Source organism: Lissotriton helveticus, chromosome 2_1 (assembly GCF_964261635.1).
Source record: "Lissotriton helveticus chromosome 2_1, aLisHel1.1, whole genome shotgun sequence".
Classification (NCBI taxonomy): Eukaryota; Metazoa; Chordata; class Amphibia; order Caudata; family Salamandridae; genus Lissotriton; species Lissotriton helveticus.
The window spans coordinates 1,015,247,182-1,015,391,360 of NC_136059.1; positions in this window are offsets into that span (position 1 = coordinate 1,015,247,182).

Consider the following 144,179-nt stretch of genomic DNA (forward strand, 5'->3'; position numbering starts at 1 on the left):
CGCCGCGGTCGCAAGGCGACCGGGCGGAAAAGCAGCGGACGGTCTTTCCGTCCGCCCTTGCCCCCCCCGCCATTCTAATATGGCACGGGGAATCCGGGTCACGATGTCGGGCGGATTGCCTCCGCCAGGCCGGCGGTGGCCACCGCCAGCCTGGCGGAGGCAATCCGCCCGACACCCTAATGGGCCCCTAGGTTTTGGTTTAGTTTCAGTAACTGGGATCAGAAGGGTCATCTGTCCTTTCCCAGAAAATATTGCGGTCAGGTAGAGCGTGATTAGAAAGAACGTCCAAAGTAATCAGTTGGCATTTGGGCCATCTATGCAATCCTCTCTCGCTCAAATTCAAGTAAAAAAACAAGAAATAGCAAAAATGTTTAAAAAAAATCACAACCAAAAAATCCTCTCCAAACAAAATCCAGGATAACTCCCAAAAACCATATAGCAATGGTTTAAAAAGTCCAAAAAAGTATTTTTCCAACCCACAATGTCTTTGTCCATGTTCCTTTGTCCTATCCGGAATACCACGTTGATGCAATAACAACATTTCTAAAAACCTGTCGCATCAAAAAAATTACCGAAAAGATTACTTTCATGACACTATTGTTTAATAGAAAAAATTATTAATCTTTTAAATTAGTCCTATTAAATAAAAAGTGTTACGAAAGCAATCAGCCAGACACGGGCCTACAACTGCTACCTGTTTTGGAAAACAGTTTTAAGTTAAAGCATACAATAATATCAAAATACAACTTCCCTAGTTCTTACTACCTCACTCCTCTCTCCTTACCATAAACTATACCACACTTAAACTATTTTTAATAATTTAAATTTGCTTACCGAGACGCAGCTCTCCCTTGCTTGTGATCCGGACTGCGACAAACCTCGCAATGACAAAACTTACGTACAAGCAGCAATGTTATCTCTTTCCGTAAAAAGGCAAAAAGGAAAATAGTTACCATTGACTTCAATGGAAAATCAAGGGAAAACCTACAATGAAAATACAAAATTTATGTTACAATACATACAAAAATATATGTTTATTTTTAAAAAATAACACCACTAATAAAATATATTTACCTCATTTTTCGATTATTTTTGTATTCTGTTTCATATTTTTAATAAATATAATAAAAATATCTACAATACTATTAATGTGTCTACTGATTTTTTTGTTAACTATAAAAATAAATGTTATTACATTTTTGCTTTTATACATTTTATATGTCTATTTATGCATACTCATGTTGTACATTTATGCTCTCTTAAATTTTTTATATATACTATTTCACTTTTAAAAGATTATTAATTTTATAATTAATATACATTTTTAAATGATATGTTATATTTATTCTTTTAAATCAAATCACCCCTTCTCAAAAACACCCTGAATTTATCTGCACATTACGTTTATAAATTTTATTATTTAAAATTAATTTAAAAGTTTTACAATTAAAAAATGTATAAATGAAGTAATAAATAATATTCGGGTATTCAAATTAATACCTAGATATTAATACACTCCCCCACCGAAACCCCCATGCATTCCGTCCCAGAGGATAGGTGCATAAGCCTTTTTAGGATTTGTCTAGCAATGCGTACGAAGTACGCATGCGCTAGCAAAACCTCTTGAGTTCTATGTCGGGTGATGACCCGCCTCTGTCTATCATTGGCTAGCTCCATAAATGGAGGCTAGCCATTGGAAGAGAGTGGCTGTCAATCATTCTTTCCCCGTCCGAACGCGATTCGGGGGCGTTTCTCAGTCTTTTTTTAACTCCTGCCCTCTCCTCTTCCCATTGGCTGGAATTTTACCTTCCAGCCAATGGGAAGGGGAGAGCGCGAAAAACACGCCCCCGATTCTGCCGGCCGGGACACCCCTTTGACGTCATTCCCGGGCCGCGCTGTGATTGGCTGCCAGTCCGGGACCTGACTTGTTATATCAGTGCTGCTACTGACTCGCTGCTCCGCCTCCTTGGTCACTGTGCAGAGCACTCAAGTTTCCCAGGGGCATGCGTGAGTAGCTCTTTCAGCTCAAATTTTGCTCTACATTCTAGGATTTGCAGTCGTTTGCCATTAGCAAACCTGGACCATATTTTTTCCAGTATATAAAGAAATTAAAAACAAAACTTGATCTACTCACAGACGGACCAATGCCACTTTAGGGCTCTGTAGCATAGTATTTGTAAGCAAGGTTTTCTACAGAAACATGGAAATGTAAGGCGCACTTGTAGGCGATAATCTTTTTAATTAACCGCATCTTGTTTCTACATTCATTAAAGCCAAACTAGGAATTGTAGCAGCAAGAGACTGCAGCGGAAACCAGTCCTTATGAAACTTGACAGCACACACCATTTATGAGAAATACGTAACGTTAACAAAACACCCAAAACATGGCGAAAATCAAGAGACCGGAAGCAAAGTGTTCTGGAGCCAATCAGAAGAGCCAATGTCACGTGGTAATAATAGCGATTGCTGATTGGTCAAATCGTTTCTTCAACAAATGTGATTAACTCCAAATTCTCTCATGTTGTCCGGAAGAGTCCATGACAGCTATTAGGGGAGGAGCAGTGGTGCTCCGATTGGGAAAGCAGCGAGAAGCATGGAGTCGGGGCAGAACCTCGGGGAACCTAGAGGAAGAGACCACAAGACCCCGAGACCTGAGGTGAGACCTGTGCGTTTAGCCACAGTAAGGTAATGCCCTCCTTTGATGGGAGGAGAGCAAAGGCAAGAGAGTAGAACAACAGGTGTAACTGAGGAGGAGAGTGAGGTGAGGGGGTAAACGAGACCGCAGAGAGGCCGTGAGCAACAGGAGTAGGAGAGTGTCAACGTGGGCTCTTCAGAGCGGCAGGACGGATAGGAGTAAGGTAGTATCCTTACGCGGCCACTATTACCGCGTTGACACACCTATCGACTGTCAGCTCATGGGGCACACCAAAACGGCCTCAGCAAGACCTATTTAGGTCATCAATTTTGAGTTTTTACGCTTCCCCTGGGCCAGCTCATGCCCTGAAGCATAAAACTAACAGTTTATTTTTACTGCTAGTTTTTAGGACGACAGGCTTACCATACTTAGCAACTGAGCTAATTTTTTGTAGGGGCCACTAGAAGGTCCTGATGAGTAAGCAGTAGGGGACTGCTTACGAAACATGTTGACCAGGTAGTAGCTATTCGCTCTACCCCAAAACCCCCTTCTTAACGTCCCCAGCTAGGGAAGTGAATACATTGTTTTTTTCCACTAGCCAGAGGATTTTTAGCTTTTATTTTTATCCCACACATTATTAGGTCCCTACACTTCACTGACACTTACCACTCTGCACCATCACATAGCCTTGTCACATCACTAGTGCTCCCGCGTAGTTCGTTAGGTTGTAGCACGCCCCGCCCCGTAGAGGGACGGGAAGACCCCAATGATGAAGCATGACACTATTGGATTTTTTTAGTGTGTGAGGGGTATTTTAACAAGCACATTGTGCTCTCATCTTTACCACCCTAAGAGAGAGTCAATCATCCTACTATTCACAGAACCACAATATAAAAATAAATCTCTAGCGAATACACATTGATAGAATCCATTTGTTTGTGCACGGTTGGTAGTAGCCAGATTGAAGGAAACTGGGTAAGCCGAGTAGAAGCAACACGTAGCAGAGGAGGGCGAGGAAGCACAGTACTTGTTAACCTTGCGGGCATGCCGCCTTGTTCCCTTCCCTAACATTTACCACTTTCCCCCTTCAGAGTTAATGTGGGAACTCGCATAATTGACACGAGTCGCAGCCACTGACGGAAATAACGGCTGTGCATTCCTAACCCAGTGTCGGTAATCGGCACGCCGCTCTCTGCCCGGATGAGCCCCATCATTATGACCAATTTAGTCTGATCAATTCAGCCTCCGTTGTGCATACTCAGTAAGTCTTCCACTGTTTTTATACTACCTTTAGTGCTCCCATTAGTCGGGCTTCAATGTACTTAATTTTGCTGGTTATATTACTGCAGTATAGTTGTGTGCAGCTGAGCCAAGTGCGACATCAGCAGAGGGCTGAGCGCAGTGATTAGCGTAGGTTTTCTTTGATGTTTTGCCATTTTTGTATCAATTCGTGTACATATTCTCCTGTTTTCAAAACTATTGAAATCACCTCTATTGGCCGGGGTGGAAGCTTTCGCATTCTGCTCTGCTTCCCTATCACCTCTTTCTGCATGTTGAAATAGCAGCCGCTTTACCGCTTGCAGCATGGGGGTGATGATTATGATGGGTCTGAGCTAGGTGTTACTGGTGAAGAGGAAGGGCGGGGCGAGGGCTAGAGTGACCTTCCAGCACCCTCACACGTAAAGGAATGCGTTACCCTTTAGTTTCCTTCCCAGTAGGACAGTGTGTTTGCTCGGCGGCTTGTCACTATCGTGTTTGGCAACAAAAGCACTGCGCATCTCGGGCAGCTGTGTGTGTGGAGGGCTTGTGATGCACGGATGTGAACATGAAGAGGGTGTGTGTGAAACACACTGCGTGTGCGGTGCTTCCCACTGTACGGTCTGTGTCAAACACAATGTAGGAACTTGGGGCAGTCTTGCTTCTAAACATGGACAGAGTGCCAAGGCATGTCAGAGAAACCGTGCCAGCCCCCTGCCCTCTGTCCCGCCCCGCCTCTCTATGCATCTCTACAGCGTCCCCGTGAGGGCTGCAGGGACACCGGCCATGGTGTCAGCCCCCTTGCCCGAGAGAGGGCTTGCAGACCGAAAATGGACCCAAAACGTGGAAACGGAGCAAAAGGCATCATGTGGCCGTGTTTGCCGTCTTTTTTTCTGGATTTCTTCCTATTTTTGAGTAGCTTCATGTAAAATGGTGCGATTTTTTTAAATCCTGCCCCCAAATAAATAATTTCAGTCGCAAATTAAGTTTACTTTTCCCTATTGGAGCTCGCAGATGTTAAACATATCTGGGAGGGGGGCAGACAGTCCTGTGCAAGAAACTGAACGGCGGTGTTTGGCGCATGGGACAGCCACAACCTTGTAGTGCAGCAGAGGAGACACATTTTTGGATGCAGAGGGAAAGAACATTACCCACTACTGGCAATCAGTCAAGCCGGTATCCTGAACCATTTTTCTTTTCACCCACCATGCCTCACAAAATAGAGGGCCTGATTTAGAGGTTGACAGACGGAGTAAAGGCAGACAGAGTGGCAAAGGACTTCACGTCTCGTTTCCTATCGTTACTCCACCTGCCAAATTTAGAAATGTTCACTTGCTCGGTCGACATCTCTATATATTGACAGGAGCCGCCATCATGTCAGTTACTGACGATGTAGCTAAAGTTTGACGACAGCTCTATCAAACATGCCATCCAACCGTCAAACTTTTCCACAGTCTAAAAGTTTCAAAAACAAACTCTCATTGCAAGGTTTTATTTTTTAGAGGAAACGACCTAATAACCTCCCCCACACCTTGGGTGTTCTCTCACAGTGTGTGGGGGGTCTTTTTTAATTTTTTTTACTGTCCCTCACATCTAGTTTGGCGGTGACAAGACGGTGGGGGGGGGAAGTAATCCGACTGCCCATTCTGAATAGGGCAGACGGTCGGTTGGCTTACCTCCAACAGCCCCTACTCTGTTGGGTCATTGGAGGAAGTTTTACAACATCTGAATACATTTTAATCTTGTCAGCGAAAGCTTGCAGTCCACCAACTCAAAATTGGGTTGGCAGACATTGGGTTTTGTGGACAGGGTATTGGGTCGCCGTTGCAATGGAGTACTTGTCAGCCACAGAGGTCCTTCTAATGCAACCCAGTGCTGACCCTTCTACTTATGGCAACAGTCCATCCTGAACCTTTCGTCTCGTCCTTTCACCCTATAGCCCATTTTTTTTTCTCCAAGTTGGGAATTTGAGCTCAGCAAACTCCCTGATTAAGCTACGTCCCTGAGTGTAAATCTGAACTATATATTTGTAATGAGCTGGCTTATATGATGTCTTCAGTAAAACAAGACAAATATTCAGAATACATTAAGCTATCGCACAAAAGGTCACCTGTAAAACAGATCTTCTTATATATGTGGGTATACAGTGTGAGATTAACTAGCATACTGCATATTCTGCTGTGACAGGAGCTAGCGTACACTAAGCACATCTACGTATGGGTTATTTATTGTAACATATATCCATGTAGTTGAGATACTTGATGAGTTGGTATTTAGGGTGTCCTAGCATATCAGGTTAGTTGGTGTGTAGATTATATCCATGTTGGTAGCCTATGTATGTGCAGTGTGTGGGGGGCTCTGTGTGGGGGGGGCTCTGTGTGGGTGGGTGTGTGGGGGGGCTCTGTGTGGGTGTGTGTGGGGGGGCTCTGTGTGGGTGTGTGTGGGGGGCCCGGTGTGGGGGGGCTCTGTGTGGGTGTGAGTGTGGGGGGCTCTGTGTGTGTGTGTGTGTGTGTGTGTGGCATTTGCGAGAGATTAAGCTATTGGCATTGTAAATGACAATGCCATTTATTTATCTGTTTTCAAAACCAACACATAAATAAAAATTTTGTCATTTACAATGCCAAAAGCTCTAACTTTTGCAAAGGCGAAACCGTTGCATTGTAAATGCTTGTTTAATATTATTATTAAAAAAGATTAATAATCATCTATCAGGTAAATCTAAATATCAATTAATTCTGTAGAATTTAAAAAAATTACTGAATATTAATACAACTCCCCTCCCAAAACACCCATTTCCCAGATGATAGAGGCAAAAGCCTTTTTTATTACTTTAAATATAAAATATTTTTTTAATTATTTAACAGTAAAACAACATTTCTATTAATTCTCAAGTATTACAATTAATACCTGAGTATTAATACAACCCCCACCCAAAACCCATGTTTCACATGCACCCATACACAAATTATAGATACATACCAATTTTGCAAATATTTTAAATACATTAATATAAAATATTTCTATCACTATAAATATAGATTAATTAATAATTCAGTTTTAAAACTATTAGCTGACTACTAATACACTCCCCCACCCCAAACCCCTATTTCCCAAGCATCCCATCCCAGAGGATATGTGCCTAACCCTTTTAAATAATTAAAGCAAAACGTTTTTTTTTTAAATGAACTATTACTAAAATTAAATACCATCTAATTATCAAGTATTCACATTAATACCTGAGTATTATTACACTCCCACACCTAAAACCCCTATTTCCATACATCCCATCCCAGGGGAAAAGTGCAAAGCACATTTAATATTTTTTTAATTAATATATTACATTATAGATAAATATTTTTTTTAATAAATTAACAACTAATCTAATTTTTTTTACTCAAATATTTTTAAAGAACACCTGAGCATTAATACAATACCCAAACAAAACATATCCATTTTAAATAAATGTTTTGATACATATTTTTTAAGCAAATAACTTTTTTTTAAATCATACTATTACTATTAACTATTACGTTCCTAAAAAAACAAAATATCAAAAACAATCAAAAATAAGAACTTACATCCATTACTTACCTTACCATGCGTTGTAATGGCATGCGTTGTAATGACATGCATTGAAATGGCACATGCATTGTAATGCATGTGATGTAATGTCACCTGCATTGTAAAAGTTGTGCTTTAAAGGTATTATGATGAATGCCTGAGTTCTATTGGCGGTTTCCTCAACTCTGAAGGCGGCCCACCACTCTCCTTTCTCTATTAATGGCAATTATGCCAAAGTCAACTCACTATCTTCTGTCAGATCGATGTTCCAGTAGAGAATTCTTCCGAACAGAATAGCATTGATACCTGATTAATAAATTCCTTCCCTTTTCACAATCTACAACAGCACCATCCACCCTGGTAAGAATAACAATTAACTGGGCTTGCTCACAGTCTGCTGTATTCCAGAGCTTAACACCAGTTTGCAGTGACCACACAATTTTGAGAAAATTGTTGTTTTCTTTTTCTGTTGCTTAAAATAATTATAATAACAACTTATTTATTTTCATTTTTATTTGTGTCTGTCACTTTCTGTTATGTTTCTAACTCCATTGGGTCTCTTACTAAACTGATAGTTTGGTTTTAATGTTTGATTTTATTCAATGCATACAGCCTTGAAGAAGCCACAGGCCTTTTTGCCATTAGGCAAGAAACACATTTTGGCTGCCCTTGCTCTTCTGTATGCCACTGTTAATGAACTCACTAAGGTGTCGATTAGGATGGCGGACGGATCTGCATCCGTCCGCCACCCCCGAGGTGGAGGGAGCGACCGCAGGGGCAGCAGCGGTCCCTCCGTTGCAATTAGGATGTGACCGCCACCCTGGCGGTCACATCCCGTATATATTACATTGCGGCGGGTGCTGCTTTAAGCAGCACCCGTCGCAATATAAAATATGCATGTTTACCTTTGGCATGCACAGCTTGGCAGGCACCGCATGGTGCCTGCCACCTTGTGCTTGCCAAAGCGTGCACCCCCCACCCCCCAACATCCTGGGGGCTCGCAACGGGCCCCCAAAAAAGACCACATGCTTTTCCACGGCGGAAAAGTCGCTGTGGAAAAGCATGTTTCCACCTGCATCGTGATATGGCTGGCGTTGTCTTGCAGACACCGCCACCATATTTGCGTACACCCACCGCGGATCAGCGGCGGACGGATTTGCCGTCCGCCGCTGATCCCAACGCCATCATAATCTGGCGGTGGGTGTTTGCTATGACCGCAGCGGTGAATCCGCATCCTCCGGGCCGGCGGTGGCTTCCGCTGGCCCGTAGGATGCGGATTCACTTCCATCGTAATTGACCCCTAAATTAGGTATAACAATGATAATATAAACACTGAACATTTAAATAAAAAAAGAAAGAACCTTTCTTTTCACTTGCTCTAATGAAGCAGACTGATTAGTATCTTAAGAGATCATAGTCATTTTATCTGTCTAACCTATACTTCAAAACACTGTTCAGTTGCTTCTTTAGGCTTCTAGGGGTGTTGACCACCTATAGGTTTAGTCTTTAGTTCACAAAAGTATAGCCTGGTCCAAGAGGTGCAGACCCCGGGGGTTGTCACCCAAATCTTGTTATATGAGTCATGTAAAAAATATACTTTGAATCTCAGATTGAAGGTAAACATTGACCAAACATCCCCTGGCATCAGGAAATGTGAAAAGTGCAGGGCATAATTCCTGAAGTAGAATCCAGTTGAAGTTTCCACTGCTAGAAGCCACAAATCGTGGACAACAATAGTAACTAAGAAGTAAACAATGCAATGGAAAATCAGGGAAGAAATGAGTTGCAACTCGTATTTCTGTTTTGATCACCTCCTATACACATGCTTCAAACTAGAACAGACATCACAGAAAACGAATCTGTTAAATCTTGGATTGGGAACCGAAGATAAGATCCCCTTTTAACAGACTATAATTTTGGAAAGGGCTGCTTATAAGGTTTGTCTACAACCTTCCTACATGATGTTACTGACGCAAGTAAAAAAGAAGCCCTAGTTTGACATCCTCTGTGCCACAATGAGTTCTGCAGTACAGACACTGTATTTTATATTCTGTACTTCGAGGAACTCACAGAACAAGCCTTTTGGAGACGACAAGCATGATGATACTGTAACAATCCAGGCAGCGAGGAGGAACAGGCATGAGCTTTGTGCTGCATCCAACAAAATGCTGTCAGTCAAGACTTGGAGTGCTCCTTGCTGCTCTGAACACATGAGATGTTGGTACTACTTTCAACATTGTTCTCAGCATAGCTGTAATAATCTTTGGTAGGACATTACCTTGAAACCATATTCTCCAACAAAGATCTTATCTAAAAAATTAAGCAAACCCATCAACTGGAGTGATCACCATATCATTTGCTTAAAGTAAACTTCTCATCAGTGGCACCACTACTGAAAATACCTAACAACATCTGCCTTAAGTGTCCATGGAAACATTTTAATATCAAAATATTCAAAACAAAATTCTCACTTGCCAAGGCACTGAATCCATTGACTTCCTCAACCAATTTCACCACTGACCAACTGAGAGTTTTGACAAAGTTGCTACCCTGAAAGCTTCAAGACAAATGTAGCACACTCTTTGTCAGTTTGGTATACTAATTAAATGTAGTACACTCTTTGGTCATTTAGGGCCCGATTCACAGAACTAACTTAAGACTTAATCCTAAACTTACTACCATTTTGGTATTCACAGAAAGCACTTACTCATTTCAGTATTCACAGAAGTTAGGACTCCTAACTGCCTTCTGGGAATACCGAAAGTCTTAAAATTAGGATTTTTCTCAATTTAGTAGTAGTAAAGTTAGGACACCTAACTTTAGGACTCCTAAATGCCTTCTGTGAATACCGAAAGTCTTAAACTTTGGATTTTTCTCAATTTAGTAGTAGTAAAGTTAGGACTCCTAACTTTAGGACTCCTAAATGCCTTCTGTGAATACCGAGAAGTCTTAAAGTTAGGATTTTTCTCAGTTTAGGAGTAGTAAAGTTAGGAGTCCTAACTTTACTACCAATAAATTGAGAAAAATCCAAATTGTATCCTACTGCTGACAAACCCCAGTGACATTATCCGAGAAATCCATGACTTTTACAAATGACTCTATAGCTTAGCGGCTCCCAAATCTCAGGTAGAGCAAGACCCATTCATGAATATGTTAGATATCGTGAAACTCTCTGCAGTACAGAAGAAGAAGTGGCAAAAGTGATTGATAACATGAAAGCAGGGAAGACTACAAAGCTATATAAACAAATTAGCATATCCATCAATATAAATAACTTACTACTTAAGATATTCAAAGATATTTCATAGATCTTTTAAGTGCTTAATAATATTCATGCGTTTCAATTAAATGTATTTATCATAAATAAGGAGCCTTCATGTGGTCAATGTTTTCTATCCTTAAGACTGAGGGGCATATTCACAAGGAGCTATCGCCAAATTAACCCCACCTCATCGCAGCCAAAGTTGTGATAAATGTACCCCACCATTCACAAGCTGGTGCTAACAGACCATAGCACCAGTTTTCCCACGATAGCAGACTCAAAAAAGATCGCCCCAGAGGACGCCCAAAACTATCGCTAATGAGATGCAGAGTAGGCGTTCCCGTGCAAAAAGCTGCGACAACACCACACCTCAACATTCATAACGACCAGCCAGATCGGCAATAAGAGCACAAAACACGCAATAAGGCACATTAGCAGCAGTAAATGAACATCTGCTCTGACCTGGTGTAAAGTCGGACCACAGCCTGCACCACAAAAGGGCGCACAGCCCACAGTCACACCTGAAGACAAACAGATGCCATGGAGCAACTGAACATGCAGCACGGACACCCAAGAGGGCCATAACAACCACCGAAACCACACCCAGGGCCGCATCATCCCCCCCCGGCCCAACCCCTAACCCCGGACCAAGAAACTGCACACCAACACCACGAATCCCAACACAAATATTCTGCCTGATGTCGCACAAGCAGGAAAATCAACATATATGCCTTGCCAGAAATTAGAAAATGGAGATTCAGTCAAAAAGCAATGCAATCACCAACACAAAACACCATACAAACAAATGCCAGAACAACCATTCAGATGGGTCCTAGCGGGTCCTCACTGGACAATCTGTAGGACACAGCCTGGATCACTAAATCCAAGCGAAGAAGGTGTGCCATGCGCCCAACAAAGGAAAGAGAGGGAGAGAGACAGAGTGAAATTGCACAAGCAGTACAAGGCCTTGCAGGGCACCTGGCTCCACATGCCAACATGTGTGTGTGCATCGCCATCCGTACACCATGAGTCCAAGGCCGTGTCCCAATCTCAGCGCCAAAGCCACATCACATTCCAAAAATGCAAGTAGAAGTGTCATCAGGGATGAAATCTCCATTCTACCAATGTAGAAGGCGGGAAGACACCTGCACCTCTGACCTTGGTCCAGAACGTGCCTGGAACACCCTGAGAGAGATTGTAACTAGAAATAACCTCTTGGCAAACCCAATAGATTTAAATCAGGCAATTGCTTTGTTATAATCCATTATGTGTACAACGCAAATACAATAGCGCCATTAGTTATAATTTTCAAGTAATTTTGATTTATTTTGTACAAAAATATTTTTTCATCTTTATAGTATAAAAAACACTTTTTGTCTCTTTTTTTGGTTCATAAAAAAGAACAGTTCATTTTTCATTTTTCAGTATACATGATTATTTTTTGTAAAATTCAAGTATCACAATATTTTTCTATAAATGACAAAAGTTAAAGATCCCCACAAACACAAAAGAACATAGTAAAGCTATAATCACAAATCATACTCTCATGCACACTACCTTATCAGTCAGACTATACACACACACTGACTCACACCTAACAATTTTGCAAAGGAAAAAGAAGGAAACAGAAGAAAGGCACATCTGATCTGATCTGGGCTAAATAACCATATTCATATGAGGGACATTAGTTCATTCTCTTAGTTGTCAGAGACTTTCTTTTAGCTGTTTTTCTTATTATGTATCTCTCAGATGTGCAGAGGTGGCCTACGTACGTTTCGGTGACACGATATTTATATCACCTTCATCAGGGCCGAAGAAAAATGACAACTCCACAAAGAAAAGTGGGGAGTCTAAATATATTGTAAGTACATGGTAGAGAAATCAAGAAGTAAGTCTTAGTGCGAGATCATGAGGTGTCCTGTTGCAACAGATGGCTGGGACGTCCTTATAGGTACATATAATAGAGGGCTGAAGGCAGTGTCTATAAGATCTGGTTAGGATAAATCAGGCATCTAAGTTTCGCATAACTTCTCAGCGAGAAGGTAGAACATATTATCATGTGTCCATTATTATATGTGTTAGGGGCTTGAGTAGGTCAGTTTCTCTATTATTTTCCTCCAAACGTGTGTCAGACAGTTTTTCTAGGTCGTAGTTTGCCAATTATCGTGTCTCGAAGTAAGGAAATGCCGTAGTTTGCAGCCGTCTGTTTCCGAAATCTCGCAAGAGAGATGACATGGCAGATGTGGATGACTCCCACACCACGCATAGCACAAATAAACTACCCGACTCATCCACACCCCACACACAGAAGACCCTGCCGGAGGTACCCCCGCAAGGGATGCCCTTGACACTCACGGAAACAGCAACCCATTCAGCCCAACAATGCACACACATTCGAATCATTGCTCAGAGCTGTGGCATATCCTCCAGAGAACTGCTGTAGTTCAGAAGAGTGCCAGTTCCACGAGGCACACCAAGGAAATGGCAGGCCATACCGGGCACATGCACAACCCCCGTCACGTGGAACACTACCGTGCACGTATGCTGCATTTACGGGGCACAGTGCCACTGGCAGTGCTGTGGATCAGTTATCCGCTCAGCTTCCGCATTGCCTATGTTACCTGTGTCCAGCCCTGGTTCCACTGCCGAACATGCACATTCGAGTGTCCCATGGAAGTCTGCCTATCCAACACAACCGTAGATGAATTGGACTATGACTTGAGTGTGCGCCCCCTGTTGGAACACAAACATCAGTGTAACCGAGACAGCTGTGCATGGGATGCCTTGACATACTGTGTTTGTATTGGCAGTTGTGCATGGGAGATTGCACAATTCCTTTTGTGCAGTGACCACATAGAGGCACTCACCAATTGGGCTGTATTGCGGATTGCTGAGCACACCTGCCCGGACCCGTTAATGGATTGGCTCACCCTGGTGTTCCTTGAACACGTCAATGACATACTATTGGAACACATTGCACATGAAGCAGCACGGGCATTCATGGACAAGTAACTACGTCCCTGCAGCCACATCCGATTGTTACCCACAGCACATGTCCCAACAACTTGTTGCATCGTGGGAATTGCTTACCTATCCCACCACAACAGAGGACACATCTGCCATCGTCGGACTCTGGATGCATGTGCATGGCACAACGCATGTGTACTCACATCTGTGCAAGGTGATGCGGGTCCATGGTCGGAGCAACACACCGTAGTTTGGCAACGTTGCCAATTCAAACACACTGCTGGGGGAGAGCACACACATGTAGCACGGCATGTAAACCAGTCGGACCCTTTCACCTGAACACTGTCAGCAGAGCAGACAATCGGAGCACTCCGGTGGCAGATCACTATGCAGATCCCATGGGCAGTGAGTCGTGCCCCCTCAAACAGGGCAATGGGCAGACGCCAAACAACACATGACTCATCCAGCAAGGCAAGGTAGGCTGGGAGCATTGCCATCTGTGATGATTGTCATACATTTTTGCACCACCATTTCCTGAACCTCGACATATACCCATGCTGCATGCAAGTGTCTTAAGGATGTCCCTGACTGTTGTGGCCGTTGCCTCGTCTACACTGACACGCACATACCAATAAAGTCTATGCTACCCCACTGGTGTCTAAGTGTGAGGTGTTATAGTCCACTCGTGTGTCACAATAAGCATCGTCCCTACACAGGGAGGAACCGACTGACCCATGTGCAAAGGGGGTGGGTTCCTTTTGCAATCTCAACCTCTGTGAGCCAGACATTGTTTTGGGATAGGTGCTGGCCGACATGTGCACGCACGTCACTTCAGCGATGTGAGTATGGTGTCCAACCTCTGACCATGTGAAGCAGATAGGCAGACAAAATATTTATTTTTAAATATCAACATACAATAATGTTGATGTTTAAATATAGAAGGGACATAATATAGAAGGTAAGTTATATTGATATTTTTATTATTGATGGAACAGAATTTCGAAGATAAGTAATATCGATTTTGTTAATATCGATGTTAGTAATATCGATGTTACTAATATCGATGTTAGTAATATCAATGTTACTAATATCGATTTTTATATGATTTTTATGTATATTATTATGTATTTAATATGTATTTTATTTTTATTTATGTAATTTAAGTACATTTTGTATTTAAGTACCGTGGCGGGTTGTGGGTTTATAGGGGAATAGTGTGGGAAGTAATTTAATTATACTAAATTAATTAATAATTTTTAGGATTTATAAATTAATTTTAATAAATTGGTAATTACATTTTATTAATTGGTAATTGATTTTAATTAATTGATTTAATTGATAATTATGTTCTGTAGCGGGATATGGGTTTATAGAGGAATAGGGTGGGAAGTAATTTATTATACTAAATTAATTATTAATTTGTAGGAATTATAAATACATTTTAATTAATTGGTCATTACATTTTATTATTTGGTAATTAATTTTAATTAATTGATTAATTGATAATTATGTTCTGTAGCGGGTTATGGGTTTATGGGGAATAGGGTGGGAAGTAATTTAATTATACTAAATTATGTATTCTTTTTTAGGAATTATAAATTAATTTTAATTAATAGGTAATTAATTTTATTAATTGTTAATTAATGTTATTATTGGTAATTAATTTTAATGAATTGATTAATTGATAATTATGTTCTGTAGCGGGTTATGGGTTTATATGGGGAATAGGGTGGGAAGGAATTTAAATGTAATTAAGTAATAATTTATTTTAATTAATTGTTTTGTTAATTATATTATTGTTCATGAATTATTAATTGGTAATTAATTATTATAAATTGGTATTTATTAATAATTTATTTTTACTTAATTATTTATTGCTAATCATGTTTTTAATAATTATGTATTAGTATTTGTAAATTGTTTATATGTATTTAACAATTAATATTTTTAATATTTTAAAATATTAATTTATTTATAAGTATGTTATTTTTAACGTCTACGCTATCCAACACGTTCTCTACTGTTGCACTCTCTGGAGTTGGAATAGTAATTTTTACCCCTACACTATCCAACACTTTCCCCACTGCTGCACTCTCTGGAGTGGGAATAGTAATTGTTACCCCTACGCTATCGAACACTTTCCCTACTGTTGCACTCTCTGGAGTTGGAATAGTAGTTTTTACCCTTACGCTATCCAACACTTTCCCTACTGTTGAACTCTCTGGAGTGGGAATAGTCATTTTTACCCCTACGCTATCCAACACTTTCCCTAATGTTGCACTCTCTGGAGTGGGAATTGTAATTTTTACCCCTGCACTATCCAACACTTTCCCTACTGTTGCACTCTCTGGAGTGGGAATAGTAATTTTTTCAACTACGCTATCCAACACTTTCCCTACTGTTGCGCTCTCTGGAGTGGGAATAGTAATTTTTACCCCTACGCTATCCAACACTTTCCCTACAGTTGCACTCTCTGGAGTGGGAATAGTAATTTTTACCCCTGCGCTATCCAACACTTTCCCTACTGCTGCACTCTCTGGAGTCGGAATAGTAATTTTTACCCCTACGCTATCCAACACTTTCCCTACTGTTGCACTCTCTGGAGTTGGAATAGTCATTTTTGCCCCTACGCTATCCAACACTTTCCCTACTGTTGCACTCTCTGGAGTTGGAATAGTAATTTTTACCCCTACACTATCCAACACTTTCCCTACTGTTGCACTCTCTGGAGTGGGAATAGTAATTTTTACCCTTACGTTATCCAACACTTTTCCTACTGTTGCACTCCCTGGAGTGGGAATAGTAATTTTTACCCCTACCCTATGCAACACTTTCCCTACTGTTGCACTCTCTGGAGTTGGAATAGTAATTTTTACCCCTATGCTATCGAACACTTTCCCTACTGTTGCACTCTCTGGATTTGGAATAGTGATTTTTACCCCTACGCTATCCAACATTTACTTATTTTTTTAATTTGTTTTACATTTTTATTAATTTTTATTTATATTATTATTTTATGTGTCTAAATTTATTCGTAATTTATAATATTTTTATTTATTGATAAGTTATTAAAATTATGTTTTTTAATTATTATTAAGGAAGTATATATTATGTATTATATGTATATTATTAATTAATTTTTGTATTAAATTATGTATATTATGTATTAATGTTAAATATTATAACATATTTTAACTATGTTTATTACATTTATATGTATTATTTTATTTATATTACATATTTTTCTTAATTTTATAAAAACGAAAAATTTTCATTACGATATTTTTGACAATTGATATATTTTTTCGATATTTTTGTACTTACCTTGTTAGAGATAGCATGTCGATATTTTTGTAATCGACATTTTTGTTGCGATATTTTTGTAGGTAGATATTTTTGTAATCGATATTTTGTCAGACATTCTGTGAAGCAATGTCATATATCATAACATAACATGTCCACAGAGATGCGTGTAAATAGGTATGCGTTGTGAAGTTCTGTTGTCACATGTGATGTAGGACACCACTCCTTGCCTGCTACCGATTTGGTCACTCCTACACACAGCCCTATTCAACACATGGACGTGTGCCTATGTTGGGGGTTCATGAGATTGTTGTGGATGTGCAATAGGGCCACAGCTGGTGCTCACCTTCACAGTCATCCAATTTGCCATGTGTCTCAGGGATACACATGCGCATAGATGTCAGTTACCATGGTGTACCTTCATGTGCAATCATTGTCCCTACATCCAGCCATACTTCCAAATGTAAGTAAACATAGTAATGACGGATCTGTGTGATTCAGAATGTTTTATTCGCATTCGGGTGATTGACAGAGCTGGATCCGGACATGGCCATCCAAGCCCACATCCCATGAAAACCCAGTTGTGGGCAAACCACAGTCCTTGATGATTGGGAAGTGATTAGGAAGTGGGAGGGTGCAGTCTGCAGCAGGATTGCTGTGTAATTGGCCAGCAGTGATGAAATGTGAGTCAGTGTCGGGGTCCGGGTGAATGTCGCTGAGTGTTCCGTTAGGTGGTGTTTCCCAGGGCATGATGCATAGGTCATCACCAGGCAGGGACAGGGCATATGGCGGTGATGGATGCTACTGCCTCCTTCCTCACACAGTAATTCTCATCCCCTTCTTACTCCCCTGATACAGATTCTGTGTCCGGTGTGTCTGGTGTGTCTGGTGTGTGTGGCGGGGTGATGGCGGTATCACTGTATGCCACTTACACAACAGACTGTGAGGGTGATGGGGCAGCATCACTGTGTGCCACAGACACATCAGGGGTCAGAGCTGTGTGTGTCGCTATTCCCGCTGCAGTCATCTGGGAGCGGCTCAGTGGCAGCAATGGAAAGATGAGGTACTGCAGGGCATTGAAGTTCCCAGATACTACTCGCTGGTGTCCAGTCATGGGAGACATACTTCCAGCCTGCATCTGCTCCGTGGTCTCCATTGGCCTCCACATCTGTGCCAACTCTGTGCTGTAATCGCTGGTGCCTGTCTGACCAGACAGTTCTTGTAGAAGATTCATGGCCCCAGCAAGGTCACCCAAGGTCTGTGGCGGAGCAGGTGCGTTCATGGGGCGTCTGATAGGGACTGTAAGTGGTCCCTGATGGGACTCAGACACCCACGTATGGCATCGAGTTTCGCTGCCACAAGTTCAAAACCCATCCGCAGCTGTTCAGCCAACTCCACCTGGTGACTCCACACATGTTGTTGGTACTCCATGTATTGGTCAGGGGTGCTGGGAGACAGCCGTGGTGGTGTGTGATTCCTGCTGTGTGGTCTGTGCAGGTGGTGGGCTCACCTCGGAGCAGCTGGCCTGCCCTGCTCCTCGGGATGGGGTGCGGAGGCTGTCCATTATTCTTTGGAGGGTGTCTTGATCTTGACATATGTGCAGGTTGTCCTCTTCGTCATCAATGATGTGAGGTGTGGTGTGTCCTGCAGGAGGTGTTGTTTGTCCCTCTGCAATGTGAAAGGTGAGATGCAGGTTAACGGAGTAACACATGTATGTTGGAGTTTTGCAGATGTTTACATTCAGACTGCATGCCAATGTACATCATCACATTGTTGGTGGAGCTGGCTATTTGATGGCAGTCAGTGTGTTTTTCCACTACATGATGGATGTGTAGTAGTACCCGTGCATTATCATCACACAGTGTCAGGCAATGCCAGATGTGAGTGGACGGTTACTACACGCGTGTAGGACCTGTTGTGAGCCGTGGCCTATGCTGTTGGTGTTGCACTTTGTACCACATTGCAGTCATTGCTGATGTTCTGTGATTGCTATGTGTGTGTGCTGCATTATGGGGGAGTTGCCCCTGCAGCTGTGATTTCATGTAGCCTCTCCCTTTGAGGCGGAGTGCCTTTGAATTGTGTGCTTTTTGGGGCCTGATTTGTTTTTGACTTGGGTTATATGTGCTCTTGGACAGATTTTTTGGCCTGGTGCATTGTTTGTCTGCTGGGTGTATTGTACAGCATGGGTTGTGTGTGCACATGGAGATGTCAGAGTGTGACGTGCTCCTTTACAGATGTGATCCACACTGGGCTACCTCCATGTCGATTTGTGGGCCATCTCATGTATTTGGGCTGCTGTCATGCTGTTGGGCATGCAATGTTACTTGCATAATCAGTGTGGGTCACAGAGACACTGCTTTGCTGGATTTAGCACATGTGCATGGGTCGGTTGTGATATTGATGATCTGGAGGGGGCCCCTTTATGCACATTGTGGACGGGGGGCCTACTAAGCGTTTCCATATGTGCTGCAGTGTGCCAAGGCTATCAGTGACATGTTCCACAATCATTTTGGGTGTGCAGTGTGCTGCACATAATTGTGCATGGGTGCCATTGTGCCCATCTCCACCCGTCCCCCAGTCCCTGGTCATTACTCACCCTGTTGCTGTTGGGTCCTGTCGTATCATGCTGTGTCCAGGCCCCCAATTCCTGCCACCGTCTCCACACTGATGACTGTGGCCACCATTTTCTCCATCTCATCCATCTCCTCCTGTGTTGCAGGACTCCCACCTCCTGTCGCCCTTGCAGCCTTCCTGTTGGTGGAGAGCTTCTCCTTGGTTTGGCTGTGCGCTTCATGCCAGCGCCTCTTGACCTCCTCCAGTAATCTCCTTGACACTCCAACTGCATTGACGTTGGTGATGATGGACTGCCATATTTCCGTTTGGGTTGCCAGTGCCGCAGTGCAGGTGCCGAACAGTTGTTGATTGTGTCCTATGACCTCTGTGACGATGATCCGGTCTTCCTGTGGACTGAACCCCATCTTTCTCTTCCTCTTCTCCTTGCCCTTCTCCGAACACGGGGTTCCATGCCGGTCCTCTGTGGGGCTTGCGCGGTTCGGCTTGTCCTCTGCACTCGGTCCGGGTGCATTCATGGTCCTACGCAGTTAGAATGGGTTATTTTTTTCTTTCTTGCATAATGCATTTCCCCGCAAGACGCGTATGAATTGCAGGCCTGTGGCTGTTTTTCTCTGATTTTTGTACCACGATTTGCTTAATCGCATTTTTTTTTGCATTCCAGTATCGCATTTTTGCGGCGTGGACATTTGACAAGTTATCTGGTGTCTATTGCATGCTACCACCTTGTTGTGAATTCCACGTTGACACAGGGTTATTTTCCCATGATAGGATGCGATGTTGAAAGTTGCGTTACGCTACTCTTACTGTAGCTATCACACGTTCTTGTGAATATACCCCTTAGTGTAATGGAAGGTATGTGTAGTTGGTGGTTCATTGAAATGTACGTTTTTCCTATTGACGAACTTTGAAAGTCATGAGTTGTGAAGAGCTGCCCCTAACTGTGCTGAGCAAGCATGTGAAAGAAGCAGCTCCTGCAACCGATGTTCTCATTGGGGTTTGAAGGTGTTCTCCCAAGGGAATGTTTTTAAAAATGTGGCCAAACATGCACGTTACTGCACAATTTGCAGATACATCTTTTAAAAGGCCACATGGTTTTGCAGGAAATTCAGAATAAACACTTATTCATTAATCCAATATAGTATGGTGTGCTAAGCAAGCCAGGACCTCCACTGGACAATTGCTGCATCACACTAGAAAAGGTGTCTGAAATCATTTTTATGTTATGTTAAGTTAATTATATTTCTAAAGCGCTCCATTTCCATACAGGTGTCTTGGCGCTGGTGAGGTCAACACAGAAGAGAAACAAAAAAAAACATTGTGAAAAACCAGGGTATTGTCTGTTCAATGTCGATAAAATGTGGGACAAATTATGTATGAAGATTTTAAAGAGTGTTAATACTCAGTCTATAGAATTTGACATGGCTTTTTGATCAGGGTGAAACAATCTTATTTTTTCACTTCCGCATGCTGCTTTAATTCATTTGTCCATACTGCTTTTTTTATGGAGATCCTCATTTATATTATTTTTAAGTTCAATAAAAGTTTATTAAGCAAAATACAAAAGGTATCATTACATGCTACAGCAAAAGAATTATGGGATGGGTGGGGAAAAGGGGGAAAGGAGAGAAAGGATCATCTGAAGACATAATATACTTGAGGAAAATACAACAAACTTATCATGGGCAATAATAAGCAAAAGGTATGAACATAGTAATTATACATGAAAACAAATGCAAAGATGGGTATGCAAGTAGCAGTGTTAAACAAAGGAAAAGGAATGACAAGGGCATCAAGGAGGTTTAGAAACCTCCTGCTGAGCAGGCTGTGGAGAAAATGAACGAGATGCACATGTATCCAAAAACACTATAACAGGAAGCCATAAGTCTGCACGTTTAGCTGCCATCTGAGCAGGAAAAACAAAAGCAGTGTCCAGCCTGTGATTATGACACACATTATTTCACCATGCTTTGAAAGAAATAGTAGAGGCAGACTTCCAGTTGATAGTAATCTGTTGGAAAGCAACAGCTAATAACAAATCAACAATACGGACATTAAGAGCAGTGCCGTCCCAGCAAGGGGAAAGGCTGCCCAAAAAGAGATGAGTGGAAGAAAAGGGAATAGAGGTGTGAAAGATAACATTAATTTGAGCCCATACCTGCAACCAAAAGGCATGAACATCCTTGCAGAGAAATAACATATGGAACAGGGTGGCTTTGGGCAGAGAACAAGACCAGCAGACATCTGGAGTAGAGGAGAAGCGTTTGTTGAGGGTAGAAGGTGTATGAAGCAATCGATTGTAAATAAAAAACATGGATTGCGTTAAAGACGCTGCCCTAGAGGTTTTACGAACCTTAGTCCAGATCTTGTCCCATAAAGAAACCGGCCAAGAAATGGAAAAATCCTGTTCCCATTGCTCCTCCACTTTAGACTTGGACCTGGGGATGGTATGTGCATGAAGATGCTTGTATAAAGCAGAGGCTGTAGGAGAAGCTCGCAGAGCAGAGTGAAGTTGAAGTGAGGGATCAGGAGGAGTAGGGGAAAATGTAGGTGGCGCCTGGGAAAGTGTGGTGTAGACCTTCATGACTGCCGCTTTAAGTAAAAGATATTTAGGAGCAAAAGATAAGGGTAAAGCAAAGGTAGAGCGTAAGGTATGAAAAGGTAGAAAGGTAGAATGAGAAAAAAGTTGTGAAATCCAAATCAAACCTTTGGACCTACAAGATTTCCAATAAAAGGGTTTACCGTGAATCAGAAGAAATGTATTATGCCAGACAGTAGTCGAGAGAAAGGCAGCAACAGTCGTAGGAGGTGTAGGACAAGAAGATAGGAGGAGTTTGACAGTGAATTTATGAATGGGGGTAGGAATCGAGGAGGGTTTACGGGAAAAAGAAATGTACTCAGCAAAGGAGAAGGGAGAGAGGAAGAGGCGTTCAACCTTAGTCCATAAGGGGCAGGATGAAGTAGGGTCCTGCAGCCAAAGGGAGGCTTGACGTAACAAAAATGCCTTCTGATAAGCTGGGAAATCAGGAAAATTAACCCCACCTTCTGAAGCAGGGCGAATAAGTCTAGCAAGAGACATTCTAGATCTTTTGTTTTGCCATAGAAAGGAGGAAAGGATAGAATTAATCTTCTTAAAAAATTTGTCTGGGATAGGGACAGGGATATTGGAAATTGTATAAAGAATAATGGGGGACAACATCATCTTAATAGTGTCTAAACGGCCCCACCAGGACATATAGAGGGGATGCCACCTGGATGTGAGATCAGAGATCTTCTGAATGCATTTAGTCAAACATAAAGAGACATTTTCAGGGATGGAAGGGGTAATGTGCAAACCTAAATACTTAATGTGAGAGGGACTCCAAGTAAAATTAGATGCAGTAAAGTCAGGTTTAAAAGTAAACTTCGTCAAGGGCAGAATCTCGCATTTATCATTATTAAGCTTAGCCAGAGTAAAATCGTACTTCCTCTAGAAAGGCAGGAATGGAAACAACGGGATTGGAAATAACGAGCAAGATATCGTCTGCATAAGCCGCAAGTTTAATAGAAGACTCCGCAATCTGATAGCCGTGAATATTGGGGTTTTGGCGAAGTTTGGATAAGAAAGGTTCTAGGGCAAGGTTGAAAAGAAATGGGGAGAGGGGACAACCTTGACGAACTCCTCTACCTAGGTCAAAGTAGGGAGAAATTTGGCCATTCGCATAAACAGCGGCTCGAGGGTGAGAATATAACAAGGAGACTAAAGAAACAAATTTAGGGCCAAAACCAAACCAATCGAGAGTGTAGAAGAGATAAGGCCATTCGACCCTATCAAATGCCTTCTCTGCATCCAAGGCTATCGCTGCAAGGGAGTGTTGGAAATGGGAAGATTTCGATAAAATGTTAAATAAAAGTCTGGTACTATCCGTGATATATCGGCCCTTAACAAAATCAGATTGTTCTTCGCCTAAAAGATCAGGAAGTAAATGATCTAGTCTGATCGCCAATGACTTAGCAAAAAGTTTGTAAGCAATATTTACAAGGGAAATGGGCCGATAGTTTTTGCAGTGTTGCACATCTTTTCCGGGTTTAGGTATTAAACAAATATGTGCATCGGAAAAGGTCCCTGACGAGGCACCAAGTGCAGTGAAAGTGTTAAGAAGGGAATGTAATTTGGGAATTAATATCTTAGAGAAATGAAGGTAGAACTAAACGGTAAAGCCGTCAGGGCCAGGGGCTTTGTTAAGTTTGAGACGCTGGAGTGCAGTAAACAATTCTTTCTGTGAAAGGTCAGCTTCCAAAGAGGAAAGGTCAAGAGGAAAGTGTGCAGGCTTTTGGATATTCGAGAAAAAATGTGTAAGAGATTGGAGGGAAGGTTGGGTGTCAGAAGTGTATAAAGTTTCATAAAAGCTGGAAAATGTATCAAGGATATCAGCATCCTTGTGTTGCAAATGAGCGTTAGTGTCAAAACAGAGTCGATATTTACTTTATTATGCTTTACCTTTAGATAGTTAGCAAGGATTTTCCCAGCTCTATTCCTGCCCCCATAGAACTTGGCACTTGATTTAAGCAAATAAAGGAAAGCATCTTCCGTGGACTTGGTATTGTATTTCATTTTAGCAGAAACTAAAGCTGTCAGACTATCTTGGGAATGAGAAGTGAAATAGGCGTGTTCCAATCGTTTAATGTCATCAAGGAGGCTTTTAGTGAATTGGCGAGCAGCTCTGCGTTTTTTTGCGACAAAGCCAATAATAAAATCACGCGCAGCTGCTTTAAAAGCGTCCCAGACTATTTGTTTGGATATGGGTGGAACTTCATTTAAAAGAAAAAATTCATCAAAGAAGGCAATGAAGGAAGTGGAAAATTTGGGATCTAAAAGAAGAGCATTATTAAAACGCCATCTCCTAGGTCCATCAATCTTGGGAAGTACATCCAAGCTGACTACAACAGGGGCATGATCCGAAAGTAAAATGGGACCAATTTCAGCTGCAGTAAGCGTTTGGGCAGGATTATGAGAAACAAATATGTAGTCCAATCGTGATTGGGATCGATGTAGTGGAGAGTAGAAGGTAAACTCCTTTAGGGTCGGGTTACAAATTCTCCAGGAGTCAACAAGTTTATGTTGAGATATAGCTTGGGCGAAAAGCTTATGTGATTTAGTAGGAATGTAGGTGGTGGTAGAGTTCCTATCTATAAACGGGTCTAGGGGTTGATTGCAATCTCCAGCGAGAATAAAATTATCATCCATAAATTGGGTGATACGTGGAGAAAAATCAGCCCAAAAAAGGGGTTCGCCCGTGGTGGGTCCATAGACATTAAGAAGCGAGATTGGAACACCTCTAAGAGATAGTCTGACATGGGTCCATCTGCCATTAGTATCAGATTCTTGGGAAAGGACTGTAAAAGGAAGAGATCTGCGGCACAGAATTGCAACACCATTTCGTCTGCCATCACCTTGCGAATAAAAGGCTTCACCCACCCATCCCCTCCTAAGCTTAGCTGATTCCACATCAGAAAGATGAGTCTCTTGAAGAAAAGCAATATCGACATTCAATTTGGCAAGGTGTGATAAAATACGTTGACGCTTGATTGGGGAATTTATACCCTTAACATTCCATGAAATTATATTTAAGGACATAACATAAACATTAAATCAATAAATAAAGAGTAAATGGAGCAAGAGTAACAACCCATGAATAAGAAGAAGAGAGATGAGAAATATTGAATGACAAGTAGGAAAAAATAATGGAGGAAGAGGTACGCGAGAATGAAAGAAGATGCAGAGGAAAAAAGTAACTTATAAAATTGAGAAAGATTCTGAAAAAACAGAATAAGAGGGTAAAGAGGAATCGGATATACATAATCTGAAGAAAACAAATAAGAAAGAAAGAGAAGAAAGAAACAAAGGAGAAAGCAAGGGAGAAAAGGGACAAAAACCGTGCAACGAGAAATAATAGTCATGAACACATAGAGGAAAAAAGATACAGGGTAAAAAAGACAAATCAGAACAAAAAACAGAGGGAGGAAGCATGCAAGTAACATACCTACAAAAAGAGAAAACGAGAAGGAATCGGGGAGGGTCAGGGCCACACGGATGAGGCGACACATCCAGGGTTAGCTCAGCGGGAAGGCAGGGAAACATCATGAAATAGGGCAAAGAACATCCTGCATGGTAAAAAAAAAGGAGAGAGTAAAAGGCAGAACCATAAACGAAGATAAGAACTTTAAAGAAAAACAGTAATAACAACAGTGCAATTTGGAACAGAAACAGAACGAGAACAAAAACTAATCAAGGTGAAGATTAAACATCATGCAACCATATGACAAAAGAAGAAAACATGTGAGAGGTAAAGCAATGAGAAAACAATCAATGAGAAAACAATTCAACCAGGAGCAGAGGAAGAGGACCCAGAAGCATCCATGGCAAATGACTTGTGGGCATTAATAAAGCTTTGTAGGCGAACTGGATCCTCATAAGTAGTGGTCTTGTTATTATAGGTGACTTTAAACAAACAAGGGTGATAAAGGTCATATCTTGCTCCCATTGAGCGCAGGTCATCTCTCAAGTTCAAGAATGCTTTTCGGCGATTTGCGGTAGCCTTTGCGTAATCCTGGGCAAAAAATAAGGTGGAGCCGGACCATGACAACTTGGGAGCCGCTTTGGCAGCCGCCAAAACCTTCAAAAGATCTGTATATTCCAGGAAGTAAAGAATGACTCCTCTCGGTCTTTGTGAAGGGGAAGCCGCCGAGGGCAAACGCCCTAGCCGATGAGCACGTTGTATATTGAGGGTTGTTCCTTCTGGAAGACGAAGCACTTTAGGAAGAAAGGAAGTAAAGAAGGAGAGTGGATCAGAACCTTCAAGTCCCTCTGCCAGGCCGTAAATGCGAAGGTTATTGCGCCGATTTCTGTTTTCCAACTCCTCCACCTGTCTCTGAAGGTTGGATACTTGAGAGTTCAGATTCGATACTGTGGAGCAAGTTTCCTGGAGAGATGTAACAGAACGCTCAACAGAAGAGACCCTTGTGTCAATCTGTGACCAATTATCAGTAAGCGTCTGAAGTTTGACATTGGTTTCTTCCATAAAGGGGTGCAGAGATCTAATTTCTTCCAAGAAAGGCCGGAAAGATCGTATCTCATCCAATAAAAGTTCCATGGAAACACCAGAGGGTCGTTTAGGTGGTGAAGGGGGATCCTTTTTTAGCCTTTTAGCATTGGTCTTCGCCGAAGCTGGCAGTGAAGACTGCGAAGACTCCATTGCTGTGTCAGACCCAGAGGATGCAAGAGAATCCTCTAATTTGGAGAAGGCTGAAAAAACCTTAGAGTTTTTCACAAAAGCAACCTTATATGTGGAGGGCATGCGTAATGAGGATTTAAGCCTGCCCATAAAGGGGACAGCGTTACAGTCACTAAGGAAAAATAGGTACCAAAGAGACAACAAAAAAGTGTCATGAAGAGTAATGTCCACGCATTGTGAAGAGCTGCACGCTAGAAAAAGTGATTGGCATATGCATACGCTTATCCACTGAGGGTGAGAAGACTAGAGCTGCCAAAAGACTTCACAATAAGGGGACGTCGCAATCCCATGCCCAGCAAAGGCGAACGCCAAAGCTTGATCGTAGTTGCAGGGTAGACAAGCGCAAAAGACAATTGCAGCACGGCGGGAAACAGAAGAGGTCCTGGACAAGGAACATCAACCAGCTCGAATGAGGAGAATGACCAGATGAGCCCTCTGCTTCAAATTAAATAAAATGCAGCACTGTTTAATGGTGATAGGAGCATAGACTGTGCCAGTTGTGACAGAATGAATAATGATGAGGAGGCCCACATATCAATATCCATGAAATTTCGCCCACAGAGCTAAAGGAAAGGCGAGCAGCTTCCCAAAATGGCGGCAAACAATAGAGATGAGGTGGCAAAAAGTGGACAACTTGAAGCAGGCATCAGTAAAGCTCCTATTAATCAGAAAAACAGTCATGAGAAAAAGCGGGCCAATGTGACATGTAAATGAGGCATATTACCGGCAAGGCTTCCAAATACCGGCAGTAGGTAGAAGCGCTAACAGCATCGGCAGGCAGACAAAATTGCGGCCGCGACATCGGCCGGGATCCTGAGGCGCGCGTCTGAAGAGGTTTCCGTCGTGAAACTCATGAAAAGAGCTTCGGAGCAGCGCCGCGGTATCCAGAGGTGGTCCGGTGCTGAATCATGCCGCTGAAGCAGGAGAAGGTAGGCATAAAGTGGGATATTTCCCAACGCCGCCGCGGAGCTTCACCTCAGCGCCGCCATCTCCGATGAGCGCTAAGCCACGCCCCCCCCTCATCTATATTATGATGGAAAATTTTCTCAAAAGGGTCAAAATTGGGAAGAGAATTCAGCGAATACCTCGGTCCACTGAGCCATCATACTGTTGGAGAAGTGTCAGTAAATTGACATTGTGTAATAAAACAGTGGCTCACAAAATTCTATGGATTATATTGCTAAAATAATCCTGACCTTTCATACAGCACATGTGGCTTGATGTTGGGTTTAAAGGGATGTGAGCACAGTCTGTCTCTGCCAAGCTGCTTTCACATACTCCCTAGTCCTCCATCTACAGGTGGGGCTGGCGGAACGGTTACTGTAAAATCTATGGTGGATTAACTCTGCTTTCAAACCCTCCCATTCTAAAATGAGACCAGAAAAGGGAGAGATGGTGATAGCCCTAAGAGCTCACTGATAAATAATGACCCCTGTTTCCCTTCCATGAATTCAACAAATGCTACAGGCTTCTCCTGATGTTCAGCAGGGCATGACGTCGCCTCTGGACCTTCTATGACTATCAATCAATCAATCAATCATTTGTAAAGCGCACTACATACCCGCAAGGGTCTCAAGGCGCGGGGGGGGGCTACTGATCGAACAGCCAGGTCTTGAGTATCCTCCAGAAGGTCTTGGGTCTGTCATAGGCTCAGTGGGAGGGTGTTCCATGTCTTGGCGGCGAGGTGGGAGAAGGATCTCCCACTGGTGGTTTTTCTTAAGGATGCGCGGGACGGTGGCGAGGAATGAAGATAACTCTCACTAGCATCCGTGCACCCTGGTGACACAGGTAATACATTGGGAGAGCTTCCTCCGGTGATGTGCCCAAAATAACCCATTTGATTAACTCATTACCGCTTAGGTCCTCCCCCCCCTCCTCCGCAGGAGGGTTATTTGAGGGATTTCCTAAATCTTTTGGGCCCGAGTAATCCCAAACATTATAGCACTGCACATACCTAGCTAAATAGCGGATAATCCCAGGGGTTCCGCAGAATTTTCAGTGTACATGGTTCATTAATGGTGTTCTGCCAGCACCAGCTACCGCCAGGTAGTTCTGCAGGGCTCCTAAGACATCAACATGGCATTACTCTGACCACCACTGCCATGCCACAGCCTGGCAATGTGTAAAAATTGGAGTTAGCAGATTCGTGGCAATGGATGGGCAGAAGCAGGACAGATATCTGGGAGCATGCAATGACTTTGCTCATGTTTAAATAAGGCTCCAAGAGACTACCATTATTTTAAAATGAGATTTATCCTGCAAATCATACAGCTACCTAAAATCATGTTACGGCAAAATGTTTGGGAACTGTAAAGGCTTCCCACGACGCAACATTGTATTTTATAAAAAATGTGAGCTTCGTACGTTCCATAGTTTATAAACAGGTACGGTATTTCTTTTCAACATGCCATTTGTATGCGCCCCCACAAGAGATGACATACTGTAGGCAGCTGCTGATGTTAACAAGCTTTTTGGTGATGAAAAAAGCAAGGCCGAAATTATATTATGATAGAGCTGTTTCAGTCGTCCAATCGCGTTACTGCCAAAAAGACAGAACATACTAGAGCATCTAGATTAATGTATCATGCATTTTCCAAGTTACTTAAACAAATTGTGTGGCACATTGCAGTACCAGGTGCAGGGAAACTGTGCTACCTTATGGGAACCATTAGGAAAGAGATGTCCACTTTGAAAGCTACTGCTGAACCGAAAGGGAATGGAGACATTCATGAACAGTTGAGAATATACACACAGGTGTAACATAAGAAACATTTTCGAGCAGAGAGAGGGCTGTATGCACACAAAAAAAAGAAAAAATGGTACAGTGGAAGATTTACATCTCCGCCTAATCATATTTTTACGTTTTTTGTTTCTATTCACAAGAATTCCCATAACTATGCATTTGCCAGGTGCACTCTCGATGCATACTTCTTGGAATGGCATGTGACGTCTTCTATGTGGTCTCAGTACCCACGGAAGATATCACATATCTTCATAGCGTAGAACTCCACACAGAGGAATGAAGCTCACTAGGTAAATGCAAAGTTGTTTCTATTTTTTCATGTACAAAACATTTTTTGCTCAAGCCACTCCCCTACACCCCTTCCAAATATCGGGCTGATTTGTTCTACTTCTCATCTTGGGAGGGGTGTTCCAATCCCTGGCAGGACTCATTTTATGATAAATTTCAGAATGGCAAACGGTTGAATTGGAGTTTGAGTTTCCAATCTAGTAAACCCAAATACGTCTTGGAACACCACTTCCTTTCCTTGAAGTGAGGTTTATTTCCGTGAATATCTTTGCACTTGTCCCAGAGAATCTATAGTAGTGAATCCATTTAAGCCTCCCAATAATCCTTTTGTGAACTTCAGGCAGATATAAATGGAGGTCATTTGGTCTATAAACAAGCGGTTATTGCCATTAACACCTATGTGAATAGGACAGTGAAATGCTGGAGACTGCTTTTTTTTCCGCTGAAAAATAATAGGTACTCTAGCTATTTGTTCAGCTGCTAACAAAACAAGCATTGGCATAACCAATAGGTCTCGCTTTTGGGACCTTATAAGTATTTAGTTATGCAGCACAATATCCTTGGTGCAACAACAACCGTTGCATGGCTAAACACTAATAAGGTCCCCAAGGCGAGAACTATTGGCTATGCCAATGCTTGTTGTTCTCATGGGGAAATCCCATCTACTTTCCTAGCAGATGGGCCTTCCCTTCTCATTCCCACCTTTGTAATTGATTTGCCCCTGCCTTTGCCAGGATTACATCTCTACCAGTTTGCAGGTGGGCAGAGTGGTGAGAAAAAGTTAGTGAATACATGACCTATAGGTATGTTTCTATTCACATCCATTCAGGGCATTTCCCCCCCACGGGGAGCTCCCACCCATCAATCTGTGTATGAATAATTTTTTTATGAGTGTCGAAGCGTGCTTTGTGAATAGCAAAAGTGGGGGTTATATTTGTAGGAAAATAGCTATTTAGTTGTGTATGTAAACTGAATTTACACACGGTAATAGCTTGAGCATGCTTCGTCATTTATGAATAGCACACACAGTGCAATCACAGCATCATGAATGCCACACATATCGGGGACACTAAAAGGACACTGATGCTATTTCTATCATTTATCCAAGCGGCGTAATTCATATACGATCTATATCTTTGCACGAGGTGACCCAGCACTTCCCCTCGCTTGGCCTCAAGGAGACAACATTAAAGAATTGTACTCGGGCACCTCCAACAAGTCCCACGTTGGGAACAAAGCATCAAACAGGATCCATGTTCCCTTCTCGTCCACACTTGGCCTTCCACCGCTATAGATTTTGCATGCGTTCTCCACAGCAACTAAGTGAATGTGCAGTCTGAACGGGTTCTTACTTTGTCACGCACCAGCTCTCGAGACGCTATGAATGATTGGAGGCTTCCTTTAAACCTAAGAAGAGTGGTCCCTTGCTCACATGCGTGACCAGCGAGGCATCGAGTCCCATTGCTGCTATGATACAAGTCCACAGGGGTGTTATCCCCCCATGCATTACGGTCGGTGCCATTGCAGCGCCTCGTCTGATTGGACGAGGAGAAACCCCGTACAGATGGATTGGTATTGGCTCTTCGGCTGGCCTGTCAGTTGTCCCACCAACTGCACAATCGCTGTAAACGGATGAATGTTTGAGTGTGATGTTGCTGTATCTTATTCTTACAAGCTGCCTTTTTCTGTAGCTAAAAAATATTATTTGGCCTGAACTGATGCCAATGTCTGAAGCACAGAGACTTATAAAAACAAGCGTGCGTGCCTCATGCTAAAAGTAAAAAAAAAGATGAAGCGGAGGCAACAGGGGGAGGGGAGAGAGGAGGGGGCCTGCACCTGTTTCCCTTGCGGGAGCGAACAGGAACCATCTGTTAATTACAAATAGATGGTATTGAAAGCTCGCTCCCGTAAGGGAATCGCCAAACGTGCACGCGTTGCCATTCGAAGCAATGCAACACGTGCACGTTTTGGGGCAAAAAAGCGAACCAATTACTAAAGGTCTCTCCTATGCAGCACATACGCGTTGCGTAGGTGAGAGCTACAAAAGAAAATGCCAACTGGACCAACCTGTCCCATTAATACATAATTTGTCCTCTTTAAGTGATCTTTTATTTTTGCCCAGTTACTCCTTGTTGATGTTTGTACATTCATAATAATGTCTAAAAATGTTCTGGATCCTATTTTACAAAGTTTTCCTAAATCTCGTCACATGTGAATCTAAACCTACACCTAGGTCTAAATCTCCTCATAGATTGAATTCTCCATCTCCATATGTAGATTTCCACATCGATTTTGACTTTCTTGTCTCCACCCTATCTGAAATGCCTATTTCAAAGCTGGTTCCTTTTTCTTCATTAGCAAAGCCTTGATCACAGTGTCAGTTTGGCAGTACAATACCATCGTAATGGAAATTAGTAATATATTGAGAGAAGACTTTTTTGGCTCCGTCAAAAGAGTTGGAGTTACTAGATTTCAGTGTAAACACTATGCATCACATGGTGAGACTGCCATGCAGGAAGGTTAGCATAATAAAGTCAGAAATTAAACTTGAGCAATTTTGATGAAGGGGGAGCTGGGTTTGGGACTTTGGCAAATACTTTGGTCCAGATGTAGGTAGCCTAATACCGGTCGGTAACGGCCGAAATTACCGAATTTCGGCATTAACAACCGGTATTAGGTTTTTGAGATGTAGGTGGCCAATTTACAGATTCGGTAATTTACCGAATCGGTATTTTAAGGAATCTGTAAATTATTGATTCCTTAAAATACTGACTCGGTAAATTACCGAATCTGTAATGTAAGGAGCACTCAAATGAGTGCATTGCATAGTTAAGGATTCGGTATTTACCACCAACTAAAAGTTGGTGGTAAATATTGAAAACCTTTTCCAAAAGTACCATGTGGCAGACATACATGCCCTTAGGGCATGTATGTGTGCCACATGTGCACACATTCACGATTCAGGGGTGCAACAGGGTGTCAATGTGACACCCTGCCACCCTTGAATGTGTTCCCTCTATTACCGAATCGGTATTTACCGATTCGGTAATACCCATTCATTCCTATGGGCCTCCAGGCCCATAGGATTGAATGGGAATTACCGAATCGGTTAATACCGATTCGGTAAATACCGAATCGTACTGATTCGGTAATACTTACCGAATTTTTTCCTACATAGCATTTGTCGATTCTAAAATACCAAATCGGTAAAATTCTGTATTTTAGAATCAGCAAATTTGGATTACCTACATCTGGCCCTTTATGTCTTCTTTCTTCCTCAATTCTACCTGTGTTCCCAGGGTTTTGACATTATAGAGCATTGCACTGTATAAAAGCGAGGGCTTTGGCAGAATGTTTTTGGTATAGAGACAAAGTAATTTTGACGGAGGTGTGAGATGAATTAGTTTGTCAGTGGGAAATTTTAGAAGTGTGGTATGGTTGGGCAATACCACGGCTAAGTAGATCAGCTGGGGTGCCTGTTGGCAGCAGGTGGAGACTAGAGGAAGATGGTCATTAGAGAAGAAAAGTTAGCACATACCTTGAAAAGAGTTGAAGCCTAGCCTTTTGACAGACTACAAACTGAACTCCATATTATATATATTATAAAACCATGCACGCCATATTTCATAAGATGGTGCTTCGGACTGTAGCCATAAAGACGCCAAACATAACTGTGCTACAGCTGTAGCAATAAAAGGCAAAAACCTAAATTTATACTTCGGCCTTCCTTGCTCTAGATTTTCACCAGTCCCCAGTAGCATCATGGTTGCCGAAATGTTACTGACGACACCAGTGACCTCCGTCAAAAACTGCTCAATGTGATCTATAAATGGTGCCAGTTTAGCACATTTGTAGAAAATGTGTAGACTATGAGCATTATCTATACCACACCGAAAGCATTTACCATCATTCCCACCCCCCATATCATTATTTTAAATTGGGTATGGTAGAGATTAAATATTGTTTTATACATCTGGGCTTTAAGGTTCGCTGATAAAAAGATTTCCTCAGCAATAGCAATCGTCTTCTCTAACGACACAGTTGGTTCTCCCCGTTTAAGTGCCCATTTAAGATTGTGCTTATCCAAATCATCCATATTAGAGGCTAAAAGAATTATATATAAAACGCCTATCTTTTCCTGGCGCCTAATATCTTCTACAACTTTATGAGGTTTCATGGTAATACATTGTTTACCTAAATAATTGCGTATCTGTAAAAATGTAAAGAACTGATTCCTAAGTAAAAGAAATTTGCCCCCTAAATCTGTGAAAGACAAATAAAGCCCCCCTGTATCGTAGAAATCCCCAGTTTGTGTAATACCCCAACATCTCCAACAAGCAACCACGTAGTCCTGAAAAACCAATGGCAAAATACCCGCAGCATTGGTAGGTGTATAATAGGTTAATCCCTGAATCTATAAGTTTTTTCAAACTGTGCTCCAGGCCTTAAAAACTGCCCCCATGATTTTAAAACACATTTTTTTTATAATAGCTCCCATCCAATTTCTTAAACAGACAATTCTTAGCCTCAGTTCCTAAGACCATCTGATAAATTGAGGGAGCCTCAGCAGCATTACTCACATCTTCTCCTGTCAATAATATCCAAATATTAGATAGAAGGCACGCATATTAATAGAGTGTGAAGTCAGGGACCGACCACCCACCTCTCTCTCTTGGAAGAGTCATAAATTGCGAAGCCCTCCGAGGTTTCCCCGGAGCCCACAGAAATCTAGCACAAATTACTTGTAGATGGTGAAGTTGACAATCAGATACTTCCAGAGGTACCGATCTGGAAGACGGCTGCCTTGCTGTGTTGCCTAGCTCCATGTTATTCTCTCTGACTGGGTAGAGACTAGGCCTGCATCACTTGAACCCGGAGTGACTCCATGGGCTAGCTGACTAGTCTCTAGATTTGAAGTCTCAAAGATTTAATAGTCTTCAGCCCTGGTCCTGTGCCTGGCCCATTGGAAGTGGATCCAGGTGCTTGCTACAGTGGAGCCCACGCATCCTCTCCTGCAAGAGTAGAATTGATGGATCGCCGCTGTTGCGCAAGCAGAACCGGCACATCCCGCTCAGAACCAGTGCATTGGCATAGGAACTTCCGCATCAGAACCACAGCATTGCTGGTACTGCACAGAGATGATCAACACATCCTCGCAACTACTTGGAGAAACCTAGCATATCGGCTTTATAACTGGTGCATCTTTGAACCAGTGTATCATCTTTGGAGCCAGCGCATCATCATCGTTGCATGGAGAAAATTGCTGCATCACCCCAACTGTGGGATCGACACCGATGCATCACCCAGCAGCACCCCACATCTTTGCTGTTGCAACAAGGATCAAGGTACTTTTGTTCAGCAGGTCTGGGGGTCCCTGTATCTGGCCCGCTCTCCATTGCAGTCAGCCTGAACTTTTGAATTTGTTCCAGTCCAATGCTACCAGATATCCCAAATAGGAGTTTATTGGTTCTAAGGGCTATTTTCACATTTAATCTTCAAAAATTCATATCTTGACTTCTATTTTGGTGTTCTGTTGTTTTGGTCATGTTTTATTTATTTATATTTTTCTAACCTTGTATGGATTCTTTTTGTGGTGTTTTCACTTTGTTACTGTTTACATTGTTGCACAAATACTTTACACATTGCCTCTTAAATTAAGCCTGACTGCTTTGTGCCAAGCGATCAGAGGTTGAGCAAAGGATAATTTAGGGTGTGTCATGACTTCCCCTGACTGGGATTATGGCTCCTGCTTGGATAGGGTGCATACCTTTGCCAACTAGAAACAACATTTCTGACAGATACTGTTTTCAAAGTCATATGCTGATGATGTGCCAAGGATCCTGCTACAATGTTACCTATTATACTATATGTTCTCAATCAATATGCTACTATTTCTGGTTATTCCCTTAATGTTACCAAAACAGATTTATTCCATTAAATATAATATGTACTCCCAATATGATAGCTGGTACACATATTCTATGGAACTCTACTTCTCTAAAATACCTATGTATCACGTTTTCTCATACTATTAAAGCTATTATAGATCTCATTTGTTCTAAGACGCTTACCAATATAAAAGAAATCTTGATAAATGGCCATATCTTCACTTGAATTGGTGGGGATGTATTGAAGCGCTATTAACACCTTTGCTGCTAGGCCTTTTCCCCTCCTGTGCTAAGGCCTTTTTTGGCGTTTTGGAGTAGTGCGCGCTTAGGCCCTTGTAACTTTTTGACCACATAAGGTATCTACGCCAAATTTGCGTCCTTTTCTTCCAACATCATGTGGATTCTAAAGGCACCCAGGGTTTGTGGATTCCCTTGGAGGGGTCCCAGAAATTAACCAAAATATAGTGATTTTTTGTTTTTTTCAGAAAAATTGAAAAAACGGGCTGCAAATGAAAGCCTCTGGGTCTTTCCCTCAAAATGTTATCAAAAAAGGGTTTGTGGGGCTGAAATCTCCATTTTCTCAGCTTTTAGGAAATGACAGAGAACCGAAATTTTTCACTCAGTTTTGGCATTTTTCTTGGACATAGCCTATTTTTGCTATTTTTAGAGCTTTCCACCTCCTTCCAGTTAATGGTAGAAATGAGTTTGAAATCAATAATGGATCCTGGAAAGCTTTACATTTTCGAAACGTAGACAGAATTCTGAATTCAGAAAGGGGTCATTTGTCTAAATCCATGAAGGTTTCGTTATAGAAACTAACAGTTAGATATTGGAATAATTGAAAGTTTATTGAAAAAAACAGCCTTTTGTCTCAACGTTTTCACATATAACTTTTTCTAATTTTGACAGCTCTTGGAAAGCAATATACCGTTACATCTGTTAGACCTTTCTGGTTGTGGGGATATAAAGGACTTGTAGTTTCACCAAGAACCCGACGAACCCAGATCCAAAAACTGAGCAGCAACTTGCAATGGTATTTTTTCATTTACTGGGTATAGAGCACTTTGTCTTGGAAAATGTATACATGGAATAATCTGTATGAAAGACACCTATGTATTTCTGAATTGGGTATAAATTATAGAGTTCAGAAACAGTATATAATTGCACATTTTAAAAATTGGGAATACTCATACTAGCATGAGAATTATTGGTCATTTTTCAAAAAGATTTTTTTTTTACACAATGTCTTTCATTGAAAGGGAGAAATGCATGAAAGCTCAATTGGTAATAACAGTTGATTTACAAATCTGAATTACCCCAAGTGTCCCGATAAAAACGGTACCTCACTTGTGTGGGTCGGCCTTGTGCCTGCGACAGGAAACAGCGCAAAATGCAACGTGGTCACACCTAAATTTTGCAGTTACAAATTGGCCCTTTTTTGGCAAAGTGCCTACCTGTAGTTTTTGCACCCTAGCTCTGCCGGCACCTAGGGAAACCTAGCAAACCTATACAGTTTTTGAAAAGTAGACACCCAGGGGAATTCAGGATGGGGTGACTCGACTGCCTACCACCAGGTTTTGTTACCCAGAATCCCTTGCAAAGCTAGGATTTTGACAAAAAAACACATTTTCCTCACATTTCTGTGGTGGAAAGTTCTAGATTCTGCGTGGATCAACAAATTTCCACCCACCCAGCGTTCCCCCAGGTCTCCCGATAAAAACGGTACCTCACTTGTGTGGGTTGGCCTTGTGCCTACGACAGGAAACGGCACAAAATGCAACGTGGTCGCACCTCGATTTCCCAGTGAAATCTTGCGCTCTTTGGACAAAGAGACTACCTTTTGTTTTTGAGCCCTAGCTCTGCCGGCACCTAGGGAAACCTAGCAAACCTATATATTTTTGAAAAGTAGACACCCAGGAAAATTCAGGATGGGGTGACTCGACTGCCTATCACCAGGTTTTGTTACCCAGAATCCCTTGCAAAGCTAAGTATTTGACAAAAAAACACACATTTTCCTCACATTTCTGTGGTGGAAAGTTCTGGAATCTGCGTGGATCAACAAATTTCCACCCACCCATCGTTCCCCCAGGTCTCCCGATAAAAACGGTACCTCACTTCCGTGGGTAGGCATAGTGGCTGCGACACGAAACAGCGCAAAACGCAACATGGTCGCACCTCAATTTCCCAGTGAAATGTAGCACGTTTTGGACAAAAAGACTACCTTTTGTTTTTGCGCCGTAGCTCTGCCAGCACCTAGGGAAACCTAGCACACCTATAAATTTTTAAAAACTAGACACCCAGGGGAATTCTGGATGGGGTGACTCGTCTGCCTACCCCCAGGTTTAGTTACCCAGAATCCCTTGCAAACCTAAAAATTTGACAAAAAAAACACATTTTCCTCACATTTCTGTGGTTGAAAGTTCTGGAATCTGTGTGGATCAACAAATTTCCACCCACCCAGCGTGCCCCCAGGTCTCCCGAAAAAAATGGTACCTCACTTGCGTGGGTAGGCATAGTGGCTGCGACATGAAACAGCGCAAAACGCAACATGGTCGCACCTCAATTTCCCAGTGAAATCTAGCACGTTTTGGACAAAAAGACTACCTTTTGTTTTTGCACCGTAGCTCTGCCAGCACCTAGGGAAACCTAGAAACCTATACATTTTTGAAAACTAGACACCCAGAGGAATTCAGGATGGGGTGACTCGTCTGCCTACCCCCAGGTTTTGTTACCCAGAATCCCTTGCAAACCTAAAAATTTGACAAAAAAAACACATTTTCTTCACATTTCTGTGGTGGAAAGTTCTGGAATCTGCTTGGATCAACAAATTTCCACCCACCCAGCGTTCCCCCAGGTCTCCCAAAAAAAATGGTACCTCACTTGCGTGGGTAGGCATAGTGGCTGCGACATGAAACAGCACACTACGCAACATGGTCGCACCTCAATTTCCCAGTGAAATCTAGCACGATTTGGACAAAAAGACTACCTTTTGATTTTGCGCCATAGCTCTGCCAGCACCTAGGGAAACCTAGCAAACCTATAAATTTCTGAAAACTAGACACCCAGGGGAATTCAGGATGGGGTGACTCGTCTGCCTACCCCCAGGTTTTGTTACCCAGAGTCCCTTGCAAACCGAAAAATTTGACAAAAAAAACACATTTTCCTCACATTTCTGTGGTGGAAAGTTCTGGAATCTGCGTGAATCAACAAATTTCCACCCACCCAGCGTTCCCCTAGGTCTCCTGAAAAAAATGGTACCTCACTTGCGTGGGTAGGCATAGTGGCTGCGACATGAAACAGCGCAAAACGCAGCATGGTCGTACCTCAATTTCCCAGTGAAATCTAGCACGTTTTGGACAAAAAAACTACCTTTTGTTTTTGCGCCATAGCTCTGCCAGCACCTAGGGAAACCCAGCAAACCTATAAATTTTTGAAAACTAGACACCCAGGGGAATTCTGGATGGGGTGACTCGTCTGCCTACCCCCAGGTTTTGTTACCCAGAATCCCTTGCAAACCTAAAAATTTGACAAAACAAACACATTTTCTTCGCATTTCTGTGGTGGAAAGTTCTGGAATCTGTGTGGATCACACATTTTCACGCACCCAGCGTTCCCCCAGGTCTCCCCAAAAAAATGGTACCTCACTTGCGTGGGCAGGCATAGTGGCTGCGACATGAAACAGCGGAATATGCAACATGGCTGCACCTCAATTTCCCAGTGAAATCTAGCACGTTTTGGACAAAAAGACCACCTTTTGTTTTTGCGCCGTAGCTCTGCCAGCACCTAGGGAAAACTAGCAAACCTTTACATTTTGGAAAACTAGACACCCAGGGGAAATCAGGATGGGGTGACTCGTCTGCCTACCCCCAGGTTTTGTTTCCCAGAATCCCTTGCAAACCTAAAAATTTGACCAAAAAAAACACATTTTCCTCACATTTCTGTGGTGGAAAGTTCTGGAATCTGCGTGGATCAACAAATTTCCACCCACCCAGCTTTCCCCCAGTTCTCCCAAAAAAAATGGTACCTCACTTGCGTGGGTAGACATAGTGGCTGCGACATGAAACAGCGCAAAACGCAACATGGTCGCACCTCAATTTCCCAGTGAAATCTAGCACGTTTTGGACAAAAAGACTAACTTTTTGTATTTGCGCCGTAGCTATGCCAGCACCTAGGGAAACCTAGCAAACCTATACATTTTTGAAAACTAGACACCCAGGGGAATTCAGGATGGGGTGACTCGTCTGCCTACCCCCAGGTTTTGTTACCCAGAATCCCTTGCAAACCTAAAAATTTGACAAAAAAAACACATTTTCGTCACATTTCTGTGGTGGAAAGTTCTGGAATCTGTGTGGATCAACAAATTTCCACCCACCCAGCGTGCCCCCAGGTCTCCAGAAAAAAATGGTACCTCACTTGCGTGGGTAGGCATAGTGGCTGCGACATGAAACAGCGCAAAACGCAGCATGGTCGCACCTTAATTTCCCAGTGAAATCTAGCACGTTTTGGACAAAAAAACTACCTTTAGTTTTTGCGCCGTAGCTCTGCCAGCACCTAGGGAAACCTAGCAAACCTATACATTTTTGAAAACTAGACACCCAGGGGAATTCAGGATGGGGTGACTCGTCTGCCTACCCCCAGGTTTTGTTACCCAGAATTCCTTGCAAACCTAAAAATTTGACCAAAAAAAACACATTTTCCTCACATTTCTGTGGTGGAAAGTTCTGGAATCTGCGTGGTTCAACAAATTTCCATGCACCCAGCATTCCCCCAGGTCTCCCGAAAAAAATGGTACCTCACTTGCGTGGGTAGGCATAGTGGCTGCGACATGAAACAGCGCAAAACGCAACATGGTCGCACCTCAATTTCCCAGTGAAATCTAGCACGTTTTGGACAAAAAGACTACCTTTTGTTTTTGCGCCGTAGCTCTGCCAGCACCTAGGGAAACCTAGCAAACCTATACATTTTTGAAAACTAGACACCCAGGGAAATTCAGGATGGGGTGACTCGTCTGCCTACCCCCAGGTTTTGTTACCCAGAATCCCTTGCAAACCTAACAATTTGACAAAACAAACACATTTTCTTCACATTTCTGTAGTGGAAAGTTCTGGAATCTGCATGGATCAACACATTTTCACCCACCCAGCGTTCCCCCAGGTCTCCCAAAAAAAATGGTACCTCACTTGCGTGGGCAGGCATAGTGGCTGCGACATGAAACAGCGCAATATGCAACATGGCTGCACCTCAATTTCCCAGTGAAATCTAGCACGTTTTGGACAAAAAGGCTACCTTTTGTTTTTGCGCCGTAGCTCTGCCAGCACCTAGGGAAACCTAGCAAACCTATACAATTTTGAAAACTAGACACGCAGGGGAATTCAGGATGGGGTGACTCGTCTGCCTACCCCCAGGTTTTGTTTCCCAGAATCCCTTGCAAACCTAAAAATTTGACAAAAAAACACATTTTCCTCACATTTCTGTGGTGGAAAGTTCTGGAATCTGCGTGGATCAACAAATTTCCACCCACCCAGCGTTCCCCCAGTTCTCCCGAACAAAATGGTACCTCACTTGCATGGGTAGGCATAGTGGCTGCGACATGAAACAGCGCAAAACGCAACATGGTCGCACCTCAATTTCCCAGTGAAATCTAGCACATTTTGGACAAAAAGACTACCTTTTGTTTTTGCGCCGTAGCTATGCCAGCACCTAGGGAAACCTAGCAAACCTATACATTTTTGAAAACTAGACACCCAGGGGAATTTAGGATGGGGTGACTCGTCTGCCTACCCCCAGGTTTTGTTACCCAGAATCCCTTGCAAACCTAAAAATTTGACAAAAAAAACACATTTTCCTCACATTTCTGTGGTGGAAAGTTCTGGAATCTGCGTGGTTCAACAAATTTCCACTCACCCAGCTTTCCCCCAGGTCTCTCGAAAAAAATGGTACCTCACTTGCGTGGGTAGGCATAGTGGCTGCGACATGAAACAGCGCAAAACGCAACATGGTCGCACCTCAATTTCCCAGTGAAATCTAGCACGTTTTGGACAAAAAGACTACCTTTTGTTTTTGCACCGTAGCTCTGCCAGCACCTAGGGAAACCTAGAAACCTATACATTTTTGAAAACTAGACACCCAGGGAAATTCAGGATGGGGTGACTCGTCTGCCTACCCCCAGGTTTTGTTACCCAGAATCCCTTGCAAACCTAAAAATTTGACAAAAAAAACACATTTTCTTCACATTTCTGTGGTGGAAAGTTCTGGAATCTGCGTGGATCAACAAATTTTCACCCACCCAGCGTTCCCCCAGGTCTCCAGAAAAAAATGGTACCTCACTTGCGTGGGTAGGCATAGTGGCTGCGACATGAAACAGCGCAATACGCAACATGGCTGCACCTCAATTTCCCAGTGAAATCTAGCACGTTTTGGCCAAAAAGACTACCTTTTGTTTTTGCGCCGTAGCTCTGCCAGCACCTAGGGAAACCTAGCAAACCTATACATTTTTGAAAACTAGACACCCAGGGGAATTCAGGATGGGGTGACTCGTCTGCCTACCCCAGGTTTTGTTTCCCAGAATCCCTTGCAAACCTAAAAATTTGACAAAAAAACCACATTTTCATCACATTTCTGTGGTGGAAAGTTCTGGAATCTGCTTGGATCAACAAATTTCCACCCACCCAGCGTTCCCCCAGGTCTCCCAAAAAAAATGGTACCTCACTTGCGTGGGTAGGCATAGTGGCTGCGACATGAAACAGCACAATACGCAACATGGTCGCACCTCAATTTCCCAGTGAAATCTAGCACGATTTGGACAAAAAGACTACCTTTTGATTTTGCGCCATAGCTCTGCCAGCACCTAGGGAAACCTAGCAAACCTATAAATTTTTGAAAACTAGACACCCAGGGGAATTCAGGATGGGGTGACTCGTCTGCCTACCCCCAGGTTTTGTTACCCAGAGTCCCTTGCAAACCGAAAAATTTGACAAAAAAAACACATTTTCCTCACATTTCTGTGGTGGTAAGTTCTGGAATCTGCGTGAATCAACAAATTTCCACCCACCCAGCGTTCCCCTAGGTCTCCTGAAAAAAAATGGTATCTCACTTGCGTGGATAGACATAGTGGCTGCAACAGGAAACGGTTCAAATCGTACGGTGGTGAATTTACAATACCCTGAAGCAATATAACTTTGATTTTTGGGGGGGGCACCTGAGTTTTAGGCCCGGGGCTGGGTGGTATTCTTTGGAAAGTAGCAAACCCAAACAGTTCTGAAATCTAGACACCCGGGAGAGTCCAGGGAGGTATGGCATGCGTGGGTCCCCCAATGTTTTCCTACCCAGAACTCCCTGCAAACCTTAAAATTAGGTCAAAATAGCACTTTTCCAAACTTTTTGGCGTGGGATCGCCGTGCCGGTAAAAATGTCCTACCACCCAGCGTTCCCCTTGTTCTCCCGAGTAAAAGGATACCTCACTTGTGTGGGTGCCCCAAAGCAGAACACGCCAAAAATGAATTTTGGAAAAAGTAGTATTTAGTAGTATTTAAGTTTTACAAATTAAGCCCCCCAGCCTGAGTCACATGCCTTGGGCCCACCCACACAAGTGAGGTATCATTTTACTCGGGAGAACAAGGGAAACGCTGGGTGGTAGGACATTTGTGCCGGCAGCTAGATTCCACCCAAAAAAGTACGGAAAAGTGGGTTTTTTGAAAAAAATTTAAGGTTTGCAGGGGTTTCTGGGTAGGAAAACATTGGGGGACCCACGCATTCTATACCTCCCTGGACTCCCCCGGGTGTCTAGTTCTCAGAACTGTTTGGGTTTGGCAGTTTCCAAAGATGCCCGCCAAGCCCCGGGCCAAAAGCTCAGGTGACCCCCTCAAAAATTAAGATTGTTTGGCTAAAGGTAATTTTTAGGTCTCCACAGTAAGAATTGGGCCTATTCCTAAAGCAGCCACTATGCCTACCCACGCAAGTGAGGTACCATTTTTATCGGGAGACCTTGGGGAACGCTGGGTGGGAGGTAATTTGCGTGAGCCCAGTGATGTCACACTTTCCCACACTAAAACGTGTAAAAAACTGATTTTTTCCAGCTAAAAATGAGGTTTGCAAGGGATTCTGGGTAAAGGAACGTTGGAGGATCCACGCAAGCCATACCTCCTTGGAAGCCCCCGGGTGTCTACTTTTCAGAAATGTGTGGGTTTGGTAGGTTTCCCTAGATGGCTGTCTCGCACGGGGCCAAAAACCCAGGTAACCCCTCTTGCAAAAGCTAGTGGACTTGACATTGTCACCATTGTCAAATTCACCAGCTTTTGCAAGAGGGGTTACCTGGGTTTCTGGCCCCGTGCGAGACAGCCATCTATGGAAACCTACCAAACCCACACATTTCTGAAAAGTAGACACCCGGGGGCTTCCAAGGAGGTATGGCTTGCGTGCATCCTCCAACGTTCCTTTACCCAGAATCCCTTGCAAACCTAATTTTTAGCTGGAAAAAATAAATTTTTTCACACGTTTTATTGTGGGAAAGCGTGGCATCACTGGGCTCACACAAATTACCTCCCACCCAGCGTGCCCCCAGGTCTCCCGATAAAAACGGTACCTCACTTGCGTGGGTAGCCATAGTGGCTGCAACAGGAAAAGGTCCAAATCGTACAATGGTGAATTCAAAATACCCTGAAGCAATATAACTTTGATTTTTTTTGGGGGGGGCACCTGAGTTTTTGGCCCGGGGCTGGGTGGTATTCTTTGGAAAGTAGCAAACCCAAACAGTTCTGAAAACTAGACACCCGGGAGAGTCCAGGGAGGTATGGCATGCGTGGGTCCCCCAATGTTTTCCTACCCAGAACTCCTTGCAAATCTTAAAATTAGGTAAAAATAGCACTTTTCCAAACTTTTTGGCGTGAGATCGCCGTGCCGTCAAAAATGTCCTACCACCCAGCGTTCCCCTTGTTCTCCCGAGTAAAAGGAAACCACACCTTAACAGAGTTACTCAAAAGTAAAACATTCAAGCACGGCTATCTATTCCTCAAAGACACACACATACAGGTTGGATTTGGCACGAGGGCGAGTGATGGTTCAGTACATAAAATTTTATTAACAAGATATTTCAAAAAAATGAAATGCTCTGTCAATAAATAAATGCATAAAAACCGAACCAGTGACTCGCAACTCGTGAGCTGTAAAGCCACGACAAGGCACCAACCGTTTTACAGGCCATTCACGCACCTTTCATACCTCATACAAACCAGACCATTGACACCATCCGAATGGAAAAGCAACACATAACAACAATCACAATAAGGGACAAGGTACACCCTACTGCAGAAAGAGAAAAAAAAATTATTACTGCACACCCATCTAATCCGCAAGCACACACACATACTGGTTGGATTTGGCACGAGGGTGAGTGATGATTCAGTACATACAATTGTATACGCAAGTAATTTCACAAAAATGAAATACACTGCGTATAATTGAAAGTATGATAAACTGAACCACTGACTCACAGCTCGTGAGCTGTAAAGCCACGTCAAGGCACCAACGTCTTTACAGGCCATTCATACACCTTTCGTACGCGTGACACATACAAAACATTCACACCGCCAGCCGCGGACCCATCACATTTCAACACTCACACCAGCAAACAGCGCCATTCAAGGGCCCATCACTTTCACACGCCCACATTTCTGACACTGCAACTACACAAAATGATGGACTGTGTGGAGTGTCACTCAACTAGCAGTGTGTTTAGTGACCGACAGAAAGTAACTACTCACACACCGCCTGCCGAGCGCCAGTCCACCCACACCACCATCCAAGCACCAGACCATGCACACCGCCAGCCAAACACCACTCAGCGCACACCGACAGCCAAGTACCACTCCACACACACCACCAGCCAAGCATCACTCCACGCACACCACCAGCCAAGCGCCACTCCACAAACACAACACCAGCCAAGCACCACTCCGTGCACAGACAGCCAAGTACGACTCCATGCACACCATCCAGCCAAGCGCCACTCCACACACACCGCCAGCCAAGCGCCACTCCACGCACACCACCATCCAAGCACCAGACCATGCACACCACCAGCCAAACACCACTCAGCGCACACCGACAGCCAAGTACTACTCCACACACACCTCCAGCCAAGCATCACTCCACGCACATCGCAAGCCAAGCGCCACTCCACACACACCGCAAGCCAAACACCACTCCGTGCACAGACAGCCAAGTACCACTCCACGCACACCACCAGCCAAGCGCCCCTCCACACACACCACCAGCCAAGCGCCACTCCACAAACACAACACCAGCCAAGCACCACTCCACAAACACAACACCAGCCAAGCACCACTCCGTGCACAGACAGCCAAGTACCACTCCACGCACACCACCAGCCAAGCGCCACTCCACACACACCACCAGCCAAGCGCAACTCCACACACACCGTCAGCCAAGCACCACTCCACGAACACCAGCAGCCAAAGACAAATCCAAACACAACACCAGGCAAGCGCAAGAGCACGCACACCGCCAACCAAACACCAGACCACGCACACCGCCAGTCAAGCACCAGTCCGCAGACACCGCCAGACAAGCACCAGTCCACAGACACCGGCAGCCAAGCGCCAAACCATGCACACAGTCAGACAATGGACACTACACGCAAACCAACATCATACTTTATTTTTTTTTTTAAATAAAAGAGAAACAAAAACAAATTGCAAATTGATACAAATCTACTAACTCGACAACCAAATCTAAAAAGACTACACAAATACAAACTTTGAAACTGAACAATAATTTTTACAGAATAAAGACCAACCAGTTCACTTTACCACTCATTGATACTCCCAAAAATTATTTTGCGCGTGGTACTATCTAAAACAAGCAGGTACACACAGCCCGGGGTTTGAAGGGCAGTCGGGGCAGTACATGCGAACCTCCTTCCGCAAACCTCTTCGCCAACAGACTCTACATCTCCGACTGGGAAAGTCTTTTGAGGTTGTAGGAGGAATTGTATCAGGAAAGTGGCGATCTTTCAATCTGGCAACATCCTCCACCACTCCAACTCTAGGAACACTTGCCTGTTCCACTAAAACAAGGCTGCCTATTACAGACTCCTGAAACTTTACAAAAGTCATCTTTGACTGGGGACAAGATTTCTGGAACACAACAAAAGCATTAAAGCATGCCAAATGGAAAAGATGGATAGCCAACTTCTTGTACCAAATGTAAGCCTTACGAAGAGCAGCATACGGTTCCAACCTCTGATCTACTCTGTCAACACCACCCATGTACTTATTGTAGTGCAGTATGCACACAGGTTTGCGCACTTCTGCAACCTGACCCCAAACAGTCACCGGTTCAGTGCTTTCATCATGTATTGTAGTCAACATGTAGACATCTCTCCTGTCTGAAAACTTCACAGCTAGAAGCTCCTCACAACGCAATGCACTGCACTGTCCCCGAGCAAGCTTTCGACAAACAAGTTCTTTTGGGAAACCTTTACGGTTTGAGCGGATTGTGCCACAAGCAACAGTGTCCACTTTGGCCAATTCCCTGAACAACCGCACACCAGTGTAGAAGTTATCGACATACAAATGATGGCCTTTGTTAAACAATCCACGACCAAGTTCCCACACAATTTTCTCAGTCACTCCAAAAGTCGACGGACAACCAGGGGGGTTAATCCTGGATTGCTTACCAGTGTACACCCTGAAATTAGAGACATATCCAGTCTCACTGTCACACAGCATATACAGTTTGATTCCATATCGTGCCCTCTTACTAGGAATGTATTGCCGAAAAACCAAGCGGCCCTTGAACAACAGCAAAGACTCATCCACTGCAATTTCTTTCTCAGGATAAAAGATCTCAGAAAATCGATCAACCAAATGATCAATGACAGGCCGAATCTTGAAAAGACGGTCACAATCAGGGTGATCTCGTGGCAAAGCAAGACTATTGTCAACAAAATGCATCATCCGCAGCAGAAGCAAATACCTATCACGACTCATGACTGCCGGAAATATAGCTGTTGCCATCAAGGGACTAGTAGACCAATATGAAGCCATTGATGGTTTCCTAAGCAAGCCCATCAAAAAAGTTAAACCCAAAAACTTTTTCATCTCCTCCAAATTTGTGGGAGTCCACCGGGTAGCTCTAGCGAGGGGCTTAAGGCTGGCACTGTTCACCCTCAAAAAATTTCCAGCATACAAATATACAAATTAGTCTGCTCTACAATCTCTGCCAAAAACACATCATCCATAAACAACTTGAAAAAATCAATAGGCAAAAAGTTTTCAGTGTTCACCCTACACCCTGGAACACCAGTAAATTCAGGCAATGCCAGCTGCACCATGCCTGGTGCAACCCAGAGGTCAGAACTTTCAACGTCAAGTCTTGCAGCCGCAGGCTGCCGCCCAGCTGCCTCTTGTCTCACTACACCAACTGGAAGTCTAGCAGCCCCAGGCTGCAGCCCAGATGTCTCTTGCCGCACTATTGGCACAGCAATGTCCTCCGCAACCACAGGCACAGCAATGTCCTCCCCAACCACAAGCACAGCAATGTCCTCCTCAACCACAGGCACATCATCCACACCAAAAGTAGCTTCATCAGCACTCAAAGTGTCTTCATCATCAGATGAAGCCATGTGTAGAGAAAACTCACTACCTGAATCTTCACCTCCCACCTCTGGCTCAGAATCAGAGTCAGACTCTGGACCATGGTCAGAGGAAGAATCAAAAAGCATTCCAACAACTTGCTGAGCAGTAATCCGGCAGCTAGCCATTATCCTTACAAATAAAGGAGTCTGCACAAACAACTCAAAAACCCCAACACTGCGCAAAGTAAGTAAGATAAAAAATGTAAGACTTTTTCACAAAAAACTATATTTAGAAAAAATATACAATTCACTTACAAGACACAACTACACTCACCAGCACCTACTATGCAAAGACACAGCAAATAGGCAACGATATCCCACTAGAAAGAAGAAAAAAAACTTACATCTACAGAAGGACACATCAAAAACAAATGCAAAACATGTTTTACAATCACAACAAACAGAAACCAAACATACTCGTATTACTACACACTTTGCAAAATAAACAATTACATTACAATTGAACAAAGAAAAGGTCTCTTACCAAACACATGCAACTACAGAAACAGCAGAACAACAGAACCACCGGTAACAGAACCGCACACTGCAACAATCTAAAGAGAAAAAAAACAATACACATTAGAAGAAACAAAAACAACACACATTACAACAGGCTATGTCACAAATGGGGTGTTTGTCCCCAAGGGGGGAAGATTGTGAATCATTATAAACGTGGGCCCCCTGGAAGCAACCCTACAGAGGGCAGAGAGGCCAAATAAAGACACGGCAGAACATACTGAAAACAAATGGGCCCAAGGAAGCAACCCTTGGCCAAGGGGTCGCTCCCTATAAAAAACAAAAACCTGGAGTATAGTGGGCTTTTCTATCCCCCCCCCCCCCCCCCCGGGACCAGAAACTGTAAAAAAAAAAAAAAACAGCCACTCCGCCCCCAGGGGGGGGGGGCAGAATAGTCTACAATATTTATAATGCCCCCTGGAAGCGACCCTTGCCCAAGGGGTCGCTTCCTTTATAAATATACTAAAATCCCTGGTGTCTAGTGGGCTTTTCTACCCCCCCTGGGTCCAGATGTGGCCCAAAATCAGCTGATCAGCCCCAGGGGGGGCAGACAAGTCTTTAAAAAATTTTGGGCCACTAGGAAGCGACCCTTCCCCAAGGGGTCGCTTCCTTTACAATTATAAATAAATCCCTGGTGTCTAGTGGGCTTTTCTGCCCCCCCCTGGGTCCAGATCACGCGCTAACATAGGCAATCTGCCCCCAGGGGGGGGCAGAAAAGTCTACACTACATTTTGATGGCCCTGAAAGTGACCCTTGCCCAAGGGGTCGCTTCCTTTACGAATAAAAACACAATCCCTGGTGTCTAGTGGGCTTTCCTGCCCCCCCTGGGTCCAGATTCCCGAATAAAACAGTTGATCTGCCCCCAGGGGGGGGCAGAAAAGTCTAAACAAATAAAAAATGCCCCAGGAAGCGACCCTTTCCCAAGGGGTCGCTTCCTTTTATCAAAAAAAATAATCCCTGGTGTCTAGTGGGCTTTTCTGCCCCCACTGGGTCGTGATCGCTCGCTAAAACAAGCGATCTCGACCCAGGGGGGGGGGGGGGCAGAAAAGTCTGAACAACAAAATTATGGCCCTAGGAAGCGACCCTTGCCCAAGGGGTCGCTTCCTTTTCTGAAAAAAAACATCCCTGCTGTCTAGTGGGGCATAACTGGTGCAGGATCGCGACGCTGTGCGCGATCCTGAACCAGGAATGCCCTGCATTGGGACATCAGGGGAGAGGAAACAGTGTTTCCTCCCCCCTGATGCCTCAAGGCACCAAGAAATGGCCCCCCAGCCAACCGGAGACAAAAACACTCACCTTCTTGCTCGACGCGCTGGAAGCAAATGGCTTCCAGCGCGTCTGGCACTTCCTGATGACGTCGGCGTGCGCGACAGCGCGCTGACGTCACCAGGAAGTGTGGGGGAGCAGCGCGAAGTCTTCCGCTGCCAACCCCCCAAAAACAAACACGATCGGAGCCCCAGGGGGGGAGCGACAGCGCTCCCCCCGACGCCTGTACTGATGACGGAGCGGTTCCGTCATCAGCACAGCCCAACCGATGCTGATGACGGAACCGCTCCATCATCAGCATCGAAGGGGTTAAATGGTTATCAATCCCCAAATTCTATACACACTATCTATGCTGCTAATTTGTTTCCCCTCCACTTTCCTTACCAAAATATACAAATTGTTTAATACATACAACTGGAATATTAAACCTGCACGTATTGATTTCAAAAACTTACAAATTCATGAGAATACTGGGAAAGACAAAAGGATGAAGCAAATACATTAGCAGTTATGGTGGCTATGCTAATGAAATATGAATCAAGCCACAGTTCCATAACAAGTACAGACACAATAACTGTCCCTGAATGGAATCGAACAAACCTACACCCCAAATATTTCTTAAGAGAGAGCCATCACACAACTATAAACCACGTCGATCACTCAACATATAGCTGTTGAGCAACCCCTGGTGTAGGAATTCAAGTTAAGAACAAGCACACACAGAAATCTGTTCGCACTACAATGAAACCATGTCTTCATATAACGCCCTAGGATGAGAGCACTGTAATTGGGTCATGAGTCAACCACTTACGGATTTTTTCAAGCAGAATATTGCATTCTGTGACTTGTAGTTTCACTTTTAATTTGTAAGCACTGGTTCTGAAATACAAGGTTGCAAAGGGTTCTTGCATAAAAAACAGGATTTGGTGAATATTTGACATATACCCTGTGACCACATGAGATAGTCATAAGTGAACAGTCGTCACACAGGTAAAATATTGAGTTATGTTGGCATTTTATTGTGAAACAAAGCATTTTCATTGAATAAAAAACTTGGCTGCACCGCCTTTCTCACAAGAAATAAAGTTAACATGAAAATATAAAATTAAACCTTTTACCTCCATTGTTTAAAAAGAGCAGAAGTAACCAGCACCATATGGCTCATCTTCCCAAAGCTTCCAAGATAGAACAGCTAAAATACAACGAAAGCATTCAGTGCTTACAAATGTGCAAAACCGATTCAGAAGATATGCATACTAGGGCACTAAGGGGGTGATTATGGGTTTGGCAGTCCATAGGACTGCTAAACCTGTGCTGGCACAGCGGCTACCGCCGCACCAGCAGTCCAACCCCCTTATTTTGAGTTTGGCGGTCTGACCGCTGCAGGCCCGCTGCAACCACTATTCCCTGGAGGTGTTGCAGTGTGTGAGGCAGTATGGCACCTCCAAGCATATTACGAGTTTTCTCACTTCCATCCTTTTCATGGTAGTGAGCCTGCCACGAAAAGGCTGGCGGTAAGGGAACTAAAGGGACCCTTTAGGGTGCCTCAGGCCATGAGGATGCATGCAGGGGGACAATTTCTGTGCCCACCGGTGTCCATGCACACCCTGCAGAGTCCATGCAGGAAAAGGTTTTGGCATTCCCATTACATTGCCTTTTTCTAAGGCACAGCCTTGGGACCGCCAAAGGACTGCCTGACAGGCAACGAGAAAACTCGTAATTGGAAACAGCCCGTGGACTTTGGCGGTGTGGGAGTTGGGCAGCGGTGTGGTGGACTCGCTCCCACACCGCCAAACTCATATTCAGGCCTTGTGACTGTTCAAGCATAAATCAATGCTACACATGTAAGTACCTTACTCGTTGATAAAACTGCAGAATTTGCAGAACGCTGTTTGATCGCATGAAAGCACAAATACATTACTGTTTGAATCCTTCCATCTATCCATCCATCTGTTTGTCTGTCTACCTATCTACCTAGTAACCCTAGGTCAGTGGGTAGAATTTTTCATTTTGTGGCGACCCATAATATGTGACTGACAAGCACTACCAAAGTATTATCACAAAAGTATCCGTTCTTAAAGTGCCAGAAGTAGTGGTGCACTTATGTAGAAGGTTGGAGTTGGCCACTGAAAGGCAAATTTTAATGTTGTATATTTATTGCATGTATTTACTTTGTCAATAGCCTGTGACCCATCATGCCCGTGATGTATGACTCAAAATCAAATTCAATTTTAGAAACATCTTCATTGGCATGACAAGTTTTACGAGCCTTGACAAACTGAAAACATAAAGTATCCAGAGGGCCACCCAGCAGTATCGATAAATTATCACCTTTCACTTATGACACCATTTAAAACACTTTGATGTACTCAGGGAGGCATGCTGGAGGTTGGTGTCCAGCCTTGTGGCAGTGTGTCACAAACCGGGCTGCTATTTCTGTCCTTTGTGTGTTCTACTAGGAAGCTACATACTTTCTTTTTTTCGCTTTTTCTTATGAAGTGTTTTTTCTTCAAAAGTAGCTTCAGAACATGTGTACCTTTGATATCTCTGTTCCTTAGAAAGTGCTGAAATGCCTACCTGTTCCTATTTATCCACTCGCATACAGCTGCTCTGCTATGCCTGCTGCTGTTTCGATTTCATCTTTTTTCAAGCAATGCCTATTTATGACTTTGCCCTGTCACCTTCGCTGTGTGTGAATAAGCCAGGGTGGTCCGTTGTCCCTGAGCCGTACTCTGTTTGCGACTACCAGCAAGAATGAACGAATAATTGCGAAAAGACAGTAGTAATTCCTTATCTTTGTGCTGCGAATGTTTGTGATTGTCTACAGCCTTTTAGCTTTCTATTGGCAAATACAAATTTGCATTTCAATATTAGGGAGTTTCAAATATTCACACAGCTTGCATTGCCCACATAGGGCCTCATATACAATTGCAGGGTTTGTAACAACTAAAGTGCTTTTGAATATGTACAAAAGCCTTTCTACGAGCTGGAAAAATCTTTATAATTTAGTAACAGGGATTTTGGGACCCTGTCCAAATCGCAGGTAGATAGAGTCCCTCCTATTTATTGTAGAGATATGTGTCAATGATTTGTAATCAGAATTGCGATCACCAACCATTGATCAGATACCCACTCCTCAAAGGAGATGGTATCAGTCAAATCAAATTAAATACAATTTATTTGGTTATTCCTAACCATAAAGAGTATTTCATGAATGTTAAAATGTAAATTTGTTCACTTTATGAAATTTTCACTTTAAAAAAAATTACAAAAAATATTTGGTTTGTCCTTATCCTAAAATATTATATATATATATATATATATATATATATATATATATATATATATATATATATATATATATATATATATATATATATATATATATATATATATATATATATATATATATATATATATATAATATTTTAATAATATATTATATTTACATTTGCATTCTTGCCTTATATAAAATCACTGATCCCCAATGTACTAAGTAATTCACTACATTTCATTAGAATTCATAAAAAAACTATCCAATCCAAAAATTCTTTATTTCGGTCATTAAGACCATAAAAGATACAAATAAAACACACACAATTTACTTTAAGATACAATTCATACAGTTCCTTCTTTTTCCAATTAATACAATAAATAGATAAAATGAAACACCACTGTTTTCTCATCTCACTGAATTAGTACAAAAGGGAAACCAGATCATAGCAATGTTCGCACATTTAGAGGATTTTCTTCTTCCTTCTACTATCCATTTGCCAGGTTCCTCAGTTCCTCAGTTCCTCAGTTCCTCAGTTATTTAGCCAGTACTTAAAAAGGGTTACTGTTGTAGGTCCGCTTTTCAGAAGAGGTCGCTTATCTGTGAGTAGAATTTTACCCCTCAGCATACCAATTTGATGGATGAACCTCCCATCCAGCTGATATCGGCTTGCCTCCAGGTACGGATGTTTAGTTTCTGGAAGACTGGTTTAAGAAGTATCTTCCTTATGTCCATGACTGTTGGGCATGTACACATCAGGTGACTCAGAGATTCTGTTCTGTAGCCGCATAAACGGTATTTTGTGTTGTGCTTCCTGACCTTCAAGGAGGTGGTAACAGATATGTAAAGGGATTCCCTTTCCCTTTGCGAATCTTGAAAAAAGTTTCAGAGATAGCTGGCAGTGGTCCCTGGGATCACTTGCAACTCTCAGCGATCCTATTTTTACAGAGTAAACTTTTTTTTTTTAAAACAGTCCTCTTCCCTCTAAGGAAAATAGGCTGCATTTAAAAAAAAAGTTTCAGACATGGTGGTCAGACATGATCCATGTGATTTTTTGGGCCAATAGAAAGGGATAACAAACCTACTTAATTAATAATAATTAGGAATATTAATTAGGAAAGTCATTCTATAGGATTAGCGGGATCCCAGTAATCCTAGTCCTCCTCGACTTGTCAGCAGCGTTTGACACCACCTCACACAAGACGCTGCTAGCAGACTGAGGGGGTTGGGGTGCAGGGAAGGGCCCTTAAGTGGATTCAAAGTTTCCTCTCAGGGCGTACCCAGAGTATCCAGCTAGATACGTTCGTATCACAAACCGTCAAGGTAGATAAGGGCGTACCACAGGGATCTGTGCTTAGTCCGACCCTGTTTAATGTGTACGTAACCCCATTGGCCAATATCATCAGGGGCCATGGCTTTCAAACTATCTCAGATGCGGACGACAAGCAGCTAATCGTCCCTATTGGGGAGGATATTATATCCACCCAATCAAGGTTCAGAAGCTGCATGGCTAGCATCGCTACCTGGATGTGGAGGATTTTTTTACAGCTTAACTCCTCAAAAACTGAAATCTTGCTGTTTGGGAAGGGAGAGACCATCTGGTCCCCAGAGTGGTGGCCCACTGAGCTGGGCGATGCCCCCGCACCCAGGAGTTGTGCGAAGAACTTGGGCAATAAGATAGACAATAAGCTATCCATGGAGGAACAGGTCAACACAGTCTCAGGTGCCTGTTTTGGCACCATGAGAATGCTTAGGAAGGTCTTTCCGTGGATCCCTTTGTCAGCGAGGAAGACCCTTATCCAGTCACTCCTGTTGAGTCGGCCGGATTATGGAAACTTGTTGCTGGTGGGAGCAAGGGAAGATCTTTTATCTCGACTCCAGGTAGTGCAGAATACGGCGGCCCGCCTTGCCCTCAACAAACCGGCAAGGACTCCAGCAGCCCCACTGCTGCATCAGCTACATTGGCTCCCGGTGAGGAAGAGAGCTATCTTTACGATGCTCTGTGTAGTCTTTAGATCACTACAGAGAAAGGGTCCGGCCTACCTTAGGAATAAACTCAGGTGGTATCAGCCAGCCCGACAACTGAGATCCAGCAACTCTAATTTTCTGTGTACCCAGAAAATACGGAAGGCACGCATTGGAGGTAGAGCCTTTTCCTACCTGGCAGCCAGCCATTGGAATACGCTTCCACAAAATCTCAGGTCCTGCAGGGAACTAACCAATTAAAAAAAACTGTTGAAGACATGGCTCTTTTAAATACATATCCTTACGATCTTTCTCCTTGTACAGCGCCGAGAGATCCTTTTGGGGATCATTCGTATGCGCTCAATAAATCCACAAATAAAATAAAATAAAAATTCTGTGACCTCTGCAGTTCAGTATTTTTTTGAACAGAGCTATTTGTGCATGGGTCGGTCTGCAAAATACTATTCCAATTTGTGACCACTTTTTGCAAATGGAATATAGTACATGAGGCCTTTGTTCATTCATATAATTCTGCTACAAAGATTTGCAGAATGAAAAATTCACACAGGACCAGAGCTCAGGAGTCATGGCTCAAGATCCATGGCAGATTTGCAATAAGTTAACATGCTAAAATATAATAGCATACATGTATTCTCATCTAGAGAAGAACCATTTTTGGAAAGCAAAGAGATGCCATTACATTCATAAGAGGTTCTCTAGGCAGCTCTTAGTGCTAGAAAAATAACGTTTGCTGACAGAAAATGTAGGAGAGTCTACAACTGAAAGAGGAGCCACAAGGGTTTTCCAGTGGGTATACAGAGGACTATATTACTAAGATTTGTACCTGCTTTTCAGGTTAACCATTCGCCATATAAATGATTTTCATTTAGATCTCTTGTATGTAGATTTATGTTATTTAGGAATATGGAGTATGTGGTGTTGATCCAGCCCTCCTGGACCCCTGTTGGACGAATCTAGAGGAACTGAAAGCCTACTTCTGGAATATGCCGTTGAGGTGCGGTATACGAATTATATATACCATGAGTGCACTGCTTTAGCTGTGGGTTGGTGACATAATGCCTTTTGTTTGCGGCCACAGCATATATATATCTCCACCACTCCAGAGATTGTGTTTTAAAGGCTATTCCTGTCTATTGCATGACACCTGGCTCACTTTTAGCTTACCTGCTTTTAGGTTGGTCTGTTTATTATCTCCCTCCTTTCCCAGCCAGTAGCTTTATCTTTGCTCGGATCGTGCTGCTCTTATTGTTAGAATGTTCTTGCTTTGAGTTACATTATACATCATTTCCTGGTAACTGTGATCGCATGCAACCTTTTACGCTTGATTTAGTTTATTATTTTAGCTTGTATTTCTATTGGCAGGTAGATTTAACTCATGCCCGGAGCGCGAAGGAGTTCCAACATAAACCCCTGGCCTGGCGCTCGTCCATCACTGGACCGTTTATAGGCTGAGGCAGCCATCAATGCCTTGCAAGACACAGCAGTCCGGCCTAGAGAAATGGCGTGATTGCCCCCATGCGAACAAAGCAAACTCGCCCGGAGCATTGTTAGTTTGTTTTCTGAAAACAATCTCCCACTTCGGAAGTTTGTTTTCAGAAAACAAAAAAATGTTGCTGAGTGGCCACAACAAACATGACGCCTGCTCTCTGCCTGGGAGGACCTGTGTATTTGGCAGGTGGCCCTCTGCCTGTTGAATGAGTGACAGGGCCTAAATGAGGACTTCACTCAATTTGAGTCATCCCAAGTTACCTTCAAGCTGCAGCATGTTCACAATTATGCTACCAGGACCCTTTTGTGACTGAAAGCCACATATTAAATGCTTTGCGCTAATTGTACTGGCTCCTCGTAAATTAAAGGTTTTCTTTTAAAATTCCTTCATGGTACAGGACAACTTTTACAACAAATGCACAGACTTTCTTTGAAGGAAATTTGCAAAATATTCACTTTTGAAAAACCCTCAGCTCTGCCACTAGCCTGCTGCTTGTGATCGCAGACAATGTTTTACATTTTGGAATAGCACAGCAATAAGGGTGCCAGGAGCTCAATCGTGGAATTCCACCCCCTCTGTCAATATAACAGGACAATCTGAAATGTATCAAGATTTTTTTCAAGATGTTCAAGTTATTTTTGTCCGATTAGGCTTGCCTCTGTTGACATAGGCTTGAGGACGTTAGATCTGCTCATGAGCCCTCCTAGAGGGCCAAGAGTAGTCTACAGGGTGTGTGATGCACCTATGAATATCCATAAGAACATTAATGAATAAACCTTTTTGTCCATTGTAGGAGAGTAGGGTCTGCTTCCTATGGTCACCCCCACTTTTTGCTGTGATTCTCTGGTTTTTCAACCTTAGTGTGGCTGTGGGCCTGCTAATCAGACCCACAGCCCAGCTGTTCTCTCTCTAAATTGATACCATGTACTTTAGGTACATACCAGATTGGGAATTGGGTCACCTTTGTGAGCCCCTGTACAGTTTACCATAGGTACCCAGGGCATAGGTGTATCCATGGCCTACCAGATGCTGCAGCATGCATTTTGCCACCCCTGGCGGGTCATCTAAACTGACACCACAGGCTGATCACTCAGCTTGGGTAAGGTGGTGCAATCACCCCTTACTTAGATATAGTAAATCTATATCTACCTTATATATGGACACATAGTAACCTATAAGTCACTCAATGGCAGGCCTTATCGATCCTGGAGGCAGAGTGCTTCGTTTTATGTGAGAGGGTGCCCTAGCATGACCTGAGCCCCTTTGCAGCTTTCGGAACCATCTCCGTATAGCTGTTCTATGATATAGCCATACCATATACTCTTAAGAGCATTATAATCCTCGCGGTTAATGTTAACTTTGGTTTGGCTTTATCAAAACATGTCGTGTAAGGTGTCAAACACTTTGGAATACTCCCCCCCCCCACCAGTCATGGTGGCGGGGGTAGCATTCCACCCTTCTAGAGGGAGAAGACATGTAGTTACTGCTTTACCAGGTTAAAGTTAAACAGAGCCTCAGCATCACAAAATGGATGCTGCTTCCACAGACACGAGTCTGACCTCCTGCAGCTGGACGAAACTCCAACAAGGGAGGCCTGGACAATAGGTTTCCTGTCGCGGGAGGTGCTAGCACCTCCCCAGACTGCCAGTAGTGTATTGGGGCGGGGTGGGTTGAATGGAAAGATGCTTTTCCAGACACTGCCTGGGGCACACAAGGTGCTCCATGCATAGCCCAGTTCAAACCAGTTGCTGGGGCACTCCAGCCCCGCTCTGGCGTGAAACTGGACAAAGGGAAAGGGGTGTAACCACCCCTTCCCAGGTCCACCCATAGGAGGGACCTAGCAGGTAATCCAGCCCCTAAAATCAGTATAAAGATGGGAGCTGTGTCCCCAGGACTTTAGAATATCCTGGAACGAAACTCTGATATGAAACTCTTGGACCTTCGATGTTCTATTTCGACTAGAAGACTGAAGACATCTCCCTTGTGGTCCAGGAGTGACCAACCTTGGCAGTTCGGGCTGGACTGTTCCCATGAGGCACAGGGTCAGACTGATTTGCATATGGCCATGTCTGAACTGGGGTGGCAGAATGTCTAAAGAACGGTGATGAATTAAACCCAGATCTGTTGACTGGGTGTGAGTGTTTGATTGGTTCAGATGCTCCGTCTATCACCACCCCCTTTTGTACTGCTTTGCTCACCATAAGTTGGCAGGGTATGCTCAGACATGAGTCCCTTGCTCACTTTGCCACTGGATTCAAGCAAGCCTGGCTGAAGACGGCTGAAATTCCAGAAACCGGTCCTAGGAAGCTTGTTTCCAGTCCAGGGAAGGCATGGCTTGGCAGTTCGGGCTGGACTGTTCCCATGAGGCACATGGTCAGACTGATTTGCATATGGCCATGTCTGAACTGGGGTGGCAGAGTGGGCTAAAGAACGGTGATGGATTAAACCCAGATCTGTTGACTGGGTGTGAGTGTTTGATTGGTTCAGAAGCTCCGTCCATCACCACCCCCTTTTGTACCGCTTTGCTCGCCATAAGTTGGCAGGGTATGCTCAAACGTGAGTCGCTTGCTCACTTTGCCACTGGATTCAAGCAAGCCTGGCTGAAATGCCAGAAACCGGTCCTTGGAAGCTTGTTTCCAGTCCAGGGAAGGCATGGCTTGGCAGTTCGGGCTGGACTGTTCCCATGAGGCACAAGGTCAGACTGATTTGCATATGGCCATGTCTGAACTGGGGTGGCAGAGTGGGCTAAAGAACGGTGATGGATTAAACCCAGATCTGTTGACTGGGTGTGAGTGTTTGATTGCTTCAGATGCTCCGTCCATCACCACCCCCTTTTGTACCGCTATGCTCACCATAAGTTGGCAGGGTATGCTCAGACGTGAGTCCCTTGCTCACTTTGCCACTGGATTAAAGCAAGCCTGGCTGAAGACGGCTGAAATGCCAGAAACCGGTCCTAGGAAGCTGGTTTCCAGTCCAGGGAAGGCACGGCTTGGCAGTTCGGGCTGGACTGTTCCCATGAGGCACAGGGTCAGACTGTTTTGCATATGGACATGTCTGAACTGGGGTGGCCGAGTGGGCTAAAGAACTGTGATGGATTAAACCCAGATCTGTTGATTGGGTGTGAGTGTTTGATTGGTTCAGATGCTCCATCCATCACCACCCCCTTTTGTACCACCCTGTGAAAACAGGCACCACCAGTAACTTGCCTGTTTGCTTTGTTGATGCTCCTGTCAAAACCCGAAGACTCAGCGACACAGGAACTGGACTTCCAGACTTCTATGACTCCAATCCACCTCAACAGCAAAGCTGAGACCCATGGTGGACACGAGAGACGTGGGACCGGACACCCTGGACTTCCTGAATTTTGCTAACTGCATCGTCTCCTGAGGTAACTCGCAGTTGTGCATTGGGGTACTAGAAGCCCCAGACCCGAGCACTATTTGCACCAAAGCTCAGCCTCCCACACTCCACGAGTGCCCCGTGGGGCCTTCTCCTGCATTTCAGCTTGACGCGTCTTCCCGGTTGCTAGCCCGCTGGCTAGTTAGCCCTCTGAAGACTTCCTTTTGAATTTACACCACTGGCCTGGTTGCTCCAGGCTTGCTCCAGCTTCCCTCCACAGGAGAAGCTCCCCAGACCTTGCGGGTCTGACTTGAAGCCAATCTTCACTTTCTGCATGGGTTGCGTTTGCCAAGGCTTGTTGGGTCTAATCCGGAGACCGACGCCGCAGTCAACTAGATCCTTTGTAGGACAGCTCGAATCGAGCTCCTGGTTGTCACGGCTGCAGAGACAAGCTTCACCTCTTCACCTGAAATCAACTAGACATCGCCTGGTTCCTTCCTGGTCACTGGCTAGTGACCCAGACTCTGTCCCCTCTGCTTTCAGGTTCTTCAGTTCCTCAATCCACCCTTGGATCCACCCAGACACTTTTCATCTGGTCGCCTGCAGCACTTCTTTGCAGATCTCCATTGACACGATCGACGAAACCCGACATCAAAAGGCACCTATGCACCTGGCTTCCCTGGGTGAGGTAACATGAGTACTCCGGTGCTCCCGTGGGTCTTGACTCTCGAAGTGTCCTACTTTAAAGTGGTTTTGTTGTAGTCCATCCGGAAGTGCCCTAAATCTTTAACTTTGTGACTGTTATGTTCCCATTATAAGTCAATGGTAACTCGCGACTGTTTAATTTTAAGTTTATTAGCATAGTTAATTAAAACCATTGCAAAAATAGCACTACATAATTCATATAACATGGTTAAAATAGTTTAAAAGCTAAAGTAGAAAATACATTGTAATAAAACACAATTGGATTATGGTATTTGGACCAGTCAATGGGTCACAAGATGCTGTAGATTTTGTTTGATTCGGAAATCTGGGCTGCGGCCATGCATGCTCGGTTATCCCAGCGAGATTGTCTCTCATTGTAATAAAACACGATTGAATTATGCTGATTGGAACAGTCAATGGATCACAAGATACTGTAAATTTTGTTTGATTTGGAAATCTGGGCTGCGACCATGCATGCTCGGTTATCCAAGCGAGATAGTCTCTGCTTGTTACAATTAAGTTCCCGCCGCTGCTCCTAATCCATGTCCAATAGCTGTTTCACAATGTTGGGCTTTGAGAGCAATCTTTAGCAGCATTTTTAAGTTCAGCCGTCCTCAGAAATTTTACCAGTCTGCAGTTTAATTGAGTGTTTGCCGGGTTTAAGCAGGCCAGCACTGCTTGCCTTCTGGTGCGGATACCTTTCTGTTTAAATGAATCTTTTAGAAATTGTGTCCGTGCTTGGTGCAGTTCTTCAAATAGGCAAGTTAAGTGCAGAATATCACCATTCTTGTTGTTACACAGCCTGCAAGTATCTTGGCCTTTAGTCCTCAACCATGGTGGTAGATGTTGGGTACAAGGAAGGATCCCCAGTCTATACCTTAGGAAATTCATTTTTATCACCGTAGGGTAGGCCTGATTGAAATATGGTTGTGGGGTGAGTGATTTATAGGAGCTGAGGGTCATCCAGGCATGTGATCTTTTCGAGAAGGCTGCCTTGTCCTCCAATAAGGAGGATAGTTTTATGTTTTTCCAAACCAGTTTTTTTAAATTAAGTTGGCCGAGTTGTGCCTCCCATAGTGCAGACAATTTGGTGGAATCTAAGGCTAGTTTGAGATAGTTTCTTGCTTGGGAAAACTCCATGTGTTGTATGTCATGCCACAACAGATAGTTACGTGTGTTTGAATTGGCCTTACTTATCTTATGCCAACATATGATATATGCACCATATCTAGCGAAGTCTTGTTGTTGAAGGCCAAACTCCAGCCTTATTTGTGCTGCTGACGTGTAAGACGGTAAGACAAAACATAGTTCTGTAAGCTTTGACCAACGTCCTATCCAGCTCTTTAGCATCTTTTTCCTGCATTGCCTCGCTGCCAGAAGTTATCGAGGGGAGAAGTTTAGCCTGAACTACCTTCAATAGGGGAATCAATGTCGGTCCCATCAATTTGTTTGCAAGATTTTTCATTGTTAAGGAAGTTAACAGACCTTTCCTTTTTATTTCCTCTTTTTGGCGCCAAAAGGATCTTTCCTTGTCAAATACAACCCCTAAATTCTTATACTCCCTGGCATGGTCGATTTTAGTGCCGCCAAGGAACCAATGTTTCTGTATGCTCTTTTTGCTGTTGATTGACATTGTCTTTGTTTTGGACAAGTTTATTTTTAAGTTATTTTCTATTGCGTAGTTCTGCATTTCAGTTAGTAGATGTTGAAGGCCAACATAGGTATGACTTAGCAGAACTACATCATCTGCATACATGAGATTGGTTAGAGTTTTCCCTCCCAACCTGGGAGCATGGGAGTTGCAGGCATCCAGCCGATTAGGAAGGTCAGCCATAAATAAATTAAACAGGGTTGGGGCAAGCACACAGCCTTGCTTCAGTCCTTTTGTAGTTGGTACTTTCGAGGAAAGATGAGTACCTCCACCTAGTTTCACCTGTACCCAGGTGTCCGTATGTAGGAGCATCAGCATGTTTAAAATAGGCTGGGGAATACCCCATCGTGCAAATTCTCCCATAGTCTACCTCTCTCGAAGTTGTCAAAAGCAGCACTAAAATCAATATAACATAGGTATAATGGTAAGTTGGAAGTTTTTGCTGCATCAATTATTAGAGAAATTGCAAGGATATTTGTAGCTGTGCTGGTCGCTTTACGGAAACCGGTCTGATTCAGTGGTATCAACTGATTCGTCTCTGCCCAGAGTATGAGCTCCTCTAGAATAATCCGTGCAAAATACTTCGCTGCGTTGTCAATTAGCGCAACTAGGCGATAGTTGTTGGGCTCAGCTTTGTCGCCTTTTTTGTGAATTGGGACTATTGTTGAGCCCTTCCAGGCTTCTGGTATTCTATTTTGCAGCCTAATTTCCAAAAACAGAGGTTGTAGAATATCTGTCCATTCTTTGCACTTCGCTTTGAACAAGGCTGGTGGTATGCCATTTGGTCCCGGGGCACCTTCTTTCCTCCCTTTAGCAATCTGTTTTTGTATTTGGAGTGACTGAGGATGGTTTGTTATGCCCAGTGGTTTGCTTCCTATGGCTGGACATTGCTGCACCCTTAACTCAGGTATACTAGCTACAGCTGTTCCCTTTGAGAGCTATCTATTGTCCGTTCGTTCTCCTGCGTTTTCCCTACGGTTGTTAAAGTGGCTAGTAAGATATTTTATCCAGGCTCCTTCTGAGATATGAGACCCGATTTCCTCAAATTTTGGACGCAATATCCCATTCGCAGTTTTCCAAAAACGGGCACTATCATTGCTGTTTATATCATATAAGAGTTTTGCCCAGATTTCGTTCTCACAGTCTCCCTTGATATTCCATTTTAATCTTTTTAGGGCTGCCCTCTGTTGATACAGGGAAGCTCGTGCATTGACATTTCCTGGCGAACTTCTCAGCCTACGCAGGTTTGAATTTATTGATCTTTTTAATGTCTTGAGCTGTACTCTCTGCTTTTTCTGTATTTTGTTTTTCCCCCTTTTCCCTGAAAGTTAACTTTAGTGGGGGGAGTACCTGCAAGCTTTTGTGGCAGTATGGCGGTGAAGTGCTCCCAGTGAGCTATTGAATCAGCTGTGCTCAGAGTTTGCAAGTTGAAGAGGTTTATTGAGGCTTCCGACAGCAAATTAGAGTTGTACATTGTGCATTTAATCCTTTTTTGATCTTGGGTGTGAATGGGCCCCAGGGATATATCTGGCCTGATTGCTGTTAACTGAATTTCCTGGGGGCGTTGGTCACTATCACCCTTATACCCCATTCTGAACCCAATGATGTAAGGGAACAGCTCGAGACTAGCAGAAGTATAATCCAGGATAGAGCTTGCAGACATGGAATAGAAGGATTCGACTGGGGGACAGTCTTCCGGAAAGCTTCCTTTCAATGCTCGGAGATTATGATGTTCTAGATCGTCAAGGAGGCGGGTACGGTGGTCTTTCTTCTTTACGTGCAATGAATCTGATTGTTTAGGAATATTAAAAATTCTGGTTAGAGCTGCTACCTCCTCCCCTTTTGCCGAGCCAAGGAGATGTTGGTTTAGGTACCCTGACAGAATGAATATTGGGTTTTCCATTTCTGCCGCATACTCAGACAAAAGATTGATGATTTTAGTAGAGTCCTTTGCTTTTCGTTTGGGATGGACATATGAATTAATTATACAGACCTCCTTTTCCTCTTTGTCCAGCTTGATCCTAATTCTGATTGCTAATGTCGCGCTTGGCATCGAGTCCATGAGGGTTGCTGAGGGTATGCTTGTTGCGGAGATGTAGGTAATCAGCCCTCCCGAGCAGTGGCCATATCTACCGACCTTTACTGCTGGTACAGCGAAACATGTATAGCCCTTAATGTGCTGTTGCTCTACGAGCCAGGTTTCTTGCAGCAGAATTATGTCAAAGGTGGTAACGTAATTCAAAAAGTCAGGTTCCTCTTTTTTTGTTGCTAATCCATTGATGTTCCATGAGCATAAGCTATGGGGAAATTCCATTGGCCTACTATAAGCTCTATCTCGTATGTTGCGTCAATCGTCCTGTAGATGCATGGTTTTTGTGCGGGATATTGTTTCCCTGCTTGGACCTTGATTTGGATAGGAAGCTACTTCCAGCCGTGCATCTGATAGATCCCTCTGGCTGCTTGTATTCACTTCACCCGTTCTTCCCTGTGCTCCTCTAATCACACTCTTTGCATATACTTTATGTTTTGTTGATGCCGGGCTTGTAGTACTCAGTAATGGGAATGGATAGGGTGGTTTTTGTAGGGGGGTAATGTCAATACCCCAGTTTTGGGATGCCCCTAGTCCAGCTAGAATTATATCTGCAGTTTTAGTTGTGGACCATGTTGTCTTTGTAGCCTCTCGATTAGTAGAATTGGTAGTGGATATAAATTCTACGGACAGCAGATCCTTTGAAGTCAAATTTGGAATGGACTTCATTAGTCTTAGAGTATTTCCTTGATTTAATGAGTCCTGGTGTCCCTTTGAGGTAAATAGCGGATGAATGACCAAGGCCTCTATTTCTTGTTGTCTGATTCCTGATACTTGTATTTAAGGGTGGGCGTAAAATCCGTTTTGCGGGCGAATTTGTGGATTTTCCGCGATTCCGCAATCCGCGAATCTCGCGAAAGCGCGGTAAAATCCGCAAATCAGCGGGGACGAATTTTCAGCCCAGCAAGGGTTACAGCAGCAGGTGCAAAAGTTGAACCTAATTTCTTTGTAACCTTTTACAAAAGGGTTACAAAGAAATTAACTTCAACTTGGGCACCTGCTGCTAAGTGCTTCCTGGCGCCTCGTTGCCTACTTGCAACTATTCTCCCTTGAAGCAGGGTCAGAGAATAGTTACAAGTAGGCAACAAGGCACCTGTCCCAGGAATTAAACCTCATCAGGAAGCACTTACAGATATAAAAAAAACAGGAAGAAGGGAGAGGATGGCAAATACACCCATTTTGAGTTGTCAGGAGGGGTTAAACTAAAAGAGACCTTTACAGCACAATTTTCATATGCATTTTGCTAAAAATAAAAAGCTGTATGTTCTGTAGGGGCAACTCAGGAATCTGGCCCTTCAGAGATCCGGCCTCTCTTTCTTTCTCTCGTTCTCTCTCTCCCTCTCTTTCTCTCTCTTTCTTTCTATCTATCTCTCTCTTCCTCTCCTCTTGCTCTATTTATCTCTTTCTCTCTCTCTTTCAAGTTCTTCCTCTTTCTCTGCTTATCTCTTTCTTTCTCAGTTATTCTCTCTCTCTTTCTCTCTATCTCCCTCTCTTTCTTTCTCTCTCTCACATCCTCTCTTTCTCGCTCTCTCTTTCTCTCTTTCTTTCTCTCTCACTCTCCCTCTTTCTCTCTCTCTTTCTCTCTCTCATCCTCTCTCTATCTCCCTCTCTGTGTGTCTTTCTCTCCTTCTCTCTCTCTTTCCATGTCTCTCTCTCTCTTTCTCTCTCTCTTTTACTTTCTTGCTCTTTCTCTGTCTCTTTCTTTCTTTCTCTCTCGTTCTCTCTTTCTCTCTCCCTCTCTTTCTCTCTCTCGATCCCTCTCTCCTCTTCTCTCTCCCTCTCTTTCTCTCCCTTTCTCTCTCTCAGAACCTCCCTTTCTCGCTCTCTCTTTCTCTCTCTTTCTTTCTCTCTCACTCTCCCTCTTTCTCTCTCTCTTTCTCTTTTTCTCTCTCATCCTCTCTCTCTCTCTCCCTCTCTGTGTGTCTTTCTCTCTTTCTCTCTCCCTTTCCATGTCTCTCTCTCTCTTTCTCTTTCTCTCTCTCTTTCACTTTCTTGCTCTTTCGCTGTCTCTCTCTTTCTTTCTCTCTCATTCTCTCTCTCCCTGTTTCTTTCTTTCTTTCTTTCTTTCTTTCTTTCTTTCTTTCTTTCTTTCTTTCTTTCTTTCTTTCTTTCTTTCTTTCTTTCTTTCTTTCTTTCTCTCCCCTCTCTCTCTTACTCTCACTTTCTCTTTCTCTCCCTCTCTTTCCCTCTCTCCCTTTCATTTTCACTTTCTTGCTCTTTCTCTGTCTGTCTCTCTCTTTATTTCCTTCTCTCTCACTCTTTTCTTTCTTTTTTCTTTCTTTCTTTCTTTCTTTCGTTCTTTCTTTCTTTCTTTCACTCTCTCTCTCCCTCCCTCTCTCTCTCTCTATCTCTCTCTCTTTCTGTTTTTTGAAACATTGCAAAGATCTCGTAGATGACAAAGTACAAACAAGCATTTGCAATGCAATAGGTCTCGCATGTTTTGTATGTACGTGACTTAGCTGTATTGATATTACAAATTACAATGGCTTTCAATTTTTAAATAATTAATACTTAAATAAAAGTGATTTTAATTGATAATGGTAATAGCTTAAACGTTTGTAAATACATTTTGTGAAGATTATGTTCAATGTTTTTTATTGTGACGAAAATCCAAGAACAGAAGTGAAATATTAACATCTTTTTGTGATATTTGTAATAAAGTTTGAAACATTGAGAGAACATATTTGAACCAGTTTTTGTTGAATGGTTGCGCAGATTGATGCTGGGGTGATGCTGAGTGGTGCTGTTGTGGTGCTGAGTGGTGCTGTGGTGATGCTGAGTGGTGCTGTGGTGGTGCTGAGTGATACTGGGATGGTGCTGACTGATGCTGGGGTGGTGCTGAGTGGTGCTGTGGTGGTGTTGAGTGATGCTGTGGTGGTGCTGAGTGATGCTGTGGTGGTGCTGAGCGGTGCTGTGGTGGTGCTCAGTGATGCTGTGGTGGTGCTGAGTGATGCTGTGGTGACACTGAGTGGTGCTATGGTGGTGCTGTGGTGGTGCTGAGTGATGCTGTGGTAGTGCTGAGTGATGCTGTGGTGGTGCTGAGTGGTGCTGTGGTAGTGCTGAGTGATAATGTGGTGGCGCTGAGTGATGCTGTGGTGGCGCTGAGTGATGCTGTGGTGGCGCTGAGTAGTGCTGTGGTGGTGCTGAGTGGTGCTGTGGTGGTGCTGAGTGATGCTGTGGTGGTGCTGAGTGGTGCTGTGGTGGTGCTGAGTGATGCTGTGGTGGTGCTGAGTGATGATGTGGTGGTGCTGAGTGATGCTGTGGTGGTGCTGAGTGGTGCTGTGGTGGTGCTAAGTGATGCTGTGGTGGTGCTGAGTGATGCTGTGGTGGTGCTGAGTGGTGCTGTGGTGGTGCTGAGTGTTAATATGGTGGTGCTGAGTGATAATGTGGTGGAGCTGAGTGATGCTGGGGAGCACTGAGTGATGATGTGGTGATGCAGAGGGCAGAAAGGCACAAGAAGCAGTCTAACAAATGGCAGAAGGGCAGAAAAACAAGGGAAAAACGAGTCTAACAAGGGGCAGAAGGGCACAAAAAAACAGTCTAAAAGAGGACAGAAGGGCAGAAAAACAAGGGAAAAACGAGTCTAACAGAGGGCAGAAGGGCACAAAAAAACGAGTCTAACGGGGCAGAAAGGCACAAAAACGAGTCTAACAGAGGGCAGAAGGGCACAAAAAACGAGTCTAACAGAGGGCAGAAGGGTACAAAAACAAGCGAATAACAGAGGGCAGAAGGGCACAAAAAAACGAGTCTAACAGGGGGCAGAATGAATCCCGCCCTGCATGTTTGTCCACGAAGATGCCACCTTTTTGTGCAATACCTCTACTTAACTGGAGTACTTTCTACTGTCTAATCAGTAAGTGCTCCCTCGTTGGCTAAATGTATAGGGGCAGATTTACAATAACTGGCGCATCCCCAGTGATGCGCCAGTTATTGTGCGCCGCAGCTCCGCCACCCATGGTGCGCCGCATTTACAATGCGGCGCACAATGTGGCAAAAACGGCACAGATGCGTCACGCATCTGTGCCATAAAAGCAGCGCATTGCTGGAGCTGCGTCGCGCTTGCGACGCATCTCCAGCAATGCTCTGGGGGGGCCCTATCTCCCCAATGCTGCATCAAGCCTTGCGCCTGCTTCAAGCAGGCGCAGGGTTTTGACGCAGCATTGGCCTAAAAGTGACTGAGTGAAATCTTGTAGGTTTCACTCAGCCACTTTTAGGAGGCTGAGTCGGAACGCCTCCGGATGGCGCAGGGCTTTACAACGTGACGCATCTCACAGAGAGATGCGTCACGTTGTTAATACCCAGCACCATGGCGCATCTTTTGTGCTGCCGCTGCGTCACAAAAGGTCTCGGTAGAGGGTGGCAGTGGTGAACCAGAGGGTGGCAGTGATGAACCAGAGGGTGACAGTGATGAACCAGAGGTTGGCAGGGGTAAACCAGAGGATGACAGTGCTGAACCAGAGGGTGGCAGTGCTGAACCAGAGGGTGGCAGGGGTGAACCAGAGGGTGGCAGGGGTGAATCAGAGGGCGACAGTGGTTAACCAGAGGTGCTGTGATGAACCAGAGGGTGGCAGTCGTGAACCAGAGGGTGGCAGTGGTGAACCAGAGGGTGACAGTGCTGAACCAGAGGGTGCTGTGATGAACCAGAGGGTGACAGTGGTGAACCAGAGGGTGGCAGGGGTGAACCAGAGGGTGGCAGTGGTGAACCAGAGGGTGACAGTGCTGAACCAGAGGGTGCTGTGATGAACCAAAGGGTGACAGTGGTTAACCAGAGGGTGGTAGTGGTGAACCAGAGGTGCTGTGATGAACCAGAGGGTGGCAGTCGTGAACCAGAGGGTGGCAGTGGTGAACCAGAGGGTGACAGTGCTGAACCAGAGGGTGGCAGGGGTGAACCAGAGAGTGGCAGTGCTGAATCAGAGGGTGGCAGTGGTGAACCAGAGGGTGGCAGGGGTGAACCAGAGGGTGGCAGGGGTGAACCAGAGGGTGGCAGTGGTGAACCAGAGGGTGGCAGTGATGAACCAGAGGGTGGCAGTGGTGAACCAGAGGGTGCTGTGCCCATACACGACTGCATGGGTAACTTCGCCATGCAAGCGGCCTGCGAACACGCAAAAAGCTCCGCTACACGCAAAAACCCCGCGAACACGCAAAAAACCCCGCGAACACGCAAAAAACCAAAAATCCGCAAATTCGCACGAATTCGCGGATTTTGCGCATTCCGAAATCGTTTTCGTGCGAATTTGCGGAACGCGAATTCGCAAATTTCGCCCATACGTGTTGACAGTACATTTGCAGTATCAGATAATTCTGGTGAGGATGTAAAGCTATTTGCCTTTGCTTATTGGATCTCCAGCTGGTTTCTTGATCCTTCTGCCACGTGGTTCATTTTAGTCGGTTTTGATGTTGTGAGTGTATTGATTATTTGTTTTAATTCTTGGCCACCAGTCTGGGACCTTTTATCCAATGGTTTGTATCTGGGGCTCAGCTTAGTTGGTGTGCAAAGCTTTTTGGTCTCCCTGGCCGATGAGGCCTTGTCTGGCAAATCTGTCATTCCGCAATCTTTTCTCCTGGGCTCGATAATAGGGCTCTTGTTGATAGATATTTGTTTCCTTGCTATCAAACTTGAGGCCCTTGAGTCACACCCTGCTCCGCAAACCTTTTTGTAGTGTTACAGGTTCACACCTCAGATCTGATCTGCTTATTGGCTGACCGTTAGCACCTCTAGATGGCACAGTGATGGTAGCCTCTTGTTTTTTTATTTCTATTTGGTCTGTGTTATCCCATTGTAGAGTTGTTTGACTGGATCCTACTCCTGTGTCGGGATGTGCCTTAATTCCATATAACTGTTTTGTAACTATTACCTGTGCCATAATCTGGTTGGGATTGGCTGGTGGCGGTTGAGCCTAATTTGTAAAGTTTAAGTTTACATCTTTGAAGTTGTTATCATGTCTGTTCTGCAGACCGTTAAAAATAGAGAAGTATTTCATTGCGTTTGGGGCTTTTGGTTACGGCCTTTCCTTATCTGTTGGCGGAGTTGTTTAGCATTGAGTTTTTGGAGCATTCCATCCTCGTGTCCACTTGTCTTCTCGGTGTCTGCCTCTGACTTGCGTATATGTCTGTTGGCAGATGTTTTGCTTTTAGTTGTTCCCTCCGGGCTGTTTGAGATGCCCTGGTCTTTAGGTAAATTACCTGTTGTTGCACTTTTAATATCCGTTATCAAACCACTTAGCATTATGGGCAAGGTAGATAGTTTATCAACAACCTGCTCGCATTTACAACTGAGGTATGTATTTGCTTGCGCTCTTGTTATCAGGCCGTTTAAATTGCCCAACTTTTCACCAATGCCTGCAGTAAAAACTGCCAGTGTGCTCAATAAAGACAATTGGATCTCCATTTTTTCAGACTGATATTGCAGTGCTTCAACTGCTAGCTGTATTGTATTTAAAAGTGAGATCCAAGTACCAGTGTTTTGTTCCTTTCTTTGCTCAATCTCTTTTACACTTTTGTTATTTTGTCCTACCGAGGAAGAATCTCTTGACACTCTTGCTCTCGCGACTGTGTTTAGACACTGCACGCATCTCCCGTGGGTCTCCTACTTCCTAACCTTTGGTCGTCTAGTGTAGCCCCAGCGATTCTCTAGGCCCTAGGCCTATTCACTATTTCTGAAGTGGTCCTTATACCACTTACTTAGTATATGGTTTGTGAGGCCCCTAGAGCATAACTGTATGTGTGCAACTTATAGTATGCTAATTGAGTAACTTGTGATGTACTTCGATCTCTGAACTCATAAAGAGTGCAGAGGGGTTGTGTTAGACATAAATAGATATATATTTGATATATACCTTGTGTGGTGTCCTTTCATTTGGTATTCAAGGGATTATATTGGTAAAACAAACAGCTACACATGCTCTTTGGAGTTTAGCCTAAGACTGCTGGTCCATGCTACCACTAAGATAGCTTGTCTATAAGGTTGACTTTACAGCCACCATCAATAAGGGTCGATTAGACTGGTGCAAGGTGCCCACTAGAATAGTGGACATCATATGCCGGGTTAACTTCTCACATCCATTACATTTGAATGGCACTGTGTACCTATTTTTGTGCATGTGCAGTCAGTTTTTAGTTTATTTTATTGTTTGATCTTAGGCCAATTTGGCAAAACAAACATTAATTACTTTAGTATCCATTAACAGTACATCAAGCTTTTTAAACAAAATAATAGTTTAATTTCCTATGAAGCACTAAAACAAGTCTCACGAAAATCAATAATTCTTCCTCACCTTAAATAGGTATATGCAGTATGGTGTCCAGTACAGTTTATTGATAACAACATCAAACCAACTATACCTCCATCCACATCTTAAAATTCATGAGCAAAATACAATTAAGTATAATAATATAATAGCAGCGACATTTCAATGGGACTGTCCTTAACCTAAAAACCTCAATTTCTCATTTTTCTATAGAATATTTAAAGTTCATAAATTGGAGGTATGATGCTGTTTCCCCATTGCATATTTTTATTTACAATATTTAAACAATGCCTCAATTTATAACATATTCCCACATTTACACATTTCATAACAAATGAGAGCACAGTTCATCTACCTTCTGGATCTGCAGTTGTTTAAAAGCTGAGCGCAGTAGTTCCCTGCTTGCCTTTATAAAATAAATGCAAAATACATTCAAGTAGAAAACTGTAATTTATGTATCTTATTTATTTATTTATTTGTTTGTAAAGCACCTGAATCAACCCCCGAAGGGGTATCTCTGCGCTTTGGATGGACGGCAGAACAGGAGGCTGAATTGCAACATCACAGATGAAAAAGAGCGGTTTTAAGCTGCTTTCTGAATTGTAGGTGGCGGGAACATTGTCCTAGATGCAGAGGAAGTGTGTTCTAGTATAGGGGACCGAGATGGGAAAGAACCTTCCCACCCAATCTGGCTTTCTTGACTCGAGGGACCACAAGAAGAGATTTGGATCCGAGTGGAGGGACCTAGAAGGCAGATAAGGTGTGAATTTCTCTGAGAGATAGGCGGGGCCAAGGTTAAATAAAGACTTGTGAATGGTACAACAGACTTTGAACTTGACGCGCTCGTGTATAGGAAGCCATTGCAGCTGGCAAAGAAAGGGGGGGGGCAGTCCTAGGAGGGGCATTGAGGACCAAACGTGCTGCAGTCTGCTAAGTGAGACCTCATTAGAAGAAATTCTCAAGCCATTGCAGTAGTCCAGACAACTTAATATAAATGCCTGCGTCAAGGTCTTTCGCGTTGAGTCAGGAAGCAGAGGAAAGACTCGGCGTAGTAGGCCCATTGTATGAAAACAGGAACTGGCTGTCTGAGCGGCATGCTCCTTTAAGGTAAGCGCCTGATCAAGATAAATGCCTAGGTCTTTGGCCAGGGATTTAGGATCAGGGGGAACCCCAAGGTCAGCCAGCCACCAATCCAGAGTCTATAGTAAAAAGCAGAATTTCCATCTTCCCAACATTACATTGGAGGAAGTTACTCTTCATCCCGTTAGAGATAGCTCTCATACCAGAGGAGAAGGTCGCCTGTACTTTTGGAGTGAATTTTTCAAATGGGAAAAGCAGTTGTGTTTCATCGGCATAAGAGATGGAAATGAACCCGCATACCCTAAGGAGGTCGGCCAAGGGAGCAACATAGATATTAAACAAGGTAGGGCTCAAGCAGGAGGCCCTTGGTGAATTCCATAGGCGCCGAGCGATACGGGCCAAGGATGTCGGTCTGAGAACGAGAAGATAGAAAACTCCTCATCCACTGTCGAGCCGAATCTCTAAGTTCAGCCACCTTCAGTCTCCTGAGCAATATCTGGTGTGAAACCGTGTCGAACGCGGCTGATAGGTCCAACAGCACCAGAATCATAGATTGGCCCCTATCTAGGGCCATCCTGATGTTATCTGTGACTGCAAGCAGAGCTGATTCTGTGCTGTATTTGGGCTTGAAGCCTGACTGAGAGGAGTCTAGGCAACTAGCCTGTTCGACATGGTTGGAGAGGTGTTTATTTATGTGCTTCTCCAAAAGCTTGCTCAGGAAGTGAAGAAGCAAAATGGGGCGGAGATTAGAGAGGCCCGTTAGTGCAGCCTTGTTGTTCTTGCGTGTAGGCATGACCTGTGCTGCTTTCCATTCCGTCGGAACATGACCCTCTCTCATAGGAGCAATATTACACAAAGGGCAGGTATGAGAAAATCCAGCCATGTCCATGATATTAGTTGTATTCATCTTCCGATTTAATGTTTATAGGGACGTGCCCTAAATTTACTTTCATCATCCACCGTCTAATGCTCCTGTCTTCTATATGTTTTAGACCTGGTTATATTTCTCCATCATGTTTTATTTCAAATAATTCAGCATATCTTATTCTATTTGTACATCCCTTGCGATTTTTTCCAGAGCACCCACGTTTCCCAAGTTTTAACCATTTACTTCAATTTTAGGGTTGAGCCTGCAAGTGCAAGGGCTAGCGCATACGTATCACGTGCAAGACATTGTTGCACACGAAAAAAAGGCTTGGACCCCACCCACTGCTTTCCATTTGTTGGCTTTCCGTTAGTCATCTTTGCAGCCTCCTTAATTGGCAAGAAAAGAAGTAATGTAATTTCTGGCCACGTCTTTAGAGCAGGGATCAAGCACAGAATCATTAAAGTTAATTCTGTGCATGTGTGCTGCTCTTGACATGATTAAGGTACTACTTCTTGCCTACTCACACTGCCTGCTGGTTGTTTTTTTCTTGTATTATATAGCCATGACCATGATTATTCCAGAGGCATTGAACTGCTTTACATAAGCACCAATTGTATTACCAAGTTTACATTAATGTAATAATTTCTACTTTAAGTGATTTTCCCAGGATCACAGGACATTGAGCCAGCGCTGAGACTCTAACCTGGTTTTCCAGTTCTGCAGCTATGGTCATTGCACCGCATCCTCCCCCACCCCCATTCACCCTGTCCTTCTCCATTTGGCTTCTTTGCCGCTTCCTGACACTCTAGTGCCCGCATAGATGATATGCAGAAGGCAGGGTGGGCTCTGCAGTTCACTCGCTTACCTTCTTGCTCCCAGTAAGTGACAGTTACCAAAAACAAGTCCACATTAATTGCCTTCATTTTACATGATTTGCCAAGGAGCACCAGTTACATTACAGAAATTAACATTTGATGAGCCGACACAGAGACTCTTCCCCCTCCAACCAACTCATGGTTGGAGGGGGCAAAGTGGACCCCGGCCTAGGGCCCAACCTATCCTGATAGAACCAGCTCTGTATTGCAGAGACCTTGAATTATTCTGAAACATAGGTGCGTATTTACAAGCCCCTTGCGTCGGCTTGTGCCACGATTGCATCACTTCTTTTGACGCAACGGCGGTATTGTTTCTGCTCCCCTTTTACATGGATGCAGATGTGTCACTTTTTTACAGGCTGCGTCGGATTTCACCTTTCATGAAAATCACCTGCGCCACCTAGGATTTTAATTAATGCTATGTAGACGGTCTGTCAGAAACAGAACACAACACATTGAGGAGGGTCTCAGGGTAAATTTAAAGACCAACAAGGTGTACTACCCCTAAACATCAACCATTATACCACATAGCACCTTGGGTCTAGAAAGCTGATAAAAAGAGAGCGAAGAAAACCAGCAAGCAGAATGTATGTCAACGGGTTCGGGTATCAACCACCTCAGAATAAGAGGAGAAAGCTGTGTTGCCCAGTACCCATCATTCACAATATGTGAGTTGTCATCATCTGGGTCTGGCCTCCTCTTGATATGGGTCTACAGTCTAGAACTATGACTGAAAGAACCCTCAGCTCTTTGTGAATCAGAGGATGGCTGGCCCAACCGGGCATACCATAAAACCCATAGGCATAACTCTAGCCACGTGAAGAGGGTTCAACAATCAAAAAATAACAAGTGCAGTGCTAAACTATACGAAAAAGGTGTGCTAAAAATAACTAAGGGAACTCCATAACAACTTTATTCTTAGAGTACCTCTTGTTATGATTAAAAAGCAGACTGCTAACTATTGCATTCAAGAGTTAGACGATGGAAAAGGTCAACATGTTTCTGAACTCACTCACATCTACAAGTATCGGGGCATTCTTCAGGACCAATAAGCTAGAAAAAAGAAATAGCTGCTGCTGAAAGTGAGAAAAATGTGCTAAGCATAAAATATACAACCAAGAATCCACGTTGCTGAATTCGTAGACCTAGCTCAATTCGTGGCAACTGGCCTGTGTGGTCAGTGGTGCCTACCAAGAAAGAAAAATTTCTTTCTAGTGTCCCCTCACTCACCGGAGTTTCCTCACGGTGACATGCTTCATCATTGGGGCCCTCCCAATTCTCTACGAAAAGGGGCGTGCTACGACTCACGGACTACGCAGGAGCACTTTTACGTGAAAAGACTATGGGGTCGATCAGGATGGCGGACGGAAGAGCCACCGCGGCCCTGGAGTAGGCGGAAAAAGCCTTTTCCGTGTCCGCCTGCCGCGGATACTCCGTCCGCCATATCAGGATAGGAAAACGTGTCAAATTTCCGTCCGCGACGGAAAAACACGCTCCGCCGGCCAACTACACACGACCACGCGGCGGACGGAACACATCCAAACGCTCCGCCGTACGCACTGACGTCGAAGACCGTCCCCCAAATCAAGATGGCGGAAAACACACATAAAACCGCTGCGGAAAAACAACCTGTCTTAACACGGCGGAATCCCCACAGCGAACATAGGTGACACAGCCGAGATACCCACCGCAAGCTGACCACCACCATGGACCCGGCGCTACACGCTTTCCCGATGCTCTTCGCGATCCACCACGTCCTAGTCATGGCCTACTATGGACGACGACGCAGGTAAGGTACAAACCATTGGCTGTCTGGAGGGGAATACCAGCAAGGGACGTGACGTAGGGAGGGGGAGTGTCATGTTACCGAAACCACTGATGAGAAGCATATACGAATACACATTAGCAGGACGCAAGCAGGAATGACAACGACAGACCACGAGACTTGATAGACTACCTTTATTGTCAAATAATAGGGGTCAAATCACAGTGTATGCGTGAACATGGGCAAAGTGGGCACCAGAGCAGGTACAACATAGCAGGTAACGAGAGGGCAGCATGCAGTATCAGAGCATCAACAGGGCATTGTGCATTACAGAGCAGGTACATCAGAGGCAGCACGTGAGAGGGGCTAAGTGCATCAACAGTCCATTGCACAGAACAGCTCCATCAGAGGCAGCACGTGAGAGGGGCCAAGTGCATCAACAGTCCATTGCACAGAACAGCTCCATCAGAGGCAGCACGTGAGAGGGGCCAAGTGCATCAACAGTCCATTGCACAGAACAGCTCCATCAGAGGCAGCACGTGAGAGGGGCCAAGTGCATCAACAGTCCATTGCACAGAACAGTCACATCACTGGCAGCACATGAGAGGGCAGAATGCAGTATCAGAACAGCAACAGGGCAGTGTGGCCAACAGAGCAGGTACATCAGAGGCAGGTAACGAGAGGGCAGCATGCAGTATCAGAGCATCAACAGGGCATTGTGCATTACAGAGCAGGTACATCAGAGGCAGGTAACGAGAGGCCAGTATGCAGTATCAGAGCATCAACAGGGCATTGTGCATTACAGAGCAGGTACATCAGAGGCAGGTAACGAGAGGCCAGTATCAGAGCATCAACAGGGCATTGTGCATTACAGAGCAGGTACATCAGAGGCAGGTAACGAGAGGCCAGTATGCAGTATCAGAGCATCAACAGGGCATTGTGCATTACAGAGCAGGTACATCAGAGGCAGCACAACTACGTGTCCCTACCAACCCGTCACAGGGACCACAAGAGTGCCACGCAGTTCTCAATGGACACACCATGTGAATTAACATTTGAGTGAAGTGTACAGCACGTCACATCACAGAATCAGGGGGGACTGCGTGAACTACCTGCCTCGGACACACTGGCAGCACCAGCAACAGGAGTGTGAGACACAGCCACAGCCCGAGTGACACACACATGGGCCACGGACCCAGACACACTGGCAGCACCAGCAACAGGAGTGTGAGACACAGCCACAGCCCGAGTGACACACACATGGGCCACGGACCCAGACACACTGGCAGCACCAGCAACAGGAGTGTGAGACACAGCCACAGCCCGAGTGACACACACATGGGCCACGGACCCAGACACACTGGCAGCACCAGCAACAGGAGTGTGAGACACAGCCACAGCCCGAGTGACACACACATGGGCCACGGACCCAGACACACTGGCAGCACCAGCAACAGGAGTGTGAGACACAGCCACAGATGTAGTCACTGACACGTGAGCCACTGACCCAGACAGACTGCCAGCACCAGAAACAGGAGTGTGCAACACAGCCACAGATCTTCTAACTGACACGTGAGCCATAGACCCAGATACACTGCCAGGACCTGCAACAGGAGAGGGCACAACTGACACTGTGCCACCATCTGATACATGAGAGTCAACTGCACCGGCGCCACTGGGACAACTGAAATGATGAGCCACAGGGCTGTATGGGCCAGGAGGCAGGGTGGGCCTGGGAGCTGGGGATAGCTCACCTAGAGCCAAATCGGGGTTTGCAGGTGTCAATGGTGTGTGTCTGCGTTTCTTAGGGAGGTGTGAGTGCACCCTGGACAGGACAGGACTGCCAAGTGGTGGGGACTCCAAAGAATCACCACCCAGTATAGGTGGAGCAACTGCTGCCGGGGATCTGGTTTCGGGGGACGTGCTGGAGCCTGCTTGTCGTTTGCTCTGTGCCTGCCGCCTGGACTCGGAATGATGTGTAATGGGGGATGCAACAACAGGGGACACCCTCCTCTGCTTCTGACTGGCCTGGATGGGAGTGGAGGTATGGGGGGACTCCGCCGCGGAGACATCAGTTTGGCGTTTAGTAGAAAACATCAGCCTCAGTGCAGCCAGGGGTGAAGTATGCCTGTCCTTGATTGCGCCATTGTCCATGCTAGATGCCTTGTCCGTAGGATGTGCCTTATCCTTAGGTGGAGTGTTGTCTCTGGATGTAGCCTGTGCCCTGCTCGCCGCCCTGTTCCTGCCAGCAGACTTGTCGTCTGTGGTGCACCTGCCTCCAGCAGACACCTGCTCCCTGTGTGTGTCGCTGCCCTTGGGAGTGTTCCTATCCACTGCTGTGGGCCTGCTCTTGGGAGTCTCCCTGCTCTTAGTAGGTGCCTTAGTCTTCTCACTGTCCTTGGGAGTGTTCCTATCCACTGCTGTGGGCCTGCTCTTGGGGGTCTCCCTGCTCTCAGTAGGTGCCTTAGTCTTCTCACTGTCCTTGGGAGTGTTCCTATCCACTGCTGTGGGCCTGCTCTTGGGGGTCTCCCTGCTCTCAGTAGGTGCCTTAGTCTTCTCACTGTCCTTGGGAGTGTTCCTATCCACTGATGTGGGCCTGCTCTTGGGAGTCTCCCTGCTCTTAGTAGGTGCCTTAGTCTTCTCACTGTCCTTGGGAGTGTCCCTTACCTCTGCTGTGGGCCTGCTCTTGGGAGTCTCCCTGCTCTTAGTAGGTGCCTTAGTCTTCTCACTGTCCTTGGGAGTGTCCCTTACCTCTGCTGTGGGCCTGCTCTTGGGAGTCTCCCTGCTCTTAGTAGGTGCCTTAGTCTTCTGACTGGCCTTGTCCAAGGAACAGTCCATGGACATGTGAGTATCCCTTGCCTTCGGAGTACCTTTCGTGTTGAATGCCTGTGTAGCTCCGGAAGGCATGTCCCCCAACAACACTTGTGGATCCTGTGTGTGTACTCCAGTGCATCTGACGTCGTCTACGTGAACAGATTTAGCTGATCTAGGGGATGGGGTCTGTGCCCTGCGTGCCCTGACGTGCTGTCTGACGCTGCTTCTAGTGCAATAACCTGTATTTGAGTCCTGCTCTGAATAATCACTACCCCCTGAGACATCCAGCGGTGTAGATGGGGAAACAGAAGTAGCACCCTGTTCATTCGACTGTACTATTGCAGACGACACACTGCTTGCCAATGACTGCACTGTCCTGTGTAGACCTGCAAGATCGCCATGCATCCCTTCCATGAATGCCACCACCTGCCCCAACTTCCTATCATGATCCTGGAAAGCATTTGTCATATTGGTCTGACCCACACACAGCTGTCGCAGCAGATCAACGGCCTCAGCACACAGTGCATTTTGGCTCACCGTGGCAGGGGCAGCGGTGCCTGCACCGAACGCCACTCTGCTCCCCCTACTCCTTCGGCCACGAACAATACATGGTGCAGTTGGCGGAAGTGTGGGCCCTGTGTGCTGTCTTCCGACAGAAGGTGATGAGTGCCCACTCCCAGTCTGTGACAACAGTGCAGGCTCACCAAGAGTGTCCGACGAGGAGGACGATGGTGTCTCCACATGCGAGTCCTCAGGGACGGTCCTGTCCCCCTCTCCGGCGCTGGCCTCCTCCGTGTCAGTCTGCGTGTGTGCGAAGTCTGAGCCGGACTCATTTCCTCGGCTACTCTCCACCGTCTGTGGCTGAGTGTCCTCTGTCAAAGCTGAAATGCACAGAAAAGATGTGTGAGTCATGGGCACACTCACGTACAGAAGGAACAGGATAGCCAAATCACATAGCAGACAAAGGTTCATGAGCCCTCAGCCTGCACATGGCCCACCCCTACCAGTCATCCTCACATTTTCTGCCATGGGGACATGGACCACTAGGGGATGTGCTTTAACACTCAACTACTAAGCAAGTGGCGTGTCAACATGGCGGACCTGGATGTCAAATGAGTACCACCCAATGGGACCAAAATGCCATCACAGGCATACATACGCAACACGGAACTCAATGGTGTGTCTGTGCACCAATACATGCATAGCACTCACAAGTTTCCTACACAGACAGTATGCTCACCGCTAGTTTGCTGTTGATCGGCACTCAGACGTTCGGCCAGTTCAGGATGCGTCACTGCAATGATACGGTGCATGAGAGGGGTCATGGAGCGTCGGGCCAGACGGGGCGTCCTTGGAATCAGGCCCAGTGTTGCTTCCGCTACATTCTTGCTCAGCCTGGAAATGTCGTCCCAGCGTTTGTGGCAGTGTGTATGTCGTCTGTTGCACACCCCCAATGCCCGTACTTCCCGTGCTATGGTCCTCCACAGGTCCTTGCGAAGGTGCAGCTTGACCTACCATGATGGGAGACAAAAGGGTTTAAGTCAGTGGACAGGTGGCCTGTCACACACATAGGGGCAAGACGTTACTGTCAGCAGCCATGCACAATCAGGAACATATGTCTAGCCCACACTACACAGCTAAGATATAAATAGGCCTGATCATTTGGCCCCCTCATGCACACCAACATGTCCCACACTGCACTTACCACCCGTCCCGGTGCGCCGTAGAGGCGTCCATAGTTGCGGAGTACACCGTCCACGAGGACATCAAGCTCCGCGGCGGTGAAGGGTCGAGACCGGATCTCTTTGCCTCTCGACATGGCAAGATCACGGAGTATGGCACTAGAGCAGCAGTCGGTGGTCAGCTCAGCAGCAGCAGCAGGTCGAGGTGATGGTCACAGGCAGCAGTCGGTGGTCAGCTCAGCAGCAGCAGCAGGTCGAGGTGATGGTCACAGGCAGCAGTCGGTGGTCAGCTCAGCAGCAGCAGCAGGTCGAGGTGATGGTCACAGGCAGCACTGGTCCCCAGGGTAGGAAGTTTCATGTTGGCCAAGACACATATATAGGGCCCTCAGCACGTGTCAGTGGCATACGTCGCCAGCAATTGGTCAGCCCTGGGAGCGTGATCGTGAAATGGGCCAATGACTGGCCCTGTTGTTGCGGTGCACAGCTTCCGCTACTTGCGATTGGCCGTATGCGGCCAGCGTCCCTCTTCCCATTGGCTGCATGTGCAGGGACCGTGACGGGCACACATCGGCAACCGCACGTGCAAGCTTCAGGCACGGATGCTTCAGTTGCAACAATGTACTATCACTGGCGCCTCCATGGCGGGGCACGTACACAGCGGGGGAGGTGCAGGCCTATACACCCTGCAGATGTACTCAATGGACATGCCAGTTCATGACCCCCCTTACAGTCACCTTGCATCATCCACCGTACACCGGCCGGAGCGGCCGGCCCATGAACATCCGCCGTGCCCGGCCATGAACACAACCGCCATGGCCGGGACCGGCGGTTGTTCATGGCCGGGCACGGCCATGGCGGTTGTGTTCATGGCCGTGCACGGCGGTTGTTCATGGGCCGGCCGCTCCGGCCGGTGTACGGTGGATGATGCAAGGTGACTGTAAGGGGGGTCATGAACTGGCATGTCCATTGAGTACATCTGCAGGGTGTATAGGCCTGCACCTCCCCCGCTGTGTACGTGCCCCGCCATGGAGGCGCCAGTGATAGTACATTGTTGCAACTGAAGCATCCGTGCCTGAAGCTTGCACGTGCGGTTGCCGATGTGTGCCCGTCACGGTCCCTGCACATGCAGCCAATGGGAAGAGGGACGCAGGCCGCATTCTGCCTTTGGGAAGTAGCGGAAGTTGAGCACCGCCATGGCGGCGCCAAATATGTGATCTTGTCAGACGCTGCACCGTGATGTGTTGTGTGCAGTTGCGTCATGAGGGATGTGAGCGTGATTGTGAAAGGTCATATGTCATACAATATAGCATGTGTGTCCATACAATGGACATCGGTCGGCACACAATGGCCAACAGATGTGCATTCGTACGTGTTGACGTCGGGTTTGACCCTACAGACGTTGTTACATCTTCACAACTACACAGTACATCACGGCTGTGTGGCCAATTCATGCATCTGTTGTCGGTTTATTGTTGTGTCGAGGTGACTACAGTGGTGGTGGTACACATGCATTCCGTGTATGTGATTTATACGTTCTGTCACCATGCATGTCATTACCGTATGCACATCATCATTGGTGGTGGCATTTGTGCTTGATGACATGGCGTGTGTAAACTTATCGTTTGTGTGCATGCAGTTGCATGAGTGTCTGTGATGTGTCTACGATACATTAGGGTGACGACTGGAGTTATGTCAGTAAGGTACACATGTGATGGAGTTGTACACGTATGCGTCGTTTGTACGTTGACCTAAGTTACATCTCTCTCCCACACAGGAGGGCTCCAAATGTGCATCGCCCATACACTCAGCTGGAGGATATGGTAGACGAGGAGGTGATTCGGAAATTCAGGCTGGATCGACGTCGGTTGCTGGAGCTTGTGGCTCAATTGGCTCCTCATCTGCAGCCACGTAGAACGTATCCTGGCTCGTTTACACCCACTGCAAAGGTCATGGCGGTACTACATTTCTTCGCTACTGGCACATTTCAGTATACAGTTGGAGGTGCCGGGGGTATGTCACAGGCAATGTTCAGCACGGTTCTTCGGGATGTGTTAACAGCTATGATGCTGTACAAGGATGAGTACATACATTTCCCACGTCCGGAAGAGTTGCCAGCTGTCAAAGCTGGTTTCTATGCACTGGGCCACATACCTCACGTTGTGGGCTCAATTGATGGCACGCACATCGTGCTCATTCCACCACGGGCACGCGAACAAGTGTTCAGGAATCGGAAACACTTTCATTCGCTGAACGTGCAGGTGGTGTGCCTGGCGAGCAACATCATCTCCCATGTGTGTGCAAGATTTCCTGGATCCGCACATGACGCCCACATCATGCGAACCAGCAATGTCCCACGACTCATGGCAAATCTGCCACCCGGTCAAGCGTGGCTTGTTGGTGAGTGTGCAGTGGGGACTCTTGTGATCTCTGTGTTGCATGGGGTACCCACCATATCTTGTTCTGATGTTTGTCTCTGTCATCCCCCTACATAGGCGACTCGGCTTACCCAAACCGGCCCTGGCTCCTCAGTCCCCTACGTAATCCGAGGACGGCGGGTGAAATGCGGTACAATGAGGCACATGGAAGGACACGGAGAGTCATCGAACGTACCTTTGGACTGCTGAAGTCTAGGTTTCGGTGCCTCGATAAGACCGGAGGGGCACTGCCTTACTCACCAGGAAAAGTATGCAAGATCGTGATTGCCTGCTGCATGCTCCACAACCTGGCAGTACGCAATGACATTGAACTGCTGTTGGACCCTGAAGACGAAGGAGTTCCTCGGCCTCCCATCCCACCCATGTCGACTGATGAGGATAGTGGTGAGGAGGAAGGTGTGGACCAGAGGCGCCAGCTCATTGATCGCTACTTCCCTTGAATGTGAGTATCTACCTCTAGTGGCGGTTGACAATGCCTCATGTATGTTTTCTGGTGTTGTGTGGATATGGGGTTATTCAGCTGGGTGTGGTTTGTGATGGTTGCACATGTGTGTCTTCATGTCTTTGGACATAGGAGTGTCCATGATGTGTGTGCTCCCATCCCATGCTTGTGTGATGGTTGTCGTTTGTGTAATGTTGCTGTGCATTGTGTTGTGATGTGTGTGAATCTCTTTACTGACGTGTGTTTGCTGTCTCTGGTTTTCTCTAGGTCACTCCCGCAGCGCCATGATCATGTGCGACTATGATCCCTGTACCTGTTTACGTCTGTATCTGATGGCAATCATGTGAATAAACATGGAGGCAAAACATCATTGTGTGAGTAAATGCAATTTATTGACAGGTTGTGCTTTTGTGCTGGTGAATATATACAAGTAAGTGGGAGGGAGGGAGTTGGAGTTGTAGGTAATGGCAGATGAAATGTCCGTGCTGACACCACATTGGGGGGTGTCAGGCTAGTCCAGCAGACCAGTGGCAATGATTGTCTATGTGGGACAGGATGGTTTGCAGGGTGAATGTCTGGCACAGGCAGTGGCATTGTCAAGGTCGTCCCCTCTTGGAGCGTGTGCCTGGCGCTCCAACACTGCTCTCAGCAACTTCCTGCCTCGGCCGCCCCCTCCGTCTCGGAGGTGGTACAGAGGCAGCTGGGAGGGCAGGTTGGTGATGGGCCACATCCGTCGCCAGGGGCTCAGGTGGTGGTGGCGGCGGTGGAGGCGGAGGCGGAGGCGACGGGGGAGGCGGAGGTGACGGTGGCGGTGGCGCTGACACACATGGTGGAGGAGGGGGGGGGTTGTTCCGGGCAACCCATTCCCTCCACATCGTTGCCTGCTGGCCCATGATCACCAACATCTGGCCAAGGATGCCAGAGATCTCGCGCAGGCTGTTGGTGTTGTCCACTGAGTCCTCGTGAACACGATCAGCGTTTGCCTGGGACCGGTCGTATGAGGCCTGGCACCTGGCAAGAGCTTGTAGGGACTGTGCCACTGGCTCGGGTAGCTGTCCCTCCTCTGACCGGCGGTGTGTGGGTCGCCTGATTGGCAGTTGTCCCGTTGCCTGTGTTTGTGGCCCACTCACCCTGCTTGTGTGTGGGGCCGTTGGACCAGCGTTGCGCGCTGGGTCATGCTGGGTGGCACCGGCAGGAGTCGTGGTGCTCGTGGTAGTGGTGGTAGTGGTGGTACTGGTGGTACTGGTGGTACTGGTGGTGGTGGGGACTGTGCAGATCACAGAGACGGGTGCCGCGGGAGTCACACATGCGACGTTGGTCGGTCCCGGGAGTCCCTGTGAGCCAGATGGCCCTGGCTGCGTGCTTGGTCCCGCTCCATCCTCCGCCCCGGAGCTGCCTGTGTCGTCGTCGGCAGAGAGTCCTGTAGGTGTGGGAGGCGAGGCTGGCGGCCGGGTACTGCTTTCCCCAGTCAGTTGACGATCACCTGAGGGACAAGATCGAGCAGGTCAGTAATGTGGACAGTACATGGTTACATTGATTTGTAGACATTTCTGTTTCCTGTCGCACACACCCCACCCTCCACCACCACCGCCACCCTCCCCGTGCACATGGGGGCCTGTTGGGAGTTGTAGTTTGGGCCTCTCACACACCCCACCCTCCACCACCACCGCCACCCTCCCCGTGCACATGGGGGCCTGTTGGGAGTTGTAGTTTGGGCCTCTCACACACCCCACCCTCCACCACCGCCACCCTCCCCGTGCACATGGGGGCCTGTTGGGAGTTGTAGTTTGGGCCTCTCACACACCCCACCCTCCACCACCGCCACCCTCCCCGTGCACATGGGGGCCTGTTGGGAGTTGTAGTTTGGGCCTCTCACACACCCCACCCTCCACCACCGCCACCCTCCCCGTGCACATGGGGGCCTGTTGGGAGTTGTAGTTTGGGCCTCTCACACACCCCACCCTCCACCACCGCCACCCTCCCCGTGCACATGGGGGCCTGTTGGGAGTTGTAGTTTGGGCCTCTCACACACCCCACCCTCCACCACCGCCACCACCACCACCACCCTCCCCGTGAACATGGGGGCCTGTTGGGAGCCATGGACATGTTAGTGTGTTGGTGTCCGACGTGCATGGGTTGGGGCGTGGGGGATGTTTCTTCTCAGTTGTGTGAGCCTGACCATGTCGTGCTGATCGTGGTGCTTGGTTTGTACTCACCAGTCTCTTCTCCTTCGTCAAGGCCGTCTAGGCTCTCTGGGTGTAGTATCACCAGCACCTTCTCCTCCCAATCGGTGTAGGGTATGGGCTCCGGGGGTGTGCCACCGCCAGTAAGATTGGCTCTGGCGTGGTTTTTCGCTCGGATGCCCTTGACCCTGGTCTTAAGGTCATGCCACCGCCTCTGAATGTCGTGCTTGGTCCTCGGCACAGTCCCCGACGCATTCACACGAGTGACGATCCTGTCCCACATGTGGTTCTTTTGCGCCACGGTCGTCTGCTGGACTTGGGCCCCGAAGATGTTGGGCTCCACACGGATAATTTCATCTACCATTACCCGCAACTCTGTCTCCGTGAATTTGGGGTTTTTTTTGGGTGCCATGGTGTGTGGTGCTCAGTGTGTGAGTTGAGTGAGTTGGGAGGTGCAGGTGTGTGGTGTGTGATGTGTAGGATTTGTGTGGTGGGTGTTTGTGTGGTAGGGTGGTGGGTGGGTGTCTTCTATGTGATTTTATGTGAGTTAGCAGTGTCTCGAATGGCCCTCTTGCTGGCAGCAATGCTGTGGTGCAAGGGATTGTGGTTGTGTGGGGGTGTCTTTTTATAGTCGTGTCTCGATGGTTGTTGGCAGTCAGGTGGTAGGTGGGCGTGTTGACTTGTGTGCATTATTGGATAATTGGGACGTGTCATGGTGGCTTGTGCTGGGGGGGGGGGCCTTGTCAATGTTCGTATGTTTGCTTAGGACTTGCGGTGCACTTTCATACATTTGTTAGGCGCTAGGGATGTTGTGCGTGTTGGCCTTCCGCCCTGATGCTGTGGTTCTCGTTGCATTGTTTCCGCCGCGGACGTGGATGGCTGTGAGTTCCGTTGTACGGGCGGATTTATCCTAATTGCGGCCACGGAGTATTCTCAGGGATGGCGGTACATGTTTTATTTTCCGCGGTCATTTCCGTCCGCGGCAGTGGTTGTTCATTGGACTCCGTCCGCCGCGGACGGACTTGGTTGTGTTCCGTCCACCGCGGACGGTGTTGGTTGTGTTCCGTCCGCCGCGGTCGGAGTTTCGTGACATGAATATCCTAATCCCAACCGCGGTTTCTCCGCGGCGCTGCCGGGAGTAAAATTTCCCCCACCATGGCGGACAGTACCCATTTCCGTCCGCCATCCTAATCGGCCCCTATGTGTGGTGCAAAGTGATGGAGTGGGTGTAATTGGATTAAGAATACCGTGATTAGTGGGCCTCAATAACTTTATTCTGCTCCTAGTCAGGTATATTAAAAATGGGGTGGGATCACTAATAACCAACCTATAATGGGGATTGGCTCAGTGAAGGTCGACATGTTTCATGCTACCCCTAGCATTTCTTCAGGACCATGTAGGGACCAGCCCTACATATGCCACTCCTGGGTCTATTAATTAGACTGTGATATTAAAAATAAGAAATAAAGCATGCGTTCATAATAGAATACATAAGTTTTTTGGCTTTTCCCAAAAACTGTGAATAAAAAGCACAACATTAGTAGCGTTTTTTTGGCTCCCTTATGAGGAGAACCACATTGTGTCTTCTCATGACGCACGCCTCATGTGCTATGGTGAAGGTTTGCACCATAGTGGTGCGTGCAGGCAGTTTTAGCCAGAAAATAACTGAAGAAATGCTAGGGGTAGCATGAAACATGTCGACCTTCACTGAGCCAATCCCCATTATAGGTTGGTTATTAGTGATCCCAACCCATTTTTAATATACCTGACTAGGAGCAGAATAAAGTTATTGAGGCCCACTAATCACGGTATTCTTAATCCACTTACACCCACTCCATCACTTTGCACCACACATAGTCTTTTCACGTAAAAGTGCTCCTGCGTAGTCCGTGAGTCGTAGCACGCCCCTTTTCGTAGAGAATTGGGAGGGCCCCAATGATGAAGCATGTCACCGTGAGGAAACTCCGGTGAGTGAGGGGACACTAGAAAGAAATTTTTCTTTCTTGGTAGGCACCACTGACCACACAGGCCAGTTGCCACGAATTGAGCTAGGTCTACGAATTCAGCAACGTGGATTCTTGGTTGTACAGTTAGCTTTGGAGGACGACCTAGTCTCTTATTCCTCCCTCTCCCCTAGTATTTTGCTCTAAGCATAAAATAAACAGTTCATATGCTCTACCGACATTATCCAACTCGACTGTAGTGGACACAGTTGTCGGTCACCTGCAAAACAGTATCCATACATTAATATATGCTGGTTATCTCACTCCTAATATACCACACAGATAGCCTCTCAAGCAAGAAGCCGCATTTACCGTAGATCAGACACGATCTCGAAACCATCTATATAATTCATATAGTATGTACACTTACCCACCAAAGTTGGGTGTCGCCCTCACCTCTACCTGGTGATTACTCAGGGAAGGGGGCCCCACTCTGTAATAGAAGTGCGTAAGTACCATTAGCAGTGTGCATCTGGTAAACTCCTCTATCACAGTACATCTTTGTGATACCATCTGACACCATCAACGAGCACTCTCATCGCTCACTGCCAGGACCAAACAAAATAGTTGACCAGGGACTGTATCTCAATTCTTTATATGAAGTTAGAAAGGAGCTATGTTCCTCTTATTCTGAGGTGGTTGATACCCGAACCCGTTGACATACATTCTGCTTGCTGGTTTTCTTCGCTCTCTTTTTATCGGTCTGTCAGAAACGCCTACCTTAAAAAAGATGCAGTGGTATTTACCACTTTTTTTTATAACATTGCCTACCGCTGCACTGCCAGAGCGTCACAATCCCTACGCCTGTCAAACCCAGGTGCAGGAATGACGCATTGGCTGTTGCAGTGGATGTTGACCAGCTGAAGTGAGTTCCTACAATGGAAATTACGTCCTCCCTATAGGTAAGTGCATACTTAAGGTAGCTAGGGCAATAAATCTCACATTTTGCGACATTACTGTCTTATGCCAAGCATACAAGTGGGCATAGTGGTGTACACAAGTACACTCTGCCCATTTGTATGTGTGAAATACAGGACCGATGCAAAAGTGCGCAATACAAATTTTTAAGCTTTTCAAGCTAGATTATATTGGTCCCCATACAGTAATCACTGAAAACTGACGCACCGCCTCTGCATTTTGACGCACTGTTGGAGTTGTGTCGGTTTTCATGCCAACTCCAGCAATGCGCTAAAAAATTCTGCTCCATGGTGTGCCGTATTGTGAATACGGCTGTTTTAAAGCAGCGATGCGTCAGTTTCTTGTAAATGATGCCCACATTTTTTAAATATAGTTTTCCTTTAATTAAGGTTGAATGTAGGGGTGTATTGGAGTCTATTAAAAATATTTTCAAGAGTGAACTGAGAAGTCAGAACCTTGGCTTAAAGGACCCTTAAAGGACCCTTTTTCCGGCAGTGCTGCAGTCTCTCTAGCCTTTCTTCAGCATGACACCACGGCCTCGGCGTTATGGGTTTAGTAAATCAGGCTGGATTAGAAAGCACTCTTTTCTAAAAAAAAAAAAAATTAAAAATGTTTGGCAAAGATAAAAGGTCTCACCTCAGGTTTGCCATTTTTTTTTTCATGTTGTACAGTACCACAGCTAAAAGTATAAACAAAGTGCTATGATGCGGTCAACGCAGGGCGTTTTTATAGCCCTTTTCTTTCATCTATATTACCCAGCAGATGCGCAGCTGTACAACATGGCCAAAGAAAACATTAAACAATATTTTACAGTTGCGTGGCTGCTGTGCAGAGTGGTTGAAAGAAAAAAAAGGCGCTATGACGTGCTCACCATTGGCTACGTCATAGCACTTTTTTTTATACTTTCATGCTCGACAACAGGTGGGCTGCTGTACAACATGGCTGAAAAAAACTTCCCAAGCCAATATATCTCACAAGGATGGGTTTTGCCATCCATTCACTAAATTGAAGGGAGTGTGAATAACCTTACTAACTTGTAATGGGTGACGTTCATCTTTATCTGTTATCGATGGTCTTAATCTCTTTTAACCAGCCTTACTTTTTGAAAATCATTTCTGTTTCTCTTGAGTTCATGTGCAGAACTTCTATCACTGGCAAATCGTAATGGTGTGGAGGATACATACTGGAATCAGTCGTCTAGGGTGCTCCTTCCAATGACACAACAATGCTTTAATGTACCAATTGCATTAAATTAAATCAAATCATCCAAACACATTAATACTAAACTGCAACCTCATAGCCTTGCCGGATTACCAAAATAAGCTTATCATGTATTGCGAGCTGGGTCTTGGATGTCCCTCCTGTTAATTCACGTTAGACATGAAATCATCTATGTACTCGTAAATCATCATGCTTACTTTGTGTGCACGTTATTCATATGAGCATGTATCTATTGTGTGTATATATACATGACTGTGATCCAGCGGCCTATAGGAAATATGTCATAAGCTACGCTGCTACCCAACTCCACAATATACACTATAATACACTAATCAAACACAAGGCCCATTAATCAAACATGACATATTATGACCAACTGAATCATGTGGCCTAATAAACCTATTCACAATTTATATACATTTATATACAACCGCGGTAAATGAAAATCATTATTTCAACAAACCTCACTAACTTTAAGCCACTTATAGCGATAGAATCTAGCTAATGGTAACCTGAACCCATGAAATAACAAGACCAGCTTGTTTTCAAAAGTAAGATTTTTATTAGCTATTTATTTTTGGATTTGTAATTAGAAATCTTTATTAATGCATTTTTATTAGAATCATTGCAAGTAAAATGAATAGCATCATGATATTTTAAATTTATTATTGCAAACGAAATTATTAGTTTGGCATTTTCAAAACCTAAGTCCCTAACTAAGCTAAATAAAGGGAAAATTAAAGTAAAGTCTTTGAGGGTGCTTACGTGCTCCAAGTAAAGTCCGTCAGCATGTCATCCTCATCCAAAGTTCAGCAAAAGCAGCAGCAAGCAAGCAAGCATCACCCTTCCACGGGGAATGGGTTTTTATACCTTTCTACACTAAGCTCATCTTAGTAAAAGAAATTCTTTTCTGCAAACTCAGAGTCTCATTGGATTAGAAGTGACAAGCGACGTGTCACCTCATTTTTCAAAATATCAGTTCCGTCACTTTCTTAGAGTCCATTGTCTCTAACATTCGAACAACGACGCTTCCTCAGGTTGCAACATTTTCTTGCATAAAATTGTCATCATGTCCTTTTGCTTCCTCGGATGCAAAGTTATCAAATGTTCCTCCTGCCGGTTCCTGGCCTTGGCCTTGTCCGACAAGGAAATTGTCAGAGCCACATAACATTCACCAAACGTTGATACAGTGATGGAAACTTTTTCTCAGAATGCTCTTTTTCTTGCTCCGTGCAGAAGTTATTTGTAAACTCGAGTAAACTAGGCCCAAAGCAGTCAATTTATCGTTCACTAATGTATAAACAAACACAAAAGAATAATTAATGTAAGAAATATTATTTGTTCTGTTGCCACCCACCATTGCTAAAATTTAACCCATTAGTCTAAATTACCTAGCTAAAGCGAACAAATAAAGCAGCATTTATATCTACCAGTCTTCATAAATCCACCGAAATTCTTTATGCACCTATAGAGAATAGAATGACACCACATACACAGGGAAAGCAAAACAAGCACATGCTACTTTTAAAACAGCCGCAATTAGTTATAACATGACAAAATAGACAGTATTAATTTATTAATTTGCATGAACAAAAAGATGCAACAATAATGCACGTTTATGAGCACACATGTTAATATACCGCGTGTAATGAAACTTTAATCTAAGTTGAATTAATACAAACACAGCACCAAATGTTAGTAGAATTATTTTTCATTATGAAAGTGTGACTTCACGAGTTTGAAATAAAATTATTTCACAATTTAGCTCCATCAACTCCCTCATCTGGTGATTAACAAATCACCACACCACACCCAAAATTTAGAAAAATGTCACTAATTGAAAATGGTTCGAATTCATTTGTATTAGTATTTCTAAAATTCTGTCTCTGCAAAATCTTTGCAACTGTCATATTGAGCTCCACGTAATTCTTGTAACTCAATTTCCTTTTCCTGTTCCTTTTTGATCTTATAAATTCCTTTCTTTTCCTTCATGTGTTTCTTTCTCTTGTGTAACATGCAACTGATTTTTGTCAAAACTACTATAAATATTATTACAAACAAAGGTGTTAAAATCTTGCCAAGAACTGAACCACCAATTTCTTGAAACCAGGTTTTAATAGCTTGAAATCTTTTTGAAAGTCGCTCTGAAAAATTATCCTCTTCTAATGGAACTATTTCTGAATGCATTTCTGTGATGTTTTTGATATACATCTCAATATTCTTACTTTCATCAGGGATGTAAGTACAGCAGTGCTGAACATGTAAAATACCACAGACTCCTCCCTCTTTTGCCAGGAGTATGTCTAAAGCAAGGCGATCTTGCATTACCATAGATCTAATTGCAATGACCTCAACATTCACTAATTGGAAACCATCTGCTGTGTCAGTTGACAATCTGTCAACAATTGTGGATAATTTTCTGATCCTTCCCGCATTCAAGGTTATACCTACTAAAGGTATTACTGCTTCAAAAATATCTCCCAAAATTTCTGTGAAACTTTCTCTTTTATACCTATTTACATGATTATTAATTTTGAACACTCCTTCTGCATTTCTGTCAACGTGAAACACCTTTGGAAAAACAAGCCCAACAAAACATGTCCCATACCAATGGTCTGGAAGATTATAATAAGCTTTGTCACCACAAATAAAATAAATCCCAGGAAAAATTGGATCTTTGCCACCTTTGAATCCCCAACCTCCCATGATTTGATAAGTGTCCTCACAATTGCTAGCACCTACAAAATAATTATCAAAAAGTGTATTATCCCTTTTAATGCAAAGCTTACCACTAATTGGTTTGTCTATGTGAATTGCAACATTATCAAAAGTCTTGCCATTAAGCTTCTCATCCTCTTTTTGCCAGAATTTAGATTTAGTCTGTTTGACTATTTCATTTGTCTTATAGATGCACTTCTTTCTTCGACAAGATTCAGAAAAGATTTTTCCTCAGCTCTTAACTTGCAGGTTAAACTATTCTTGTAAGCATACTCATAGGTGAGTTCATTAGTAACTAAAAAGAATTCCCTCATCTGTTTAGCTTTTTTATGTTTATTCAAAGCACTCTCAATTTTTAAATTTGCAAAAATCTCATCAAAATTTGAATAATAATATTCTAAGCGACCAGTCTGATAAAATAAGCTAGCTAACACACTAAAAGTTATCCCATATGTGAGAGGAAGCATATTGTATGTCACTCCCTCAGAAACAGAAGCAGGTAATTTTACACAGATGTAGCAATCTTTGACACCCATTACTTTAACATATTCTCCTTGAAGCCTTGAGAATGTATTGCTTGAAAAATCACTAACAGATTTATCTTGATGAATTTCAGGTTTGTGATCAATTACTTTGTTAGCTAATTCTGTTGCACTATGTTTGTTTTTACTAACTAAAGCTTTGCTTGTCATGTTAACTTTATACAAATCCTTATTAACTTCAAAAGGAATGACAACAGCCAAAACCAACCAGAGCAGAATTAACATGAGCACACACACCAGAGTCATCTTACAGCATTTCTTGAAAATGGAACATTTTGAAGTACTCCGTTCCATAACATAAGGCATCTTTGAAAAGAAAATCTTATCTCAAAGAGATAATTAAAAAGAAAACAAAATTTTTAAATTATCTAAATTTCAGACTAAAATAAAACTAAAATATATATATAACTAAAATATATATATACCCTCCTTTTTTTAAACCTAACACAATATCTTCAGCCTTTTGCCAAAAATAAAAACAAATACATTTTTACCAGTTTAATACTTCAATCGTTGTCACTAATTTCCTCAACCTCCTCCTGACTACTGCTGTTTATTTCGATAACAGGAGGAATAATCAGATAAGTCCACTCAGGAGATTTATATTTCTGATTAGGTCTCAAAATTCTTTTTGTTTTTCTACTCACTACTTCTATTTTCCTCCCTTTTTCAATTTTCTTTCCAGGGTCTTTTTGACTAGTGATTTCGTTCACCTGCTCCTTTGACTTTTTAATTAACCTGACTCTCAATCCTCCATTTTCACTTGGCCATGATTCTCCTTTTCTCAAGATCTTTCTTTTTGGTTCGGCTACGTTTGTTTCAGTTTTCCAAGATCTTTTTCTCACTCTTCCTTCTTGACCATCTACATCACTTTCTTCGGAATTGCTGTCAGAAATTTCTATTCTCGACTCAGGAACTTTTCTAATCGGCAGTCTCACTCTGTTAGGAACTATACTCAGTTTTCCATCACTGGTACTTGGCAATTCATCTTCATTCTCTTCTTCAATTACCTTCAGCTTCCCAGTTTCTGGTACCCTGTTCCTTCTTCTAGAGTTTGTTTTCTGCTTTTCGATACTCTCCTGGTCAGAAATTTCTATTGATTCAGCTTGTCTGTCTTCAAAATTTTCAGTAGTCTCTATTCCATTTACTTTTCTGACAGACTCTTCTGCTGATTTCCTTTTTAGTAAGTCTTCATCACTCTCAGAGTCTATTTCAATGATTTCCAAATCTTTTCTACTCAAATCTCCATTCACTTGCAAATTTTCCAGATGTCGACCTCTTTGTCGATCTTCAGAATCTGGAATTCTTTCACCTTCTACTTCAGAATCTGAATCATCTGTAGAATCACTCTCTTCATCAGAGTTTTCAGGAGTAGGAATTGGAATAGTGTGACTGGGATGTATCCATCTTTTCAATCCTCTACACTTCACTGCATTCGTTGTTACCAGAATTATCTGTCTAAGTTTCTGCCATCTCGGAACTAGACAATTTCTTCTTCGATGTACTTTTGTTCTGACCCAATCTCCAGGTCTCAGATCATAAGTCTGTACTTTGTCATTTGATTGTACTTCAGTTCCCACCTGATTAGACACAGAAGTCACTACGTCAGACAGTCTTTTGCAATATTCCAAAATAACACTGTCATTAATGCTCAACAATTTTCTCACTGGTACAAAAGCTTGTCTAATGACTCTTCCCATAAGAATTTCATGAGGACTCAGACCTGTCTTCTTATCAGGTATACTTCTCAGAGACATTAAAACAAGTGTAAGAGCATCTGTCCACTTTATACCTGTATCTAGACACATTTTTCCAATCCTGTTTTTAATCGTTCCATTAATTTGCTCAACTACTCCAGATGCCTCTGGTCTGTATGCACAGTGTATTTTCTGCTCAATATGCAAAGCTTCACAGATCAATTTCAAAAGTTTATTATCAAAATGTCCCCCTCCATCACTCTCAATAGTGACAGGGAAACCGTATCTTGGGATAATTTCTCGAAGAAGCAATTTTGCCACTGTAATTGAATCACAATGACGAGTTGGAAATGCCTCTACCCATCTTGAAAACAAACATACAATCACTAAAACATATTTTAAACAATTATGTAAGGGCATTTCAATAAAATCCATTTGTAATCTGGTGAAAGGGCCACCCTCCCGACCTATAATTCCTGTACCTACAACCGATTTCCTGTTTGGGTTCATTTGTTGGCAAGTTAAACACCTCTGACAAAGAGATTCTGCAATTGTTCTGAATTTGGTATTAAACCATGTCTCTTTAAAAAGTCTTATCATAGAATCTCTTCCAATATGACCAGGGCCATGATACAATCTGGCCATATCAGCAATCATACAATTAGGTAAAACTACTCTGCCATCTTTGTAAGTCCAAACTCCATCCTCATCTCGTGGTCTACATTCTGCCTTTAACCACGTGTCTTTCTCCTCATCATCAGCTTCATTTTGCAAATCCCTAATTTCTTGCCATGTTTCAACTACTGTTGTTAGCATTAATGAATTCGAATCACGTTCTTTACTCTTTTCCCGATTAAATGCACGACCATTTCTTGCGCAATACTTTGCTGTTTCATCTGCATAAGCATTGCCTTTGGTGATATAATCCTCACCTTTTTTGTGAGCTGCGCATTTCACGACAGCAATTTCTTTTGGTAACTGTATGCCATCAATTAGTCTTTTAATAAATATTGCATTTTTTATTGGAGATCCTGCTGAAGTTAAATAACCTCTCTGAGACCAGAGCTGTCCATAATCATGCACAACTCCGTACCCATACTGGCTGTCAGTTATTATAGTAACTCTCAAATCCTTTGATATTTCGCAAGCACGAATTAAAGCAATCAACTCAGCCACCTGTGCTGAACGAATTCCTTCAAGACATGATGCTTCTTCAACATCTGCAACTGTACAGACTGAATATGCTGCTTTTAAAACACCTCCCTCTGATCTTAAACAGGAGCCATCTACAAAATAGACAAAATCTGATTCAGGCAAAGGTTCATCTTTAATATCTTGCCTTGGCTTAGTACAGTATTCCATAACATCCAAGCATTCATGCTCAACATCATTTTCATCAATAATTTCAGAATCAGGTAATTATGTAGAAGGATTCAGATTCACACATCTTGCAATAGAAACATTATCTGCTCCTAGAATGATTTTCTCGTATTTTGTCAACCTATTACTGGTCAGATGTTGTGTTTTACTCCTTGTTAGGAGTATTTCAACTAAATGGGGAACATATGCTTTTACAGGAAACTCCATTATGATCCCTTCACTCTGCTCCAAACTAACACTAGTTGCTCAACTGCTTTTAAACAACCAGGTAAGGCTTTTGCGACAGGATCAAGAACTGCTGAGAAGTATGCAATGGGTTTTCTCAGATTCCCATGCCTTTGAATTAATACAGACAATGCACATCCTTCTCTTTCACTACAATACAGTTCAAGATCTTTTTCATAATTTGGCATACCTAGAGCTGGAACTTCACACAGACTTCTCTTTAAATTTTCAAAAGCTTCTAACTCAGATTCATTAAGAACAATTGGATCTTTTACACCTGACTTAGTCAAATTCTGTAGAGGTTTCGCAATTACTGAAAAACCACTTATCCATTGTCGACAGTAACCAACCATTCCTAGAAACATTCTGACCTGTCTTTGCGTTTTTGGAGGTTGCATTGCTTGAATCATTTTAATTCTTTCAATTGTCACCTGTCTTATTCCTTTTGCAATTCTATGACCAAGATATTTCACTTCTTGTTTACAAAACTGTAATTTTGCAGGAGACACTTTATGTCCCTCATCTGCTAAATGATTTAAAAGTACAATTGTGTCTGTCACACAATTTTCTCTTGTCTTTGCTGCAATTAGTAGATCGTCAATGTATTGTACTAATGTCGATCTGCCAGGTAGATTTAGATCTTCTAAAGATCTCTTCAACAACTCATTAAAAATAGAAGGACTCTCTGTATACCCTTGAGGAATTCTGCACCATGCGAGGGTCCTATTTTGGAACCTGAAAGCAAAAATTTCCTGACTCTCTGGATGCCATGGAACAGTAAAGAATGCATTGCAAAGATCAATGACAGTATAGCACTCAGCATCATGTGGAATCTGGTATAAAATGACTGCTGGGTTTCAGTATACCACTCAGCATCATGTGGAATCTGGTATAAAATGACTGCTGGGTTTGGAACAACTGGACAGCATGGAACGACAATTTGATTAATCTTTCTCAAATCCTGAACAATTCTATATGTTCCATTTGATTTTTTAATTCCCATAATCGGTGAATTACAAGGGCTGCTCTCAATTTCTTTTAAAACGCCTTGTTTAGTGAATTTTTCAATCACAGGAATAACACCCTCTATGGTTTCTGCCTTCATTTTGTACTGAGGAATGTTTGGAAATTCTATTCCCTGCTTTACTGAAACTTTAACTGGATCGATATGTTTCATCAGACCCATCTCCTTTCCAGTCAAATCCCAAATCTCAGCTTTAACTGTATCTTTTAGTTCTTCAGGTAAATTTTCTTTTTCAAATGCAGGAAACAATTTAGTTTCTTCTGTTTCCACTAACATCATTGTCATTCTATATAAACCATCTTCCTCCATTGTTTGTAATTCGACTCCCTCAGGAGAACAATATATTCTACAATTCATCTTGCATAATATATCTCTTCCTAACAAATTTACTGGACTGCTATTGCAAACCACAAATCGGTGCTTGTCTTTAAAATTTCCAATCTCAACTTGTACTGGATCTGTTAAGTCAGTTTTAATTTGTTGATTACTTACTCCGACTACTTGGATGGTTTCCCCAGAGAGAGGTAGGTTTTCAATTTCCACTGATCTAACAGTAGAACGGGTAGCACCAGTGTCCACTAGAAAAGTGATGTCTACATCATTAACTTTCCCATTTACAAATGGACCAGACTGGTCAACCTCAAGAGTGGCTCCAATCACACACTCTTCCCCCTCTCTCGGGCACCGTCAGAAGCAGTCATCAGAATCACTTCCTTGATTTTCAGTTAACAAAAACTGTCCTGAAGCATTTTGCACAATTTGTCTTTGAGTCCTTATTACCTGATCATCTCCTTCAAATCCCACACCTGGATTATACTTTTGACTTCCCCCAGAATTAGGAAAGGGAGGTTGTGGAATTTGATTCTGCTGCTGAATCAATTGATTTTGTAGCTGTCGCTGAAGACTCAGGTCATTCAGTTTACGCTGCAACCGTAGCTGTTGCTGCAGATCAATATCGTTCTGCATCTGTGGGTTTAATATTGGATTTTTAAAATTTCTGGGTGGGTTTTTACACTCACTTTTCCAGTGTCCAATTTCGCCGCAATTAAAACAAGGCAATTTCTGTTTTAAATCTTCAACTTTAGCATTATATCTTTTATTATTATTAAATTAAAATTTTCCTTGTCCTTGATTTTGATTCTGATTTTGAATAAAATTTGCATTTTTATTTTCAAGACTGGCAATTTGTTGCTCTGCTACTTTCACTTGTGCCCACATCGCCTTCTCTTTCAACTTCTTTTGTTTAACCTCAAGTTCATCACTACAGTATTTTGCTTTTCTCAGAATATTGTCAACTGAAAGCGATTGCCATCCGACAATACTATTCCTGATCATTTCTCCAACTTCTGGTCTAAGACCATAAACAAATCTGTAGATAAAATGGCTCATATCCTTTTCATCTAATTTTTCATAGCCACTGTATTGTTTGAAAACCAACAGTAATCTTTCATAACATGAATGAACTGACTTTTTTGGTTCCTGATTCGTTCGGTCTATTTTAACCCAATCAACATCTTTAGGGGCAATTTTTTGTTTTAACCAATAAATCACTTTTCCATAAAAGTCCATCACTATTGGAACTGGAGCACCTGTTTCTTTAATTCGCTCCGGTTCCTCTTTTGGCCAACCTATAGCAATTTTACATTCTGTCCAGAGATCTGATGGAACAACTATATCAAAAAATCCATCCAGATCAATCCACAGAACTTTTGAGACTTTGATAAACCTGTCTACTTGTCGATACCATTCAACAGGCTTCTCTGTCAGTCTTGGAAAATCATTAGTGAAAAGTAAAATATCCTGTCTCGACCAAGGGACATGAACATAACCTCCACCAGCAATTTCTCTCATTGGAAACTGTTTGGATAATTTCTCTAATTTTTCATCCTCCTTCTTTCTAGTCCACTTCACTCTCCATTTGCTCAATTCACCTAGTTTTTTAATGTAAACAATTAAATCCTTTCTGTGCATTATCCTTCCCATTGAGTTCAAGTTCTCAATGTCTTTTTCTGTAAAATCTAATCTCTAATGCTTTCCAAAATTCTTTTGTCTGCTTAAAATCAATTTCCAGTTCTGCTACCAGAACTGATCTTCCAACTGATCATATTTATTTTTTGTTTTCCACTGAATACTTTTGCAGATGAACAGTAGTTCATCATCACGATAAAAAACTGTCAGAACCAATTGTGCCAATTATTAATTCCTCTAAATTTGCTTTTAATTTTGCAACATCAAGTTTTAGACTTAACCCTCTTCTTTCAGAAGTTTCAGCATCAGATTCTTCACCCATTGGTGATTTGTTAAAAGAACCTTCATTGAAAGTTAAATCAGGCATTTTCGTTTTCTCTCTGTTTATTTCAGTCAAATCTGAATAAAATTTCTCAGCAACCTTTTGAATTTCTCCATTTAAAGGAATTGTTAAACCTGCCTTGTTATTTTCTCTCTGTTCAAAAACAGGCTGAACAGGACCAATCGTTACTGGAACTGTCACAGCTTCCATGCCTTTTGTTATCTGTCGAATTATTTCTTCCTTTGATCGTAAATATTCTGAAGTATTTACAACTTCTTCGTCTCTAATTTCTCTTATAAAATTTTTAGGAGCTTCTCTTTCTTTTGGAATTATTGAAAAATGTTTACCTCCAATATAAACATCAGCATTAGTTCTTGTTTCAAATCTTTCTGGAGTTTCAAATGAATCAGAATTATTTGGGTACAATTTAGAAGATTCATTAAGCGGAGGTGCACTTGGTGTGGTTTCAGTAGAAACCATCGGAGTAGACCATGATCGAGGAGGTCTCAAAGGTTCATTCTTTTTATTAGAAGTAAAAATTTCTTCTAAAATTGCATCTTCAGATTCACTTTCTGTGACTACGTCATTTTTCTTTTCAGATCTTTTTTCACCAGGAGATCCTAAAACCATTTCTCTAATTAAGTAGAGACCATCACACATGTCTCCCTGTCTCCACATTCGCATTCTATCTTCATGCGTCTCTCGTCTATAGCTTGGTATTTTCGGAGGTCTTTTAATACCACTCGCTTCTCTTTGTAGTTGAAACATTTCATCCTCCCATTCAACTAAAGCTTCAAATTGAGTAGGTCTTGGTTTTGGTACAAGAGTGTTCATCTTTTCTCTTAAATTTCTTAAAATTTTTATATTAAATGAACCATCTTCTGGCCAAGTCAAAACACCATCGTCCTTTGTATAATGTTTCCAGACATCAAACCACAAAACAGTATGATATCCATATTCACCTTCCATATATGCTGCAGGTGTTTTGTATTTATGAAGTAATTTACCACCTCTCGTTTTAATTTTCTTGTCAGGTGAAATAAAAAATGTTAACTTCTGAAGTATAGTAGGCTTTTTCTTAACATGTTTAAAATAATAACTCATTTTCCGAATCAAATCGGCTTAGCGAAAATGATCGTAAATTATTTCCTGGATGTTCCGTAACACTAGCCAATCCGTGCGCGAAACACACCAACAAGCCAATCAGAGTTGAGCTACGTCACTACCTTGCTCAACTAATAGAAATTGTTCTTTTTCAAAGAACCAATCAGCTTATAGTACATCAGAGTTACGAGAGCCAATCAGAACACAGCCTGTGACGTATGCTATCCAATCACTGCGCAAACCTGTGTGACGTACACAGCAGCTGTGGTTTCTCGTGTCTCACTCTCAGCGCTCACCCCTCCTACACAAAAACTTTTCACAGCGCCATTTTAAAAACGCTTTTTCAATAAAAATTAATTCAACAACCACAAGAAAGACTCATCTGTCTGTTTCTCTAATAAAGTGATAGAATTTCGATTACACAAGAATTCTATGTGTGGAATAGACGACGCTATTCTCACAGAATATACATCTGCCGATAAAGTAATCCTTTTACTCTACCCTTCAAACAAGTAATAATGAACTCGTTTCCCTCAGAATGCACATTCAAGTGACAATTCAAAGTTTAACTTGAACATTATTACAAAACAATTACACACTTTCAAATGGAAAGTATCCCTAATCAAACACACATGAAATCCGTACAGGACTCTCACCTGTTTATAGATATCATGCACCGTTAGTAAAATAAGCGGCGTTATCTTAACCTTCACCCAAGTTCGAATATATACTATTACTTTTATCACAGTGAGTTTTACAACAGGCTCATTGTCCCTATACTCATGCTGCTCAAATTTCTTAGATAATCCTCACTATACAACACTCACTCCTAACCCTAACTCGTATTGCACGGCGACAATACTTGTGATACACGGCGATACCACTACTCTGAAACAGATCAAATGTGCTGTGTGACTACCTTCTCATCACACTATTTTGTACCGGTACAACAAGGAATTTTCACGCTGCTGGAAAAAACCTTACATATAGCACGAAAATGGACTCAACATAATGTTAGACATCGATCCTATGTAACTACCATATTATATGTTGGTTACCATAGCAACCATCAAATCTGCTACCAAGGTAATTGATCCAGCGGCCTATAGGAAATATGTCATAAGCTACGCTGCTACCCTACTCCACAATATACACTATAATACACTAATCAAACACAAGGCCCATTAATCAAACATGACATATTATGACCAACTGAATCATGTGGCCTAATAAACCTATTCACAATTTATATACATTTATATACAACCGCGGTAAATGAAAATCATTATTTCAACAAACCTCACTAACTTTAAGCCACTTATAGCGATAGAATCTAGCTAATGGTAACCTGAACCCATGAAATAACAAGACCAGCTTGTTTTCAAAAGTAAGATTTTTATTTGCTATTTATTTTTGGATTTGTAATTAGAAATCTTTATTAATGCATTTTTATTAGAATCATTGCAAGTAAAATCAATAGCATCATGATATTTTAAATTTATTATTGCAAATGAAATTATTAGTTTGGCATTTTCAAAACCTAAGTCCCTAACTAAGCTAAATAAAGGGAAAATTAAAGTAAAGTCTTTGAGGGTGCTTACGTGCTCCAAGTAAAGTCCGTCAGCATGTCACCCTCATCCAAAGGTCAGCAAAAGCAGCAGCAAGCAAGCAAGCATCACCCTTTCACGGGGAATGGGTTTTTATACCTTTCTACACTAAGCTCATCTTAGTAAAAGAAATTCTTTTCTGCAAACTCGGAGTCTCATTGGATTAGAAGTGACAAGCGACGTGTCACCTCATTTTTCAAAATATCAGTTCCGTCACTTTCTTAGAGTCCATTGTCTCTAACATTCGAACAACGACGCTTCCTCAGGTTGCAACATTTTCTTGCATAAAATTGTCATCATGTCATTTTGCTTCGTCGGATGCAAAGTTATCAAATGTTCCTCCTGCCGGTTCCTGGCCTTGGCCTTGTCCGACAAGGAAATTGACAGAGCCACATAACATTCACCAAACGTTGATACAGTGATGGAAACTTTTTCTCAGAATGAACTTTTTCTTGCTCCGTGCAGAGGTTATTTGTAAACTCGAGTAAACTAGGCCCAAAGCAGTCAATTTATCGTTCACTAATGTATAAACAAACACAAAAGAATAATTAATGTAAGAAATATTATTTGTTCTGTTGCCACCCACCATTGCTAAAATGTAACCCATTAGTCTAAATTACCTAGCTAAAGCGAACAAATAAAGCAGCATTTATATCTACCAGTCTTCATAAATCCATCGAAATTCTTTATGCACCTATAGAGAATAGAATGACACCACATACACAGGGAAAGCAAAACAAGCACATGCTACTTTTAAAACAGCCGCAATTAGTTATAACATGACAAAATAGACAGTATTAATTTATTAATTTGCACGAACAAAAAGATGCAACAATAATGCACGTTTATGAGCACACATGTTAATATCCCGCATGTAATGAAACTTTAATCTAAGTTGAATTAATACAAACACAGCACCAAACGTTAGTAGAATTATTTTTCATTATGGAAGTGTGACTTCACGAGTTTGAAATAAAATTATTTCACAATCTCGCTCCATCAATTGCACATGGCTGCAACTGTTTTGTGTGCAGCACTGCAGGACAACAGGCACGTTCTCTAAAAATAGAGGGCCATATTATCAAGAAAGGGCGATACAGATAGTAGGAGATAGCGATCATCTTGGGGCCCACTTTGCATGCCAGCGATATTTATCGCTAATGACATGCAAAGTGGGCGTGCCAAGATGTTAGCGACTGTAAACAGTCGCTAACATCGCTATCTCCTATTACCTACAAAGGCATACTTTTGGAAATATTCGCGCTAAGCGCGAATATCTCCAAAAGCTAACGCCTGCCCAGAGCAGTTCTTAGCCATGTAGGTGGATAACATGGTAGGTGGATAACATGGCTAAGAGAATTAGCTCGGTAATGCATGAATATCGCTTACTTTTCAGCGATATTCATGTATTACGGCCGATTTTTATCGCTTTTGAGATAAACCTTGAAAATAGCAAGGTTTATCTGCGATAAAAATCGGCAGAGCTCGGCGATAATAATATTGCCGCTAACCGTGTAAATCGATAAATATCGCTTAATCTTGGTAATATGCCTCCTGGTCTTCTATGGGAATTCACAAGGGGATATTATCAAGCACATTATCGCCGCTTTAGTGGCAGTTTCCTGTCGATAAAAGCGGTTATAATGTATAGCCCTTTCTTGATAATATGGCCCAGAGTCACAGTGACAAATACATATTAGAGTTGCAGATGTCATCTCTTCATGTTGTCTCCTGTGGACTAATCCAGACAACTAAAGCAGACACAGAACAGACTATGGCATGATCCCACAATCCTCATTCCTCATCTTCTTGACACCCCAGAGGTTGTCAGCTGCTCTCCATGACATCAGCACGCCATATGTTTACTGTTGGGCAGGGACATGAAAACCAAGACTTACAATGGTATACTGATGTAGGCAGTCAAAGGTTGGCGTTTTTGAAGACATGTTAATCATTTTTAAACGCTACAACTTAATACTATGTAGAATATGCTCGGATGATACTACACACCATCAACTATTACAACTGTTTAAAAAAGTGAACACACAGAAATGTGATTAAGTAACAGGTAGCAGTGACATTGTTTTTGTATATCAAGTAGTTTCATGTGTTGAGGATTAAAGGACTTTCATATCAAGCATGTTCTATCAGCACATGGTGTCTTGTCTCTAATTCTAGGACATTGTCATTTTACCTTGTTGATTTGCTTAGTCTTTGACCACTGGACAGTGCCAGAGGTTTGTGCCAAATGATAGGGGTAGTTCAGATTCCATATATGAAAACACAGTGTCTGACTCCACAACAACAAACTCAGTTTAGAGATATGATGAGGCACTTGAAAGACTACCTGGGGTTCACATGAGGGGGGGGACATTTTCCTTGCTCAATGATGGTGTTCAAATGATGAACAGATATGACACCTCTCACAAAATGACTGGTGTACAATGACCTTTTTGATTGCATTGCTCGGTTTGTGCTTACTGACATAGTGGGTGTTGAAAGGTGTGAATTAAAAGTTGGGGTGCGTATTTATGGGAGACCCCTGCCAATTTTGCACTAAGGAAAGTAGTACATGCTTGAAACAGGGCTCCCAATCCGATTATGAAGCCATTTAAAGCCACCCTGCTTGGCTTTGACTAGCCTCATAAATCATGAGTAAAGCAACGCACCGCAATTCGCTGCGTCACCCAACTCTGCGTCCTCAAGGCATTCCATGTGCATTGCAGTGGGTTTTGTCATGCAACACCCATGGAATTTGATGCTGTCCCAGATTTACAATGTCATGTAAACCTGAGCAAGCACCAAATACTTTATATGTTTATTTCTCTTCATTTTCCCACTTTCTTTGTGTGCTGTGTTCTGCAGCACACACATAAAGAGGATAACACGTCTTAGGATTGTTTTTGTGCAGGAAGGTGTCCTTTCTGCACAAAAGCAAACCTGCATTTAACCGAGGCACCCTTGCACCATGGTACAAGGGTGCCTACATTGGCGCTAGGCTGCAGAAACGGCGCCGTTGCAGGGAGAAAGGACAGGAATGCACCGTATTGCATAAATAAAGTGCATTCCTGCCTTTTCAATTTGGCGTAGGGCAGTGTAGCAAGATGACTTGCTGCGCTGCCCTATGCCAAAATCTCATCAATGTGGCTGGGGGTTTCTGGTTGGCAGAGGTATGCACCCTGTCCAAGCAGCAAACACAATCATAGTCAGGGAAAGTCACAGCACACCCTAAATTATCCTGTGCTCACCCTCTGATAGCTTGGCACAGAACAATCAGGTGTAACTTAAGAGACAAAGTGTAAAGTATTTGAGCAACACTTCAAACAGTAACACAGTGAAAAAAAACACAAAAATACTACACACCAGGTTAGAAAAATAGAACTTACATTTATAAATAAAACAAGACCAAAATGACAACCATGCAATAAATAGAAGTTGAGACATGCATTTTTAAAGATTTAGGGCCTCATTATGATGAGGCTCGGAAAGCCTTATGGCATTTTATGACATCCGGATTACGATGTTGGTTTCCAGCAGGGTTTCCATGCAAGGATTTCCAACATGGAAAGCTTGCTGGGAAGAAACTTTGGGGGCCCTAGGAGTTCCCCCCGGTTCTGAAGCTGATGCACGGTTCTGAGATGCGATGGTTCCACAGCCAATCTGCTGGGTTTTTCCATGCAGTGGATGTTATGCGTCGATTAGTTTTCTGCAGTTGTAGCGATGATGTGGTTTTGATGGCGAATAAATGGATACAAGTGCGATGCACCGGTTCTGTTACCCTGACAGTAGCAATGCATTGAATCATCCTTTTGCAGCAGAGGATGCATTGATTCCACTGGAGCACTGCACCTGTGCCCACTTCTAATGGGCCAAGCACAGGAGCAGGGTGGAAGACCTATATCCCTGAGTCTTCAAATCAGGAGACTAGTTAGCCCCTGGAGTCACTCTGGGTTCAAGTGATGTAGGGCCAGTCTTTACTGAGTCGTAGAGTGCAGCAGGCAGCAGGGCAAGACAGCAAGGCTGCAGTCTTCCAGAGCAGCAGTCCAGCATAGTGACAGTCCTTTAGCACAGCAGGTCTTCTTCTTTGCAGAGTGGTTTCAGGTCCATAAGTTGACTGAGTTGGTAGTGCAAGGGATCCCGTACTTATACCCAGTTGTGCCTTTGAAGTGGGGGTGACTTCAAAGTGTAGTGTAGTTCCTATATTCCCAATAGGCTCTGCGCATTTGAATAACATAAACGATAGTTTAGACGTAGGACTGAGGTCATCTAGGTCTCTACTGATGATGTTAGACTTAATTAGGTAGGCCAGCTAGCTCAGAGGTCACTAGAAACTTTCTCGAGTGAACAGGAAGGAGTTAACTTTCCTGAATAGACAAGAAGGGATTAGTTTCTGACAACCGTATAAACATGACAACTTTACTCCCCCCAGAATAAGGAGTATATCTCCAGAGCCACGGAAAACAATAGACAACTATTTCACTCAGTCAATCGTGCATACTTAATTTCACCAGGAGTGCAGAGAAATAGAGAGACGGGCGTTTTCAATAAAAGTTGTTATTTATTGAGCAGTCCTCTTTCTCGTGCAAGAGAAGTGAATTGCCACAATTGCAATAATTGTCATGAAGTAAAGTGCGTGCAGTAAAAGGAGTATTATGAAATAATACTGTAAAAGCGTTTATATGGTTTGTAAGCCATAAGATACTTAAAACGGATAAAATATATACATACATAAAATCATTGACTAAACATACTCAACTGGTGCTTCTAAGATACGCCTACCCCGGTGTACCTAATCTAAGCCTAGTACGTGGGAAGGAGTAAGTGAGCTGCAGTTTAAGTTAAGTTAGTTTTTGCCAAGAATCTGAATCAAGAATTCTCTGAGGATCTAATCAGCTCCGTACCTTGGTTATAGAATGAAAGAGGTCTTGTATCTCTTTCTCAGGACTCGATCTCCCAGCAACCCGCAAGGTTGACTGGAAATACTGGAGCTGGATTTCTCGGCAGGAGAATAGACAGCGTCTCTCTCAGTGCGTCAATGGGAGGGTCGGCTTCCTTCAGCTCTCGTTACAGCTGGGCTTCGGGTAAGTAGATAGCCGATCTGCTCCAAACCACCGTGTGTTTGCTTAAGGCAAACGCTGGTATATTTATACCAGGAAGGTGCCGAGTTTGACGTAAGGTTGGACATAAGACGTCACTAAGAACTTACAGTTCTTTCTGGACTCCAGGAGTTCTTGGACAAATCAAAACAAAAGCAGGGGGAATTCCCGGGCTGCTGGAGGCTTGGTTTGTTTAAAGAATGCGTTGTACCTTCTAGGAGTCTATGGGAGTAGCCTTGCCGTATTTGGACTGCATTGGCTATGACTAAATATGGATATGATTCTTATGCCTTTATGAGGACATGATTTGTTATAACCACATAAGGGCATGAATCAGGAATATTTAAATATGGTCCTAGATACGTTCACAACACCCACTCCACGTATAATGTCCATCATTACTAAATACTAAGCAATACTAAACATATAACGATGCATGTGTTTTCCAACCCACCCCAAAATACATAAATTGCATTTGAAATGGTATATGGTGTATACACGAAAATGAGTATTTGTACTGTACGTTTTTCAAGCAGTAGTATCATTCAGATAAAGCATACATAAATATTGGCTGAATGAATTGCGAAAATTACATTTATGAAATGGCTCTTAATACAGAAAAGAAGGTCGAGACCATTTCATCACATATTCATACAATACAGTACATGTGCTAGAGGCTAAGTTAAAGTATTGTCTCTAGAGTTTCTAAAAATAGAAGTTCTGTTCTCTAAGAATAGTTCTACTTTAAGCAGAGTATCATGTGCCAGAAAAAAAGGTAAATATTTTGGAAATGGAAAAATAATTTCGCTTTCAGGGGAAAAAATAGTTCCAATTGTTTTCAGTAGTGTTGTTTATCAAAAACTGAAGGCCGAATTCAGAGTTCAGGGAACGCTGTGTGCTCGTTGTTTCAAAAGTTATTCTCGTTGTTAGGAGAGAACATCAAATCGGACAGGCTTGCGAAAAATTGGTCTACAGCAGTAGGTGAAAGTTGGACTAAGTTTTAAAATGCTGAAATAGTGCATATGTGAGAATCATTGCCATCATCAATGTCTGAATCAGCAATGCTCACAGAAGGTTGTACCTGTGTGGTGCTGCTTTCATCTCGTACTTCACCGCCACCTAATCGTAATGGTGAAGTCTCAACGAATGCAGGCATCAGAATAGGTAGCCGCTGGGGACAACACGTTGCATGAGCCGTTACCGAACCAAGCAAAGTATCGATATCCATAGGTACTGCTGATGGTAGTGTAAGACAGATGTCCAACACGCATTCTTCTCCGTATAGCAGACATTGAAGCACAGGTAAGATGCAATCATGCCAGATTGGTTTGAATGAAAGAAACCAGGTAGTACTCAGATCTCTTAGCCGGGCAAAGCCGAGGACATTAGTGATCCGTTCTCGGTATCGTATAGCCACGATCGTTTCTCCCATTGTAGCTTGAGTTTTGTCTGTGGCTTGACTTGCCATATCGGAGCAGAAGGAACAAAAATAAAATTCCTGCTACGAGTCCCAAAAGAAGAGGCAGGCCTCCGAATACAGAATGCACAAAATTCGGGAAGATGCCCAGAACTGTTTCAAATGGTGCTAACAGTCCTGAAAAAATTGTCTTAAATACATGTGCGATGCCACTGGTATCTGACATATTTAAGATTTGGTTTAACATTTCTACGAAATACACGGGGCAATTTGTCGATAATAGGGTATGTATCTCTGCCGCTGTCCTTGCAACGTCTCTTTGGACGAGGTTAAAGGCACAGTTGTTTGTAAAAGAATGGATTTCATTCTGCTTAAAGTATCAATTCGAATAGAAGAGATATTCAGGGAAGGCCATATTGCTGCCTCCTTGTCTGGTTTGCTGTTTGGATACAATACTTGCATACAGCAAATGACCCTGGAAGTAACGCTCACGAGATAGGCTTTTCCTGGCACCATGCCACAACAGATGCGGTCACTTATTATAACATAGCTGCCGTTGGAAAGCTGTCAGAAAAAAGGCTCTATCTGTGTTGCCCGGGTGCCGTGCAGGTGACATGAAAGGTTATTTGATGAACCTTCGCAGGCTCCATGCAAGTTAATACCTTGACACAGAAGTATACCGCTTAGTGATTTTTTACAGTTGTTGCCACTAAGAAATACTTCTTTTTTCCCTTCACTATAACATTTATGTGTATAAGGTAAATTCCAGGTTGACTTGATGTATCCTTTACCCAACCTTTCATACAGGCCTGCTGGTATATATTTTTGGCAATACTGAAACTGAAAAGTTGTTATCGGAATTGTAATTGTACCATGTATTATCCATTCAATGACAGTTCTCTCTGACATTGTCAATGGTAATCTCTCAAGTTTTTCAATGCTCAGAATCGTATAATCTGCTCCTTTTTGTGCCAAACTGATTTGTTTATCAGTAAGGTTAAAGATAGAAAATAATGACGGTATGTTGATTAGACGCCATGGCACAGAGCCTGAATGGAGATTTTGTAACGTCCAGCATAGCTGTACAATAGAACGTAATTGGGACTGGCCATGTTGTAACATTAGCAAGTCCTGCTCTATTATATCAATAGCAGATGATACAATGCTGTCCAGTGAATAAATTCTGGAGGACAGAGTCGTTAACCCATTGTCCACTACAGACAGTGATTTTTCCAAATTAATATGATCAATTTCTCGTATTTTTTCAGCAGTTTCAATTTGCATTACTTTCCAAGCCTCGTTGTAAGCTGCGTATATACCGGCGTATATGAAACTTTTTTGACGCTGTTTGCGAGGTCCCAATATGAAATCTCGCAAGTCAGCACCTTCTTTAAGTAAAGTTAAGTGTTGCTTAATTTCTTGCAGTGTAGATTTCTGTAGCCATTCGAGGCGTAGTTTTCCTACACTGTATGTTGAAACTATCCCTGGATGTTGTCTCTGGGACTGTCTGGGTCTGGTCTGGTCTGTTCGAACCCCTGTGTTTTGTTCAGGAATCTATCTTGACAGTTATTAGTGTCTGTGGGCCAGATCAACCATTTTTTCCAATCAGGATTTGTTCTGTTTTGGTGTAAAATATGGGATATGTCTATCTCCACATCTGTAGTGCTATTACTATCAGGTGTGGGCTTTGGAATAGACGGTTTGTTTACGTCTTTTATCTTGGCTAAGCCAAGACAGGTTGATTGTTGAATGGTGCCATTCAGGAATATTATCTGTTCTGGGATCATGCAGGCTCTAAATAATGATTCTAGACCGTGTACCTGCCAGTCTTTTGTACCCCAGATAGTTTTTGTCTCAATGTTGTTTTTCCAAAATTCAAAACCAAATGTAGACATGTTTTCATAAACTTTTTCAGAATAAATCAATTTAGTATTTGTCAACATGTTTTTCATTCCTGTCTTATTTAATATTTTGAAATAAAATGTTTCTGGATCAGTGTTGTTAAACCCTGAGAAGTATGGAAATTTCTCATAAAATGTTTTCGAACTGCCTTTTGACGGTGTAGGACAAGGTTCCCATTGGTTATAAGTAAAAACATTTCTAGGATTAGCAGATTTATGCAAATAGTGATGACCATAATGATTAAAACAGTACATTTCTTCATAGTTTGATTAACCCTGCAAATAATCATGGTCTGTGAATTTTGCTGACATTTGTAAATCTGACATCATATTATTAATATTTTCAAAGTCCCAATCATCAGAGAAAGTACTTGCTGTCACAAAGTCACTTAAGGAAACCTTGAACTGGTGTGGATATTTCAAGAGCTCAATCGGGCCATTTATTTCGTAATCCGTTGTGTCCCATGCTACACCACCCGGTATAGGATTGGCTGTGATGTTTACTGATGACAGTTCTCTTTTTTCAATGTGAGAAGATCTGTGAGGTTTTAGGACCAAGTTGATGTTCTGACTTGCTGTGTCCATTGTACTATGTTTTCTGTCAATAAATCTACCCAAACTTAAAATCAAGATGAGCCACAGAAGGGGGAAAAGTACACCTAACACAATCCATAATTCAATCCATGGTGAAATCAGATATGTTTCTTTGAGTTGATGAAAGAGTTCAGTCATTTTTTGTTTAAAAGTTTTAGTTGCTGGCGTTTCTTCATGCTCACTTGGATCATCAGAAAAGTCATCGAAATTGATGAAGTAGCCAGATGCAGTTCTGTCAATTGTTGGAATTGCTTCCGGACTTTCATTAATCTTTGGATATGTATGTTCAGAGGCTACATCATTGTAGACTGGTGTTTCTTGACAAACTGTTGCAATTTGGGTTTCAAGAGGCACAAGTTCCATGGCTTTGTTGCATAGTCCTTCTTTGTTCACTGCAGGTTTATCAAAAGTGATTAGTCTCTCAGTTTGAACCTCTTGGATTGTAGCAAGGTTTGGTCTTCTGCTATTTTTTGGGAGTCCACTGGGCCTACTACTTATTAATGGCCACATGATTGTGGTTTTACCAGGTCGATTGATACAACTCTGTTCTCCTTTTTACCAGCAAGGGGCGGTAGTACTACTGATCTTGTTCCGCTGACAGCTAAGACAGGTACTGCTTTTCTGTAAGAAGGCCAAATTCCTTCTTCACCGCAATCTTTTCTCTGACTAGATCCCCAATCTTTGGAATCCAGACAGGTCTTGCTGGGACAGTTGGTTTTTCTTCAGTGGCCGTTGGCTTTAGCTTTATGTTACTTAGACTTCTTCTTGTTTCATTTCAGTCCTGTAAAACAGCCAAACGATCTTTGATATCAAAGGTTTTTTGTTTCATCACTGAAGTCTGACAATCTAGATCCTGGATGATCATTCTAGTACCGAACAAATGTTCGTACGGAGTGATACCTCCTAGAGAATTTCGTGGCAGATTATTAAGACTACGTTGGACACTTGTTAGATGTTTGACCCACCCGTCACCCGAACCTAATACCCTCGCTGTTATAGATTGCTTTATGTCACGTTTTTTCTTTCCACTACTGCATTTCCCTCGGGATGGAATGGACTAGAGTACCGCAATGTAATGCCCATGCTGGCCATGGCCTCCTTGTAAGCTCGAGAGCTAAACGCAGGACCCTGGTCAGAATGTAGCATGCTAATTGCGTATGTGCCGATAAAGACTCGCAAATCTTTTATAACAGTTTTGGCATCAGCCGAGCGCTGGGGCCACATCCAAATGTATCTCGTCTTAATAATTATGGGATCGCATTTCTCCGTCTGGATTTCTGCGTATAGATAGCCTAATGCTTTCTAATAAAGGTGTCCTGGCAATTGTCTGGTCCGGTTCACAACTGCAATTTCTATTGCAGTTCTGACAATCCATTGCAAAGTTATAAATTTGCACGCTCATCCCCGGCCACCAGTATTGTGATTGTAATTCTATTAGAGATTTCAAGGTCTCTTGGTGCCGCAGACCCATTCCCATGTGTGCTTCTTGAATCAAGTAAGCTCTCCGGTTCGTGTTTGGTATTATTCTATCCACCACTCCAGGGATTTGAGCAAAAGGAACGGAGTTCGCATCAATTATGTATTTATTTCCAAGTGGATAATTTAGAGGTAACGCCGCATAGTTGCCTTTCAGTGAGGCTTTTACTGCTAGTAGCGTTTCACCGTCTATTTGTTTTTTTGTACGCTTTTTTGTAGCTACGGAAGCCGGTTGAACAGCTGCCGCTGTGGCTCTGTTAGCCAATGAATTCCCCGCAACGTGAACGCCATCACGTTGATGACGACTCAGTGTATTTATCACTCAAGTCTTTTGTAGTTTTTTCTGCAAAAGAACTACTTGCTCCCAAAGTTTTTTATGCTTTATTGTGGCACCAGTCTCATCTTTGTAACCGTTTGTGATCCATGTCTGCATGTCATTATTGTAAGACTGGACGCATTAATGCGAATCGCACACTATTAGTGTGGGGAATTCGCGATCGGCATTTTCAAGCGCCATCTTTAAAGATCTTATTTCAGCTCGCTGAGCTGTATAGTATCTGAGTGATTCCGTTTTAGTGACCATCGGTCTGAATTTACCTAAGCGCCAGCGACCTTTAACAATTGCGCATGCTGCATTGTAAATTTGTTTATCCACAACGTAGTATTGTGCAAATCTGTCCGTGTAGATTACACAGGTGTATTGTTCGAGAGGCAGAATTTCGATTGACAGAGGATCTTCATGTTCGTAGTCTAGATCTTCTAGTTTTTTCATTTTCGGATCAAATGCGTGTTTCATGTCTGTTGCAGCAAGATAATTTTCCCATTGTATCCACTTTGGATCTAATGCCACAGCATTTGGAATGCGTGGTCTTGTTACTGCCTCAGGGCTGATACTGCTGTTAAAACAGATATGCTCTTGCCTTGGGCTAGGGCTCTTTCTTTTGCTACAGCAGTTTGAACCGCAGTCAGGATTTTTTCAGTAGGACTGAATTTCATTTCAGCTTGTGTGTACAAGTGTGATTTATAGGCTATTGGTACAGTTTCTCCCTCATTGTTCATTTGCGAGGTGAATGTTTCCATCACCCCCTGATATTCAAGTTGATCTAAGATCTCCCTGACTTGTTTTTTAGCTTCTTGCTTAACAGGATACTGCCTTTGTGCAGTTGGTTGATTTTTTAACTGAATTTTATGGTGAGGAGAATCCTCATCCCATCCTACATGGTTTTTTAGGTCTCATGACCTACAATGCGCGCAAGCGCATTGAGGGAGCGAGAATTCAAGTGCTCAAAATCCTCGTGAAACCACAGGCTTCGTTCCTGCGGTTTTCTTGAAGTTCATGTGAATCACGTGAGCAAACAAGCACGCGCATTCACGGCCGCACAGCACATCAAAGGGCTTCGCCCAGCGTGCGCTCTGCGGCTTCTCCTCCCCTAAGGCTTCTCCTCCCCTAATTAATCATGGCTGGCTGGCCGGCCGGCAGGCCGGCCCCCACACACCATCCCCCTCCGCTCTCTCCCCCACGGATTGCCCATGTACGTCTGGCAAGGCTTCTCCTCCCCTAAGGCTTCTCCTCCCCTAATGAATCATGGCTGGCTGGCCGGCCGGCAGGCCGGCCCCCACACACCATCCCCCTCTGCTCTCTCCCCCACGGATTGCCCATGTATGTCTGGCAAGGCTTCTCCTCCCCTAAGGCTTCTCCTCCCCTAATTAATCATGGCTGGCTGGCCGGCCGGCAGGCCGGCCCCCACACACCATCCCCCTCCGCTCTCTCCCCCACGGATTGCCCATGTACGTCTGGCAAGGCCGCCGAGAAAACATCATGTGGCAGGCAATGTGCATTAAGGTAATGTCTTCATTCTCCTCCCCCCGTGCTACTCTAAGAAGTTGCATCAGCGATGTAAATGAGCACGAGATGTTGTTTCGAGTCATGCGAGATGCAAAACCAATTACTGTTTGCCAATCCCGTGCACGGGATCAGCCCCTCCCCACCAGTAAGTGGTTCACGTATAGTATTACTCCCTGCCACTGTGGGTAAACCAACAGCTAAAGTCTTCTTAGGTAGAGTTCCCGTTTTGTAACACTGAGGCTTGCACTTCATTACTTGCAAGTCGAATAACAGACATCCGGAACAACTAAGCTGCTTCCCCAACTCAGTGCTGTAAAGATGTGCTTCAGAAATAAGTGAACTGATAAATACATAAGTGCGCCGTAATAATTAGCAAAAATACAAGGCCGAACATGTGACAAATGCTTCTGTAACATTCACACGGTTCAGAAACCCGATGCAGAATGAAGCCCGCTTAACGCCTTCATTCTCTCTTACGGTCCGGGATTTTCATTTCTCCATGTGTGATGTAAAGCGCTGAGCTGCCCAAGTGGCGCTGTTGGCGCTACATAGCTCCCGTAATAAATAAATAAATATATCATGGTGGCTTGGGCCTGGCAAAGATACTACGGGTAACGGAATGAAGTGCATTGATTCATCGAGTTAAAAAAGGGTCGACGTAACAGATTGATTGTGCTTTTTGAATTTTAAGTGTGAGCTTGCACCAGTAATGAACTTAGGCATGTGTAAGGTAAGCGTTGCGTACATTGTCTCAGCATACGGGCGCGTTTTATGTGCATACTGTACATATGCCTACGTTTCATGGAAAAGGCGGGTCTCTTAGGAAAGAGCTGCAGGAATATAATCAGCAAGAACAGAGCCAAGGTGTTCATCACGCCAGGCAAAATACGACCTTGCCGCTGGAGCGCTCTTCAACCACTAAAGGGCAGTTTTCGGGCCTTTTCTTCATGCATAGCGCCACCACGCGGTGGTGCGCCGAGGATGCTGCCTTAACTAGCCTCAAGGGAGTGCCAGTCACGGTATCGTGAAAACTTCTTACGCCAGGCACGCTCAGATGCGTAATTTACCATGTGTAACGTACTCATCCCCTCACCCCTCTCCTGGCGTTGCCAATAGGTCTCGCAGTAGGAAAGTTGGAGCTATTACAATTGCAAATAACAATGCCTTTTATTTCTTTTTCATTTTAAAAACATAAAGGGCTTTGTCATTTACAAAACCAATAGCTCCAACTTTCCTACTGCGAGACCTATTGGCAACGCCAGTGCTTGTATATAATGCAGGGGCTTGGGCCACTGCCCATTTTCTAGCATATGTGTATTTTTTATGAATTGGAATGTGATTTGAGAAGGCAGGCATAATCATTTCTTCGCCATGTGGGCACTCCCTGACAAACTCTGGTTGCCAGTCTTTTTCTGCTAGAAGGATATCATAGCCTTTCGAAAGGTTTTCCCAAAAGAGACCCTTTATTTTCCTAGTTTTGTCCCCCTCTATACGTAATGTTATTTCATATTATTTATGGGGTATGCTAACTCTGGTGTCTGCAGTTTCCACCTGAATGTATTCATTTGTGTCCACTGTCTCCAGAAGATTCATCAGGATCTTGCGAGCTATGGTCACTTGTGCTGCGCTGTCTAGCATTGTCTGGGCCCATTCTCCGTTTTTCAGTTGTGTCCTCAGAATCCTCTGCATGTTTTATTTTAATACTGGCTACCTTCTTTTTTGGAAATTGGAATTTTTTACTTTGATGAGCAGGTTCCATGCCTTTGGACTTGACGTGCTCTTCCTTGTGTTCTGACCATTCTCTTCGTTCCGATTTCTGTGAGGTAGTCTGAAAAGATCGAGTGGGACGTGTATCAATATCTTGGTATCTGTCAGGTTTTCTCAATGTATCCCTATCTCTAAGGTTGTATCTTTTCTCAGAGGGCTCCCTGTGGGAAGACTTGCCTCCTCGTTCTGGAGATCTATCTCTCCGTTGAGGAGACCTTCCTCTGGACTGAAATTGTTTTTCTCTGGGAGTAGTCTGTTTATTACCCTCCCACCTCTTTTTTGGAGTGTTGAGATTATTCTTGATAAAGGTTTTTTCAGGATTTTCAGTTAGTTGTGATTTTAGTGGTTTCCCACCCAAACTATCTCTACCTAGTTCTTCATAGGATTTTTCTATGATTCTGGCAAGTTCAAATGGTTGTTCTGCTATATCTGTTTCGTTCAATTTCCGGCGGATCGCCACAGATGTGGCTTCTCCTTTTATGTTGGCTAGAAATATAGCCGAGACTTGCTTAAAGTCTTTCAGTAATTTCATACCTAGAGTTAAAGCAGGTTCTGGACCGTATTCATTTTGAATCTGTCTTAGTACGTCTGGTATTACCGCCATGGACGGAACACCATGTGTTTTTGTGTAAATCGAAGCAAAGACTGTGCACCAAGTGTCACAGTCCTCCACATGTGGTGCGATCCTCATTGGAAGACAGATAGTCTGAATTCTATGTTTCTCATTCGGAGTAGTATCAGGAAATACTGCTCTATTTGAGTGATTTTTTTGTGCTAACCAGAATGGAATTTGTTCCCGTTTTGCGGGTATTTTGCCAATGACTGATTGTATAGTCTGTGGTGTTATTTTATTTGTATTCCCCTGGTGAGGGGTGTGTTGTGAAAATCTTATTGCTGGTTGGACTGTTGAAGTCCGCATTACATATTGAACCAATTGTCTATGTATTTTAATTAGTAGTTTTAGCTGAACTAAAAGTTCTCAATCTGACATTTTTTCAATGTCGGGATGTGATGTGTAGCTGGCTAGAACCGGCCATGTGTCTCCTGTTCTACCTAGTGGACCGAGCCTGGTAATGTGATTTTGATGTTTTAGGGCGCCATTAAACCAGAGCAGGTGCTCTTGGTATGTTAGTGGAATTTCAACGTCCTCGAAAGGGGCGTATTCCGTTGGAGATTCCTCTATTTTGTAATAGTGGAAATCGTGTGTTATTGGATTTGCTTCAGGAAAATGTATCCATGAATAGAATACCTCTGTCTGCCGATATTCATGGGCCTCTACCACAATTATGACTGTACCACCTCTTGATGATAGTCCATTTTCTATAAGTTTAATAGTTATAGTTTTTCTTACATTTACCGGGATGATTATAACATTCGGGTCTTCAATTTGGAGACTTGTGTCATCCGCTAAAAGTTGAGCTGCCAAAGCATCTCTTTCTTCATCTCCTTCCGGCATTTCTTCTGACAGAAAGTTTTTGTTGCAGAGCAAGTTTCAAGGAAACAAAGATTAGGTGCACAATATTTTGGAACACTGTATCCTTCAACGTTGACTAAACCAAAAACCAATACATAGGAATCTCTTCCTATTAAGTTCTGGCGGATATTTAAACTTTTACCCATTCCAGACGTCTATTGGAGTTTTTTAAGGGAAAAAGGGGATTGTGTGAAAAGCACGACTGAGTTACTCTAGTATCTAGCGTTAGATTATCGCCTTACCAAACGTTGGGCGCCATGTAGTGTAGTTCCTATATTCCCAATAAGCTCTGCACATTGGAATAACATAAACGATAGTTCAGACGTAGGACTGAGGTCATCTAGGTCTCTACTGAATATGTTAGACTTAATTAGGTATGCCAGCTAGCTCAGAGGTCACTAGAAACTTTCTCGAGTGAACAGGAAGGAGTTAACTTTCCTGAATAGACAAGAAGGGATTAGTTTCTGACAACCGCATAAACATGACAACTTTGCTCCCCCCCAGAATAAGGAGTATGTCTCCAGAGTCGCGGAAAACAATAGACAACTATTTCACTCAGTCAATCGTGCATGCTCAATTTCACCAGGAGTGCAGAGAAATAGAGAGACGGGCGTTTTCAATAAAAGTTGTTATTTATTGAGCAGTCCTCTTTCTCGTGCAAGAGAAGTGAATTGCCACAATTGCATTACTTGTCATGAAGTAAAGTGCGTACAGTAAAAGGAGTATTATGAAATAATACTGAAATAATACTGTAAAGCAACTGCGCAGACGACCTCGCCCCTCTGAAGACCCCGCCTAGCAGACCCGGCAGCAAGAAAGCCCCATGGTTCACCGACGAACTCAAGAGCTCCAAGAAGAACTGCAGAGCCCTCGAGAAAGCCTGGCGCAGAGACCCAACACCGAACAACATGACTTCCCTCAAGCTCGCCACCCGAAAACACCACCAACTGATCCAAGCCACCAAGAAAACTGCATTCAAGGAACGACTGGACAACAACGCCCACAACAGCAAGGAACTCTTCAACATCGTTAAAGAGCTCTCCAACCCCAACGCCGGAAACAACGACATCACCCCTTCGCAAGACCTCTGCAACTCCCTCGCCTCCTACTTCCACAACAAGATCGCGGACATACACAACAGCTTCAGCTCCCAACCGACGCACGCCACGACCGAACCACCGCCCCCCACCACCACCCTCCGCGCCTGGACCCCGATCAGCACCGAAGACACCATCCGCACGATGAACTCCATCCACTCCGGATCTCCGACCGACCCCTGCCCTCACCACGTCTTCAACAAGGCCGACGCCATCATCGCACCCCACCTGAGGGACATCATCAACACCTCCTTCGACACCGCTACCTTCCCGGAGAGATGTAAGCACGCCGAACTCAGCGCTCTATTAAAGAAGCCATCAGCCGACCCCACCGACCTCAAGAACTACCGCCCCATTTGGCTGCTCCTGTTTCCTGCAAAAGTCATCGAGAAGACCGTCAACAAGCAGCTGGCCGCCTTCCTCGAGACGAACGGATCCGTCGACCTCTCGCAGTCTGGCTTCCGGGCCAACCACAGCACCGAGACCGCCCTGATCGCAGCTACCGATGTCATCCGTGCCCTGCTCGACAACGGAGAAACAGCGGCCCTCATCCTCCTAGACCTCTCCGCGGCCTTCGACACTGTCTGCCACCGTACCCTAGTGCAGCGCCTCAGCAACGTCGGAATCCAGGAGAAGGCACTGGAATGGATCATCTCGTTCCTCGCCGGAAGGACACAGAGAGTCCGCCTCCCCCCGTTCAGATCAGAAGCCACCGAAGTGACTGCGGCATTCCTCAAGGCTCCTCGCTCAGCCCAACCCTCTTCAACGTCTACATGAGCCCCCTCGCAGCCATCGCATGCCAACACAACCTCAACATCATCTCCTACGCCGACAACACCCAGCTGATCCTCTCCCTCACCAACGACCCCGCCACCGCCAGAGCCAACCTACACGAAGGGATGACAGACGTAGCCAAGTGGATGATGAGCAGCCGCCTGAAACTGAACTCGGACAAGACGGAAGTCCTCATCCTGGGATCCTCACCCTCCACCTGGGACGACTCCTGGTGGCCCCCCGCCCTGGGCAGCGCACCCAAACCAACAGACCACGCACGCAACCTGGGCTTCATCCTGGACTCCTCCCTCTCCATGACCAGACAAGTCAACGCCGTCTCCTCGTCATGCTTCAACATCCTGCGCATGCTACGTAAGATCTTCCAGTGGATCCCCACCGAGACCAGGAAGACGGTCACCCAGGCCCTCGTCACCAGCCGCCTGGACTACGGCAACTCCCTCTACGCCGGAACCACCGCCAAACTCCAGAAGAGACTCCAGCGGATCCAGAAGTCGACATGCAGTGTAAACTGCACACACAGGTTCCAATAAACCAGGCGATACAAAAGGGGATGATGGACGGAGCGTTTGAGCAAATCAAACACTCACACCCAGTCAACTGATCTGGGTTTAATCCATCACCATTCTTTAGCTCACTCAGCCACCCCAGTTCAGACATGGCCATATGCAAATCAGTCTGACCCTGTGCCTCATGGGAACAGTCCAGCCCGAACTGCCAAGCCATGTCTTCCCATGAACCAGGCACAGGATCAGTTGGGGGGGCTGCTTTGATATCCCTGAGTCTCAAAAACAGGATGCATGCCAACAAACCCTTGGATATTGCTCTGAGTTCGAGCAGAGTCCAGTTCTTCCTCAGCAGGGGCAGAGGGTAGCAGGCAGCAGGGCAGCAGAGCGGAAAAGCAGTTCTTCAAGAGCAGCAGTCCAGCAAAGTGGCAGCCCTTGCGGCAGCAGAGCAATCTTTCTTCCTGTCAGAGTTTCTTTACAGGTCCAGGAGTGGCTGATTTGGTGGGATCAAAGATCCAGTATTTATACCTATTTGTGCCTTTGAAGTGGGGTGACTTTAAAGATTGGTCTTTGAAGTGCACAGAGGTCCTTTCCTCCTAGCTCTGGCTCCAGACTCTATATATGGGGGTAATCAGCCCTTTGTGTGGGGACAGGGCACTGCCTATTCAGGTGTAAGTATCAGCTCTTCCCTCCCATCCTGACAAGGATGAGCCTTCAGGATGCAGATGCGCACCCAGACACTCAGTCAAGCCGTCACCAACCCCAGATGTGTATTGGAGACAGGCTGCAGGCACAAAGGGCCATCTTATCAAGAAAGGGCGATACATTATCGCCGCTTTAGTCGCTAAAGCTGCGATGATGGGCTTGATAATATGCCCTTGTGAATTACCATAGAAGCCCAGGTTCTGGTGTTAACCTGGGCTTCTATGGGATTTCACAAGGGCATATTATCAAGCCCATTATCGCCACTTTAGCGGCAGTTTCCTGCCAAAAAAGCAGCGATAATGTATCGACCTTTCTTGATAATATGGCTCACAGAGCTTTACAAGCAGAGAAATGGCAACTTTATAAAAGTGTCATTCTCACATAGTAGTGTTAAATCCAGCCTTATCAGCAAAGAGGATTTATCATTACCATTCAATGAAATAAAACATGACAGAGATAGTCCTTCTCAATCAGGAATTACAGCTTAATACTGTAAACTGGAATTCCCAATGTTATCATAAGAGAGAAGTAGACATTGGGTACTGCAAAACAAATGTAGGAGTTTTCACTACCAGGACATGCAAAACTTAAAGCAGATATCCTTCCTTTTACTGACACAGCACCATGTTCTTTGGGCTGTCTGGGGCCTACCTTAGGTTTGGCTTATGTGTAATAAAAGGGGAGTTTAAGGCTTGGCAAGGAGTTTTAAATGGCAAGTTAATATTGCCTTAAAACTGCACACACAGGCTGTGTAATGGCAGGCCTGCCTGAGTAATGTTTAAGGGCTATTTGAGTGGAAAGCACAAACAGTGCCTCAATCCCACAAGTAGCATTTAATGTCCAGGACCTGTGCTCAAGTAGTGCACTTTAGTAGATTAAATGTCCAAATTTTGGCTAAATCAAGAAAACCATGTTTAGGGAAGAGGGCACATGCCCCTTAGCACTTGTTAGAAGTGGTAATGTGCTCAGAGTCCTAAAGCAAACAAAGAGAAGTCAACTAAATATGAGATAATCAGGCAAAAAGTTTGGGGGAAGACTGTCCTAAGGCTATCAGGTCTAACAGTGTGTTTATTGATTTCTGCTTCTGCACAGCAGCACATGTTTTGGCTAATTTGCCATCACAAAACCATTGACTTCCCAATTGTGTTTGGTCCAATAATCCTCCAATTTCAATAGTTGGATGATATGTTGTCTGGGACTATCAGCAGCCAGGGAGATGCTCAAATGAGCTGTGATTTTAAGATAGTTTTCTCAATGACTGGATTTGCTGGTGAAAAGGATATGTTGTCTTAAGGGGCTTGGGCCCATATGTACGAAGTTCTTTATAATTTCTTAACTGACTAAATCTCTTTTTTGGGCCATTAAAAAAATGCTAAATAGCCTATCCTTATTTACAAAAGGTAGAAATGAGGTTGCAAATCAGGATTTCTACCCTGTAGAAATTGCATTCTGTGATTACCAAAATAGGAAAGTGCAAATAGGGATTTCCTATATGCAATTTTCTAACCGCATATACAAAGCATTTCCTAAATGCGAAATGTCCATTTAGGAATTACTATTATCATCAAATCCAGTGCTGTAGGGTATGCACTCACCCAAGGGCATTGAAGCGCTTTACACGCTCACCACTTTCTTTTTATTTAGATTTAAGTGGGCCTTAGCCCCATAGGTATTGTTGGTTTTGCATTTCCAAATTAGGAAATCACTAATTTGGAAATGCAAAACCATTCATACATATGAGCATTGGACCCATAGGTACAATTGGCTTTGCATTTCCAAAATTGCAATTTCCTAATACTGATTGTGACACCATAGAAATCGCTATTAGGGAGTCACATTTTCATACATTCCAATTTCCATTTCTTAAATAGCTATTTCTTAAGATTCGCTATTTTGGGAATGCAAAATAGAAGTTTCGTACATATGGGTCTTAGTGCACTAGTACCACCTTTGCTTCCTCACTATTATATGTGGCCAACATGTTCATTGCTGCTTTACATCCTCCACCTGCTCTGTTTGTGACTGTTGTTGCACCTGCCAAAATACGCCTTAGGTACGATGTCAGGAATATCTGTGTATGTGTGGATGGATGTATGGATGGATGTGGTATTTTTTACAGCATGGCCTCTGCCAAAAGGTAGTGCAGCCCTGTACAGGGTCAAAGGCAAGCTGACAGTAGGTGATAGGAAAGATACTTAGAATATGGATTCATTGTGATGTGATCTTTTACTTCTTTAATGGGATGTTTGAAACGTTCATGTCCAACCTGTAGTGCTTTGGAAGTGAACATTTTGTCCACACAAATACCAAAAAGGATTTTCTCTTCAAAAAACATTCGAGGAATGATGTCAAGCATGAGTCTTCGGGGCTAAGTTTGTAGTGTCTTGTCGGTTCAAAGAAAGGGCCTCTTATTCTCAGAGGCAGTGCCGGATGCCAGATTGGAACAGGAAGTCTAGCAGTGCTCCAAAAAATAATATAGCACGAAGGGAAAAAAACTGAAGGCCAGAAAAACTCTTTTGACTGACCAAGCCAAGTAGAGGCAAAGGAGCGTAGAGCACACGAATTGGAGAGAACACAGGGACCACAAGGTCCAATGAGTGAGCAATAGTACATAAACAATTGTGTCACAAATGGACCTAAAACAGGAGCCCTTATATAGCAGATAACAGGACAAGACATCTTGGATTGGGAAGAAGTAAGAAAAATGTAACATGACTTTTTCACCTAAATAATCCTTACTATGTCTATCTTTAGGTGGAGTCTGAGCCAGCGCAAAAGCGCTGCTCTGCGAAGAGCTGTGGTAGTTGTATACGGAGAGAAGCTTCACCCACTCCCCCGCCTGTACTTTTCATTGGCTTGTGTGTTTGTCTTATGTAAATGCTGGCTTCTGATTCATTATGAGGCTTGTTAGTCCCTCCTTAGTACAGCCATGTTTATTATTATTGTGAAATTTATAACGCGCTCAGTTACCCAGGGGCATCCCGGCGCAGGACACAGCGAAGGAGAAAAAAAAAAAAGACTCAAACTCAGCCATTACACCGGAAACAGATGGGTCTTAAGGAGTTTCCTAAAGTGCAAGATGTTAGGCTCTGAGCGTATCTTAAGGGGCAGGGAGTTCCACAGTGCCGCTACTTGAACCGAGAAACGCCGGCCACCCGAACGAGCTCTTTTTACTCTGGCTGACTGAAGCAGGTGTTTTTGGTCAGAGCGAAGAGCCCGTGTGGACTTATATGGACGTGCCATATGAATCAAAATGGAGGGGCCCCTCCCATGCAGGATTTTGTGTGCAGTGCATAAGGATTTGAATTTCACCTGCTCCTTAACAGGGAGCCAGTGAAGAGTTTTCAGGGCCGGAGCAGCTGATTGTCTCCTAGGGACCATCATCAGCAGTCTAGCGGCTGCATTCTGAACTTGTTGGAGGGTCTTAAAAGTCGACTCCGGGGCACCGAGGAACAACGCGTTCCCATAATCGAGTCTAGACAAAACAAGACCACGGATCAGAAGTTTCCTTGATGAATCAGGGAGCAATGGTAACACCTTGCGAGCTGACCGCAGCAGGCCAAAACAAATCCCCGCTGTCTTCCTGGCGTGTGTCCTGAAGGACAGATCTTCTTCCAACCATACTCCTAAGCTCTTGATCTCCTTCTTAGGAGATGGTGGAACGCCCAAGGACCGGGGCCAACAACTAGCTATGAGTGAAGGCCTGGATTTACCAAGCAACATCAGCTCAGTTTTTTATCCACTGAGCTTCAAAGCAGAGTGGGACATCCACCGATGTACATTGGCAAGACAGTCGTGGAGAACCTCAGGTCGTTCCGCCAGCTGGGTAAGACCTACTACCAGCTGAGTATCATCAGCATAGCTGATGATCTTCACACCTGAAGGGGAGACCACTCTTTCAAGTGGAGTCATATAAACATTAAATAAAGTAGGGCTCAAAGATGAGCCCTGGGGGACTCCACATTGAAGAGGGAATGAGGTCGACTGCTCTGCCCCTTCCCAGACTTGATAAAAACGGTCTGAGAGGAAGGACTCAAGCCACTTCAGGGCCATTCCCGTAATGCCCACCTCTGACAGACGTTGGAGGAGCACCTGATGACTAACGGTGTCGAAGGCAGCACTCAAGTCCAGGAGGATCACTGCCACTGACCCCCCTGAATCAAGAATGCTCCTTGCTTCCTCCACCACTGCCAATAAGGCCGTGTCCGTCCCCTGACCGGGGCGAAAGCCAGTCTGGGAGTCTCCCAACAAACGATGGAATTCAAGATGGTGTGAGAGCTGGCGATTAACCAATTTTTCTGTAATTTTAGAAAACCCGGGCAAAAGTGAAATGGGCCTAAAATTGGCCAAATTGGAAGGGTCCAAGCCCGGTTTTTTCAGCAGTGCTTTAACAACTGCTTTTTTCCAACTCTGGGGCACCGTACCCTGAGAGAGGGAAAGATTGATAAGGTCCGTAAGCGGGGTGGAAAGAATGTTGGCCACTTGCTTAAGCCATTTCATAGGCACCGGGTCACTAGGCGACCCACTCTTCATTACTTTCAGGACTTTTACAACCTCTTCCTCTGTAAAAGGGCCAAAGGAGGACAGCTCAAAAGGGCATGTTACTGGGCCAAAACCCACCTCCAAGATCTGTGACGTCACCGGCAAAGAGGACAAGATCTTCACTATTTTAGAGGGGAAGAAATCTGCCAACTTCTCACATTTTTCCTGAGGGTTACCATGCACGACTGGAGGGACCGGAGCCTTCAGAAGATCCTCAAAGATTTTAAAGGATTCCCCTGAGGAGTTACTCGCCCTATCAATCCTGTCACTGAAGTAGCTAATTTTTGCGCCCTTCAAAGCAACTTTGTATTTCCTCATGGCTACCTTATAATCTTGCCGGCTCTCTTCATTCCACTCTCTCCTCCATGCCCGTTCCAATCTTTTACAGATTGTTCTCAGACACCTAAGTTCAGGAGTGTACCTGGGAGCGGAACCAGTTCTTCTTTCCCTGGTAGGCCTTTTCTTTTTCAGTATTATTAGATCAAGGGAACTAGTCAGCCAATTTTCCACGTGCTGGTCAGCTATAATTGGGTCAGAAACAGGAGGAGGACAGGTTCTCGCCAACTCAACCGCCCAGCTGTCCACTGGCAGCCTAGACCATAGCCGCTCAAATGTATACCGTCTGGGTACAGTATCTCTCCCCTTCTCCAACTGCCACCTAAAGGGGACTAGGCAATGGTCTGTCCAGGGAAGCGCCAGGGGCGGCAGGGCCTGTAGGTTCTCTGAATTAGAGAAAGCCACATCCAACTGGTGACCCTTGTTGTGGGTAGCTCCGATGTTAATGAGCTGCAGATCAAGTGCTCCCAACATGCCTCGTAGGTCTCTCGCCACTGCATCGCTCGGATCTTCAAAATGCAGGTTGAGGTCCCCAAGGACTATAAAGGATGTTGTAATTTGAATCCTCCCATAGCTACTGGCCCCTTTACTTGGTTGTTACATGGGGCATGTACTATTTCCTTTATGCACAGGTAGTTTTGCGCAGCTTTTTCCGTGCCTTCTCCTCTCCTCCACGCCCACCCTAACCCCCGCACGCCTGCTCTCCCGTTGTACATGCCGTCTAATGTTGTACAGAGCAATGGATGATGGACAACGTGCTGTAAGGTTAAATAATTATTTCTGTGTTATGTTTAAAATCATGGATATGTCAAATCACTAACATGATCAAAGCGCACTGACAAAAGCTCTTCTATCCTGACTTCGTGCAGATGTACAGATGAACTTCCCTTAATGGCATTGTGGCATTCAGTGCTTCACTCTGCAGAAGCTCAGCAGATACCCCCCTTAATAACCCCAGCTTGCTCCACCTCACGGGACAGTGTTTAAGCTGTATTGATTCACTGGTAGAAGTGGGCAAGCCACCAATGCATAGGCTGTGCAGTGCGGAGCCATCAAGCAGTCATTCTTGATCAAACCATTCCGCATAAATAGTGGAAGTTAGACATCCAGCCCAGGTTTAGGTCTTGGTAGAGGGCAAATACTTTGAAGAGGACCTGGACTTTGCTCACAACCTCAATCGTGACCTGGCTGCTGATAATTCCTATGACATTCTTCGGAGAAAGCAAAAAAACTTTTCTTTGTTGAAAGAGGCTGTACCACAATGTGTCATGCCTCGAGCTGAGCCACCACAGACAGCATTTTTGCACCAAAAAAGAACACTCTTCTCTGTGAGAAATTCTTTGACAAATAGAAGAGTAGACCACATCGAAAGGCGCAGAAAATAAAATTGAACTGATGTCAGGCCACCGATCCGTTGCTGTATGGCGTCATCACCACTCCACTTCTGATGTCGAAACAGAGTTAACCAAAACACAATGTGAGTTCAGTGAACCACTGGTCCCATCCTTATGTGCACACAATATATTTTCCTATAAATGCAGGAATTTCAAACTTTTTCATCAGTAGTTCATATTGTTTTTATTCTCTTTCTGCTTCATAAATCAATGATTATTTATATTTGCGCATTGTGGCTCTTTTTCTCAGAGCATACTGATATCTCTTAATGCAAATACATCAACATCCAATGCATTTCGGGGCCATTCTGTGCCCCTTCATCAGGGATACTGCGTCAAAAAGGAGAGAAAGGTACCGTGTAAGTGTAATAGGTATCAGTGGGATATGCTGGTCATGGGACAAAATTGTAGTGTCTTATTATCGGGTCACCCTTAATGAAAGCCATGTTACCAGTGTGGGTGCTGACAGAAAACGGGAAAAAGAAAAGCGTCTTACTTGCATTTGAAGATTGCGGTTGTATAAGTCTAAAGGGGAAAAATATGCGTGACGGGTTATTTTCTGATATTGGCAGATAACGCGTGCCTGTTTACATGCAGTCATTCGTTCTTAAAACCATTAGGAGGAAACTAACCTGAGATAGAAGTTTAGGCGCTCTGCCTGGCGGCATTCCTTGCTTCCGCGCTGGTGCAGTCTAACTGCCGGTGCCGGTGTTTGTTAAGGGGATCACGTGATCTTAGTCTCGTGGTCATGGGAAGTGAAAAAAGACTTCGTAATGGAATAGCGGTGTCGCGTTCTAGTGTACGTGTGTGGCTTGTATGCTGTAATAAACGTGAGGGATTGGGGAATAATACATAATGAGAATGTGACAACTATAAGAATTAAATTAAATACGGACATATGTGTAAAAAGGTCAGAATTAAATCAGACATATTAGAAACAATATTAAATGGATGTATTAACATGCTGATATCTAACTGTTAAATCACAGTACATTAGCACAGGAGAATTATATTTGCTCGCCCAAGCAATTTCATTAGAGGTAACAGGAAAGTTCTATTCTGTCGTTAAGCCCGCATGGCTTCTGGGTACAGAGTCTGTAAATCCAGGTATTCTCACATTGGAGAAGAAATTTGGTGTTGTCACGTCCTTCAATTCTCGATACAGTTTCAAGAATAATAAATTTCAATTGTGAAATATTGTGGTTCGCTTCCACGAAGTGCATGGCTATGGATGATTTTATTGATTTCAGTCGAATGTTTGATTTATGCTCTGTGAGTCTTGTTTTGATTTTTCGTTCGGTTTTGCCGATGTATAATTTCCCACATGGGCATTTTAAGGCGTAGATGACATTACTCGAGTCACATGTTGCATTGACCTTGAGCTTGATGTTATGACCTTTCATTGGATGGTTGATGCTGTTGCCTTTGATGATCGAGTTGCAGTTTCCGCAGTTCATACATGGTTTAGTGCCTGTGAATTTCTGTTTTTTTGTGGGTTTGAATCGGATGAGTTCACCCAAATTCTGGGCTCTAGAGAAAGCAAATAGGGGTGGGTCTTTGAAAATGTGTCCAAAGTCCGGTTCTAGGTTCAACAGTGGCCAGTGTTGGTTGATGATTTGTTTAAATCTCCTTGTGGCTGTGGAATATTTTGAGACCACCACTGTTCTGGTTTGTTGCTTCTTCTCAGTTGTAATTAGGAGTTTAGATCGTTCGATTTTGGCAATTTTGTCTTTAGACTGTTCAATAACATTTTGAGGATATCCTCGTTGTATGAATTTGGTGGCCACTTCCTCAATGCGTTCTTTAGATCTATTGGGGTCTGATGTGATCCTTTTGGCTCGTGCCATTTGGGAATATGGTAAGTGCTGCTTGAGATTGGGTTCATGGAAACTCGTGAAGTGCAACATGTTATTCCGGTCTGTTGGTTTAGTGAACAGGTCAGTTTCGAACTTGTTGTGGCTTCTGGTGATTTTTACATCAAGAAAATTCACTGTAGTTTTCGAGGTTTGCCATGTGAGTTGGATCCGTTCGTCTATCTGGTTGAATTTTTCCAGTTGTTGTACTAATTCGATTTCAGATGCTTTCCAGACGATAAAAATGTCGTCAATATATCTGGTTAGGAGCAGTAGATTTTTTGTCCATTGTTCGTTCGCGAAGATGTGAGTTTCCTCGTATTGTTGCATGAAGATATTGGCGTATACTGGCGCCGCGGAATTGCCCATTGCCATACCTATCAGTTGTTGGTACCAACAGTTGTTGTATTTGTAGTAACTCTGGTATAATACGAACATCATCAGTTCCATCAAGAATATTTGGAAGTCAGTTTCTAGATCTGTTTTCAAGAGCGCTTGCTCAATAGCTTCTATCCCCAGTGAGTGGGGTATGGAAGTATATAAGGCTCGGACGTCAGCAGTGCATAGGATGAGGTGGTCTTGTGGGTCAATCTTAAGCTCATTGAGCTTTGAAATGAAGTGTGTAGTATCCCTAGTATATGTCCGCATTGATTGTACCGTGGGTTGTAAATATTTGTCCAGGAGTTGGCCAATTGGTTCGTGTAAACTTCCACACGTGGAGACTATAGGTCTCATAGGGGGGTCTCTTAGATCCTTGTGGATTTTTGGTACCATCCTAAGTGTAGGACTCTTGGGGTTGGTTTTAATCAAGAAGTTTTTAGTCCTGTCATTGATTGTACCTGCTTCATGTGCTTTATCCAAGATGTTCTGCAGAGTCTTCATGTACTCCGCTGTTGGGTTGTTATCCAGTCTCATATAGGTTGTGGTATCCAGGATGTGCTCCATGGTCTTCCGTTCGTACATCTCTCTATCCATGATGACTAGTGCACCCCCTTTGTCCGCTTTGGTACATATGATTTGATCGTTTTGGGATAGTTTTCTAAGAGTGTCCCTGTCTTTCTGTGTCATGTTCCTATGGCACTTTTGGCCATGTTTGATATTTGCTAAATCCTTTTTCACCCTGTTCTCAAATAAGTCCAAGGTCTTGTGGCTTATTGGTGATTGAAAGGTGCTGTGTGGTCTTAGCCCTAACAATTGGTCTTTGTCTTTGATAGGTTGTTCCGGTACTACATTTTCAAAAAAATGACGTAAACGTAATTTACGCATCAGTTTGAATAGGCTGACCTCCAGTTCCAGGTTTGTCGTGTTAGTTGTTGGCACAAAGGATGTGCCTTTCTGTAGTAACCTTTTCTCATGGTTAGTCATTTGATATGCACTGATGTTAATCACGAGTTCCTCATTTTCTATGTTTTCTTGGTGGTTTTCTTGTCCTTGATGATGCCCGTTGCACTTCTCGTGATGGGTGGTTCTTTCTCTTTTTCTCTTTCTTTTGTTCTGTCCTCTCCGGGGTCTCCTTTTTGTGCCTGGCCCTGTTCTAAAAAAGGATTTGGTTCTGTTTGGAAACTTGACTAGGAGAAGTCTATACCTGGGCGGAGATTTACGCTCAGAAAAGGAGAAATAGACCACCTACCTCTCAAACGGAAACTTCATCCTCTGACAGTGACAGTACACAAAGACCCAAAAGAACTCCTACAACTCACGGAGACGCTGACACTAACACAGCACAACAACCAACCACAAGTTTCCAAACAGAACCAAATCCTTTTTTAGACTCTACCAAGTCGGTGAGGGAGAAGAAATGATTTCCCAAGAAGAAGTGTTTTTCACCATTGTTGTTCTAAGATTGCAGGTAAGGCATTGTTGGCTCCATATACCCCAGATTCAGAGCTGGTGGAGGTATCTCTTGTGTCATCTCCAGTAATCCCGAATCTGCACCCATCTCCACTACCACGAGCTCCACCTCCGCCACAGCCGGTGGCAGGACCAATCTACCCGGAGTATCTGGCAACAGGAGTGGATCTGCCTGGCTTCATGTGAGACATGATGGATGTTTACAGGAGGGCGTTGGTCCCTTCTAGTGCACCATTTCGCCCAGCAGAACAGGTCTATGGAATACTCACAAACATTTCAATGCATTTTTCTCAAAGAGTTGTGCACACCTTTTATATTTCTACCCACCATTTCAGAATGTTTTATACAACTTTTCGTAATATTTACGCTTTTGGGAAAAGGTGTGCACGATTTATTCAGAGGATGCACTCCATTTTTAGGTCAAGCCTTGGCAGCGCATGCGCTGCTCTGCGAGCCATGCTGTATTTGAGTATGGACTTGAAGCCCCACCCACTCTCTACCATATTTGTTATTGGCTTGTGTTGTTGTCCTTCGTAAATGCTGGCTTCTGATTTTTTTGATAGGTTTGTTTGTCCCTCCTTAGTACCGCCTTGCCTTCATTTGTAACCTCCCATGAGGACTGGCACTTTTACTCCGGTTGGTGCACGGTATGTCTGTAAGCACCATTTTCTTAATGAGTTTTTCCTACTGCAGGCACAATAGCTTTCCTGTAACATTCAGCGCATCATGCACAATTTCACTTTCCAAGCAGCCTGGGACAATGGCGGCCACTTCTTTGTAATGCAATAGGTCTTGCGTCTCCAAGAGTTCGAGCTATTGGCAAAGGACAAAGCCTTTTATATATGTGTTGGTTTTCAAAACAGATAAATAAAAGGCATGGCATTTACAATGCTAATAGCTTAATTTCTCGCAAATGCGAGACATATTGCATTGCAAACTGTACACAGATATAAGCGCAGTGCGAGGAACCATTCCCTTATTGAGCAGTGCGGCTTGAGGGCGCTTTAGATACGTGCTCATATATATCTACTTTTAGAAAGTTGGCATTTTCTTATCCTGCCCATTTGGTGCCGGCAGCCTGGGTCCTGGGTCATATGACTGTGATTAGAGTGGCAGATGGCCTTTGTGTATTCCTCCCAGACAGTGAGACAATGGGGGCTATGTGTTGGCAGGATGGGTCATCCTGCAATGATGAGAGGGGCAGAGCTGTTCCCTGGCCCACTCACATTTAAAAGGCTGCCTTCAGCATACTCAAAAGATCTTGACACTAGTCTTTTATCATCATAGACCTCTTGGAACCTGGGTAGGAGGGGGAAGAACATTTTCAGGGCTAGATGTGGGAAGGGCTTGAAGTTTCTCTCACTTCAAAGGCTAGCCCTAGGTATAAACATTAGACACTCAGAACAACTCTTCAGTTCAGTCTTGGACTTGGAGAGGGCACTCAGATGGACTGTCTTGTATTTCAGGGCTCTGCCCTGCTACTACCAGGAATATCAGAGAGACTTTAAGTACAAGTTGGCTGGCTTCCTGTTCTTAGATACTGGGACCCAATAAGGTCCAACAAGCCTGAACCCTGCACTTGGACCCTGCCTGAAGTGCGTACTGCCAATCAAGTGGTGCTCAACCTGTCCTGCACCCATGCATGACGTGCTAAAGGTGCCCAAACAGTCAAAATCTAAAACTTGGGACTTGGAAAATGTCCCACCAAAAAGTGGTATGTAAATCGAAAGAAGACTGGGACCAACCTGCTTGCGAATCCGTCCAAGGTGCATCCCCGGTGAACCTGAGTTTGTGGTAGCTCTTGCTATGTTCTTCTCTGCAATAGCAAATCCTGTTCAGCGGCTCCTCATGGAGCCCTCTTCACTACTCCATGCAGCTTTGTCCCGCTGAAGATGTTTGACTCCCAAAAGAGTGGCAAAGTCCAAATGTAGAGATCTTCACCGTAGCTTCTCCCTGGGCTTCCCGATGAGGAAGCCCCCTCCTCGTACCACACTGGCTGCCTTGCCCCTCTGAATTTTATCTTTTTTCTTCAAATTTCTTCAAATTACGAAGATAAGCAGAGACTGGGCCCAATTCACTCCATGTATTCCAACCACGTCCCATCGTGGTCAGCCATAACCTTTGACTCTGCCCTGGTCTCACTTGACTAGATGCCACCAATTGGTGCTTTGATATTTAAGGTGCTAGTTTTCACCAAAAGCTTTAGGAATTCATAACTCCTAACTTTAGGAATTTATCTCAGTTTAGTAGTGGTAAAGTTGGGAGTCCTAACTTTACTACTACTAAATGCCTTCTGTGAATACTAAAAGTAGTAAGTTTAGGAATTTATCTGAGTTTAGTAGTAGTAAAGATAGGTGTCCTAACGTTATTACTACCAAATGCCTTCTGTGAATACAAAAAGTAGTAAGTTTAGGATTTTAACTCAGAATAGTTCTGTGCATCGGCCCCTGAGTGATTGGGTGGGAGCAGTAAAGTAAGAGATTTCAATGGGCTGTATGACCTGATTTTGGGAGCGCACATGGTCAGTACCTGAATTATAGAGCTGCGACAACACATGATTGACATCATGTTAACTGACCAAAGAAAGTCTGCAAAGGAGGCAGACCTCTGGGTCATACCATAGTGTCCAATAAAGTATCTGGACGGGACCTCTAATGGGTGAAAAATGTCCCCAATATAAGAAAGAGAAAGAGACAACAATAGATCTCAGGGGAAGGAGACCCAATCACAACCAGAAAAAGAATGGACTTATTGAGAAGATGACAGGGATGTTTTTCCTCAAGTACTATGAGTGTTATAGATATGGGCAGATGAGGGGGATGCTAAGTGTCCCAAGAGAGCACAGTCCCCCACTGGTGAGCATACCCCTGGGTTGGCCAGTGTAGTGCTTGGGGAGGGGATTGCATCAGTTAACTTGGGGGCAGAGAAGAGGTTACCTTAGTGTCCATGGGTGACAATGAGATGATGCCCAAAGCCTATATGCCTTCAAATCCTTCTACATACAGGCAGTGGGTCATCATCAACAGACAGAAGGTAAAGTGTCTTAGGAACTCAGGAGCCATTATGACTACTCTAAGATGTCACATTGGTGGCCTCAGAGCAGGTAATCCCCAGTACACTCCACCAGGTTGTGATAACTGACAACCATCAGTCACTACCCTGTGGCTCTGGTTCCCTTTGAAAGGGGGTGGTGTCAGGTTCTCTAAAAGTAGCTTTGAGACTTGCAATGCCTATAGATTGTCTGCTAGAGAATTATCTAGAGAGCACTTTCTGGAAAGACGTGGAGCTCAGATCCCACCTGGTGATGTTAGGGTTGCCTGAGTGCATGTGTCTGACCATAAGGTCCATGGCAGCCCAAGAGGGAAGTCAAGGAGAACTAGAGCCTGGAAGAGATGCCCTGGTACGTGCTATGAGGAGGAACGGCATGGAGTGTGGAAATCCAGCCCACTGAAACTCCCACAGTCTGGAAGGAGACTAAACTTGAGGATGACCCCAGGAACCTCTAGGGAGGACATTGCAGTGCTGGAAGAAGTTGAGGGTGGACTTACCAGGGTGGAGTTCTGCAGAGCTTAAAGGAGTACCCAACGTTTGAGTGCTTGTGGTGGCAAGCTGGGACCCAGGTAACTGGTGACACCTCTGGAGATCACCTTATCTAATGGGAAAATGCCCTCCTATATAGGCAGTCTAAGGCTCTTAAGCCTGGGGCTTCCCTGTGTGTTGGTGGTCCCTTAGTGACACAGGGCCTTCTTACTGGGGCTGGTAGGGCATCTAGGACAGGAGAAGACCTTTGCCAGAATTGTCACTCACTATTATTGGCCCGGATGAAGAAAGTCTGAGATCCATGGAGCAGGTCATGTCCCACCTGCCACGCCAGTGGGAAGTATGGGAAAAAGTTCAACACGCCCCTGTTTCTTTTATCGGTCATCGGTGACCCCTTTGAAAGGGTGAGCATCGACATTGTTGGCCCCGTGGACCCTACAGCTGCCTTAGGCAACAGGTTTATCTTGGTTTTGGTGGAGCATGGCACTAGATACCCAGAGGACTATAACTGCACCTGCAGTGGCTAGGGCCTTGATGGGAATTTTTACCTGAGTGGGGTTCGCCAAAGAACCTGTATCTGACAGGGGCAAAAACTTCATGTCTGCCTATATGAAGTCACTGTGGGATGAGTGTGGGGTGACTTACAAGTTCTTCATTGTGAAAGGTTCAATAAGACCATTAAAGGCATGATTTTGGGCCTAATCGAGCCCATGAGGCAGACATGGAACGCCCTCTTGCAATGCCTTCCTTTTGCCTAATGAGAGGTGCCTCAGAAAAGAGTTGTATTCAATCCCTTCGAGCTCCTGTATGGCCACTTTGTTAGAGAACCTTTTAATCAAGTAAAGGAGGGGTGAAATCAAGCTCCCAAGAAGCCACTCAGGTTGTTGTTAGCTACATGTTGGACACCAGAACAGCAGAGGCACCTTCTCCAGCTGCTGGAGGAGTTTGCTTCCCTCCTCTCTCTCACCCCTGGGCTTGCATTTGTATACCCATGAAAATGATGCTGTGGAAATTATGCCTGTAAAGATAAAATGTATAGACTATCTGAAAAGGTAAGGGCTAGCATCAAGGAAGAAGATTCCAAGATGCTTGAATTGGGGTGATTATGCACTTCAATAGCCCCAAGTTCAGGCCAGTGGTGCTGGTACTCAAGGCGGGCCCCACCAGTTGCCGCACCAGAACACAGATTCTGGAAGGCTTTAGGTGCCCCAACTCAGTTACCAAGACTGGTGCTCACCCCACCCCTGTGCTGGTGAGCTCATAGATAGGTTAGCGGCTGCCAAGTCCCCCAGTACTTTTGACCTGACTTCTGGCTAATGGCAGATTGCACTAAACCAGGGGGCCAAGAAGACGTCTTCATCTTCCACCCCAGAGAGCTACTTCCAATTTAGGGCAATGCCCTTTTGCTTAAAGAATTCCCTTGCCACTTTTAAGACGTTGGTCAAGAGGATCCTGGCTGGTATGGAGGCATTTAGTGCTGCATACCTGAAAAGCTGCAAAGCTGTTTTCTGTAGGCATGGGTGATGAACTCTGTCCATTTGCGGAGTATTCCATGCTCTGAAGAGTCCCAGAGTTTTTTCCTCGCTCGCGCTTGCCAACGTTAAGTTGGCGAGCACAAGTGAGGAAATTCCTATGCTAGACCACCACCCAGTGAGAATTCTCAAAACGGGTGGTCGCGGATGGTCACGACCGCTTGCGTGGAGAAAACATCCATTCACATTGAGGAAGCTGCAGCTTGAGTAGAAAATCTACTCGAATGGCAGCAGGAAGCCACACCCTTTTGCATGGTGCCATTCACGCTGATTTTCAAGTGCGCAACAAACACAAAGCGCTAAAAATCAACACAATTGTTCATGACCTTGCAAACTCCACCACTTGCGGAACTCCACGTAGCGGGTTGGAGTATTTTGGTTACTCTTCAGCTGGGTGGATCCCTTATTTCACCTCCAGGAGGTACTTCAGGCTTTGGAACAGGCAGGCCTGAATAACAACACCAGCAAGGATCAGCTAGGGCAGGGATAGGTGGTGTGACTGAAGGGAAGAGGCAAGGTGCAGCCACTCCAAGCCAATATTGAGACTATCCTCCCCTGGGGACCCCCTAAAACTTATACTGAAGTGAGAGCCTTCCTGGGCTTCACTGGTTACAACAAGGGCTTTATCAAGGCATATGGTACCATTGTTGCCCTTTTGACTGAGCTTGTCGTATAGTTCCTATATATCTGTGCATTTAGACAACATAAACTATGGGATTGGTATCCAGACTGATTTCAGATACCCCCATAGGATAGGTTAGTCTGTAGTCCTGCTAGCTCACAGTGCCTCTATGCACTCCTCTTACCAAGGAGTAAATAGTCTCTGGCGACTATCGAAAAAGACAACCCTGATCCCTCAGAAACGTGAAAACAGTACAGTACTTTTTGCTCAGTCACTCATGCTTACTTTGTCTCAGATAAATGCACAGAATACATGGTGGGGACATTTTTCAATAAGTATTTACTGGACCAGCATCATTCTAGTGTAAAATAGGTGGTCTGAAACAACCATAAGACAGAAACAGATATAAATGATTATAAGCACCAATAGAGTAAAAGGATGGTAGATTCCTACCACAGTGCTAAACAATTTATACTGGCAGGTATAAAAATACATGACAATAATTAAGGCGTACTCCTACAAAGCAACCCTACCTAGAGGTACCTACGTGTCCCTAGCATGTATGTAGGTGTAGAGCCAAGAATCCCCCCGGCAAGCAGCGGAAGAAGTACTTTTCATGTTCCTTCTAGAGCCAAGACAGGGACAGGATTTCTGTATGATGGTCCAAATTCTTTTTTGTCCACAATCTTTTCTCTGACCAGATTCCCGACCTTTGGGATCCAAGCAGGTCTTGCAGTGAGTGATTAGACTTCCCCAGTGGCGGTGCGTTTCACTTGCACGTTGCTTTGTAGTGTTCAGAATTCATTGAGATCCTGTAAAACAGCCAAACATTTAATGAAGTCAAAAGGTTTTTCATCCGCAATTGTGCTTACATAATCGAGATTCAGTACCCACATTCTCATCCAAAATAGGACTTTCTAAGGACTGACACCTCCTAGGGAACTTCTTGGCATATTACTGTGTGCCCTCTAGACCAAATAAAAGTGATTGACCAAACTACCACCCAAACCTAATACCCATGCTGTTAAAGATTGCTTTAAGTCCAGGTTTTTCCTCTCCATAACAGAATTTCCCCTGGGATGGTATGGAGAGGAGTACCACAGTGTAGCACCCAAACTTACCAAGGCTTCCTTGTAAGCCCTAGAGCTAAACGTGGGGCAGCGGTCAGAATATAATGTGCCAACTGCTTATGTCCCTATGCTCACAAATCTTTTATAACAGTTTTAGCATCAGCCGAGCGCTGGGGCAAAACCCACAGGAATGTAGAGCATGAATCTACTGCCAAAAAGATATACTTGTAAGCCCCATCTGATTGTAGGAGGCTGCAATGGTCCAAATAGACACAAGCGAGTGGTCTTTCTGATATCAATAATGGTGTCTGCGCTGGACGTGCCATAGTGGAACCCTTCATCTGCTGACAGATGTCATATTTTAGGACAGAAATCTTTGTCTGTTTAGTGAATCCTGGCCACCAATAGCATTGTTTCGGTAAAGAAACTGTTGCGGTAAGTCCTGGGTGTGCAGAGCCCAGACCCTCCTGTGCAGCTAGTATTAAGCCTAATCTGTGATCCATGTTTGGTATTACTCTATCCACCAGTCCTGCAATTAATTATGGGCGAAATTAGCAAATTCGCGTTCCGCGAATTTGCGCGAAATCGAATTCGCAATCCGCAAAATCCGCGAATTCGTGCAAATTTGCAGATTTTTGGGGTTTTGCGTGTTCGCGGGGTTTATGTGTGTTCGCGGGGTTTTTTGCGTGTTCGCTGGCCGCTTGCATGGCAAAGTTACCCATGCGGTCGTGTACGGGCACAGCACCCTCTGGTTTACCACTGCCACACTCTGGTTCATCACTGCCACCCTCTGGTTCACCACTGCCACCCTCTGGTTCACCCCTGCCACCCTCTGGTTCACCCCTGCCACCCTCTGGTTCACCACTGCCACCCTCTGGTTCAGTACTGCCACTCTCTGGTTCACCCCTGCCACCCTCTGATTCAGCACTGTCACCCTCTGGTTTACCACTGCCACCCCCTGGTTCATGACTGCCACCCTCTGGTTCATCACAGCACCTCTGGTTCACCACTGCCACCCTCTGGTTAACCACTGTCACCCTCTGGTTCAGCACTGCCACCCTCTGGTTCACCACTGCCACCCTCTGGTTCACCCCTGCCACCCTCTGGTTCACCACTGCCACCCTTTGGTTCATCACAGCACCCTCTGGTTCACCCCTGCCACCCTCTGGTTCAGCACTGTCACCCTCTGGTTCACCACTGCCACCCTCTGGTTCACGACTGCCACCCTCTGGTTCATCACAGCACCTCTGGTTCACCACTCATACCCTCTGGTTAACCACTGTCACCCTCTGGTTCAGCACTGCCACCCTCTTGTTCACCACTGCCACTCTCTGGTTCACCACTGCCACCCTCTGGTTCACCCATGCCACCCTCTGGTTCAGCACTGCCACCCTCTGGTTCACCCCTGCCACCATCTGGTTCATCACTGCCACCCTCTGGTTCACCCCTGCCACCCTCTGGTTCACCCCTGCCACCCTCTGGTTCACCCCTGCCACCCTCTGGTTCAGCACTGCCACCCTCTGGTTCAGCACTGTCACCCTCTGGTTCACCCCTGCCATTCTCTGGTTCATCACTGTCACCCTCTGGTTCATCACTGCCACCTTCTACCGAGACCTTTTGTGATGCAGCGGCAGCACAAAAGTTGCACCATGGTGCTGGGTATTAACAACGTGACGCATCTGAGAGATGCGTCACGTTGTAAAGCCCTGTGCCATCAGGAGGCGTTGCGGCGCAGGGGAGGGCGTTCCGGCGCAGGAACGCCTCCTAAAAGTGGCTGAGTAAAATCCACAAGATTTCACTCAATCACTTTTAGGCCAATGCTGCGTCAAAACCCTGCGCCTGCTTGAAGCAGGCGCAAGGCTTGATGCAGCATTGGGGAGATAGGGCCCCCAAGAGCATTGCTGGAGCTGCGTTGCAAGCGTGACGCAGCTCCAGCAATGCGCTGCTTTTACGGCACAGATGCGTGACGCATCTGTGCCGTTTTTGCCACATGGTGCGCCGCATTGTAAATGCGACGCACCATGGGTGGCGGAGCTGCGGCGCACAATAACTGGCGCATCCCTGGGGATGCGCAAGTTATTGTAAATCTACCCCTATACATTTAGCCAACGAGGGAGCACTTACTGATTAGACAGTATACAGTACTCCAGTTGAGTAGAGGTATTGCACAAAAAGTTGGCATCTTCGTGGACAAACACGCAGGGCGGGATTCATTCTGCCCTCTGTTAGACTCGTTTTTCTCTTGTTTTTCTGCCCTTCTGCCCTCTGTTAGACTCGTTTTTCCCTTGTTTTTCTGCCCTTCTGCCCCCTGTTAGACTCGTTTTTTGTGCCCCTGTGCCCTCTGTTAGACTCATTTTTCCCTTGTTTTTCTGCCCTTCTGCCCTCTGTTAGACTCGTTTTTTGTGCCCTTCTGCCCTCTGTTATTCCCTTATTTTTGTGCCCTTCTGCCCTCTGTTAGACTTGTTTTTGTGCCCTTCTGCCCTCTGTTAGACTCGTTTTTGTGCCTTTCTGCCAAGTTAGACTCGTTTGTGTGCCCTTCTGCCCTCTGTTAGACTTGTTTTTCCCTTGTTTTTCTGCCCTTCTGTCGTCTGTTAGACTGTTTTTTTGGGCCCTTCTGCCCTCTGTTAGACTCGTTTTTCCCTTGTTTTTCTGCCCTTCTGCCCTTTGTTAGACTGCTTTTTGTGCCTTTCTGCCCTCTGCATCACCACATCATCACTCAGTGCTACCCCAGCATCACTCAGCACCACCACATTATCACTCAGCACCACCACATTATCACTCAGCACCACCACAGCACCACTCAGCACCACCACAACATCACTCAGCACCACCACAGCATCACTCAGCACCACCACAGCACCACTCAGCACCACCACAGCACCACTCAGCACCACCACAGCATCACTCAGCACGACCACAGCATCACTCAGCACGACCACAGCATCACTCAGCAACACCACATTATCACTCAGCACGACCACAGCACCACTCAGCACCACCACAGCATCACTCAGCACCACCACAGCATCACTCAGCACCTCCACAGCACCACTCATCACCACCACAGCATCACTCAGCACCACCACAGCACCACTCAGCACCACCCCAGCACCGCTCAGCGCCACCACAGCACCACTCAGCACCACCACAGCATCTCTCAGCACCACCACAGCATCACTCAGCACCACCACATTATCACTCAGCACCACCACAGCATCACTCAGCACCACCACAGCACCACTCAGCACCACCACAGCATCACTCAGCGCCACCACAGCATCACTCAGCGCCACCACATTATCACTCAGCACCACCACAGCACCACTCAGTACCACCACAGCATCACTCAGCACCACCACAGCACCAATCAGCACCATCACAGCACCACTCAGCACCACCACAGCATCTCTCAGCACCACCACAGTATCACTCAGCACCACCACATTATCACTCAGCACCACCACAGCATCACTCAGCACCACCACAGCATCACTCAGCACCACCACATTATCACTCAGCAATACCTCAGCACCACCACAGCATCACTCAGCACCACCCCAGCATCACTCAGCGCCATCCCAGTATCACTCAGCGCCATCCCAGTATCACTCAGCATCACCACAGCACCACTCAGCATCACCACAGCACCACTCAGCACCACCACTGCACCACTCAGCACCACCCCAGCATCAATCTGCGCAACCATTCAACAACAACTGGTTCAAATATGTTCTCTCAATGTTTCAAACTTTATTACAAATGTCACAAAAAGATGTTAATATTTCACTTCTGTTCTTGGATTTTCGTCACAATAAAATACACTGAGCATAATCTTCACAAAAGTTATTTACAAAAATTTAAGCTATTGCCATTATAAATTAAAATCACTTTTATTTAAGTCACATAAATACAAAACATGTTGCATTACAAATGCTATAGGTGTCACATTAGCGAAAGTTATAACTATTGGCATTGTAAATGACAAAGCTATTAATTTAGCTATTTTCAAAACCAACACATAAATTAAAAAAATTGTCATTTACAAGACCAATAGCTCACATTTTCCTAATGCGAGACCTATTGCATAGCAAATGCTTGTTTTTATATCTGTCAGTACTTCCTGTTGAGGTTTAATTTTCGTGACAGGCGCCTCATTGCCTACTTGTAACTATTATCTGTCCCTGCTTCAAGGGTCAGAGGAGGGTCAGAGAATAGTTGCAAGTAGGCAACGAGGCGCCAGGAAGCACTTACAGGCTTACAGCAGCAGGTGCCCAAGTTGAAGTTAATTTCTTTGTAACCCTTTTGTAAAAGGTTACAAAAAATTAGCTTCAACTTTTGTACGTGCTGCTGTAACCCTGTAAGTGCTTGGCTGAAAATTCGTCCCCGCTGATTCGCGGATTTTACAGCGATTTCGCGAGATTCGCGGATCGCGAAATCACGGAAAATCCCCAAATTCCGCGAGCGGAACGAATTTTCAGCCCATGCTTACCTGCAATTTGAGCATACAGAGTGTTATTTACATCTAACTTGTAGGAGTACTTGAGTGGAAATTTCTTTGGTACAGCTGAGCTGTTTTTGTGTGAAGCAATGACAGCTACAATTATGTCTCCATACAGCCCCTTTTCCGGCTTCATCAGCCATTGAATTCCCTTCAACGTGAACGCCATCATGTTGCTTACTCAGCGTGTGTATCACGTGAGCTCTTGGTAGTTTGTTTTCAAACTCAGATACCTGTTTCCAAAGTAATTTATGCTTCATTGTGCAATCTTTTGAGTCTTTAAACCCATTCTGACCCCAGATGTGAAGATATTCATTGTATGACTGGACATAGTAAAATGAATCACACACAATCAGTGTGGGGAATTCTCAATCCATATACAGTAGTTCCAGTAACAGGGCTTTTCATTCTGCCAGCTGCGCTGTGCAGTCTCTTAGAGACTGTGTCTTTGTACTGCTAGGATGGAACTTACCTTCCTGCATACAACCCTTCACAATCGAACATGTGGCGCTGTATTTTTATTTACTTTCTATGACTGGCTGAGCAGATCCATCAGTGTAAATAATATACACATACTGATCGAAAGGCCTTATTTCATTCAGGAGAGGATATTCTTGTTTGTATTGCAGGAATGATTGTGTTTTAAGTGTAGAGTCACATTTGTAGTCTACATATGTTGCAGTGAGAGAATGAGCCAATTGTATAACTCTTGGATGTAAAGCTTTAGCATTTGGAACACTTGCCTTTGTGACACCTCTAAGGCTGGTACTGGAGTCACAACAATTATTTGTTTCCCCTGAGCCTGTGTTCTTTCTCTCACTAAAGCAGTCTGTACTGCTGTCAGAATTTATTCTGTGGCAGCAAAACACATTTCCTTGTTTGTGTACAAGTGTGATATATATGCTATAGGTACTGTTTCACCTTCGTTGAAGGTTAGGTAAGTGTACCCTGATTGACCCGCTATAACAAGGATCACCAAATTTGTGATGTTTACACGTGTGTCTAGGTGTTTGGAAGCTATCATGTCAGCTTGTAAGAAACAAAGGATTTCTGTGTGTTCCTTTGTCCAATGTTGAACCGAAAAATCAGGTCTTGTTAGGTCGTAGAAAGGTTTTACTGTTTCTGCGTAATCTAAAATATAAGACCTACCAACATCTAAGAATCCCAATATGGACTGTAAAGTTTTCAAAGATTTAGGAGGTTGGAGTACTGCACACTTTTCTAAAAAGTTAGCTGCCAGGTTTTCCCTTCACTTGAAAGATCATATCCCAAAAATAGCACATTGAAGTGGTCTATTTTTGATTTTATAAGGTTGAATTTGTAGCCCTCAAAGGTAAAACCCAAAATGATGTTGCTCACCCTGGTCAAATGATCTATTAAATCACCATCCATCAGATAAATCATCTACATAGGACAATGCCTCTTCATCCA